Source organism: Notolepis coatsorum (genome assembly GCF_963971535.1).
Source record: "Notolepis coatsorum genome assembly, chromosome: 2".
Taxonomy (NCBI): domain Eukaryota; kingdom Metazoa; phylum Chordata; class Actinopteri; order Aulopiformes; family Paralepididae; genus Notolepis; species Notolepis coatsorum.
The window spans coordinates 70237338-70381516 of NC_140166.1; the positions used below are offsets into that span (position 1 = coordinate 70237338).

General features: G+C 45.1%; 2 protein-coding genes across 2 annotated transcripts; both read left to right on the plus strand.

Annotated features, from left to right (window-relative positions):
- Positions 1 to 279: 279 nt before the first annotated feature.
- LOC311246658 (myosin heavy chain, fast skeletal muscle-like) lies at positions 280 to 21465 on the plus strand (the record flags this gene model as incomplete). Its single annotated transcript, XM_084336826.1, has 40 exons — positions 280 to 325; positions 842 to 1060; positions 1150 to 1293; positions 1396 to 1552; positions 1641 to 1668; positions 1766 to 1874; positions 1978 to 2070; positions 2158 to 2221; positions 2302 to 2400; positions 2524 to 2627; positions 3157 to 3295; positions 6445 to 6563; positions 6764 to 6913; positions 7021 to 7191; positions 7286 to 7586; positions 7785 to 7855; positions 7950 to 8037; positions 8153 to 8270; positions 8350 to 8473; positions 13171 to 13307; positions 13401 to 13656; positions 13764 to 14006; positions 14095 to 14271; positions 15217 to 15362; positions 15476 to 15566; positions 16680 to 17069; positions 17156 to 17282; positions 17361 to 17479; positions 17575 to 17771; positions 17863 to 18046; positions 18138 to 18303; positions 18419 to 18543; positions 18687 to 18995; positions 19713 to 19916; positions 20022 to 20147; positions 20505 to 20675; positions 20785 to 20889; positions 21011 to 21106; positions 21207 to 21338; positions 21445 to 21465. The coding sequence occupies exons 2-40, from the start codon at positions 854 to 856 to the stop codon at positions 21463 to 21465; spliced, it is 5808 nt and encodes a 1935-aa protein (XP_084192952.1). The 5' UTR covers positions 280 to 325; positions 842 to 853.
- Positions 21466 to 73498: 52033 nt separating this feature from the next.
- Positions 73499 to 96867, plus strand: LOC311223424 (myosin heavy chain, fast skeletal muscle-like; the record flags this gene model as incomplete). Its single annotated transcript, XM_084308212.1, has 39 exons — positions 73499 to 73705; positions 73795 to 73923; positions 74024 to 74180; positions 74269 to 74296; positions 74394 to 74499; positions 74603 to 74695; positions 74783 to 74846; positions 74927 to 75025; positions 75149 to 75252; positions 75791 to 75929; positions 78896 to 79014; positions 79215 to 79364; positions 79471 to 79641; positions 79736 to 80036; positions 80260 to 80330; positions 80425 to 80512; positions 80628 to 80745; positions 80825 to 80948; positions 84898 to 85034; positions 85128 to 85383; positions 85491 to 85733; positions 85822 to 85998; positions 86920 to 87065; positions 87179 to 87269; positions 88375 to 88764; positions 88851 to 88977; positions 89056 to 89174; positions 89270 to 89466; positions 89559 to 89742; positions 89834 to 89999; positions 90103 to 90227; positions 90370 to 90678; positions 92834 to 93037; positions 95438 to 95563; positions 95909 to 96079; positions 96189 to 96293; positions 96415 to 96510; positions 96611 to 96742; positions 96847 to 96867. The coding sequence occupies 39 exons, from the start codon at positions 73499 to 73501 to the stop codon at positions 96865 to 96867; spliced, it is 5790 nt and encodes a 1929-aa protein (XP_084164338.1).
- Between the last annotated feature and the right edge of the window lie 47312 nt (positions 96868 to 144179).

Below are 144179 nucleotides of genomic sequence, written 5' to 3' on the forward strand. Positions count from 1 at the left end.
CATTGTACATATGTCTATACCGAACAACTGTGACCTCATTTTCTTCTTCTAAATTCATGCTATATTATGTTATTATGTTATTTGATACTATCTTGTCTAGCACAGTCTCTGGAGCGTAACAGTAAGAAGCATTTTGTATGAAAGTATTCTGTACTTCTGTATGACAACTATTAAAGAACTTGAAGAACTTGATCAAATTTTAATTAATATACTGGGGGAAAAAACATATAACTCAAGTAATAACGGAATAACATTAATACATGATTATTCTCTCAAGCAGGGTTCTACATTGTGAAAAGTTCTTCTGTGATCGGGTAGCAACAAGGTAAGAACAGAACATCCTACAACCTGCCATTATTTCTCCAATAGTCTTCTGCAATCTGTACCCCAGTGGTGGTTCAGAGTGAATTTAGTTTTGTTTCTACATCCATAAGTTGGTCCTAGTGTCAAAAATTGTCTTTCAGTAATATGCTACAATAGAAAACAAGACTAACATTTATTTTTGTTATATGGGAGATGTGGCTGATATACTAATACACTGCATGCAATATAGTTATCTCTTGTGCCAAAAAACTGGCGTCATGATAGACATCCAATGTACTGCAACCTTTTAGTCGGTTCAAACAAAAATGAACAAGGACACAAAATATCAAAGATGCAAAGAATGGTGACATTAATAGGTATACTTCAATGTATTCATGAATGAGTGGTCTATGAGGTCTAAATATATATACACATATTATAGGAGAAAACATGGTATCTTTTTGTCAGTCAAATATAAAAGCAGCATGTTTGTTAGTTTTAATCTTAATGTACTAATTATGTTTTTGTCTGTTGACAGGAAGCCGCCACCATGAGTACAGATGCGGAGATGGCCATTTATGGCAAGGCCGCCATTTATCTTCGTAAGCCAGAGGCAGAGAGGCTTGGTGCTCAGACCGCACCATTTGATGCTAAGGCCGCTGCTTACGTGGCTGATAAGGAGGAGCTGTACCTCAAATGTACCATCCTGAAGAAAGACGGTGCCAAAGTCACTGTCAAAGTGCATGACACTCAGGAGGTAAAGTAGGCTGTGTGTTTCATACAGAATTCAAAGCAATACAACTTGCAGATGAGTTGGTAAACTGACATTGTGTTTCTGTATTTCAGGAGAAAACCGTTAAGGAAGATGATGTTCACCCTATGAACCCTCCCAAGTATGACAAAATTGAGGACATGGCCATGATGACCCATCTCAATGAAGCCTCTGTGTTGTATAACCTCAAAGAGCGTTATGCCGCATGGATGATCTACGTAAGATATTCTCAAATATGAGTAAAAGGTGCAATATTAATGAATGACCCTTAAGATAACTTACGGTACTGTAAATGTTCCTGAATGTCTATTCCCCTTCAGACCTACTCTGGGCTGTTCTGTGCCACTGTGAACCCCTACAAGTGGCTCCCAGTGTACGATGCGGATGTTGTAAATGCCTACAGAGGCAAGAAGCGTATGGAGGCCCCACCCCACATCTTCTCTGTCTCTGACAACGCCTTTCAGTTCATGCTTACTGGTATGTCCTGGTCATGAAAATCCTATGAATTATTATTTTTGGTTTGGTTAAACAGATAATAAATATGTATTTTCTTTACCTTTCACAGATAGGGAGAACCAGTCTGTTCTTATCACGTAGGTTTCTCATCTATTGTTCATCAAAAATATCAATATAATCAAAATGATTGAAATTAGTTTGCGAGTTTCTCTTAATTCAATTATCTATACACAGTGGAGAATCTGGTGCCGGAAAGACTGTGAACACCAAGCGTGTCATCCAGTACTTTGCCACAATCGCAGTGGGTCCTGGTGGAGAGAAGAAGAAAGAATCAAAGATTCAGGTAAAATACTGAGAGAATATACTGAAAATGGAAACCACAGACATTTGAACAAAGAGTGGACATTTACTGATATGATTGTTAAAATGTGAAAATGTAATTATAGGGGTCACTGGAGGATCAGATCATTGCAGCCAATCCCTTGCTGGAGAGTTATGGTAACGCAAAGACCGTCAGGAATGACAACTCCTCTCGCTTTGTAAGTTGAATATTTTCTTTTCTATCAAATATCACTTGGGCATTACTTGGTTACACAATAATAACACTGTTGTGGTCTTCTGAAAAGGGTAAATTCATCAGAATCCACTTCCTCCCAACTGGCAAACTGTCCAGTGCTGATATTGAAACATGTAAGTATAACATTCACATACAAAATTAAACAAGTGACATTATTAGTAGGCTAGATATTTATTATGACCAAACCTCATAGATCTGCTGGAGAAGTCCAGAGTGAGCTTCCAGCTTCCAGATGAGAGAGGCTACCACATCTTCTACCAGATGATGACCAACCACAAGCCTGAGCTGATTGGTGAGCTGAATAACTGATTAACCGATAACTGATATAACTCATCTTAATTGTCAACAACAATGGTCCATAATCATTTGACGGAACCAGATCCAGTCTAACTTATTTGATGTGTTTCCACACCAGAAATGACTCTCATCACCAGCAACCCCTATGACTTCCCCATGTGCAGTCAGGGTCATATCACTGTGGCCAGCATTGATGACAAAGCGGAGTTGGATGCCACTGATGTGAGTGATGTGTAGTAATCTACCTACAGATGTTCCAACTTATTATATTATTTTGTATGTTTAAATGTTAATTTAAGAATAATTACATTAGGCTACATATGCACTTTCTCAAATTGCCATAAGATGGTAAATGACTTAGAATTAACCTGACCCGTCAGATGGTTTGTTACACAGAAGAACCATCTGGGAAGTATACAGTAGTTAGCATGAATTTTCAAGATGAAAAGCAAGTCAATACATTGCATTAAAGCAAAACAGCAATGATCGCTTATCCACTTATCCAAAACATTTTAATTAAAAAACCTAGTTGGCCTGAAGGAAGCACTATGGAGCTCAAATTTAGAAGGCCTTCAATTCAACACCAAAATTCTAATTACAGAGAAATGTAGCTGACATATCCAGCTTTCCTTGCTCTACAAGTGTGCCTTTAACCCACTAGTCCACAATAAAGCTCTTGGTCACTTGTCTGCATGTGGCTGACATTCTTATATATTCTTTCTTTTACTTATTTCAACTTCTTTTCATACAGGATGCTATTGACGTTCTGGGCTTCACTGGTGAAGAGAAGAATTATATCTGGAAGCTGACTGGTGCTGTGCTTCACCATGGCAACATGAAGTTCAAGCAGAAGCAGCGTGAGGAGCAGGCTGAGCCTGATGGCACAGAGGGTGAGTATTAAAACATAGGTTCACTATTTTTCAAACCAGCCCTTATGTTGCTTTCCATCATTTATAATCATGCATCGCAAAATCTCACTGATAGATTTAGTGTTGAGAAACATATCCCTCCACTGCAGCTTCTCTGTGGACTTAATTCAGTCTCAGTCTAATAGGGAGGTGTAGTGGTTACGTCATTTTCGTTTTTTCCTGTTAATGTATTTCCCCATTGCCCATTTCTAAAACGGTTCATTTAAAACAAATAAAGCATGGACATTGGCATGGTGTACCTTTCTGTGCGTATTCATCCACAATCTATAGCTCAACATGAACATATTCGCAAATTAATCGTAAAGGTAGCAAAATAACAACGTTTATGTTTTCGTTCGCTGGGAAACTACACTGCTATTTGGCGCTGCTGACTGACGTCACCACAGATAGACGCCTGGCTTTAGTCGCAGACCTAGGATCAGATTTCCCTTACATTCCATAAGCTTAACAATTCGTACAATGGGAAAATAACTGACCCTGAATCTGTGGCTAGTATCTCTCTGGTGATCATAACCATTTATCAGATGAAGCCAACCACCATTTCTAAAAGCAACAACCACGTTATCATTATTTGTATTCACTGCATATTAAATCACTGTAAATACTAATGTAAATCATTGTTTCGTTGTACATATTGTGTATAGTCTATAACGTTATTGTTTTTACGGCGGGCTCTACATGCCCCAATTTAAAATGGTTATCTCCTCTTTGTATACTTTTGTCCTCACAAACAAAGTATTCTGCCAGGGAACTTATAGACATGACAGTAGTAGGCCTAGTTATAAGGTTTTTGAGCTTGTAACGTTCACGCTAGTTAGCTATCGTGGTATCAGTAGGCCGTGACGTGTAGCTAGCTAGCTTGCTAGCCGGCATGATGTGTGCAGTCGGTGCACAGGTCTGAGAAGAGGACCTGCACATTTTACTTTGTCCCGAAATGCCTCTACATGCCCCGATTTTAAATGGTTAACGACAGTAGACATTGCTAACGTCTAGTACGTTTAGCGAGGTAACGTTAACGTTAGCTAGCTAGCTAGCTTGGTATCAGCTGGCCGTGACGTGGATTAGGCGACAGCACTGAACAGGCTGCCTAGTGAACAACAGGCTGCCTACTGGTAAATGTAGTTCTTTTTTTACGACAAATTAAAAACCTTATAACTACCTTTATTTCAACCAAAAATGCTTAAACAATAATGTTAGTGGTAGAAGGGAACTCATTTTGTGCAAAAATGGAAGCTTGTCAATTTCCATGCGGCACAATTGTTACAATAGCCGATAATCCATTTTCCCAATGAAAAATCCCTATACGGGTGGAACAACCAGTGACGTCAGACTACACCTCCCTATTGGGCTTTACTTTTATAGTTTAGACCTTCAAAAACCATGATAAATCTACTTTTTGAACTCACAGTATATGTTTACAGTAAACGTTTGACTGAAACACAAACCATGCTTTCTATCAGGTTATATTGACTTTATATTGTAAATATGTTCCCTTGGCTACATCCACGCAAGAAGCAAACATTGTGCTCCTACATTTTTCTCCCCCAAGAGGAAAAACTATAGTTTAATCAAAAGAAGGAAAAATCTACAAATGTTTTATAATTAGCCGTAACTCCAATGGAATACATACAATTACTACAAGACACAAGATACAAAATCACAGTCTGTTAAGTCGAGGGAAAGTGTTCAGCCTGGTCATGATGAATGGGTTGGGTTCAGATTGGGCAATTATTGGAGGATGCTTCTTACGCCTCAAAAATGTACATTCACAATCCATTGTGGTAATTCTTTTTTTTTATTCTAAAATAACATGATCGTTTGAGCAAGTATCATGCAGAATTTTTGCAAGAAAACATTTTCAGTGATACAATCCTGACTTTCACACAGGCACATTTGCCTTGGGCTCTGTTTTTGTTCAAGTATTATATTCCATCTTTGCTATGCTAGTGTGACTCTATGGCATCATGCTGTCTCTTTGCTATGCTGAACCCTAGGTATTATGCTATCCAGGCACGTGCACACATAGAGGCCAATGGGTGCTCGAGCACCTGCCCTTTTGAGCCTCATAAAAAAGTGCCCTTACATTTTTTATTTTTTATTTTTTCATTTCTTTTCACCGTTGCGCATATAGACTGCCCTTCCAACTGAAAAATGTCAGGATAGAATCAAAATATTAGGTAAAGAGAGAGAGATGCCCTGTATTCCATTGCAGTTTGCACGGCCTCCTCAGCGTGCCTCTCCGTGGACCTATATATTGTATGCATACTGTAGCGTGGGTGGTGATGATGATGATGATGATGATGATGATAGAAACCGCTGTGGCGCATACAGTTGAATGCTGGTATTATACTCACTGAGGGACACGAAGAAGTGAAGTCCGATGGGATTTGGGAATCTCAAATACAAATCGGGATTGGAATAAAAAATGCATTTATATTAAACAATAAAGAATATACAGCACTTCTTGGGGTTTGTAGGGTAAGCACTTATTCCCTCCCCCCTGAACATTTATGGAGATGTATGGGTCTTTTAAGTCAGTGATAAAGGTGTCTTTCAAGGATAAGTGAGCTCCTGCACTGATTATTATAGTTCAATATTCAATATTTGATCACCAAAACCCCCCAAAAAGCATAAAAAGGGGACCCCTGCCCAAAAAGGACACCCAAAAAATAGGCTTGGTCGCGCGCTTGGTTAGAACACACACAGGTATACTGCCTTTTTCAGCCGTTGAGCACCTGCCCCTCTAAAGTCCTGTGCACGTCCCTGATGCTATCTATTTGCTATATGCTAGTGTACCTCTATGGCAGTACACTGTCTCTTTACTATGCTAGTGAAACTCTATGGCATTATGCTGTCTCTTTGCTATGTTAGTGTAACTCTATGACATTATTTTGTCTCTTTGCTATGCTAGTGTGACTCTATGGCATTATGCTGTCTATTTGCTATGCTAGTGTGACTAGTCTATGGCATTATGCTGTCTCTTTGCTATGCTAGTGTAACTCTATGGCATTATGCTGTCTCTTTGCTATGCTAGTGTGACACTATGGCATGAATCATGAATCCAATATTCCTGGATATTTCTTCCGAATGCGTTTTATACACATTTTCAGAGGCTGACAAAATCGCCTACCTTTTGGGCCTGAACTCTGCTGACATGCTGAAGGGTCTGTGCTACCCCAAAGTGAAGGTCGGAAACGAGTATGTCACCAAGGGACAGACTGTGCCTCAGGTGAGCAAGATACATTACATCCTTCCCCTTCTATGTATTTCACACACAGGTCACAGCAATTATGTTGCTTCACATTTTCCTGTATACACTATTTCCAAAGTAACATTTTGGAGAGTGTGTGCAAGTGGCAGACTGACAGCATTGGAGTGCTAATGTATGTAGATACATGCATTTTAATTCAATCAAATAAAATTTTTCAGGTCTATAACTCTGTTATGGCCCTGGCCAAGTCCATCTATGAGAGGATGTTCTTGTGGATGGTCATCCGTATCAACCAGCAGCTGGACACCAAGATGCCAAGATCGTCTTACATTGGTGTGCTGGACATTGCTGGGTTTGAGATATTTGATGTAAGATATGCAATTATAGCAATCTATAGACTGCCTAATTTCATGGAACGACATTTCCTCAAGTAATGTAGGAGATTAGGCTAATATATATTTCCCCCAACTGACAGTACAACAGCATGGAGCAGCTTTGCATCAACTTCACCAATGAGAAACTGCAACAGTTCTTCAACCACACCATGTTTGTCCTGGAGCAAGAGGAGTACAAGAAGGAGGGTATTATCTGGGAGTTCATTGACTTCGGCATGGACTTGGCTGCCTGCATTGAGCTCATTGAGAAGGTACACCATAACGTTGTGACTTATTGAAATATTCCTTAGAATGCCACAAGGTGTGTCTAAATGATCTGTATATCTTTTTTCCACTTTTATAAAGCCCATGGGCATCTTCTCCATCCTTGAAGAGGAGTGCATGTTCCCCAAGGCTTCTGACTCTAGCTTCAAGAACAAGCTGTTTGACCAACATCTTGGCAAGAACATAGCATTTGAGAAACCAAAACCAAAAAAGGGAAAGCCTGAGGCCCACTTCTCCATGGTCCACTATGCTGGAACTGTGGATTACAACGTCACTGGATGGCTGGAAAAGAACAAGGATCCACTGAACGATTCGGTGATGCAGCTTTACCAGAAGTCTACCGTTAAACTGCTGCCTGTACTGTATCCTGCTGCAGTTGAAGGTACGTCATTATGAGAAATATACTTTTAAGTGTGATTAAGAGACAATTATCTCAACTTCTAAGTATCCTCTGTGTCATACTAATTGTATTTTCAATGCTATCAATTAAATTACATTGTCCAACAAAAATGTCCAGCATAATTCCATTTAGATAATAATGTTGAATCTATAAACTGATGATGTATTATCAAATTATTAGAGACTGGTGGTGCAAAGAAGGGAGGCAAGAAGAAGGGTGGCTCCATGCAGACCGTGTCCTCCCAGTTCAGGGTAAGATCTAACAACAACACTTGTTGACTTTTTGGAATTAAATACAAATAATTGCTTTTCATGAATAATATTTGGTTTTGATATGTATCTACAGGAGAACTTGGGCAAGCTGATGACCAACTTGAGGGCCACCCATCCTCACTTTGTGCGTTGCCTGATTCCCAATGAGTCAAAGACTCCAGGTACACTAACAGTTAACATGATGTCTTATTATGATGTGCTTTAGTGATTTAGTGTAGTGGAGTGGTAATGAGTCATTACATTGTCGTAATAATCGTGAAAAAATCTTCTCTGTAGGTCTGATGCAGAACTTCCTGGTTATCCACCAGCTGAGGTGTAATGGTGTACTGGAGGGTATCAGAATCTGCAGAAAGGGATTCCCTAGCAGAATTATCTATGCTGACTTCAAGCAGAGGTATCCATTAACTCTCAACACATTTTGAAACTTACAACTACCTAAGTGCTGAACATGACCATGAACTCTTTCACAAAAGGTACAAAATACTGAATGCCAGTGCCTGCCCTGAAGGTCAGTTCATGGACAACAAGAAGGCCTCTGAGAAGCTGCTTGGTTCAATTGATGTGGAACACGAAGATTACAAGTTTGGGCACACCAAGGTAAAGAAAATACTAAATGTTGATTGACTTAATTGAATATGATGGCCTGAGAGAAGTCTCAATACTGACTGTATGGAGGGTGTCCAGTATAACCTAATAACCAGATAATTACATATAATAAATTTTCTTAACATACCAAACAAGTCGTTGTATTTACCTGCTGAAACCATTTAGACTAAGACATTTCTGAGTCCGGTACTGCCCTAGTAAATGGACTGCAATTATACTGGAGAATTTACCCCCTTGATTCATTTGGGTTGGTGTGAACACTGGAATCGAACTTGGGTGCAAACAACCACATTCTGGTCCACCTGTTTGAGGTGGGTCTCAGTCTGCTTCCAAGGAAACCCTGGAGTGGTTTGTTTGATGCGTGAAAGCAATCTGAAACATATACCTGAAAACTGAACATTTAATAAGCTGATTGGACAGTTTTCCATTTATTTCCAAATATACTGTACACTCTTTCATCATCTAAAATCACAATGCTATTATTTCCACTGTGAGGTCAAAATAGCCACATAATGTTGTGATACTAAACAAACCGTGCATGCATCATTCATATCACAGTAGTGTGTGTATAAGTAATCACCAAAAAAATTGTCATAGGAAAGAAACAGTTGTGATTGACAAAATGGCAAAATGGCTGTATTTATATAGCGCTTTTATCAAAAGCACTTTACAATTTGTTCCTCACATTTTACCCATTCACTCACACATTCACACACTGATGGCGGAGGCAACCTGCTCATCGGGAGCAATTATAGGGTTAAGCGTCTATAGCTCAAGGACACTTCGACACCCTGGCCTGGGAGGAGTGGGAATTGAACCGGGAACCTCCAAAAGACTGCTCTACCTCCTGAACCCCACGACAATGTATGAGGTGCCGATTGGGAAACAAGTCTGTCGAATACAAGACACCACCTATCCAGTTATCCTGCGCGACCCAGTTGGTCCATGCGCGCCGCCTAGTTGGTGCGCCGATTGGGACAAAAGCCTGTCGAATACAAGACATCGCCTATCCAGTTGGACCGCGCGCGATACCCAGTTTTGGTCTGCCAGAGAGGACCAAATGGCCCGCGAGAGAGGCCCAGATGGGTCCGCGCAAGGCCAGATTAAGAATTCAGAGGCCTCTGGGCCAGACTCTTGTGGAGGCCCCCACACACACACACACACACGTGCACGCACGCACAGTGGCGTTTTTATAAAACATTGGTGGGGAGGGCGGCTACGTGGTGCAGTGGGCAAGGCACTCACCACGAATACTGGAGACGCTGGGTTCGCCTGTTCGGGCCCAGCGCTCCACATTGCTTTAAGTTTAGCTGGTCGTCCGTACTAATACACATTGGCAGTATTAGGGGGTGGGAAACTGATGGGTAGGGATCGGGCGTTGTGGACAGCGACTCCTACAGGTCGGTTGGTGCGCTTGCGCAGTAGAATCAGGAAGCGATGGGTGCGGCGCCCCTCCAAAGCGCAGACCCCTGACGCTGAAAGATCGTGCCGCGCAGGTGAAAAAGATGCGACTGCTGTTACCTCGAGTATCGGAGGGGACTCGTGCTATGTATGACTTAGTCCACATTGAAAATGGGAGAAAAAGTTGATCAAAAAAAATTAAAAAACATTGGTGGGGCAGCCACTAACCAAGGCTACATACCAGGCAAACTACAGTAATCAAAATGACAGTAATCGTTGTTCACAAATTTCTCACCACATATCAGGCATAGGCTACAGGTAAGCCTGCATTGTTAGTCGTGAAAGCAAATTAATCTGTCCACGCTGAATTAAACCCTCTATTTTCCTCAGACTTTCCTTTTTTTGGATTTATCCATGGTTAGCTTACTGGGGGGTCGGAAACTCAAGATTAGTCACTTGCAGACGGCAGGGAGAGGCACGGGGTGTGATGTACTGTATATTTTAGTTGATGAAATATTTTTGTTGACTAAATATTTTAGTTGATGAAATATTTTTTCATTTCAGTGTCACATCGATCTTCAAAATAATAATAATAATAAAAAAAAATGTAAAAACAAAAAACAAAAATGTGGAGGCCCCTCGTCACTAGAGGACCACGGGCCGCGGCCCAAACGGCCCGGTCGTTAATCCGGCCCTGGGTCCGCGGGCCACCCAGCGGACCAAAACTGGGCCAAAACGTATTTAAAAGAATAAAGTGGTGTACTCCTGAATTTCCCCAAGGGGGCCAATAAAGGAATATCTTATCTTATCTTATCCTTCACTTCCACAATCAGATCAGTCAGCATTTGCGCATGTTATATGATTCTGCAACTTCCCACACAGACAGAATGTCGGGAATGGCTAGAAGAATAGAAGTTGATAGAATTCTTAACAACGGACAAAAGGCACTAGAGAACACTTAAATTCACACCCTTTAATTAATGAAGCAAACTATAATAATTTATAATAATAATAATAATAATAATAATAATAATAATAATAATAATAATAATAATAATAATAATAATAATAATAATAATAATAATAATAATAATAATAATAATAATAATAATAATAATAATAATAATAATAATAATAATAATAATAATAATAATAATAATAATAATAATAATAATACACTGTGTTTGTATAGCACCTTTCATACAAGAATTGCAGCTCAAAGTGCTTCACAGCAGTACAAAAAGACAGGCATAAAATGAGCACAACATTGGCAGATCAAGAGCAATGCATAAAGTGCAGACATAAAGCATAAAATAGATAGCAGTAAAATAGACAAAGTCAAGGTAAGACATAGAACATTAAATCACATCGTTTTTCATATTAGGATCTAAGATCTAGGGTTAACTCGCCGAACGTTGAGCGCCAGGACCCCCGAAAAACAGAGTATAGTTGGGTTTTCATCGTTGTTTCTTTTATTCGATATGTCCATTCATAAAGACATGCCGGCAGCCTGTGTTATCACTGGGGATGGGTCTGGGATCTCGAAAGTCCAATACCGCCGCCTAACACCTTGCGGCCGCTATTGCACTCAATTTGAAACGATGTGGCTTGGTGTCTGTCATTTTGGAAATGACACCAGACCACCCTGAAACTACACTCATATTCACAACGGTATAAAACGGAAATGTATGGATGGAAAAATTATCTGTTTTTTGTATTTTGACCGGAAGAAACTCAATGACAATCGACTATATTATTAGATCCATAGCTATAATATATAATATAGCTTTAGGCCTGCAAACACAGCCACGTTATCCCCATGTTAAAATGCGCTGGCCTTTCAACAGTAACAGTAAACAGCGCCATCTGGCGCTGAAAGTGTTAATATGCGTCTTTGTTTACGGTTTGATTATCACTGATACAAATTAAAATAGTGCAGTGCAATAAAATAGTTAGTAAAATAGAATAAAATAATGCAATAGTGCATTGCAATAAAATAGTTATCATCGTATTTTTTCGGGAGGCCGGTAAGGAGTGCATTACAGTAGTCGAGTCGGCTTGAGATAAAGGCATGGATCTGGTTTTCAGCGTCCTTTTGATTTATAAATGGCCGTACTTTAGCTATGTTTCTAAGGTGGAAGAATTATGTTTTTGTCAACTTGTTGATTGTGATTTAAAGCTTAGGTCTGAGTCTACCATAACACCAAGACTTAACTCACTCAAATACAGTTAGCAGCTGGATAGACTACAGATGGAAATTAGCTTCTGCTAAATCTGGTGCAAACATATTTTCATGTAACAATGATTAATTGTCAAAAAAAAAATTAAAATATAATTTTTTTTTAATAGATTCGGGGCTTTTCAGAAAACATTCTGGGCTTGAGCCCAAGTAGCCACCCCCTAGCCCCGCCCTGAAGCGGCTGGGTGGCGTAGCGGAGATTGCGCTCGTCACCAATGCAAGAGACTCCGGTCTCGAATCCCGATGTCAGCATTGCCTGCGGCTTGGGCCAGTCGTCATACTATCTCAATTGACAGAGTTAGAGGGTGGAAGTCGATGGGTGGGGATTTGGACGTTGTGGACAGCGACTTCTACAGGTTGGTTGGGTGACGCCTGTACAGCAGAAACAGGAAGTAGCGGGGGCAGCGTGAGCCTCCCACGCGTTACTCCTCGCCACTGAGAGTCCGCGCTGTTCAGGTGAAAAGATGCAACAGCTGCCTCCTCGTGTACCGGAGGGGAGGGGAGGCATAGTCTAGCAACGTTCAAGACAGGGGAGGGGCGAATTGGTCATACGAAATTCGGATGGGAGAAAAATAGAAAAATAAGGAGAAAAAGTGGATAAAAAAAAAAGAAAAGAGGGTGAAGAAGGCTGGGAAAGATCAATTGGAAAACAAAGTAGCTCAGAACTGTGCGTGATCTGTGCAAACCAAATTCATTCATTAGCACTCAAAATTATGTCCAATGTTTGTTTTTTAATTGGCAATATGAATATGAAACAAAAGCAAAATAATACAAGCTGCCAAAAGAATAAAAATTTCACTTTTGATTCGGACAATTTCAAACAAACGTGTATGTGTGATTCAAAATGATTTTGACATTGTTGGAGATTAATATGAAGTGAATGGTATCTAGTAGGTAGGGAAATTAATCACATGATAACTGTTTCAGTGATAATGTCATCTATGATAAATCCATGCCTGAGTTTAAAAAAAAATAAGAAATGCTGGCATTATCCCATAAAATAAAAACCAACAAAGTCATATAAGAATATGTCATTCATCTTATTCAGGTGTTCTTCAAAGCTGGTCTGCTGGGTGTCCTTGAGGAGATGAGAGATGAGAAGCTGGCTAGTCTGGTCAAAATGACTCAGTCTCTTTGCCGTGGTTTCCTCATGAGGAGGGAGTTTGTGAAGATGATGGCGAGAAGGCATGTTGAAAACAGCCACATTCTAAATACATTGTTATGTTAAAAAACATGCTAAAATGAATTTTGAATTGAACAGCAACTCTTTTTTCACAGGGAAGCTATTTATTCCATCCAATACAACATCCGCTCATTCATGAATGTCAAAACCTGGCCATGGATGAAGGTTTACTACAAGATCAAGCCTCTTCTACAGACTGCTGAGACTGAGAAGGAGCTGGCTAACATGAAGGAGAACTATGAGAAGATGAAGACAGACCTGGCCACTGCTCTGGCTAAGAAGAAGGAGCTGGAGATGAAGATGGTGTCTCTTCTCCAAGAGAAGAGTGATCTGTCGCTGCTAGCGGCATCTGTAAGTAGACTTCATCTGTCTAGAAACTGTTGATATATGTAAATGATAAACTGTCTCTCTGTTTTTGTCATATAGAGAATAATATTATCATTATTATTGTTCCCTAGGAATCAGATAATCTGTCAGATGCTGAGGAGAGATGTGAGGGACTTATCAAGAGTAAAATCCAGCTTGAGGCCAAACTCAAAGAGACAACGGAGAGACTGGAAGATGAGGAGGAAATGAATGGTGAGCTGACTGCCAAGAAGAGGAAACTGGAGGATGAATGCTCTGAGCTCAAGAAGGACATTGATGACCTGGAGCTCACCTTGGCCAAAGTGGAGAAGGAGAAACATGCCACTGAGAACAAGGTTCATAAGTATTTTCTCTGGCTAAATTATCAAACGATAACAAGATGATCATTCATTTATGATAACATGATTTGTATTCCTTATTCAGGTGAAGAACCTGTCTGAGGAGATGGCCGCTCAGGATGAGAGCGTTGCTAAGCTGACAAAGGAGAAGAAAGCCCTCCAAGAGGCACATCAGCAGACTCTTGATGACCTGCAGGCAGAGGAAGACAAAGTCAACACTCTGACCAAGGCCAAGACCAAGCTTGAGCAGCAAGTGGATGATGTGAGTTATGAGTTCTATAAAAATGTTGAAGAAAACAAACAGGCAATTTTAGATGAGCTGTGACCAATTTGTCATCAGGAAATTTTACATTTACAGTGTATTGCTGCCTGGGAATGCTTTAACCTGAACACGAGATCCATTATCTTTATGCAATTATGTAATTGGCAGACCAGTGTTGTAGACTAATGATACATGTAGCTGGATATATGTACAAAGTCCCATGTCGAATGGACTCTGCAGTGTACAATTGATTGCTTTTCAACGTTGAACTTTATCGCCACCATCTGGGTTATTGGTGTGATATTTAGAGTGAGAAATTGCCACATCAAAATCTTTGTGGCAAATTTAATGTCTCTATTATATGATTTTTGTGAATATCACCATCATGTGACTGATTCACACAAACCTTTGGACATCTCTTTACTATCATGGAGCAAGCATGTGTGTCAAGTGTGGTGTCACTTCCTGTTTACAGTGCCTTTTTCCAAATTCGATTAGGAGTAGCCATCATACAGAAAGACCTAGAAACTTTCAGGAATACACATTTCAAGAAGCTGTGCTCTTGATGCCACACAGCAAGCGTTGTGAGAATCAGGTGAATAGTCAGGCTTGGAGGAGTGGTGGAAAGATTCTAAATGGCAGAAAATGCAATATGGCAGACATGGGTCATCCTACTGGTGAAGTTGTAGAAAAGGGATAGCTTGGATGAGCACAAAGTCTAGTGTCAATCAGATTTACGGTGTTTATCTTGTGTGTTTGGCAACGATCTGATCAACTGGCATGAAATGTGATGTGTTGTGTTGACACACCAATATCTATCATTATGTCTTGGCAAACTATTTATTAACATTGTGGGATGGTTCAACCGATAGACAAACGTATACTAGCTGCTTGGTTGCATCTAAAAATCCTATTGTTGACCAATTTCTAAACTTAAATTCACAGCTTGAAGGTTCTTTGGAGCAAGAGAAGAAGCTCCGCATGGACCTTGAGAGAACCAAGAGGAAGCTTGAAGGTGACCTGAAACTGGCTCAAGAATCCGTCATGGATCTGGAGAATGACAAGCAGCAGTCTGACGAGAAGATCAAGAAGTAATATAGATTGGGTTTCACTTATATACTGTACTGTATATTTTCTCATGCATGACATAATATACTGTGTGAAGATGAGGTAACTATACTGTTTTTTCTTATGAATCTTATAGGAAGGACTTTGAAACTTCCCAGCTGCTTAGCAAGATTGAGGATGAGCAGTCCCTGGGTGCTCAGCTTCAGAAGAAGATCAAGGAGCTGCAGGTTAGTACCATTATACTTTACCTCTTTCGTACAACATATTCGCCAAACATTCGCCAAACATTAGATTCTGATTGGCTGAGAGTATGGCATTTATTCATTGAATCCACCAAAGTAGTGCCATAGTTTCGGTCCTAAATCAATTCCGAAATTTACAACACAACTGATTACTATTGATTTTCAATTGTAATTTACTTTACCCTTGCAATGACACTCAGTAGCGAGAGAGAGCCACAATCTGAGGCTATAGCCAAGATACAAGATTTATTATTGCCAGTGTTGGTACTAATCATTTTGTTATGATGTGGCAGCTATGTCCCAGCCCAAAACCACCAAGGCAACATGTGTAGTTGTTTGCTGGAACATTAAGTAAGGGATAGAGGACATTGTCGCAAAATAATTGACCGACACAGAGTTTAAAATACCGAGCCGCCTCGAGTATAGCTATACATTATCCCGCTTATTACATGGCTAACTTACTAACAATAACCTAATTAATTTTACATCGACTCACAACACTGGTTCTGGCTCCGCTCATCGCTTCGCCCTGTCATCGCCGGTAGCCGGCAGTGTCTGATTGTACTGATGTCAGTGGGCTTGATTGCGAACAGCTGCGCACAGCAGTCATTATTGTTCCACAGAGGTCCGTTATCGGGTAATATCGGACCTCTGACGCGCGCTATTGACCAATCACAAGCAAGCATTTCGGCGAATGTGAAAACGCCATGTAATAACAGTAAATAATGATTCCATTGCATAGGAATCTAATGTTTGTGAATAATTGTGTTCCATGCATTAGTTAGATCTTCAGGTATTGCCAGGAAAACAGAGATATCACTAGCTAAATGATTTTATTTTCAAAAGTTAAAAAGTCCATATTTTCCACGTTTTTGTGGAAATTATATTATTTGATCGTAAGCGGTTGTATGAAAAATGTACTTGGGCCCAGGAGTTACAATTTAAATGCCCTTTTGTGCAGAGTGTAATGTGTGACACCTCTGTGTTGTGACATTAAAGAGTGCTACACCTGGCTGCTCCTTCATTTTCCTTCAATGAACCTATTGTCAAACTTATGAATTGCAATCACTCATCATATGAATTTTAAATCATTTAAAGGCCCGTATTGAAGAGCTGGAGGAGGAGATTGAGGCTGAACGTGCTGCTCGTGCCAAGGTTGAGAAGCAGAGAGCTGACCTCTCCAGGGAACTGGAGGAGATCAGTGAGAGGCTTGAGGAGGCTGGTGGAGCCACTGCTTCTCAGATTGAGATGAACAAGAAGCGCGAGGCTGAGTTCCAGAAGCTGCGTCGTGACCTTGAGGAGTCCACCCTGCAGCATGAAGCCACCGCATCTGCTCTCCGCAAGAAGCAGGCTGACAGTGTTGCAGAGCTGGGAGAGCAGATCGACAACCTCCAGCGTGTCAAGCAGAAGCTGGAGAAGGAGAAGAGTGAATACAAGATGGAGATCGATGACCTCTCCAGCAACATGGAAGCTGTTGCTAAGGCCAAGGTATACTAATCTACACAGTACATATACATTCATGTGTAGAACACATGTCTGAATAAATTACACAACCCATTCAATGTGATTAACAGGGAAATCTTGAGAAGATGAGTCGCACCCTTGAGGACCAACTTAGTGAACTGAAGGCCAAAAGCGACGAGAATGTGCGCCAGATAAATGATATCAGCGGTCAGAGAGCAAGACTTCTAACTGAGAATGGTGAGTTTTTTTTTTTTTACTCTAGCATTTTCTTTTTTTACTCTAACGTATCTAAAATAAATCAAATTTCAAAATCAGGTGAGTTTGGTCGTCAGCTTGAGGAGAAAGAAGCCCTTGTCTCCCAGCTGACCAGAGGCAAGCAGGCCTTCACTCAGCAGATTGATGAGCTGAAGAGGCAGGTTGAGGAGGAGGTTAAGGTGAGCAGAATCTTCTCAAAAAGGTATGACAGATCTTTTTCTTTGAATTATTATTGTCTCTAATTAAATTGTACTTATTTCAATAACCTTTTTAGGCTAAGAATGCCCTTGCCCATGGTGTTCAATCAGCCCGCCATGACTGTGACCTTCTGAGGGAGCAGTTTGAGGAGGAGCAGGAGGCCAAGGCTGAGCTGCAGCGTGGCATGTCCAAGGCCAACAGTGAGGTGGCCCAGTGGAGGGCCAAGTATGAAACTGATGCAGTCCAGCGCACAGAGGAGCTTGAGGACGCAAAGTAAGTCAATGTTGTTATTTTTACTGTACATCTCAACAAACATAGTTAATTACATTTCATAACATTGTTACATTTAATAATTGTTCGCCAGGAAAAAGCTGGCCCAGCGCCTTCAAGAGGCTGAGGAGCAGATTGAGGCTGTGAACTCCAAGTGTGCCTCTCTGGAGAAGACCAAACAGAGACTCCAGGGTGAGGTGGAGGACCTCATGATTGATGTGGAGAGGGCCAATGGTCTGGCGGCCAACCTTGACAAGAAGCAGAGGAACTTTGACAAGGTACATTGATATTCATGACTTTAACTAAGGACATGTATTGAGAATTTTTGCCTCCAAATACTAGGTTACATTTCTCTAAATTACTTTGCAGGTCCTGGCTGAGTGGAAGCAGAAGTTTGAGGAGGGCCAGGCAGAGCTGGAGGGAGCTCAGAAAGAGGCTCGTTCTCTCAGCACTGAGGTGTTCAAGATTAAGAACTCCTATGAGGAGGCCCTGGATCAGCTGGAGACACTGAAACGCGAGAACAAGAACCTGCAGCGTGAGTCCGTTAAGAAAAAGAACTGTTACTTAATACCATGATAGATGTAGATGAACACACTAGCTAGGAAAGCTGCAATGTAGTGTTTCTAATCCCTGTTTTGTGGTATCTACAGAGGAGATATCAGACCTGACTGAACAGATTGGTGAGACTGGAAAGAACATCCATGAGCTGGAGAAGGCCAAGAAGACAGTAGAAACTGAGAAGTCAGAGATGCAGACAGCCCTTGAGGAAGCTGAGGTACATATTATCTTAGCTATCTCTACATTATAATGTTATTTTGTTTGTAAATTTTGTTTTTACAGTTAATCAAATAATATATATATATATTTCCATTACATTCGAAAGTGAACCAGATCTATATATTGGATGTATATTTTTAGGGAACTCTGGAACATGAAGAGTCCAAGATTCTGCGTGTCCAGCTGGAGCTCAACCAGATTAAGGGTGAGGTTGACAGGAAGCTGGCAGAGAAGGATGAGGAGATGGAGCAGATCAAGAGGAACAGCCAGAGGGTGATTGACTCCATGCAGGGCACTCTGGACTCTGAGGTCAGGAGCAGGAATGATACCCTGAGAATCAAGAAGAAGATGGAGGGAGACCTGAATGAGATGGAGATCCAGCTGAGTCATGCCAACCGCCAGGCTGCTGAGGCCCAGAAGTCACTGAGGAATGTTCAGGGACAGCTCAAGGTACTGCATGAGGAACCTTTGTATTACGCTGTCACAGTATAGTCCTCTATATGCTAATTAATCAGTGATCCAAAATATGAAAGGTTTATATGTATGTCATATTCTTAACTCATTGACTGCCACACTGTTTTTCCATCTTTACTCCCTGGCGCTTTGTTATTGACCATTTTCACAATGTTTGCGGACCCATCGTATATTCTATATTATAGCTATGGAGACAATAGTATGGATCATTTGACAGACACTATTTATACTCCAACAGGGACAAAACTGTTTATTTCTACATACCTTCATTTGTGCGCAATACCACGCAAAAAATCACCCCGTTTCACAATAATCCAGGCTGGTTTTCTAGATTGTGAGATATAGTGTTTTGTGGGGCGTATGTGCAAATCTCGCGGCTGCTCGCCTGAAACCTATATTATTGCCACGTCAAAGGTAAACACGACCATGTTTCTTCACAAAGCCATCGGGGGTGGTGGGGCGGGGGCGGGGTTCCGACGCTGCTCGGGCCAGACTATACCACGGAGCCGAATAGGTTTCCTCTATAGTTTGACTATAGTATTTTTATGATTTACCAGAAGTGCTGAGTCCAACATAGTCTGGTGGAAATTCCACGGCTGCCTGAAGCTGAAAAGCATGTATGGCATACCCTTAATTGTAGCCACATTCTGACCTTTTGTGATAATTTCAGTCACCTATGTCTTTTAACATTAGGATGCCCAACTGCACCTTGATGATGCTCTCAGAGCACAGGAAGACCTGAAGGAGCAGGCTGCCATGGTTGACCGTAGAAATGGACTCATGGTGGCTGAGATCGAGGAGCTGAGAGCTGGTCTGGAGCAGACAGAAAGAGGCCGCAAAGTGGCTGAGCAGGAACTGGTGGACGCCAGTGAGCGTGTTGGACTGCTGCACTCTCAGGTAAACAAACAACATTATCTGATCATTTGTTTTTAGGCATGTGTTTCTTTGGGTTATGTGTGAGCCATCCTTGAAACTCTTATCTGTATAATGTTTTTCTTTTAGAACACCAGCCTTCTGAACACCAAGAAGAAGATTGAGACTGACCTGGTCCAAGTCCAGGGTGAAGTAGATGACAGTGTTCAGGAAGCCAGGAATGCAGAGGAGAAGGCCAAGAAGGCCATCACTGATGTGGGTTTACATTTCATGAGTTTCTTTATGGCCAAGAAGGCCATCACTGATTTGATTTGAAATCTTTATTTCGAACATCTAAATAAATACAAACAATATAAAATCAAAACAAATAATTTATCTCAAGTTTAAATTAAATAAAAAAATAAATAAAAAATAAACAAAAGCAAAACATAACTCAATTTACATGTTCGAAAACATGAAACATGAAACTGATGTGGGTTTACATTTCATATGATAGTTTCTTTATGGCCAAGAAGGTAATCACTGATGATTTGGTTTCTTCATGTAATTTCAGTCAACAATGTAACATTTTCTCATGACATTTCTAGTGAATACAAATTATTTATCTTATAGGCTGCCATGATGGCTGAGGAGCTGAAGAAGGAGCAGGACACCAGCTCTCACCTGGAGAGGATGAAGAAGAACCTGGAGGTCACAGTCAAGGACCTGCAGCACCGCCTGGATGAGGCTGAGAATCTGGCCATGAAGGGGGGCAAGAAGCAGCTCCAGAAACTGGAGTCCAGGGTAAGATAAAATAATAGCCACATGTCAAGATATATATTGTTGAACTAATGTAGTCATCTGTACAATTACAGAGAAACGTGGAATCTTAATATTTTATCCAATTCTGAAGGTGCGTGAGCTGGAAGGAGAGGTTGAGGCTGAGCAGAGACGTGGAGTAGATGCTGTTAAAGGTGTCCGCAAATACGAGAGGAGAGTGAAGGAACTCACCTACCAGGTATGTCATGTTCACATTCATGACAACTTGGTCATCATTCGTGTTTCTTTTGACTGAAGGAAAATATTGAACGATTGCTAACTCATTTAGCTGATTCATTTTAATTCCTTGCTTCCATTAGACTGAGGAGGACAAGAAGAATGTTGCCAGGCTGCAGGATCTGGTCGACAAGCTGCAGCTCAAGGTTAAGACCTACAAGAGGACGGCTGAGGAAGCGGTACGTTGTTTTAAGTCAAAATGCTCTACTTGTCTTTCTTCATGCTTTTCATTCTACTCTTAGTATTCCTAAGTAATACTGATCTATGAAACTTCCACAGGAGGAGCAGGCCAATGGTCACCTGTCCAAGTGCAGGAAGGTTCAGAATGAGCTGGAGGAGGCTGAGGAGCGTGCTGACATTGCTGAGTCCCAGGTCAACAAGCTGAGAGCTAAGACCCGTGACTCTGGCAAGGTAAATGTGAATATGTTATCTGTGAACATTCATACAGTGGATTTTAAGTATGATAAGACTCAAAACCTTCCATTGGATATTGTCTCAATATCTTTATCTTTTACAGGGAAAAGAAGCTGCTGAATAAGCCTCCAATCTGGACAATTGAAAACATGTTATATATTGTACAGCAATATGACAACATTATCTACTGTATTTCAATAAATGTTGCTTCAAAATCATTTTGTTTATCCTTTGTTTCATTACCATGTCCAACCAGTGTTAATTTCATCAGCTATTTAACATTTGTGTTTTAGTCTTAGTCATGTGTCAAATGCTATTTTTTTCGTTTTCATCATATTTAGTCACCTTCATTTATTTTTCGTTTAGTCAGTTTTAGTCTGAGCATTTTAGTCTTTGTTTAGTCTTGATTTGTCTTTTTTGTTTAGTCTCGCCACTTAGTTACAGCCTCATAAATTGGTGTGAGCAAAAAAAGCTAACGTTAGTACTAGCTGGTTAGACTTATGTAAGCTTTTTAATGTGTTATATTGTGGTGGATCAACATAATCTACAGTAGCGATCCGTCATGCAGTACTGTAGGGAAGAAAGAGGAGAGAACAGGATCGATACATATAACGTTAGGTGGCCCTCATCCGTTGTCTTCTTCTAGTCTGCTCGGGCCAGACTATACCACAGAGCCGAATAGGTTTTCTCTATAGTTTGACTATAGTATTTTTATGATTTACCAGAAGTGCTGAGTCCAACATAGTCTGGTGGAAACGCACCTTATCACCCATAATCATCATCCATATAATCCATTTTGTCTTCTTCATAATATCTAGCTAGTTCGATCTAGGCGATCACCATTGTCGAACGTTAGATTGCTGTAGTTTGCTCAGTGCTGCCATGCCACTGCTGGGAGTGCCCTAGTGATCCCTAGTGATTTGGTTGTGCTCAGCCCATGCAGTTCATAAGGTAGGCGATACGGCCACCTGTCTGGATTCAATCGTCATTGCAGGTCCCAGCCACACTCACAAAGGCCGATGCGAGTGTTTAGAATAAGAAAATAGAACAAAAGGAAAAAGGAACTAAAAACGAGATATCTCATTTTTGGCGCTCAACCGCTGGCTCTCAGAAACAAGATATCTCGTGATTGGCGCTCAATGAGTTAATTGCTGTTTACATTTATTTTTGTATTACTGTTGATGTCCCCCACTTGCATGAGATATTGTAAATTAAGCTCCAATTTCACGGATGTCTGAAGCTGAAAAGCATGTATGGCATACCCTTATTTGTAGCCACATTCTGACCTTTTGTGATAATTTCAGTCACCTATGTCTTTTAACTAGGGCTGTCAGTTTATCGCGTTAATTAGATTAATTAATTACACAGCAAATTATCGCGTTATGAAAATTAACTCAAAATTAATTACAATTTTTTTTTTTTTTTTTTTATAATATTTTTTTTGTATCTCATTCATTCCATAAGAATGTAGAATACACATTTACAGATGTTTTTTAATATGGTCCATTTGCATGTTCTTGGTATCTGATTCTAGGGACATCTATGAATCTCAGGGAATGTATTCCCAGTGTCAGAAATACTGTGGGCTAGATCCACAAAGAATGGATTGCACAGTGCAAGTTGCACCCTTACTTACAATTCATTATGAATTGAAAATGGGGGACCCTGATGTAAACAAGACGAAAGTCTTTCTCTGATCTGCATCCCCTTAACAATTGTGTGTATTGAGCCGTACTGTATTGTACCCATTCTGCAATCTGTTAATAACATTTTCATTCAATCACTCAATCTGCGCTGTGATTGATTGAATGAAAATTTTATTTTGAGTAAATTGTAATGAACCAAATGAGAATATCAATATTTTTTTGTTATCTTTGACTGTGAATAACACCATGCTCAAATTGACCAGACCTGAAAAATCTAAGCAAATTAATAGATGGAAGATGATCAAACAGAAGGTTTTGTAGATACAGTACTGAATTCTGCCATCCGGACACATGCAATTTGAAATATGATTATAGAATATAGAATATCACGCATAAAATGGTTATGCGATTAAAATGCGATTAATTAGATTAATTAATTACAAATCCTGTAATTAATTAGATTAATTTTTTTAATCGCCTGACAGCACTACTTTTAACATTAGGATGCCCAACTGCACCTAGATGTACATAAAATGGCTGTTCTGAAGGTCCAGATTAACACATAAAGTCCACGTTTATTATTTTGTATACCTTATATATTGTTTATGTATATAAGATATATATTTCACGTCGTCTATTTACCTAACAGTATTTTATCATTCGCCTCTTTGCATATGTTCCATTCCTAGCGCCATAGGCGTGCGCGCATGCACCTGTAGACAGCGTGAGCGCATGCGCGGGTTCAGGACATGCCCGGGCATAGTGTGTGGGAGCGTACTTTTGGCGCAGTTGTAAACAGACCACAGCGTATCTGACGAGAGAGCTGGTCGGCTAGTTAGATACAACAACAATATTGTCGAGCCACCATTGGAAGAGCAGAGTGACATGGTTTGAGAGAAGTGAAGTAAATAATAATTTCTATAGATTTGCAGACGGGCAAATAATAAAGGAACGTGGGGAGACTTTGGGCTGAACCCAGCTGCGTTCTGGATTCAACTAACTACTACTGACTACATGCGGGTTAGTCTTAGCATAAAAGGGCTAACTAGCTAGTGACCATGCCATCGGACTTTTGGAATATTAGCTATTAAACCTGCCATCAGGCGTTTGGAATACAGGAACCAGGTCCGTACAAGACCCCCTATCCAGCGACGACAGGATTATACCACGTTGGTCTGCAGCTCTCTGGAGTAGGAACTCCAGAGAATATCGTCTCCATCCTTCTCTTGCTCCCCCCGTGCTGTTCACTCCGTCTCCCTCCATTCAGAGCTCCAACGGTCTGGTACCAGTAGTTTAGGAACGATAATTACTTCGGACATTGTTGCATTGACATTATATTAGTATCAGGAGATCTGTGTTATATGATATGTATGTTTTTGCTTTAATATTAAAGTGATTATTTGAACTTGGTATCACTGTCCCCTCACAGTTAATAGAGTGTCCGCCATTTTGTGTACATTTAATATCTGGCTAATTAATATTTAGTAGTTGTCGAACATATCCTTTAAATACAGTCAGGGTCGTGTAGCCCCTTAGCTACAATTGGTCCTTCGAGCCGGAGGTATCAGTGATAATATGGCCAGCGGCGGACACTCCCCAACCAGATCTCCCCATTAGAGCGCCCTAGGCGCCAGCGTCAGCCCCCTCCCTACCTGGAGGGCTACGCTGTAGATTTACCTCATAGCTTATCCAAGAGGATGCTAAGCAGGGATAACATTGGTAGCTCAAGCATGCCCAACCTTACCGAGGAGTCAACCCTAGATGTAGAGACCCCAGCTAGTCTGAGTGAAACTAACTTAGCTTACCGGGGGGGACACACAAGGCATGACTTGACTAGACCCACAGAGTACCGCGCCCCCGAGATGGACCTCGGAGCGCGTGAGAAGACCAGGTCGCCGCCCAGTCCAGGCGCAACGAGAGAGTGAGCGTGAACATCTCAGAGTGGAAGAGAGGCGCCTCCAGGCTGAAGAAAACATGGAGCGCGAACGCGTCAATGCGCAGCGCGAGGCAGAACGAGACCGCGTCAATGCGCATCGCGAGGCAGAACGAGACCGCCTACAAGCACAAATTATGGCGCAAGCGCTCCAGAATGTAACTCCCCATTCTTCCACCCGGAGCTCCCGGAGATCATCACGCCAAGGGTCGAGGGCACCCTCCCAAACCCGACGAAGCTACATAGGACCCCGCCTCAGGGAAGAACCTGCTTACGTTGCAGAGCAGCTAGCCGAGCGACTACAGAGCCTGACCGAGGACGAGGGAGGTCAGAGGGCCCACCCGCACTACTCCATCTCAGACCAGGAGGCCGAGCGCAGCCCCGGTCTCAGTCACGACACTCTGCGTCGTGAACCCCCAACACGTCCCAGTGGGGAGTTAGAGCACCAGACGGCACTGAGGACCAGCGCCTGGCAACCCAGCCCCTGGTTCCCGCCCAGCATGAACCAACGCCCCAACGGACCGGGAGACTCGCCGAGAATGCCCCTCCCCCAACGTGTGTCAGTGCCACAGCCCTCTATGGCACCCTACATTGGGACACCCACATTCCCAGACTTCACAAGAGAAGACTGAGCGCAGTATACCGAGTTGCGTATGTGCCTAGAGACAATCATGTCAGGAGTACAGGACGAACCATACAAGTATGCCATCCTTCTTAAATATCTCAAGGTAACTAGAGCGCACAACATTGCGCTGGCATACTCCAATTCACACACTCCCTACTCTGACGCCCTGGCTGCCCTCGACGGATGTTACGGACGTACGTGGGATTATGTCATTCAGGAGATACGTGAGATCGAACGCCTCCCCCCGGCTAAAGACAACCGAGCACTGGATGACCTATCAGTCAAAGTACAGTCCCTAGTAGGGATGCTCGGGTCCCAACGGGAGAAGGGGATGTATGAGCTGTACGCCAACTCCAACGTGGAGCGCATATTAGAGAAGCTCCCCCCATTCCGCCAAGAAAGTTTTTGGCGGCTACGAAACTACCGTGACCCGAATGCCCCAGAGCAGTCACTGCTGGATCTTGCCGACTTCCTTGCCAGAGAGGTTAGTAGCCTAAGGATTGATACCTTCGTATGGGGTGGATCGAACCTTAAAGAGGGACAGAGGAGGGCTAAAGACCAAAGCAGGCCCATCACAGTGATGCACCAGGCCGAGTCGGTGTCACGGCAGAAGAGTCACACCCCCCCCTCCAAGGGGAAGTGGAAGATCGCATGTCAATACTGCGACAGCGAACACTGGCTGTCACAGTGCGACACATTCAAGAAACTGACCACCGCCGATGTAAGTCAGTGGATTAAGGCTAACCGCCGCTGCTTCCGCTGCGCGCACGGCCACATGGCAGCAGAATGCCGCCTTAAGAAGAAGTGTGGCAAGTGTGACGGCGCTCACCTCGAAGCACTGCACGAGAGCAACAAGCGGAAACCAGCTCCACCGATCAACTCGGGAGCAGACGTACTCTACATCGACCCCGCGAAGAGTGGGAGTTCCAGAGTGCTCCTCAAGGTAGTCCGAGTACTCCTTAGTCACAGGGACAAAGTACTCGACACCTACGCCGTCCTTGATGACGGGTCGGAGAAGACGCTCCTCCTCGCCTCCGCCGCGACCCAGTTGGACCTGCGGGTCCCGAGGAGACCATGACTCTCCGTACCATTCGTCGAGACTTGAAGACAATCAAACGTGAAAGTGTCTCGTTCACCATTGCAGCGATCGACCAGCCTGAGAAGCGGTACGCCATCGGCAAGGCATTCACGAGCTACGACATTGGCTTGTCACGCTACGATTACCCCATCCCACAGCTGAGGGAAAAGTACGACCACCTACGCCAACTGCCCATACCGCCTATCAGCGGCGCCACACCGACCCTACTCATTGGGTCCGACCACGCGGACCTCATTGTCCTTACTGACGCGGTCCACATCGGACCCAGAGGATGCCCAGCCGCAGTTAAGACCCGGCTGGGGTAGACACTCCAGGGCCCCCTCTCCGGGCCTTCCAGCCGACCAATGTCCACCCGCTGCCTTTACACCAAGGCGAGCGACACGGACCCCACGACGGTTATGCGCGGTTATGGACGCTAGATGCGCTGCCATTCAAGAACGAACGGAAGATGGTTCGGTCCAAGGAGGACAAGTTTGCCATTGCTCTACTAGAGCAGAAGACTACTAGGGTCGAGGTCAACGGAGTGCTAAGGTACGCGACCCCACTCTTGAGGCGGGAAGGGATGCCCACTCTGCACGTGCCTAAGGGAGCGACGCACCACTACCTACATAGCATTGAGCGGCGCCTCGCCAAGAACCCCCAACAAGCGGCAATCTATCGCGCCGAGATCGAGAAGCTGGTAGCGGCCGGCCACATAAAGAAAATCGATGACCGCAAGGCAGAAGGGACAACAGAGTCCTGGTACGTGCCCCACCACAAGGTCACACACAACGGAAAAAACCGCATTGTGTTCAATTGCAGTCATCAGATTGGACAGCAGAATAGCCTACTCCTGCCCGGTCCCACACTTGGACCCTCCCTCCTCGGCGTCCTGATACGTTTTCGTCAGGACAAAGTGGCCATCAGCGGTGACATCAAGGGGATGTTCTTACAAGTCCGGCTGATGGAGGAAGACAAGCCTTTACTGAGGTTTCTGTGGAGGGAGAGGCTCGACAACGAACAACCCTCGATATACCAATGGGAGGTACTCCCCTTCGGCACCATCTGCAGCCCGTGCTGCGCCACGTTCGCGTTACAGAAGCACGTGGCCGAAGACCCTGGAGCTGACGATGATGTCCGACACAGCGTTGAACGATGTTTCTACGTGGACAACTGTCTACAGAGCGTATCCACACCAGAAGAAGCAGAGAGCATCATGATGAAGCTACGGGCTTCGCTAGCCAAAGGTTGATTCGACCTCCGACAGTGGGCCAGTAGCGACCCTCAAGTCCTCCGGCACCTCCCTCAAGAGACAAAGGCCGCTAGCAGCGAGACCTGGATGGCGCACACCCCAGGCGAAGCGCAAGAGATGACTCTGGGTCTCGTCTGGCGCTTTAAAACGGACTCGCTTCACTACCGGCACACGCCTCTGAGGACGGACCAGGAGGCGTCCACGACTAGACTGACCACTCGGCGGAGTGTGTACCGAACACTCGCCAGCCAGTACGACCCTATGGGGTGCATTCTCCCCTACACCACCCGGGCGAAGATGCTGGTGAGAGAACTATGGGCAAAGGAGCTGGGATGACCCCATACCCGAGCACCTAGCCACCACATGGAGAGAGTGGGAGGATGAACTTGTCTTACTCCGCGAGGTTGCCATCCCGCGGAGCTACTTCCCTCCTACCGTGCGCTTGGAGACTTGTCAGATCGACCTGCACGTCTTCAGCGACGCCTCGGAAGTGGCGTACGGATCAGTGGCCTACCTGAGGGCTCGAGAAGAGGGAGGAGAAGTCCACGTAGCCTTTGTCCTGGCCCGCTCGAGGATTGCTCCCCGCAAGCAGCAGTTGATTCCGCGACTGGAGCTCTGCGCAGCCCTGGTAGGCGCACAACTTGCCAAAATGGTGCAAAATGAACTCACCATACCGGTGCGTGAGATCATCCTATGGTCAGACTCTATGACCGTGATCACCTGGATCCAGTCCGCCTCCTGCCGGTACAAAGTGTTCGTAGGAGTCCGAGTATCGGAAATCCAGGACCTGGTAGGAGCGGAATGTTGGAGATATGTTGACACCAAGCAGAACCCAGCGGATGTCATCACACGGGGGATGTCCCTAGCCGACCTCACCCGTCCCAACTCATACAGTGATGGCCCAGAGTTCCTCAGACTCCCGGAGGAGAAGTGGCCTATCTCAACACCGCAGGATGCGAACCCGGACGAGTCAGGAATAAAGAAGTCCATGTTCTGCGGGCTGAGTCAAGCCCTCGGCTACGTTTCAAGCGACGTAGCTGACGTCGACCCCATCACCCCAAACTACCTCTTGATGGGGCGGCGGGACCCTGCACTTCCTCAGACTGTGTACAGACAGGACGAGATGAGCGGAAGGAGAATGTGGAGACACAGCCAAGTGCTGGCCGACCAGTTTTGGGCCCGCTTCCTCCTACACTACTTACCCTCCCTTCAAGCCCGCCAGAAATTGGTGAAAGACAGGGACAACCTGACTGTGGGGACCGTCGTGATGATCATAGACCAGTCACTACCCCGAGCTACGTGGCCAGCCGGCCGTGTGAGCCGAGTAATCAAGGGCTTGGATGGGAAGGTCAGAGCTGCAGAGGTCATCGTCCAAGGGCGGACTTATACCAGACCAGTAGCTAAGTTGATAGAGCTTCCTGCGTTCCCTGACTCTCCTGACGATGACGATAACCCATCGACTTTATAGGTTACTTTATAGTCCCTTATGGAGAAATTTACTTGACCTTTGATATTAATCTGTGCCCTAAAATTTATTTGCTAATTAGGTTCCGACTAATTAGGGGGCGGCTGTTCTGAAGGTCCAGATTAACACATAAAGTCCACGTTTATTATTTTGTATACCTTATATATTGTTTATGTATATAAGATATATATTTCACGTCGTCTATTTACCTAACAGTATTTTATCATTTGCCTCTTTGCATATGTTCCATTCCTAGCGCCGTAGGCGCGCGCGCATGCACCTGTAGACAGCGTGAGCGCATGCGCGGGTTCAGGACATGCCCGGGCATAGTGTGTGGGAGCGTACTTTTGGCGCAGTTGTAAACAGACCACAACGTATCTGACGAGAGAGCTGGTCGGCTAGTTAGATACAACAACAATATTGTCGAGCCACCATTGGAAGAGCAGAGTGACATTTGAGAGAAGTGAAGTAAATAATAATTTCTATAGATTTGCAGACGGGCAAATAATAAAGGAACGTGGGGAGACTTTGGGCTGAACCCAGCTGCGTTCTGGATTCAACTAACTACTACTGACTACATGCGGGTTAGTCTTAGCATAAAAGGGCTAACTAGCTAGTGACCATGCCATCGGGCTTTTGGAATATTAGCTATTAAACCTGCCATCGGGCGTTTGGAATACAGGAACCAGGTCCGTACGAGACCCCCTATCCAGCGACGACAGGATTATACCACGTTGGTCTGCAGCTCTCTGGAGTAGGAACTCCAGAGAATATTGTTTCCATCCTTCTCTTGCTCCCCCCGTGCTGTTCACTCCGTCTCCCTCCATTCAGAGCTCCAACGGTCTGGTACCAGTAGTTTAGGAACGATAATTACTTCGGACATTGTTGCATTGACATTATATTAGTATCAGGAGATCTGTGTTATATGATATGTATGTTTTTGCTTTAATATTAAAGTGATTATTTGAACTTGGTATCACTGTCCCCTCACAGTTAATAGAGTGTCCGCCATTTTGTGTACATTTAATATCTGGCTAATTAATATTTAGTAGTTGTCGAACCTATACTTTAAATACAGTCAGGGTCGTGTAGCCCCTTAGCTACACTGGCTTTAAACCGCGCCATAGCACCGAAACAGCCCTCCTGAAAGTTCTTAATGATCTCATTTTAGCTGCCGATTCTGGAAATCCCGCCATTCTCGTGCTTTTAGACCTCACAGCCGCCTTAGACACTATAGACCACACTGACCTACTGCCGCGTCTGGAAAAATATGTTGGCATGACAGGCGTCGCCCTAAGCTGGTTCAAGTCCTACCTGACTGGCCGGAGCTTCTCAGTCCAGCTTGGAGAATTCTTCTCTTCAGCGGCCCCTCTTACCTGTGGTGCCCCAGGGGTCGATACTGGGCCCCATCCTTTTTTTTATTATATATGTTGCCCTTAGGCTGAATCATTGCGAAGCACAACATGTCCTTCCACTGCTTTGCCGACGATGTGCAGATCTATTTACCCCTACAAGCAGGGGTGTAGCTCCAGATTCAAGGCCCCATGAAAGAATGTATTTGTAGGCCCCCAGTGAATGCGAGCGCGAGCAGAATTTTTTTTGGCCATTTTTTTATTGATGAAAACGCATAATATGGTTTTTTTACCTATACATTCGGATCAGCGGATCAGCGGATCAGCACCTGCACTGTTGGTGGGTGAGCCTAGTAAAGGATGTCGCATTGTGTTCATCTTCAATGAATGGACCAATGCAATAGTCTACCAAAGCCCCCCATCTCTCTCTATATATCTCACACACACACACACACACACACACACACACACACACACACACACACACACACACACACACACACACACACACACACACACACACACACACACACACACACACACACACACACACACACACACACACACAGACTCCTGGCCAAGACCAAACCATACCTCTCTCAGAAGGATCTGGAGAGGGTGATCCATGCCTTTATTTCGACCCGGCTGGATTACTGCAATGCGTTGTATGTTGGCATTGACCAGTTGCTGCTCTGTCGCCTGCAACTGGTACAAAATGCGGCTGCCCATCTTCTTTCTGGTACCAGGAAACGTGACAACATCATCACCGGTTCTGGCTTCACTCCACTGGCTCCCGTTTCCGTATCGATTTAAAACTTTTACTATGACTGTTTTTAAAGCACTACATGGGCTGGCTCCACTGTACTTAGCTGAGCTCCTGCATCACCACACCCCATCCAGAGCCCTAAGGTCTGCTGACCAGCTACTGCTGGATGTGCCTAGGACCAGGCTCAAAACTAGGGGAGATCAAGCCTTCACTGCGCTGTGTTGCAACACGGCCAACCCGGGTTCGATTCCCGGACCCGGCTTTCTTTGCCGAATGTCTTCTCCTGCTCTGTCTCCTATTCCTCCTCTCTCTCTCTCTACCGGACTGTCCGGTAGTAAAAACCCAATAAAAAAAATCTACAAAAACATAACTTGTCCGAAAGGACAAGTAACATTTAAAACACACCTCTTTTCCCTGGCTTTTGACCAGAGTTAACCTGCCACTTATGATGTCCGCAGTTACTCTGGACATTTTATCCAATTTTCCTGTCTCTTTCTATATTGCACTTTGCCCTTGCTTTCTTAAATGTACTGTACTATACCTTTTTCTGTAATTTTTGTGTCTTTTTATTGCATTGTATGTGTTTTTATCATATGAAGCACTTTGGTTTGGCTTTTAGTCATTTGTAAATGTGCTATACAAATAAAACTGACTTGACTTGACTTGACTTGATGATGCTCAAATATAACCCCTGGCTTGAGTTACTTTAAGTTCCTTATATAGCCACTTTAACACTCATGCCGCACACACGCACACTTATGGCCAGAGGAAAGGCCACTTAAAGTAGTATAACATCAGGAACAGTGTATTGCACTACTAAAGCTACCTAGCATGTCCTATATGCTCTGTAAATACTAATGTACAGATACCGAGATGGCACACCATGTACCTGTTTATTGCACTGTTTTATTGGATTCTATTAATATGTTGTACCACTGTATTTTAGTGGATTCTATTATATGTTGTACCACTGTATTGCACATCGTCGCGGGCAAGACCAGCCGCATTTCATTGTATACCTGTATGCCGTGACAATTAAAACTCTTGACTTGATATAGTTACTAGGGGTGTAACGGTACACAAAAATCACGGTACGGTACATACCTCGGTTTTGAAGTCAAGGTTCGCTACGGTTTTCGGTACAGTGGGGGAAAGTTTGGCTTTCCATGTTCCACTCAGGAGTGATGTAGTGTGCAGTAACTAATTGTACGTGTAGGGCTGTCAACTAATATTCTATATTGAAATTAATAATCGACTTGTAAAAAAATAAAAGAAATAATAATAATTATATTAGATTGTGAAAAAAAAAACAGCCCCCGGTGGGCGGTCGTTAGTGGTTAACATACTGTTGTATTCGTTGGGTACACTACACAGCCATTCGGTACGGTACGGTACACACTGAAACTTTTTTGGTTCGGTACGGATACATGTACCTTTACACCTCTAATAGTTACTTGTGCTTTCTCATTAAATGGCTGTAATCTTAACCATTAACTAAAAATCCTATCTCCTATTATCAAAAGCCGTTTAACTGTTAACTGACGTGCTATCAATGTATTCTCTTTTTTTTGTATTAATATTTTTGCACAAATCGTACACATCTTCATGGAAGAACTTTCATCGTCATAACATGCAAAGTCGAAGATTTGTCTTTTTCTTTTTTTGTAGACATACAAAACTTACATAGGACTTATACAGACATACCAAAAACAGACATGGAAATTAAAAAAGTACTTAAAAAAAAAAAACATATATATATTGTGCATATATAACCAAGATGCATATACGTTACATGTAGTCCGATTCTACCTGCGATGCAAGTATGTGCTGCATCTCTATCGGGATGCCATCTTTCTCCATAGTGCATGTGAGAGGATGCGTCTCAGATATATGTGTGTGTGAGAATGTGTATGAATGTGTGTCTCAGATATGTGTATGTGGGTACGTGTCTCACATATATATGTGTGTATGTCTCATATGTGTGTAGCATCCTGAATATTCTGCTATTTATTCAGAAGTGCTGACTTAACCTGTTAATTCCCCTGTGTGCACAAAGACGTGATAAACAGTGTTCCTCTTTGATATCTCGCCCGGACTAATGATGCAAGGTGCTCTTCTTCCTCCGGCTTCGATATGGACCATTAACGTGACATTGAATCATCTTTCTTCCTGCCTTGAGTGTCCCATAGTGGGACCAGTTTGCGGTCGCCAGCAGGGGGCGGTGGTGGCAGGCGGAGCGAAGGAGAAAGGAGCAGCGAGTGAGAAGCTAGTTATCTGGAGGGCGGAACAGGAGGAAGTCCTCTTCGACAGTGAACTCGAACGTGAGCGGACGTGTGCTCTCGAAGAGCCCTGTTAAAGAGCAACGGGAGATAACAAGTACTTTGCTATAACACAGGTTATCCTAGAAGTACAAGCGATAGAGAAGTGTGTGAATAAGTGAAACAGGTTATCCTAGAAGTACAAGCGATAGAGAAGTGTGTGAATAAACGAAACGGAAAGAAGAACCAACTTCAGTAAATAACGTGTTATCCTAGAAGTTGAAGCGATATATTAGCTTGCTGCTAACGGCTATAGTGACTCTGAGTACACCACAAGGCGAGCGTCGCTGAAGACAGGTGGTGCCTATAGCACGTTGCGTTAGCTGTATAGGCGACAGCAGGAGGGTCCACCAAGACCCACAGTTTAGCTGTGTTTAAGGTAGCAAACAGTTTAGAGCGTGCCAGCTCAGTCAGCAGCCCCGCAGTGGACGTCTCGTCAACGCAGCCGAGGACACCTCTTCTTCCAGCAGAGGTCGCCACAACACAGCACGCTCCTCCAGTTCAGCCACTGCCCCTGCTGCCTACCCCCGCCCGCTGGCTGTTCTCGCGGGATCGCCCGACGGCCATCTTGTCACCCGGACGAGGGGTGGTGAGAGTGGACCCGCCATCTCGGTTAAGTACAGCGGTACTTCGTGTGCCAAAACAATATTCATTTGAAGCGAACGCTAGCAACCAGCGTCTACGGGTACCCCAACCATTATAAGCCGGCTTTAGCTTAGGTCTTTTATTTGGTAACGTGGGCCCACATGTGATTTATTTTTGTATGGTAATAATATTGTGATGTTCTTGAATTCCCATTGAACTCCTTAATATGTGCCTGGGTCTTCCCCTACTCAAAGCGGGGCTCTTGAATTAATGTACTGAGCACTAGGTGCCTATTTTGGCAATAGCGTCCCCTGTATTGTGAGTGAGAGCACCCGGTGCCTACTGTGATTATACTGCATATGAACCACATGAAGTTATAATCTGTAATTGCTACTTGACCCGGCCTTATATAAAGGAGACGTAGATGGGAGCACGGTGTGTGTGTCTATTACTGAGCCTTGTTCTAACCTTTGTTGACCGGGTAAATATATGACTATCAGCATTACTATTTAACCCTTCCCACCCTATTCGTATCACATGGTTAAAGGTCTCTACAGGTTGTCAAGGAAGGGTACTGCTTTGGGGGAGCGCTATATCTTTAGTCAACTAACAGTCACCAGGTGTGGGAGGGCTAACGGAGGTACTGGGGGAAGTGAGAGTGTGTGGGGAGCTACTGCTGATCGCCCTGGAAGGCGAGGAGGACCAGAGTACCACCCCCCAGGTTAGTAAATCCTGGGCCCCATCCGCTCCTGCTGCCCGCCCTCCAGTTCGACGTTCCGGGCCCAAAGACGGGGGTTCAGATAGATTAGAATCTACTGCCTCCCGCTACCAGGTGGCCGTGTACAACCACTCCCATAAAGCAGGGATAATCCACCCTGCTACATGTGTATGTGTGTGTATTTCTCAGATACGTGACTGTGACCCTACATTTTGTGTGTGTCTCGTACCCAAGTATGTCTCTGCCATGTGTGTGAGTGTGTATCTCAGATGTGTATATGTATGTGTGTCTCAGCTATGTATGTGTGTGTGTCCCATATGTATGTGTATATCCCCTATATGTAAGTGAGTGAGAGCGTATGCTTCAGATATGTGTATAAGTATGTGTGTGTATGCCTGCTTCCTATATGTGAGTATATGCGTGTATGTGTGCCTCAGATATGTATATCTCAGCCATGTGCATGTGAGTTTGCGTAGCTCAGTTATGTACACATAAGAGTGTGTGTGTCCTAGACATGCGTATGCGGCTAGATATGCGTATGTGAGAGTGTGATAGAGCAAGTGGCTATGCCATAGATACACCATTCGGACATACAATATATGTATATACATTGTTAAAGTTAGAGGTTCTATGTAGGATTGCAAGTAACTGTCTAACTGTATTTACCTGTTTCCACTGACTGTACATAACTGTTTCCACTAGAGGGCGCTATGTGCGGAGCCACTAATGCTACCACCAGGTAGAGAGTATTTAAGGAGATGTCTCCTCCCTCTCTACCTCTTTCCCACATGCCTCTCACGGAGAGGAGAACTCATGTACTGCTGCCTTACCATGCAAATAATAAACCACGCTGATTAATGGCTGAAGGTAGAAACCATGCCTCTTGACCACATTATTGTCACCCCATAGCCAGACTCTGTCAACAGGTTATGGGCCCAGATCACGCAGGGGAGAAATAATAAGGGTAGCAAGTTTAGCTGAAGTATAGGCTAGGTTAGCACCGGGAGCACCGCGTGGCTAGACGCTAGGCCAACAAGAGCAAAAGCTACACCCACCATCAAAGAGCAACATGGAATCCAACACGACGATCCTGCGCGTCAAAAGGAAGCGGGGCACCGACCCCACCGACGCGCTGCTGCTGGAGCGCAAGCGGACCCGCCCGGAGAGCAGCGCACAGAGCCCCGGGGAGGCGGCACCGGGGGAGAGGGGAGACGGAGCCTGCTGAGCCCAACGGAGGCGAGGGGGAGAACCTCGTCTTAAAACTCGTGGCGACCAAGGGAAGGAGCAAATGGCCCTAATTTAATGGAAAGGCAGAGGACTATGAGCTCTGGGAAGAGCGCATGTTATGCTGCATGCACAGTGTGGGACTGAAGACGACGATCTTGACAGCCCCCACGGGAGACCAGACGGCGGAAGCACAAGCCCTGGACGACAAGCGTAATGCAGATGCATACTGTGAGTTAGCACCACTGCTCAACGACACAAGCTTGGGGCTGATATTCCGCGACACAAAAGACAAAGGCCGAGAAAGCCTGGGAGTGTTGAGAGAGCATTATATCGGGCAAGGGAGACCCCGAGTCGTGGCCCTCTACATAGCACTAACAGCACTGAAGAAGGGGCACACCGAGACTGTGACCGAATACGTCATCAGAGCTGAGCAGATCATGACGGCATTGAAGAGTGCAGGAGAAGCACCAAGCGATGGGCTAATGATGGCAATGGTGATGAGGGGACTACCGGAGCTGTACAAACCGTTCAACACACGGTTCAGCGGACATGACGCTGGGAAAGTTCAAGGCCAAGTTACGAAACTTCGAGGCCTCAGAAGATACCCACCCAGCCGCCGCAGAGGCGGGAGAGAGGGTGCTGAAGGCCCGAGCGACGCCAAGGGAGAAGACCAGGCCCACGACGGAGCTGGCGTGTTGGCGATGCGGAGAGAAAGGCCATCGGAGAGGTAACTGCACAAGGACTGTCTGGTGTGGCTTCTGCAAATCCACGAGGCACATGAAGAAACGCGGCCAGAGCGTGCGATACGCGCATGGACAAGATGGCGGCCATGGACAAGATGGCGGCGACGGTCGACGTGAGATGAATCGAGGCGACGCCCGGAGAGTAGCGGCACAAGAGGGCTTCATCCCCAGGGCGCAGACAGCGTACGTCACCAGGCCAACGCAGCTGCAGCAGGCCCAAAGGAAGGGACTGATCGTGGACACAGGTGCGTCGTCCCACGTCATCAACGACAGGAGTCGGTTCAAGAACTTTGACAACACTTTCCACTCGGAGAGACACAGCATGGGGCTGGCAGACGGGAAGCGCACCTACGGGTTGGCGCAAGAGAGAGGAGACGCACAGGTATGCCTCACAGACAGTGAGGGGCGCCGGCGTACAGTGACGTTATAGAACGCTCTCTACGTACCATCGTTCCCACAAGGACTATTCTCTGTAATAGCTGCTACTGCGAACGGTAAAAATATTCTTGTAGAGCCCAACGGTACGCGATTTAACATAGAGGTGTACCAGAGATTGTATTATCTGCAAACAGAGTGTAATGACAACGACAAGTGTAATGATGATAATGATATGTGTAACGTGACTGTCAGTCACGATATTCAGACATGGCATGAGATTATGGGTCATTGTAATTATGAGGATTTACTGAAACTGCAAGCAGTGACAGAAGGCATGCACATTGAAGGTGAAAAGCGTAGACCTGACAAAGAATGTGTAGTGTGCATAAAGGGGAAGTTTACTCAATCGAGAAACAGAAATCACACAGAAAAAGTAAAGGTACCACTTGCGCTAGTTAACACAGATCTAGCCGGTCCAGTAAGAAACAAGTCCATAGGAGGCTTTAGATATGTACAGTCTTTTACAGATGTGTGCACAGGGGCAGTGTTTGTTTACTTTCTCAAAGCAAAGAGTGACACACTCCAGGCCACGGAGAAATTCCTGGCAGACATAGCCCCTTATGGTAACATAAGATGCTTGAGGTCCGACAACGGAACCGAGTTCACAAACAGAGAGTTCCAATCACTGTTGAGAAGGAACAAGATAAGACACGAGACGTCATGTCCATATTGATAATACTGAAACCCCGCCTCAATCATTCGTCCCCAGACCGTTCAGTTAGGTGTCGAAAATTATCCCATATCTCAGCAAAGATATCCTCTCTCCCTGCGACTCTATATGTTACCCTTTCATATGATGCTGTCCGGAACATTAGTTCCATCCATTCTTTAAAAGTAATATCAATGGGTGATTTCCAATGTTAGCTTGCTGAGGCTCCAGCACATCGACAAGCTGCTGGAGCCAGCTAACGTTAGCTTGCCGAGGCTCCAGCACATCGACAAGCTGCTGGAGCCAGCTAACGTTAGCTTGCTGAGGCTATTAGCACATCGACAAGCTGCTGGAGCTCCCGACGCTGGTTGAAGTAGAGCTCCAGCAGCTTGTCGATGTGCTGGAGCCAGCTACCGTTAGCTTGCCGAGGCTATTAGCACATCGACAAGCTGCTGGAGCTCCCGACGCTCAGCTGGTTGAAGTGGAGCTAGGTAGCCAGCAGGCTAAATGGTCCCGACGCTCGGCTGGTTGAAGTGGAGCTAGGTAGCCAGCAGGGTAAATGGTCCCGACGCTCGGCTGGTTGAAGTGGAGCTAGGTAGCCAGCAGTCTAAATGCTCCCGACGCTCGGCTGGTTGAAGTGGAGCTAGGTAGCCAGCAGGCTAAATGGTCCCGACACTCGGCTGGTTGAAGTGGAGCTAGGTAGCCAGCAGGCTAAATGGTCCCGACGCTCGGCTGGTTGAAGTGGAGCTAGGTAGCCAGCAGTCTAAATGCTCCCGACGCTCAGCTGGTTGAAGTGGAGCTAGGTAGCCAGCAGGCTAAATGCTCCCGACGCTCGGCTGGTTGAAGTGGAGCTAGGTAGCCAGCAGGGTAAATGGTCCCGACGCTCGGCTGGTTGAAGTGGAGCTAGGTAGCCAGCAGTCTAAATGCTCCCGACGCTCGGCTGGTTGAAGTGGAGCTAGGTAGCCAGCAGGCTAAATGGTCCCGATGCTCGGCTGGTTGAAGTGGAGCTAGGTAGCCAGCAGGCTAAATGGTCCCGACGCTCGGCTGGTTGAAGTGGAGCTAGGTAGCCAGCAGTCTAAATGCTCCCGACGCTCGGCTGGTTGAAGTGGAGCTAGGTAGCCAGCAGGCTAAATGGTCCCGACGCTCGGCTGGTTGAAGTGGAGCTAGGTAGCCAGCAGGCTAAATGGTCCCGACGCTCGGCTGGTTGAAGTGGAGCTAGGTAGCCAGCAGGCTAAATGCTCCGCGACGCTGAACTGCCTGCGCCGGTCTGTCTGTCGAAGACCGAGGGAACCGCATCAGGCTTCAGCTGATTAGTGGTCTTCTGGACAAATCTCCCGCCCCCAACAACATAATCCGAGGCAATGAAGTGTTCGCTGGAGATCTTCATTCCCTGTCCAACAGGCTGATCGCGCCGCCTGAGTGCAGCCAGCCTGAGCCAACGTGCCAACAACACTGTTTTTTTCACTGGTAGTTTGTGGAAATTAACCAACTTTCCTCTCTCTTTCACACGGTAAAATGAGTTTGAACAGCCAGGAGCAATACAAAAAGAACCACCGCGGCGGTCCCGTTGTTTTGTAGGCAACATTTTATTTACTGACTGACCCGACAATCCATGTTCACTATAGGCAGCTAACCAGCAGTGTATACACCAAACCAACACCGTGACGTCAGCAACAAAATGGCGCCGCCCATGGCGAAAACAGGGAAATTATATTTGATTTTTCAGACAAATAAGCAGGATTTCACATTTTATTATAGGACCCTGTCTTACACAAGGTACACAACAAACAAACTAGGATCACATTGTTCAATGCGTCATCTCCCCTTTAAAAGGTGAGGTTAGCTTTCAAAAATATAATTTATTCAAATAGAATTTCCAAAATGATAAATAATAATAATTGTAGCACCCTGAAAAAATCAGAAGTGCTGACTTGCCTTTTTATCTCCCCTGATGCACCAAGACCTACTAATTAGTCTCAATTAATATTCCCTCGAACAATGACGCAGGCTCCTCCTTGTTCTACCGGCTGGAATATGGATTATGAACAATAACCCTGGATCATATTCTCCACTCAGTGTTTCCCTGTGGGGCTAGTAGGCGGTACCAGCAGGGGGCGCCGGTGGCAGGCAGAGAGCGTACGAGAGAGACGGAGAAGGAAGCAAGCCAACTGAGACGGAAGTGCGAGGAACCAGCCTCTTCGACATTGGAATTGGATCGGTTCGGTCGTGTCTGGATAGAGCCCCGTAGTGGACCACGGGTGAACGGATTGAACTTGAGTATATTACGGGTTATCCTATCAAAGTAAACGTAGTAGCGTGTTGCACGTTTCCCTACTGAATACCCTAGCGATACAACGAGTTATCCTAGAAGAAAGCCGAGTGTGGCTTAAGTTAAAGATATTCCCTCTAGTGAGGTGCCCCGCCAGCGTGGCGTGAAGAGGACCGGTGTTTAGAGACACCCTGCGTTATTATATATCACGGCTAGCAGGAGTGCTGTTTGGGACCCAGAGTGTAGCTTCAGTGTCAGTGAGGGCAAGTTTATGGATGCGCGTCGGCTCTGCACCGGCTGTCTTCAGTCAACACGGGAGTTCGTCCCGACCAGCAGAGGTCGCCAGAGGTGGCTGTACAATATAGGTGGTTATAAGGTGTTGAGTTACAGTCGGAGTAATAGTAGGGATTTATTCTAATTGACTATCCTGACTAAATCGTTGTACCTGCACCGTATTAATTAATATAAAACATTGAATGGGGTTCTGTGTGCGTGTCTCTTCTTGTGCCCAGTCTTAACCATTTTGGTGTGGGTAACGTTACTACAATTAACCCCTTCCGATTCAACCTTCCCTTTCCTACTGTAAGGTTTCTAGTGTCAACGAGGGAGGGTACTGCTTGCGGGGGGAACCAAGTTATTTATTTACAATTCAGTCACTAGGTGTGGGAGGGTTAGAGGAGTAATTGGGGAAAGTGAGAGCGTGTTGGGGAGTACTGCTGACCGCCCTGGAAAAGAGAGAAAGACCAGAGTACCGGACCAGGTTGGTAAATCCCGGGCCCCATCCACTCCCACTGCCAGCCTCCAGTTGACGCTCCAGACCCAAAGAAGGAGGTGCAGCTAGCCAGAGATCTACTGTGTCTCGCTACCCAGTGACTGTGCACACCCGTTCCCACGAAGCAGGGATAATCCACCCTGCTACATAATGATAAACAAAATGTGAAACATTTAACTCATTTTAAGTCACATTAATAACAATGGGCATTTTGAGTTTCATATACTATTGAAACAAGGATTTTCTTAGATTTCTAAAGACATCACATCATCTTTGTAGCTAAAATAAACAAGACATGTCACTGAACTGTGTAACTGTGTAAAGAAAAGTGTCCCAGTTTTGTAGCCTTTTTGACTTTACATTTAATGTTTTCAGAACTGTGCAAAAAAAAAGATCATGTGTCCCATTTCACTTGTTATATTCCCACATTTTAGTGTTCTTCAGTTCTTTTTTTTCATTCAGTGTGAGAAATCCAGTCTCTTTTGAGCTTTAACAAGTCCATCAAAGTCAGGTTGAATGTCTGAGGTGGAGATGCGAAGCACAGCTGACATGTTCATCAGTGAGAGAGGATCTGTACCTGGATTTGGTAAACGTCATGACTGAGAATGTCTGTTCACAGTGACCGAGTCCAGCGATTGTGCCAACATGTCTGCATTTTCATTTTCCAGATTTTTCCAGATTGTGAAAGTACAGAATGTAAGCTTTCAAATGATGTGTCATACTTTGAAATCTGAGAATGTTATTATTGTGATGTGCTAATTTTAAATCTTGTAGCAGTCTTTTTTTTCCCAGAGACTGAAGCAGAGAAAACAGCTCTCAAAGTTTAGCCACATTTTGACACCTACACCACAGGTTTCTGCTGGGCGTAAACAATACCTCCCAGCCACACCTCTCCCCTGAATAGTATTAACATAATTAAGTGCTGTGACAGCCATGCTGTCATGACAGATCAGATACAAAATCAAACACTTTGTATTGTAGTAGACTACTAGTCTAAACTCATAGTAGTTTAGAACTAATAGGAGGAGGACTAACCCAAGGAGGACAATAACACTACCTGTGAATAATGTATATTTCAGTTATTGAATTGAATTGAAAACCTTTATTTATTAAATTAAATTAAATTATATTTACCTATGTTTACACTGCTTGTGTTGTTTTTACTACCTGTACCCCCCCCCCCCTTGCAGTATGATAATAGTATGTAATAGCAGTAGTATGATAATAGTATGTAATAGAAATATTATCATTGCATGACAAATCAGCAGACAATATCAAATCAATTCAAGAGGTTTATTCGTCACATACATACCAGGGCATACAGTGAAATGCGGGTGGTCATGCCCGCATCGATTGTGCAATAATACTAATAATAAAATACATAAAAAACAGGTAATAAGAAGGCATAAGATGTGCATGATAAAAATAGACATGCTAATACAATATACAGTTTCAACTCTGTCATTATGCTATACTACTATAATCTAAACTATACAAGAACCACATCGGTTCTTTCCTTTAAAGTGACCTTTCCATTTAGTTTAAAGTAACATTTTGTTTATTCATCGCATACATACCAGGGCATACAGTTAAATGCGGTGAAGTCCGGGTGGGGGCAGCACTGGAAAACCAGAAATGGTTGGGTAGCGTTTTGGGTCTTTCAGCAGCTGAAACTTGAATGGCTCAGCATCGTCACGGTGTAATTTCGCCGTCACCATGCCAGGACTGTTGGCATCGAAGCTGTAATAGAATAAACAACACATTTAAAATATGTGTGAGAGAGAGAGACACACACAGACAGACAGACAGACAGACAGACAGACAGACAGACAGACAGACAGACAGACAGACAGACAGACAGACAGACAGACAGACAGACAGACAGACAGACAGACAGACAGACAGACAGACAGACAGACAGACAGACAGACAGACAGACAGACAGACAGACAGACAGACAGACAGACAGACAGACAGACAGAGGAGCAAGTGTAGTAATGTGAGAGAGAGAGAGAGAGGGAGAGAGAGAGAGAGAGAGAGAGAGAGAGAGAGAGAGAGAGAGAGAGATTTTTTTTTGAATTTTAACAACACTTTATTTATAAATCATTCCAGCATTACAACAAAAAGTATTACACAGTCAACTGTATAACACTTGTCTTTCTTTCAATAACACCTACAAACAATTTGACAATACATTTTTAAAAGCACAACAACAACAACAAAACAACAAAAGAAAACACCACCAACAACAAAAAAATCAACCACAACAAAGAAAAAACTCAAATCAGCTCAATTGCCAACACCAACTCATCTATTACAGAGCACAACACTCCTTTATGTGCCCATATATCAGTGAACTGATCTAGGTTGTTCAATGCTCTATAATAATTAAAATATATGCTCAGTCTGGCTTTGATCATTTTTCTGAACAGACATACAGCATCATGATCCAAGATCTGTCCTATCTTGACTACTGAGATACACAGCCATCTTTGCTCTCCCTAAAATGAAATTAAAAAGATGACACTTGCTTTTTTCCCGTCTACAGTATTTAAAACCTAAAATGTACCTCTCTTTCGAGAACACCTCTTCACCGGACTGGAAAAGTCTCTCTAGTAACCCTAGCAGAGGCAGCAGCCTGGAACAGTCCAGAAAACAGTGGAAAACTGTTTCCCTTTGCGCACAAAAAGGACAGTCATGTGAGAAGTTAGGGTTCAATATGGAAATAAAAGAATTGACAGCCACTATGCCATGTAAAACCCTCCACTGCAGATCGCCAATTCTTTTGAATAACGGTGGTTTGTACAGTGCTCGCCACTCTGGTTTCACCTCATCACTGAGACCAAGGTGCGTTCTCCAGGGAGTGTCACCTCTCCCGTTGAGCTTCTCCTTATTGAGAACCTTGACTAACAGTCTGTACAAACATTTTCCATCAACCTCATCAAAAAACACACCAGAAACATCTCCCATTGCTAAAAGAGGCCCTGTGCAATTTTTTAAATCAGGCTGCAGCTTAAACGTAGGAAACATATCCTCATCACTAGGACGAAGAGACCCGTTTTTAAACTCTGTCAACATGCAACGTTCTATCTCACTGAGCCCCTGCTTCCATTTTCCCAGCATCATGCTGACCGTCCTGATGGATTTCACTCCCAAGCGTGAAGCAAGAGCAGCAGCATTGTCCATGTTCGCTCCTGTCAATTCCACAACATGGCCCAGTGTGGTGATCTTTGACCTGCAGAGCTGCCCGGAAAGTGTCAGACCTGGCCCACCAGCTACGTCCAAACGTGCTCCCAGCACAACTGGCTCCTTCAAAAGCCAGAACAGTGATTTTGAGTAATCCAGCGGTCCTTTATCGAACAAACTCCATGTTTTAAAAAGTACACAGTAAAAAACAGGCAGAACATTTAACCGAGCACCGCTAAAATCCATCAAAAACAGAGAATTCGACAGTCCCAGTCCTCCAAGCTGTTGCAGTATGGCACACGCCACCGGCCTCCACACCAAGTCTTTTGGTCCATAAAAAAGTCTCTGAATGAACTGGAGTCGAAAAGTTGCACCCCTACTGCACAGATGCACAAGACCCTGCCCACCCTCCTCCTTGGGCAGGTACAAAACACTCTGGGGCACCCAGTGCAGCTTGTCCCAGAAAAAAATCTAAAAAACAAGCTTGAAGTTTAGGGAGAAGGTCTATTGGGGAATCAACACACATCAGACGATGCCACAGTTTAGAAGACACTAGGTTATTGATTACCAGAACACGGCCCCTATACGACATGTTTGGCACAATCCACTTCCATTTCTTTAACGGCCTTGAGCTATTTCCAGTATGTTTTCCCAGTTTTTCCTTTTAAAAGTCTCATCCCCTAAAAACACTCCCAGATATTTGAAACCTCCCTTTTTCCAATGCAGGCCCCCTGGTAAAGTGAGTCTGCTGCACAACGTACCCACCATGAGTGCTTCGCTCTTCCCCCAATTGACCTTAGCCGAGGAAATCAAAGCAAAACGTCCCACATTTTCAACTAACACATTGATGTCCTCTTGTTTATTTATAAAAATAACCAAGTCATCTGCATATGCTGAAAGCTTAAAAGGTGCAATGCAACCAGGGACACTTACCCCCGAGATGCCTGCCCTGAGCCTGTGTAGCAGGGGTTCAAATGCCAGGGAATACAGCATTCCCGACAAAGAACACCCCTGCCTAATACCCCTCTGGATTTTAAAAGGAGCACTCAAACCACCATTAATCTTAAGCACACTCTCAATGTTACTGTACAAGGCCTTGATCTTGGCTATGAGACCTGGGCTGAAACCAAAGGCCTCTAGAGTTTTCCACAAGTACTAGTGTTCAACCCTGTCAAAAGCCTTTTCCTGATCTATGGAAATAAGACCAGTTTCCAAACCCAATGCACTAGAGATGTCCAAAAAATCCAGAATCAGAAACACATTGTCACTGACCAACCTGTCAGGCACACAATAGGTCTGGTCACGATGGATCACCTGCCCCATTACCTCTCTCAGCCTGGTAGCTAGCACCTTGGAGAGGAGCTTGTATTCTGTACACAAAAGTGAGACAGGTCTCCAGTTCCTGATCTCCATTAAGTCTCCCTTCTTTGGCAACAGTGTGAGTACTGCCCTCCTGCAGCTCAGCGGCAGCTGCCCTCCAATAAGACTGTCTCCGAGCACCATCAGGAGATCTTCCCCCAACACTGCCCACATGGTCTTATAGAACTCAACAGGAAATCCGTCTATACCCGGAGCTTTCCCATTTTCCATGCTCTGCAGGGCAGTATGGAGCTCATCAAGAGACACATCCGCCTCCAACTCTGCACTGGACTCTTTCTCTACCTTTGGTAGGCCTTCATAGAAACCATGAGATTCCTCCTGCTCCTCTCCAAGTTCAGACTGGAAAAGGCTACTATAAAAACCCACAGCATGCCTCCTGATGTCAGTGGACTCAGACAGTATCTGACCTGTGTCTGAGCGCATGCTGTGGATGAGCCTCTTCTGCCCATTCTTGCGCTCCAGACCGAAAAAAAAACGGGAAGATGCATCCATGAGATGTTTCTGAAACGTGACCTCACCAGAGCACCCTGTGCTGGAATACCTAACAGGTCAGCCAGAGCAGACTTTTTAACTTTGAGAGCTCCAATATGGCCTCGATCTCCTGTGGATTCTGCTAGCTCTTGAAGCTCCTCCACATCAATCTCCAGAGCCTTCATAGACCTGGTGATATCCCTAGTAACATTTAGAGTGTACTGTTGGCAGAACTGCTTAATTTTGCACTTCCCCACATCCCACCACTGCTGTAGTGAGATAAAACTGGCCTTTGTCTGCTTATGAACCTTCCATAAGAAAGTAAAAGCATCCACAAAACTTTGATCAGTTAAAAGAGACGTATTCAAATGCCAGTAAGCACTTTGTGGCTTTACACACTTGATAAAAACAGAACAGTACACAAGAGAATGGTCAGTAAAACCAACAGGGGTTATATAACAATTGTTAAAAACACTAAAATTGTGTTTAAAACAATAAAACCAATCAAGTCTGGCCAATGATAATAAATTATCTCTAGTGTGAACCCATGTGTATTGCCTCTGCTTTTGATGCATTCGTCTCCACACATCACTCAGCTCATACGTCTCAATCACCCTAGAGAGACGACTACGAGATGCAGAGTGAGGCTCTTGATGGTTCCTATCTAAAACGGGGTTAACAGTACAGTTAAAATCCCCTCCCAGAAATAAAAACTCTTCATTATCACAACCCTTAATAACATCAGCCAAAGAATCTAAAAAACACATTCTTTCCAAACCAATATTTGGGGCATAAACAACAATAAATACCATTTTCACCTTCTCATATAACACTCTTACTTTTAAAAGACGTCCCTTTACAACCTCCTCAATCTCACATGACTGTGGCAAACATTTTCTGGAAAATAAAATCCCCACTCCACCACTAGTACTGGTGTTATGGCTTAAAACTATTTCTCCATTCCATTCTCTTTTCCAAGCCACTGTATTATCCTCAGTACTGTGTGTCTCTTGGACAAGCATCACATCAATATTTTTTAAATCCATTAGTTGATAAAGAGATGCCCTCTTTGCATCATCTCTTGCACCATTTAAATTTAGGGTACCTACTTTAAATTCTGCCATGATAAAATATCCAAATTGCAGGACATAAAATAATAAAAGGAGACCAGATAACTTAACCATCATTGGAGATTTTTGATCTTGACCTTTGAACATGTTTCCTTAAACGATAAATCTCCTGATCAGAGAAACCTTCGTCAATCTTGTCATTGCGTTTCATTAGCCACTTAGCGGACTCAACAAATAGCTTTACGTCAGGAAAAAAACTTTCCACCTTAACTGCCCTTGAGCCTTTAGTATCCTGTAGAAAACTTTTTTTTTGATCCACTTTTTCTCCCATTTTTCTATATTTTCTCCCATCCCAATTTCGTATCATCCAATTCAACCCTCCCCTGTCACGAACGCTGTTTCTTGCCTCCCACAAGCCGGCTGCAATGTGGACTAAGTCATACATAGCACAAGTCCCCTCCGGTACTTGAGGTAACAGCAGTCGCATCTTTTCACCTGCGCAGCTCGATCTCTCAGTGTCGAGGAGTAACGCGTGGGAGGCTCACGCTGCCCCCGACACTACCTGATTCTACTGCGCAGGCGCACCAACCGACTTGTAGGAGTCGCTTGTTCACAACGCCCGATCCCCACCCTTCAGTTTCCCTCCCCGTAATACGGCCAATGTGTATTACTGCGGACGACCAGCTAAACTGAAAACAATGTGGAGAGCTGGATTCGAACACGCGAATCCTAGCGTCTCCACACTGGTGGCGAGTGCCTTGCCCACTACACCACCTAGCCGCCTGTAGAAAACTTTTTATTCTAGTTAAAGAATACCATCCCTCCTGTCAGCCTGAGACTGAGTGGGAGGCAGAGACTCCGCCTCATCACTGAAGTCAGAGTCTCCACTGTCACTGTCTACCTGCTGCTCAGGTTGACACTCTTTTTTTGCTTTAGAGTCAGATTGACTGACCTCAGTTTTCCTTTTTTGGGAAATTTTTGTAATATCAGCATCAAGTTCCATTTCCTCCTCATTTATGCTACACTCTAGTTCTCCAGCAGCTGATCCAGTGCATTTGCCCAATCTGATTCTTTCTTCACCTCCGACCCCTGTCTTCTGACCTCCCACTTCTTCACCCTCCTCGACCACAGTGATCTCCTCAACAGCCTTCGCTCTTCCCTTTTTCTCCACTTTTTTCCAATTAGAATTCACATTTAATCCTGCCTCCGCTACCAAACCTCTTTCTTCCTGCACCTGCTCACCCTGTTCTGCCCCCTCTACCAGGTCTACCCCCTCCTCCTGCTCACCCTGTTCTGCCCCCTCTACCAGGTCCACCCCCCCCTGCACCTTCTCACCTTGTCCTGTCTTCTCCACCAGGCCTCTCCTCTCCTCCTGCACCTGCTCACCCTGTCCTGTCTTCTCCACCAGCCCCCCCCCCTCCCCCTGCACCTTCTCACCTTGTCCTGTCTTCTCCACCAGGCCTCTCCTCTCCTCCTGCACCTGCTTACCCTGTTCTACTCCCTCCACCAGGCCTCTCCCCCACCCTGCACCTTCTCACCTTGTCCTGTCTTCTCCACCAGACCTTCTCCTGTTCCTTTCCTCCCAGAGGTTCTCTCTCGACCCTTGTTGGTGCTCGAGCCACTTGGACCTGCCCTGGGTGATGGCGGTGTTTGATCAGACGACCCAGGCCTCTTATTAGGATATGACCTTCCATCCCACATCCAAAGCATTTCATCGTGTCTGAAGTTATATAAATAGTATAATCAAAGTCATCCACTCTAAAATTCATGGATAAATTCAGATAACTTTTTTCATTTTTCAAAATCATGAAAACCTGTCTTCTGAAAGATAACACATGCTTTAACAGAGGGGATCTACAACCCAGAGAAATCATTTTCACTGGGGAAACTATCTGTCCGTGTCTAGCCAGTTCCCTTTCCAGGACCTCATTTCTGATGAAAGGAGGAACATTGGAAATTATTATTCTTTGTGCAGGACTTACTAGTGGAAACACGGGGGTAAAAGTGTCTTGTATTACCACTCCCTGCTCCACCACCAAATTCACTTTATCTACACAATCCAAAAAAATTACAACTGCATTATTCATCCGTGATGCAGATTTCACGCTATCATGACCCACAATATCCCCGACCGCTAGCCCGCACTCTTCTACCGTGCAATTCAGTCCCGGGGAGAGCTTTATAGCGTGTCTGCGCGTCAGACGCTCCAAACTCATAGCTGCGGGCGGCATGCCTACCAGCAGAACTGGTGGCTGCTACTCGCTCCAAAACACACCAAACACTAAACGAACAACACCGACAAAAGACAAACAAAACGTACATATATAATAGACACACAGATAGAAGATGGAAATAACTTTCAGAAAGTTTTAACTCACACGAACCGCTCACTCAAACCTGCCCGCTCCAACACACTCGCTCCGAAACACACGCATGCGCAGAGAGAGAGAGAGAGAGAGAGAGAGAGAGAGAGAGAGAGAGAGAGAGAGAGAGAGAGAGAGAGAGAGAGAGAGAGAGAGAGAGAGACAGATGGTAGTGGAGCAGGTGTAGTAAAGCAACACTATCTAATAAACACTAATACAATAGAATATAGATATAATTACCTGAAGTGCTGGTATTTCTTTATTTGTGGGAATCTTTTGAAGAAGCCACCCAGATGCTGTTGCCAGTCGTAGCTGAGAGAGAGAGAGACACAGACAGACAGACAGACAGACAGACAGACAGACAGACAGACAGACAGACAGACAGACAGACAGACAGACAGACAGACAGACAGACAGACAGACATACAGACAGACAGACAGACAGACAGACAGACAGACAGACAGACAGACAGACAGACAGACAGACAGACAGACAGACAGACAGACAGACAGACAGACAGACAGACAGAAAGACAGACAGACAGACAGACAGACAGAGGAGCAAGTGTAGTAATGAGAGAGAGAGAGAGAGAGAGAGATAGAGAGAGAGAGAGAGAGAGAGAGAGAGAGAGAGAGAGAGAGAGAGAGAGAGAGAGAGAGAGAGAGAGAGAGAGAGAGAGAGAGAGAGAGAGAGAGACAGAGACAGAGACAGACAGAGAGAGAGAGAGAGAGAGAGAGAGAGAGAGACAGAGAGACAGTTGGCAGTGGAGCAGGTTTTAACTGCACCTGGATGAATGCATGAATGAATGAAAACGTTATTTAACAGATTGCAGAATGGTTACAACACAGTACGGCTCAATACACACAATTGTTAAGGGGATGCAGACCAGAGAAAGACGTTTGTCTTGTTTACATCAGGGTCCCCCATTTTCAATTCATAGTGACATGACATTCATGACATACAGGTATAGTACTGTATCATTTGTTTGTTAACCTTCTGTAGTGTGGTAGTGGAAGGTTAACTGTCTGTAGTGTGGTAGTGAAAGGGTTAACCCTTTCTCGTGTGGCGGTGAAAGGGTTAACCGTCTGTAGTGTAGTAGTGAAGGGTTAACCTTCTGTAGTGTGGTAGTGGAAGGTTAACGTAAGGTTATGTATATAACCAATTTCTAGTCTGCACTGACTTCACTTCGTGCACGTGCACTGAATAAAAAATTCCACAATGTACCTTTACATACCAACATTCGTCTGGCCACACCCCTATCCGCTTACCTTCATAAGCAGGTGTGTGGTCACCTACTCGCCTCCTTCCCAAACTTTCACCACAAGGCGAGATCAAGGGCCGCAGCGGCGTCCTGACGCTGAGCGTCACCAGAATTCATAGAACTTGGTTATATACATAACCTTACATTCTATTTCATTCTGACTACGCACACGCACAACCCGCATTCCACCAGGGAACGAACGGAAGGAACAACCCTCGTTACTGCCCCCAAAATCACGGGGTCAAGAGCAAACTCAACCCCGTGGCAAGGCCGTAGCAGCGGAGCGCGAAGGAAAACCCAGACCCACTGAAGGGACTGGATCCCCTGGAAAAAGGGGGCCCGGAGAGGTCAATGACGCCAGGCATCAAGACCCCACCAGGCGGTCACTTAGTGACACCGCCCCCCACATCGCCAGCGTATTTGGACAGGGCCCCTCCAAGAGCGGGCCCTTTCCCCCCATTAATACACCGCCTGGCACACTGACCCTGCAACACAGGCAGTCAGCATGGCCGTATAAGCATTCAAAAGGTTAACCAACGGAAGCAGGCAGCGCACCGGGGAAACCAGGCAGCAGGCTGTAAACCCCGAGCCTGGAGCACTGCGGACCAGACAGGCGCCAAAGGGGTCAACTGAAAACAGCCCCCCGGCGGAAGGGGCGTATGCTGGCAATGTTGCGCACCATGACAAAGCCTCCATCAAAAAAAAACCACCCAGAGGGGTCGAGGCAGAGAAGGCTGACACGATTGGCAGACGTCATGAACGTGCAGGGGCACACTCAACCGGGTAAACCGGGAGTTGACTCTGCTCCAACACACCAGGGAATCAACCACCCTCTTGGTACCACATACGGTGGTTGTTCCTATAACCCCTCAAGAAAAAAGGGTTATCCCAGGCCTACGGTTTCTACGAAACATTACTTCGAACCGGGCCCAGCGGCTCTGGAAGCACACAGGGTTACCAGAGGAGGTCCAGAAGACCACCCCAACAGCCCCCTCTTCGCCATGCGTGAGAGAGGAGCGAAAGAAAGGAGAACCAGCCCCTTATAATAGTGCCAGGTACAACGTGTACCCAACAAAGGGTCTCCATAACGCCTAACCCTGTGACACCCGGGCCGACCCGGCATTTTTCCCCCCGAAAAAAGCACAAGTCCCTCAGGGTACCAGAACAGCAGATCTGCATCCCCGGCGGACAACGGATTAACTGACCTGGACCAGCGCAACCAGAACCAGTCCCGTGCCCTAACCACGCCGACATGCCCTCTCCAGGAGAGGGGGTAGGTATGCGTGTTGATCTAAAACATGAAAAGAGGGCGCCACCCAGACGGTCCTATTTATACCGCGCTCAGTGGCCCACCCCAAGGGCGTGAGACCCCTCTACCTATGTTCTGATCTATTCCGTTAACATCCCCCAGATATGAACGAGAATCCATCGAGACCCAGTAACAGGCTCTCGGAAAAGGAAAAAATCCCCCATCCCAGTTGCCCTATAAAAATGCTGTTTTAATAACGAGCAACCAAGGCGTACTAGCCTCCCGCATGATCCTTAACAGAAACACCCTGAGCCAGCACTATGTATGCGTCGGGACCCAAACATATCAATGGATAGTCTAACCAGACCCCACATTGTTCCTTCAAGTCGCCTGGGAGAATAACAAGAAGTTTGTCGTGCTTCATATTCTCCACTATTTTTTATTAAAAAAGAAAGAAACACAGACTGACATGAATCCCACGTGACGCAGCCGAGGGTAATTTTTTTTTTACATTTTTACATCCCGCCACCCTCACCACAGAGGAGAGACGGGACTCCTCAGAGAGACTTCCCACGTGAGCCATAGATTGAAAAGTCACGGTAACATTGAGTCACATGACCAACAGACTCAAGTTACACGTATATCGAGCGTAGTAGAACAGTAAGTTCTTACGCTCTACCCCGACAACTTGACAACAACAGACCCTACATACGGGTCTAAACTCACGGAAGCTGTCGTCCAATAGAAACGTGCCTAGTGACGTTTGCTATGACGGGGGGAAACCCAAGACTCAACCGCCTGTGAAAGGTGCAGAGTCTGGGAAACCCTTCCCCCCCCGTGCCAAGCTGCCTAATAGCTTGGCCCTGACCGAATGAAAAGAAAGTCCAAAAACCTCCTGACCAATCAGAAGAGGGAAGGAGGGGTTTATCCGGTACCCCCTCGCAAGCCCAACCCTTGCATATGACAACAACAACAACAGCCATATGATACCTTCAGTAGCAATGTCAATGAACAGCGCAAGCTACTTCAATGCACGCTAGCCACAGACACATCTGTGAACAGGGTTTATAGCAAGGCCAAGTTGTGTATGTGTGAACCCGACACCCGTATCTATGTTGCAAGACACAGAAAATCTGATAGAGAGAGAAGCGGCTGAGCCGCGGTACATTTTCATACGAGCATTACTGCAACCAACACAATAGTGTTGCAGCTCAATATCACTGTGTAAGCAACAGAGCACACAACTAACCTCTACCTTTATGTGAAGATTCAGGTCGAGGCAGAAAAAACCTTTTTATTTTTTTTAAAGCAAAAGTTTTTATTGGTGAAGCAAGTTTGTACAATTACAAAGTCAGAATTATTCATTCACCCTTTTTTCCCTTTTTTTTGTATAATCTACCCCACCCATCCCACCCCCAAACCCACCCCCCAACCCACCCCACGGATCAACAGGTAGGGTTACATACATAACATGCAACCAGAGAAAAGGTTAAATTACAGACAGTAATAACAATTGCTACTTACAATGATACAATTAAATTAAATTAAATAATACAAAATACAAAAATAACAAAGACAAATTAACACTATGATCGCCGGGGACGAGTTAAGACGTCATTCCTAGCCATGCTCATTCTGCCAAAGACGCCGTAACTCGTCTTTGATGTCAATATTTCAAAAATCTGTCATCGAAATCATATTTCCTTTCCGGAGCCCTGAGATGTACTGGTGAGCTCCACTCAACTGTCTAACGGTTCGAGCGCGCCATCTGGTGGCCGATCGGCAGACAGATCGGCAGACATTGTGGTATCTAGTACTATCGAGAGCACATTGAATATCGAGGACCATAATGGTCTAAGCCCCGGGCAGGACCAAAACATGTGAGAGAGATCAGCTTGTGGGCTATTACAGCGGTCACAATTGGGATTGGAGTCTGGGTAGATTTCAGCTAGTCTTGCTTTGCTGTAGTGTACTCTGTGTACCACTTTTAGTTGTATTAGGCTGAGTCTGGCACAAGTGGAGGAGGAATTCACCCTATCCAGTGCTCCCCCCACCACCCCTCTGTCAGTTCCACCCCCAGCTCCTCCTCCCACCTGGATCTCGTCTTAGTGCTTTTGTCTTTGGTCAAGCACATAGTATTTTGATAAATTTCAGATATAAGCCCTTTTTGGTTTGGTGATAGACCCAAGAGTCTCTCCCAATTTGATCGTTGAGGGGGGCTAGGAAATGATTCAAATTGTGAACGTACAAAATGACGTATCTGAAGATAACGAAATAAATCGGAGCGTGGAAGACCAAATTGGAGACACAAGGAGCTAAAACTGGAGAAAGTGTCACGTCATATAGATCCTTGAAACTATTTATTCCGAGTCTGTTCCAGCGTGTAAAAGACGAGTCCAGAGTGGAGGGAACAAACAGATGGTTATTACTAATAGGCCCCAAGACTGATGCTGCACAGAGTTTAAAGTGGCGACGAAACTGTATCCAAATCTTTAGAGTGGACAGAACAACAGGGTTTGAGGAGTGCTGGGAAGGAGAGAGAGGGAAAGAAGAGTAGACCAGAGCTGCCAGGGAGGATGAATGGCACGATTGCGCTTCTAAGCTACACCAGTCAGTTTCTGGGGTTTTCAACCAAAGAATAATTGTATGGATGTTGACAGACCAGTAATAGTGCATGAAATTAGGGAGCGCAAGTCCACCTGACCCCCTAGGTCCTTGTAGGATGGCTTTGCCTATTCTAGGGATCTTTCCCCCCCAGATAAAGGCAGATATTGCTTGGTCTCAGACCCGGCGCCATGGGCGGGCATTGGGGGGCCTGGCCCGCCCACTGAGTCAGCTGTGCCCACCCTACATTTTTTTTTTTTTTTTTTTTTGGTCAATCAAAGTCGACTATCCAAATGCTTAGTCGGGGACAGCCCTAGTGGGCACTGATGTCAACAACAACACTACTGAAGCTAGCACGGCACTCTGTGAGAATTCGTTTTCTACCCTCAAGAACATCTTTACAGAACATCGCCTTAGTATGCTTCATCGATGCAAGGCCAATTTAATTCAGTTGGCATTTGAGAAGGACTTAACAAAAAAGTTCAGGAATGAGTGGAGGGGCAGTGTTTTAAGAAGATTTCACTCTGTCCCCAAACACCGCTTGCCGCTCTACTAATGATGGTGAGTAGCCTGTGGAGGAATTTTGTTTGCTTTTTTATGCACCTTATTTTTGTCAGTTCAGTTCAGTTTGTCAGTGAATTCAGAAGTGTTGAATAAATGGAGACTTTTCAAAGATATAGAATAGAATAGAATAGAAATGTATTATCCTGAGGGAAATTTGACACTGCAAATCACTCAACATTAAACATTTAGACAGAACAAGTCACGAATAAGAATAACAAAACAAATGGCCTAAGAATAGAATAAAATGAAATAGAATAAAAATAGAATAAAAGATACAGTAAATAAATACAGTAAAAATATACTGAAGTCTACAGTAGGTGTAATATTGCACAGTGCTGTTTAAAAAGTAAGAGTCCAGGAAGATGGTAACTGTCACTCTGTGCTCAGTGATGCAGTAAGGCACAGTGATGCATTGTATAGTCTGATGGCTGTCGGAATGAAGGACTTCCTGTGCCGTTCAGTGCTGCATTTAGGTAGTGTGAGCCTATAACAATACATGCTCCTCCTGTCAGCCAAGTCTGTGTATAGTGGGTGGGAGGGGTTTTCCCTGATGGCCTGGAGCTTAGCAAGGTTCCTCCTCTCCGCCACCCTCGCTAGGGCGTCCAGCTACACCCTAACCACGCTACTGGCCTTCCTGACCATCTTATCCAGCCTGTCTGTGTCCCCTGCTCTCAGTCCGCTGCCCCAGCAGGTCTGTTATATATATCCGTTCAGTCTGTTTTTGTATAAGTGAATGTTCTTAAGATAGAGAAATTAGATTTTTCAATTGCCTCTCTGCTGTTTAGTTCAGCACCATGGGCAGCGCCAAGCAAGCCACAGCGCCGTTGTCCCAGCTGAAACGTATAAAAGGGAACCTGTGTTGAAAAACCATTGTGCCCCCCGAGAACATTTTATGCCCCCCCACTAATTTGTTTCTGCAGCCTGGTCTGCTGTGAGAAAAAAGGATTTGGGTAGAAATAGAGGGAGACATTAAAAGACATACAGGAATTTGGGCAGGATATTCATTTTAACACATTGTACTTTACCGGAGAGTGAGAGGGGCAGGCTGCTCCAACGTTGAAAGTCAGCTTTCATGTTAGTGATTAATGGGGGGAAGTTAGCTTCAAAAATAGAGTTTAAGGTGTGGGTGATCTTTAAGCCCAGATATTTAAAGCCTGTTTGTGACAGACGAAAGGGAATTGAAGATTGTGTAATTTGTAAGGCTGAGTTGTTAATGGGGAAACATTCACTTTTATGAAAATTTTGCTTATAGCCTGAGAAAGAGCCAAACTGTCTTAACATAGATTTTATGTGAGGGATGGAGGTAATAGGATGCGTCAAATAGAGCAGAAGGTCGTCAGCGTAAAGGGAGACCCTGTGTTTGACTCCGTGACGGGTGATACCACGGAAGTGGGGCGAGGACTTGAGTGCAATGGATAGAGGTTCAGCGGCGACGGCAAACAATAACAGAGACAAAGGACAACCCTGGCGTGTCCCTCTGGAAAGTGGGAAATAAGGGGAGTTTATAGAGTTGGTAGTGACACAGGCCAAGGGGGCGGAGTAGAGTAGCCGGACCCATGAAATAAATGTGTCCCCGAACCCAAATTTCTGCAGAGTCGTGAACAAGTATTCCCACTCCACGCGGTCAAAGGCCTTCTCCGCATCCAGAGATATAATTACCTCAGGAGGGAGAGAAGGACCTGAAGTGTGTATAATATTCAAGAGTCTGTGAATGTTAGAAAAGGAGTGGCGACCCTTAATGAAGCCAGTCTGGTCCTCAGAAATAATCAGAGGTAAGATGTTCTCCAGACGCCTAGCCATCACCTTGGCAATGACCTTTCCATCGTTGTTAATCAGCAAAATTGGGCGATACGATCCACAATCTGTGGGGTCTTTGTCCTTTTTAAGTAGGAGGGAAATGGTTGCTTGGGTGAGTGTATGTGGCAGTGTCCCATTTTTCAGGGACTCGTTAAACATTTCCATCAGAAGCGGGCGAGTTTGTCACAAAACTTTTTATAAAAACCTGCCTCATAGCCATCTGGACCCGGTGCCTTGCCACTCTGAATAGCATTGATAGCCTCCTTGATCTCCTCAATGTTCAATGGTCTGTCTAAATCCTTAGCCAGCTCCGGGTCTATAGACGGGAATTCTAGGTCATTTAAAAAAGTATCCATAGATATTCTGTCGGGAGGGGGTTCGGATGTGTAGAGAGTGGAGTAAAACACTTCAAAGGCCTTGTTAATGTCTTGGGGTTTCGAGACCATGTTATTAGAGTGATCCCTTATTTGTGAGATCAGCCTGGAGGCTACTCTGCGCTTGAGCTGATGTGCAAGCAGCCGACTGTTCTTGTCTCCATATTCATACGACAGGCCGCGGGAGTGGAGCAGCAGACCTTCAGCTTTCTTTGTGGATAATAGATCGAATTCAGACTGCAAATCCAGCTTCTTTTTATACAATTCAGGTGAAGGGTCTGCGGCGTACTCACCATCAAGCTGGAGAATAGAATCTGTAAGGTCCTGCAGCCGCTTTCTCTGGGTTTTGTTCGCATGGGCTACATGGGAAATAATTTCACCACGCAGAACCACTTTTAAAGTCTCCCACAACAGTGAGTGAGATATTGAATCCGATCTATTGATGAGTAAGAAGTCATCAATTGACTTTGAAATTTTGTCGCAAAACCCCTTGTCGGAAAGTAGCAAGGTATCGAATCTCCAGGGAGGGCGATCTTTTCTATTCAGAGTAAGGGAGATGTCCATTTGTATAGGCACATGGTCTGAAATTACAATGGCTAAATAGTCAACTGAGCGGACAGAGTCTAACAGGGTTTTATCAATAAAAAAATTATCTATCCTGGTTTATACAACGGCATGCAAATTTCTCTATTCTGATTGGCTGAAACAGTCCATTTACACGTATGTATCCTTCATAATCCACGCTCCTGGTCCCAGGACCCGCCCACCACCGAATCACATCACTCCGCCGGATCACTCCGTCGGAAAAAACAAGATGGCGGACAATAATCTTTAACAAATGGATATGTTGATAGCGTCATAACGACTAAATATAAAGCGATTCTGTCAAGGGGAACGTGTTAGTATTTTAAACAATGTTGGATGATGTAATTGATGGGTCTTGACTCAATCTAGAACAAAAGAAAAATCGCGGATTGATTGATAGATTAATTGATTGATTTAAATTTCTTCCTTCCTACTTTCTTGCAGCGTTCTCTCTCACACTGTCCGACGCTGGCGTACCCACAAACACACACACACACATACACACACACACACACACACACACACACACACACACACACACACACACACATACACACACGCACACACACACTGTGACACACACACACACACACACACACACACGCACACACACACACACACACTCCTGTCTGCAACAGCAGGGGAGTCAGACTGAGAGAGAAGCAGCGCTGTTTTAAGTGAGCATGGTCTATTGAATTGATTGATTGGTTGATTGCTAATTTTATTACTGTACCCCTGGTTTCCAACTGGTTAAGTTTAGGCTAAAAGAAATAAATAAAAAAATAGGGCGAAGAAAACGTTTTTTTCCTATAGGGCAAAGAAAACGTTTTAATACATTTTCAATCAATCATTCCAATAATACACAGTTGGATGTGTTAGTTGGTTGGATGCACTTCAAGCTGCTTCCACATGAGGCAACTTCTCTCAATCATTCCAATAATACACAGTTGGATGTGTTAGTTTGGTTGGATGCACTTCAAGCTGCTTCCACATGGAGTTGTGGGAACTACTTTTTCTGGCGGATGGTTTTTTCAATAAATCTTCGATTAATGTGTGTTTATTGTATAGAAATAAGGTTGGATGAATCTGGCAGTTGTATAAAAGCTTTACACCACGTGCAGTCGTGATTTGTGACCAATAAACCATGCCTAGGGGGGTCTAACGACCCTCGGCTGCGCCTCGGGCCTAACAACCACCCCTAGGCATGGTTTATTGGTCACAAACCACTCCTGCGTGTGATGTAATGCTTAAATAAGAGTGGTGTACATGTGAAAAAAAAGAGAATGCCTTTAATAGTGGGTTAGCAGATCTCCATGGGTCCACACATCCATTTTCCCTCATAAAGGCTGATAAGGACCTGGACATTTTAGAGAGTGTTGAGGGTCTTAGAGAAGAGCGATCCAAAACCGGGTCCACAACACAGTTCAAATCGCCCCCCAAAATAAGTTGGTGTGTGTTTAAGTTTGGGAGGGAGGAGAGGATCTTGTTCATAAAACCAACATCATCCCAGTTGGGAGCAACTGGGGTTTGGAATAGAGTGCCCGTTACTATTATATATCTGCCATCCGGGTCAGAGATAACGTTAGAGGATGTGAATTGAACTTTTTTGTTTACCAGTATCGCAACACCTCTTGCCTGAATATTAAAATTGGAGTGAAATACCTGGCTGATCCAAGGCTTGTGTAGTCTAATTTGATCTGTTTTCAATAAGTGAGTTTCTTGCAAAAACATGATATCTGCCTTCAAGTTTCTTAGGTGAGCAAAAACCCTTGAACGTTTGACTGGCCCGTTCATAGATTTGACATTCCACGTGATCAGTCTAACAGAGTTGTCCCTCCTATTATTAGATGAAGTCATGATTCAGTTCAAGATTTGAGTGGTCTGATTGTCCCATATACAGGCCCCCTGTACAGGGGTATTGTAGACTCCACAAAGTGATAAAGTGATAAAGAAAAAAACAAATAACAAATAAGTAACTATAAACATATGTATGTGTAACCACAACATCTGCAAATACAACAATAACAACAGAAAATACAGACCTTTCCCGGACCGCATCCGGTGTAAGTAACCCCCAAAATACTCCCCTCCCCATTCCCATCCTAGGTTCCCTTCTCTTCTTCCCACATCTAGAGAACCGCAGGTAATCGCTACTAAACTTCTGGTGCATCTACAGACCTTAACCTAACCTAGAACCTAACCTAGAACCTAACCTAGAAGCTAAAACCTAACCTAACCTAGAAGCTAAAACCTAACCTAGAAGCTAACCTAACCTAGAAGCTAGAACCTAGCCTAACCTAGAACCTAACCTAGAACCTAGCTTAGAAGCTAGAACCTAACCTAACCTAGAACGTGAGCGTGAGCTCCCAATTTAAGAGTGTAGAGAGAAAAAAAAAATATATCAAAGAGCATTTCGCTGTGACAAGCGACACATTATAGAAATAGAAATAACTGAAAGATACTGAACTTGAATAACAACTCGAGATTTGTCGAGCAAAGAAAATAGTAGGGGGAGCACCAACCAGTAGGCTGGTGTGTTAACGTCATTCAGTCCAAGCCAGCTGTTGTACAATTACATTATAGAAATAGAAATAACTGAAAGATACTGAACTTGAATAACAACTCGAGATTTGTCGAGCAAAGTAAAGAGTAGGGGGAGCACCAACCAGTAGGCTGGTGTGTTAACGTCATTCAGTCCAAGCCAGCTGTTGTAGAATTACATTATAGAAATAGAAATAACTGAAAGATACTGAACTTGAATAACAACTCGAGATTTGTCGAGCAAAGAAAAGAGTAGGGGGAGCACCAACCAGTAGGCTGGTGTGTTAACGTCATTCAGTCCAAGCCAGCTGTTGTAGAATTACATTATAGAAATAGAAATAACTGAAAGATACTGAACTTGAATAACAACTCGAGATTTGTCGAGCAAAGAAAAGAGTAGGGGGAGCACCAACCAGTAGGCTGGTGTGTTAACGTCATTCAGTCCAAGCCAGCTGTTGTAGAATTACATTATAGAAATAGAAATAACTGAAAGATACTGAACTTGAATAACAACTCGAGATTTGTCGAGCAAAGAAAAGAGTAGGGGGAGCACCAACCAGTAGGCTGGTGTGTTAACGTCATTCAGTCCAAGCCAGCTGTTAGCCAGCCTACGTTAAAGCTGGTGTGTAAACAAACCCCGACCGTTGTGTAATTACTTCCGTCATGCCAATGAGCGTTGTAGAATTACATTATAGAAATAGAAATAACTGAAAGATACTGAACTTGAATAACAACTCGAGATTTGTCGAGCAAAGAAAAGAAAAGAGTAGGGGAAGCACCAACCAGTAGGCTGGTGTGTTAACGTCATTCAGTCCAAGCCAGCTGTTAGCCAGCCTACGTTAAATCTGGTGTGTAAACAAACCCAGACTGTTGTGTAATTACCTCAGTCATGCCAATGAGCGTTGTAGAATGTCTGAGCAGCTGCGGGAGAGTCAAAGTACAACGTTTGGTCTTCGAAGTCCACGCGGAGGCGAGCTGGGTACAGCATTCCAAAACGAATGTCTTTCTTGTACAGTCGGGCTTTCACGTCGTTGTAAGCCGTGCGCTTTCGGGACAGTTCGACGCTGAAGTCAGGGTAGAGTGAGATCTTGTGGCCATGGTACCGCAGATCCTCCCTTCTCTTCCCAAAAACACGCTCCTTGTCCTGGTAGTTGTGGAAAAGTACGATGAACGCTCTGGGTCTGGGGTTGTTTCCTCCGGCTTTATTTTCTTTCCCCAGCCTGTGGGCGCGAGACAGTATGAGCGGCGTGGGGAAAAAATTAGCCCCACAAATCTCTGAGAACAATTCGGTCATGAATTGGATTGGATTCGAGCCTTCAATTTTTTCAGGGATGCCGATCACTCTCAAGTTGGCTCTGTGCGAGTGGTTTTCAAGATCATCCAACTTGTCGGCCAGCCGAGCGTTCTCCGTTTTGAGTTGAGCATATGCGCCTTCCATCTCGACGACTCTGTTGCTGTAGTCAGACAAGCCCGATTCGACGGAGGTGATCCGTGTATATCCAGCGTGGATTTTATTGCCTCCAGGGTCCTATTCACCGGTGTGAGAGCTGAGTTTAGCAGCGAGGTGACCACTGCCGTCGTTTCGGTGAGTATGGCAGTACGGAGGTTCTCCAAGTCGTTGGGCAAGGCTGGCGTCGCTTTGGCTGGGGAAACAGGCATGTTTTTAGCCCCACTAGCAAGTTCAATAGCCCCACTAGCAAGTTCAATAGCTTCGAGGCTAGCAGCAGTTGCCTTCGACATTTCTCTTTTATAAATTCTCTTTGCTCTTCCCGTCATGTTGTGAAACGTAGTGCAGTATTCGTCTTTTAGTCTTAAAGTTTAGATGGTGCATTGTAGCATGTCGCTTGTCAAATAAATAGATAGTTTGCAAGTTGTGCGGGAGCCACTCTAAACACATCTATCCCGTCGCCATGCTAAACCGGAAGTTCCCGTATTATTAATTTGATTCGAAAAAACCTTTTTCAACCGAGTGTAGGCCGCAGGCCTTGCTTAAGCTCTAACATGAATGTAATGTCTAGCCCTCCTATCAAACCCATACTAGCGAAAGATTCACACATCGCATCCCCATCATATGTTTGGTGAATAAACACACAGTTTGTAACAAAAAATACAGTCCCTCCTTAGGAGGGACTCTTTATTTTTCAACAAAAATCATATTCGGGCCGAGAAGGGAACAGGGGGGGACCACAGAGGGAAAAAGTCATTATTTTTAGCGACACCTGCCACGAGCCGCTCGGGATTTTCCACCCTGTGAAGCTCCGGAGGGACGGTAAACGATCTGCGGCTGGTCACGACGATCCCTACCGTCACCTCCGGGCGTAGATGGGCCGGCTTCAGTGGCGGACGCGCCCTCTCTCCTCCTGGCCTTCTTCGCCGAAGGTCCAGCAGTGGCGGTGGTAGCAGCGGCGGCCACATCGGAGGAACCTCAACGACGCGGCGGCCGTCTGACTCCACCGGCTATATCGGGCGGGGGGAAATGAGGCTGGAGCACGGAGCGCTCCTCCTGCATCTCCCTGCAGGTTGAGGTCATCAGCTGCAGTGTCTACCCGAATAGTCCAGCATCGGAGAGGGGTGCCGTCAGAAGTGGAGTCCTCTTCTTCTCCGGCACACGCGCCTGCTCCAGCCAAAGGTGGCGCTGGATTAGAGTGGCCAGGGCACGCACTTTCCCAGCGGCTATAGCCTGCGGCTGAATCAGATGCAGGATGGCTCCTGCCGCCTGGGTGAGCTGATCATGTTGTAAATCGTTGCGTCCCGGAGATAAATGACTGGTCACTCCAAAACGCCAACCGCCTCGCCGATTTCCCTTGGGGAACCAGCTTCCGTAACGGCTCCCACACCACCTCAGGACAAAGGAGCACCGCCATCGGCCTATCAAGCCGTGGCACGCCCTCCTTCATGCCTTCTACCAAACCCACCACCCGCGTGACTTGCACGTAGGCGGGAGTAAGGCCCATGATGTGGGAGACCACCTGTCCCTGACGGACGTAGGCCTCCACTGAGGGGAAAAATGGGCAGACAACGTCCACCCCTCTCACCGGGCGACGTTGCCATAGATGACCTATGAGATCGTCAGGGACAGGAACAGGCCGTGGCTGCGGCAGCGGCACGCCGTTTGCGACTGCCGCCGCCGCCATGAGCTCGGGGAACAAAGCACGCAGTTCCCCCTGCATACTTTCCCCCACCGAGCCCGCGTCCCTCACATGCAGCAGACTACTGGTTAAGGAGCCACATTCTGATGTGGCTGATAGCAGGGCATCCCGCCGCCGAGTCGGAGGTTCTAACCCAACATCTGCGGACGAGGAACCCCAAGGAGACATCTCACCCCCCTCCAGTGTTACCTGGACGGGCGGGAGACATGTCTCCACCGGGCCTTCGAACAAGAACCCGTCCGCTTCTATCATGTAGTCCTCTGTTTCCATCGGCCATGTAGAATCAGACGCATCCTCATCTGGCTCCAGCAACTCACCAAAGCCAGGTCGTTCGCGTCTACAAGCTACCATCTTGCGACGGGAGCGAGCTGACGCAAAATGTTTGCGTCTCAAATCCCCCGCAACCAAAGGCGCCGGCCGCCCAACAGCGGACGACTCCCCGGAAGCGGAGGAACCAGAGCCGGAACCAGGCCATCGCACAGGAGACGGCACTGGTGCACCAGCTCCTTGGAGAGGCAAACTATCCATCGGACGCCTACCGGGCGTGGCTGCCGACCACGAGAGAGGCCTCAACCCCGCTCCAAGACGTACGACAGAGGCGGCAATGGAGAACCGCTGGTGAAGGGTGACGTTGCGAGCGCGACCCTCCGAGGTAAACATTATGACATAGCTTTTTTCTTTTTAAATATATGAGATAAGAAAAAAGCAAGAAAAAATGTAAACACGTATCAACTTTCTTCAACTAAACAACCTCGTCAAGTGTGGGTATCTACCGAAGGCACTTCCTTGTGGTGAAAGTGAAGAAGGAGGCGAGTAGGTGACCACACACCTGCTTATGAAGGTAAGCGGATAGGGGTGTGGCCAGACGAATGTTGGTATGTAAAGGTACATTGTGGAATTATTCAGTGCACGTGCACGAAGTGAAGTCAGTGCAGACTGACGCTGAGCGGAGGCCAGAATGAAATAGAACTGTCTGTAGTGTGGTAGTGAAAGGGTTAACCCTTTCTCGTGTGGCGGTGAAAGGGTTAACCGTCTATAGTGTAGTAGTGAAAGGTTAACCTTCTGTAGTGTGGTCGTGAACGGGTCAATACACAGTTGGTAGTGGAGCAGGTTTTAACTGCACCTGGATGAATGCATGAATGAATGAAAACGTTATTTAACAGATTGCAGAATGGTTACAACACAGTACGGCTCAATACACACAATTGTTTTCAATTCATACATAATGGGGAGGAGACTGTACATTAGTAGACTGTACACACCTGGAGTTTCTCCACCTGCAGCTTATCCCCGCGGCTTGACTTAATTGGTGATTGTTGGTGTAGCATTGAGAACACAGATCTGTCCTGGGTTTTGAGCTCATTATCTGCAGAAGAAGTGCTTTCCACAACCGAACGAAGGATCTCTGACCAACAACCGATATCCTGAAAAGACAAGTGTTTTTGTTAGATTGGTAGAATAGAATAGAATCTTTATTGGCATTGTTGGTACAACGAAATTTAGTTTGGAGCATCACCACTGGCATACAAGCATACTGAATATAACATGTACTTTTTTATTTTCACCACATGTGCAATCGTTTTGAAACTAATTTCAGATCTAATTGTTCCTACATGTTAAAAATAGGGAAGAGAAACTTGAAAGCCTTTCAATATTTGTCAAAAACTTTACCTTTTGTGTTATATTATCCCGAATAATAAGCGTTAAGAAATGCATACAGAACTATGAACCTTGAACCCCAGATCCCTTCAGGAAGTGTAGTTTTCCAAGAATTCCAACACTAGCGATGTGCATTACCAAATGGCCACAAAAAAACTACAATTCCCAAAATATCCAAAATGCAAAAATGACCTTGCCCTGCAGTTGTGTGCTCAGTAGGGATGAGTACCGTTCACATTTGAACCGATACGGTACCGGTACCTGTGAATCAATACCGGTACCCAACGGTACCTTTTTTCAGTACTTTAGTCTCTAAAAATTTAATCTACCTACCTCAGTTGTGAAAAGAAAAAAATCCAAACTTCAAATAACCACACTTTGACCATTTTTGGCTTGCCATTGCCCCGACTGCTTTGTTGTTGAATCAAGTAAAATCCTAGGTAAGCGTATATTGTGTGTGTGAACGTTGAAAGTTAAAAGTAAAAAAATTAATTAAAAAAAATTAAAATTATGATGTAATCTTTTGCGGGCCGGTCTGTCTAGATACACACTCGAGTGCATAGGATCGCTTTCGAAATGCAATAATCAATATGATTTCAGCGTTTATTGCGTCATACAAACGGGAAATGGATCTAGCAGATCGACGTCAAATAATTGGAGTATTTTTCCTCCAGTCTCATCGGCGAACGCTAAGAGGAATATAACGTTATTTTCAGCCCGATTGTTTATTCATTTCATGGCAATCCATCTGATCAACATATCAACCCATACTAAATAAAGCCGTTACTGACGATCAATGAATTATAAAAGACCCCCCCCCCCCTTTCCTTCACGCATGATGAAGTATAATCTATACCAATCATATACATTTGAATTTTTTAATATAGCGTGTATAGGAAAGAAACGCCAATCGAAAATCTCTCATAATCTCTCAGGGCCTATAACTCGCGTTTTAGGAATTACTGCAGAAAACCTTAAAAACACTTATATTCTTGACGGTATTAACACAACAATGTATGAATGAAAAAATATAACGTTCCCACATCCGGAAGATAGATACCCGGCTTTGTTTACCTAGGAGTATTTGTGACACCCACCTATGATACATTGTTTAAGGCCAACTTTCCCCCCCTTTTAGACACTAAGGGCAGACTTAGTTAGATGGGCCCCTTTACCGATCTCCTGGCTGGGTAGGATAGCCCTCGTCAAAATGAACGTATACTCCCCAGACTATTGTACCCTCTCCAAATGATCCCAGTGCTGCTGACAAACAAGGTTATCAAGGTGCTGGAAGCTCATTCATTTGGAATGGGAAGAAACCGCGTCTGAAAATGGCCAAATTACAGATGGATAGTGAGGATGGGGGTCTAGACCTACCTTATATCAGACATTACCAACTAGCAGCACACCTTAGGGTACTGGTCGGCTGGTTCAGATCAGACCCACTGTCAATCTGGCTGGACATTAAATCCTCGCAATCTAAGTCCCCCCTATGGAACCTACTATTTATCAAAGACTTTAAGTCTGTTAGGAAAATGTGCTCCAACCCCATCACACTATGTTCCGTCAAGGCCTGGAAGACTGTCCATAAGGTGGAGGGCCGAGCCAAGCTGACCTCTCCTCTTACCCCGATCGTAGGCAATCCTGACTTTAAGCCAGACCAAATTGGCGGCGGCTTCAAGACCTGGCATAAGCAGGGCATAACTGATCTTGGCCACCTGTTTGATGGCCAGACCCTAATGTCCTTTATACAGCTGCAGCAGCGGTATGGTCTATTGAAGGCGGAGTTTTTTAGATACCTACAAATTAGGCAGTTTATCACCAAGGACACCTCACTTTTAACTAACAGCTCCACCTCGCAGGTGGAGAAAGCCCTCTCCTTGCAGATCCCTAAAAAACAAATATCTATCTTCTATAGTACTCTGAACCTTAATTCATCTTTATCTTCCTTTGTTACTAAACAGTCCTGGGAAAAAGACCTGGACATAGAAATCACAGATGCAGACTGGCAGGATGCATGGACCTACACAAAAAAAAATCTCTGTTTGCAACCGCACCAAGGCTATTCAAGTTAGAATTTTGCACCGCATTCATATTACCCCCGCCCTTAAGAGTAAAATGGATCCCAATACGTCCCCACTTTGCTTTAAATGTAAGATAGAGATTGGAAACCACGTCCACTGCTTTTGGACCTGTGTAAAGCTTCAGAGCTATTGGTTCGACATCGTAGAGGAACTATCTGACATATTTCACACCCCCATCCAGCTGGATCCCCTCTACCTTTTACGGGGCCTCCCAGATATTCATATTGCCAATTTCAAACATAAGAGACTGTTCAATTTGTTGACATTTGCTGCTAGGAAGAACATCCTATTGTTTTGGATCAAGGATGAGGTCCCATCAAAGAGGTCATGGCACAATATCATAATGGAATGCATTCCCTGTGAGTATATTACGTGCATGCTGCATTCCAAGTTGGACACTTTTTATGAAATCTGGGACCCTTATCTGTCACATATTGGACCTGCGCTGTCCACCACTGTACTCGCCGGATTTACCCATTACCAGTAACCTCCCAATGGACCACTGCTGCCTTGTTTTGTCTGATTGTACTGGCATTGTTGCCGAGGGAATACACGGTCACATGCACACGTTCACACCACACATATACATTCACACATAAAACATATACATAGGTAAGGCACACGCACATATGGGTAGGTAGAACACACATATATATAGCACACAAGATAATGCACACACATGAGAGCCACACTTATTTTTTTTTATTTTTTTTTATTTACATTTTTTATTTAATGTTTATTGTTTTACTTTCTTGTTTGCCTGTCTTGTGCTGTTATTACTGTAGTTAGTGTCACTATTATTATTATTATTATTATTATTATTATTATTATTATTATTATTATTATTATTATTATTATTATTATTATTATTATTATTATTATTATTATTATTATTATTATTATTATTATTATTATTATTATTATTATTATTATTATTATTATTATTATTATTATTATTATTATTATTATTATTATTATTATTATTATTATTATTATTATTATTATTATTATTGTTAATGGTATTGTATTGTGGTGTCTTGTTCTATGTTGAAAATTGAAAATAAAAACATTTATAAAAAAAAAAAATGTAAACAATACAGAGTAGAAATGTTTTGTAACCGAGTTACAATACAATATACAGTACAATGCAGAAATGGGATGAGGTACAACTTAGGGTAAGGTGCAATGAGGTATGAGTTGTAGTGCAAATCTCTTTACCAATAAATATAAAGTGTGTTAAAGTGGGTAAAGTGGGTGCTACGGTGAGTTGTTTATTTAAAGTGAGTGTGTACGTGTGGATGTGTGTGCTGTGTGTGTATTTGATGGTTTGTTATATAGTGTTATTGTCATTGAGCATCCTGATGGCCTGGGGATAGAAGCTCCTTCTGAGTCTCTCTGTACTGGCGATGAGACTCTGTTATCGCTTGCCTAAGGGTTATGTGCAGGTGTTCAAGCAAATATATATAGGGTTGTATGTAACTATATCTAATTACAATCGAATTACAATCCTGGGTGTGTGTCTATCAGGGTAAATGGCTGGGCTAGTGTAATGGTCTGGTAGCACTTCATGCCTACCAGGGGCGGGCCAGTGGCAAATATGTGTCACAGCCTTTTTTGTGCTCACATGACCTTCTCTACAATTACAGTGAAAAGCTTGGTTCTGTATGAGCCCCCTGAGAATGTGCTTCATACAGTAAAAAAAGTAAAAAAAAAAAAAAAAAAAGTACACACACTATACAAAACACTATAACACTAATACTACCCATGAGGTCCTGGGTTCAATTCAAACCTGGTGCCACTTACAGTAAGTGGCTTATTGTATGTAATTATCTAGCTGGTTTATAATATAAATGTTGTATAGCAGTCCCAAGATAATTGTAAATGGTTTTCATATCTAGAAGTGTACTGCTTTTAATTCTACACCCAGACTCCCCTTAAAAGGCAAGTCTTCATGATTGGCTTGGCTGAGAGTAGTCTGTGAATAGGAAAAGTAAAACTAAATCAAGTACACACATTCCTCACTTGATTAAAAACAAGCTGTAAACACTAGTTCTCTGAGTCCTCCATATAGAATTCTACAAAAATGATTTACTACTAAAGTATCAAATGAAAAGTAAAAGCACATGTTCACTTTGTCTCCAGGAATGTTTGCTATTCTTGATTTGAAGTTAATCATTTTAATTAATGACCCAACCCTGTGTTTATTATGAAAACTTCTTATTTAAAATTGAATCAATGCAGGTGTTTGATAAATATAGTGGAGAGAGAACTGTGTTCTTTTCTTTGAAATATAGCAGAATAATATTTTCCCTAATGTGTAATTACTCTGGTAAAGTACCGAAATAATCTACAGAAGTATAAAGATTACATACCGTATCACTTTTCAAGGATAAATCTACCGAATTAAGTCAGCCATTTAAACACGGAAGGTCGGACAAAGACGGTTGTAATAATATTGTAAATCATCCAAAAGCAGTAGGGCTTCATGCACTAATCGTGGTTATGCAAACAGACATATTCTGTTTACTCTATTTTAACTCAATACATAACTAAACAAGCTTGGGTTTTACTATTTTGAAATACTAACCTCATGAATGAATATGACATGAAACTAATCACAAAATAAAACAAGCATATAAACAACAAATAAAGTAGTAATGGAAATCTTCCCAGATTATAAATACATGCAACATTACACCCACTGGGAAGAAGTTAGACACCCGCAGTAATATAATTTAATGATCATTGCCAAGAAGTGCACTCCTGTTATGGTTGCAATGTTGTGAGCACCCTGGGTTTATTAATAGAGTTGTCAGTGGCGTCCTTGGCAAGGTATGGCGAGGAGGGGACGGGGGGACGGGGGGGGGGGGATTTTTTTTGTCAAATCAGTTGTGCAATAGTCACTTTTGGTGAGTTGTTTCTATACAATTCAGTTATATGACATTTAGGTATGACACAGGACTACACAAGCATTTTTAGTATAGAAATGTGTCAACAGACTAAAGCAGGGAACCACAATATTTTGCATACAAATTATGCAGAATGTAATATCATAACTGTCTATTACTTTTCTTGCAATTGAGACAATTTTCCTTAGGTACGGTTTTGAGGTGTGTGTTCAACAGAATGTAGTATCAAAAACACATTCACAAAAAGTATGGGTTACTGAATGCTGAACTGCACTATTATAATCACTAAGCCAGACCTTACCTGTGTCCCTGTATCACTTGTCTCTGCTGCACTTTGATAAAAAAAACTTCCCTATGTCAATTTTCCTTTTTTTTGGGGCATATTTCAGTTAGTCACAGCAAAGGTCACCTATAGTAAAAGTGAGATAATTGACAATATCAAAACATGCTAGGGCTGTACCGAATAGTTCGAAGCTTCGTTCATAATGTTGACATTCGAATTCTAAATCAACATAAAAAATTGTAAAAAAAAAAAAAAAAATTACATTTTTATTTGCCAAGGTATGGCGAGTGCCATACCTTGCCATACCAAATGGACGCCCCTGAGAGTTGTATATATCAATGTGATTAAGATGCTATATTATATGTTATTATATATTAGGATATATTATATCTTAATATGTGAAACAATTATTGAACCTTTATTATGAAAACACACGTGTTATCTTGTTGATTGTAATATTTTGTAATTGTATTAACTATTAATGCAGCATTAAATCCACTGAATGCAAAAATTAAACATGTTGTATATGAATAAATGAAAATGAAATACACAAAAAAGAATCAATATGGTATAAAGGCACATGATCTAGCACCACAGTAGTGGGTGGTGATAAAAAAAAGCAAATATAAATCAAAAACCATTTGACCTTTTTGAGGAGATGCCCACATTTAGTTTTTGCTTGGCTTGCAGAGTCAGCTCTATATAAGACAGTTGAGGGAGAGATGGAGGTAGTGGAGTGGAGGAGTTCTGTTCCAGCTGGGGGTAAGTGACAAATGCTTCAGCTGCCATTCACAGTGAAGGAATTGCATGGGAGATGTTTCAGTGCTATTCATTTCATCACAATATTTGTCTTCGTTTTAAATGTATAAGGGCATTTTCCAGTATAATGTTTTCCAGTACAAATTACTATGTGACATAACATATTTGTATGTCTTTAACTTTTAATAAAATTGTCATGGTTTTAACTAAAACTAAACTAAACATAATTAACTAAAACATGCAGTATTTTGTATGTATGTACACAGTAAATATATTATGTAGGGGAGAACGGGGGACGTTGTCACACTTTTTACTCTAGTGTGAATTGCTCATAATCAAAACATCTTTCAATAGTTATTCCTACATTAAATTGAAGCTTAAGATGTTGGCTTGAAATGTGTATCCCTCTCATTTTCCAACGTATTGTAACAAAGAGTTAATCATCACCTATCAAAGACACTCTGACACATTGTGACAACTAACCCCATCATGGGGATGGTTGTCACACACTATGGGGTTGGTTGTCACCATGTGTTTTAAAACTTTTAATGGGGAAATCTTAAAAAGAAGACAAGATTTAGATTTCAGATAATGATTGAAGAAGTGCGTCTTTAGTCGACGGCGAAAGATTGGACGGGTTTCGGCTGTCCTAACTGGGGTGGGTAGTTCATTCCACCATTGTGGGGCAAGGACTGAGAATAGACAAGAAGGCAGAACTACATTTTAAAGTTTAATTGCATTGACAAGTTGACAAATACATAACTTAATGCATTTTATTGAACATAAACAGGAAACACATCGTTAGGCCATCCTATATAACAAAATAAGAACACAATAAATCGGCCTAACAATAATAGCCTACACAACATGTGACAACCAACCCCAAATAAAATGTGACGACCAACCCCAACTGGAATGTCTTGATAGCATCAAGGCTAACAGCCATCTAACAACTAGTTAGCTAGCTAACAACAATCTAAACTATAGCTATCCCATCACACCTTTTAAGGGTAATAATTGTTTCATTATAAACCAATTGTGTAAAAGCCTATAGAAGAAAAATACTGAGGAGTGGAATATTTACAAATGGACATGAAAAACACAAAAAGTCCTCTCACCTCAAATTCAGCTGTTTCACTCCAAATATGACAATGTAGGTGAACTCTGACCCCAATTCTGGACATTTAAATACCAAAGTATGGGAGACAGGATCCTCTGGTGGTGAAATATAATGAATGTGACAACCTACCCGTGTGACAACGTCCCCCGTTCTCCCCTATGTATCATGAATGACGGTATTGTAAAAATCCATACCTTTGATGGTATACCTTCATATTTGGTATACCTCCCATCCTTCAAATAATTGTTCTTTGGGGAAATAATATTGGGGATGTGTCCATAATTCAGTGTGATCAAATTTAAATTAATATACTGGGGGGAAAAACATATAACTCAAGTAATAACGGAATAACATTAATACATGATTATTCTCTCAAGCAGGGTTCTACATTGTGAAAAGTTCTTCTGTGATCGGGTAGCAACAAGGTAAGAACAGAACATCCTACAACCTGCCATTATTTCTCCAATAGTCTTCTGCAATCTTTACCCCAGTGGTGGTTCAGAGTGAATTTAGTTTTGTTTCCACATCCAAGTTGGTCCTAGTGTAGGTTGTGAACTTAAAAATTGTTATGGGAGATGTGGCTGATATACCAATACACTGCATGCAATATAGTTATCTCTTGTGCCAAAAAACTGGCGTCATGATAGACATCCAATGTACTGCAACCTTTTAGTCGGTTCAAACTAAAATGAACAAGGACACAAAGTATTAAAGATGCAAAGAATGGTGACATTAATAGGTATACTTCAATGTATTCATGAATGAGTGGTCTATGAGGTCTAAATATATATACACATAAGATAGGAGAAAACATGGTATCTTTTTGTCAGTCAAATATAAAAGCAGCATGTTTGTTAGTTTTAATCTTAATGTACTAATTATGTTTTTGTCTGTTGACAGGAAGCCGCCACCATGAGTACAGACGCGGAGATGGCCATTTATGGCAAGGCCGCCATTTATCTTCGTAAGCCAGAGGCAGAGAGGCTTGGTGCTCAGACCGCACCATTTGATGCTAAGGCAGCTGCTTACGTGGCTGATAAGGAGGAGCTGTACCTCAAATGTACCATCCTGAAGAGAGACGGTGCCAAAGTCACTGTCAAAGTGCATGACACTGAGGAGGTAAAGTAGGCTGTGTGTTTCATACAGAATTCAAAGCAATACAACTTGCAGATGACGCGGTAAACTGAAATTGTGTTTCTGTATTTCAGGAGAAAACCGTTAAGGAAGATGATGTTCACCCTATGAACCCTCCCAAGTATGACAAAATTGAGGACATGGCCATGATGACCCATCTCAATGAAGCCTCTGTGTTGTATAACCTCAAAGAGCGTTATGCCGCATGAAGATATTCTCAAATATGAGTAAAAGGTGCAATATTAATTAATGACCCTTAAGATAACTTACTGTAAATGTTCCTGAATGTCTATTCCCCTTCAGACCTACTCTGGGCTGTTCTGTGCCACTGTGAACCCCTACAAGTGGCTCCCAGTGTACGATTCGGATGTTGTAAATGCCTACAGAGGCAAGAAGCGTATGGAGGCCCCACCCCACATCTTCTCTGTCTCTGACAACGCCTTTCAGTTCATGCTTACTGGTATGTCCTGGTCATGAAAATCCTATGAATTATTATTTTTGGTTTGGTTAAACAGATAATAAATATGTATTTTCTTTACCTTTCACAGATAGGGAGAACCAGTCTGTTCTTATCACGTAGGTTTCTCATCTATTGTTCATCAAAAATATCAATATAATCAAAATGATTAAAATTAGTTTGTGAGTTTCTCTTAATTCAATTATCTATACACAGTGGAGAATCTGGTGCCGGAAAGACTGTGAACACCAAGCGTGTCATCCAGTACTTTGCCACAATTGCAGTGGGAGGTGGAGAGAAGAAGAAAGAATCAAAGATCGAGGTAAAATACTGAGAGAATATACTGAAAATGGAAACCACAGACATTTGAACAAAGAGTGGACATTTACTGATATGATTGTTAAAATGTGAAAATGTAATTATAGGGGTCACTGGAGGATCAGATCATTGCAGCCAATCCCTTGCTGGAGAGTTATGGTAACGCAAAGACCGTGAGGAATGACAACTCCTCTCGCTTTGTAAGTTGAATATTTTCTTTTCTATCAAATATCACTTGGGCATTACTTGGTTACACAATAATAACACTGTTGTGGTCTTCTGAAAAGGGTAAATTCATCAGAATCCACTTCCTCCCAACTGGCAAACTGTCCAGTGCTGATATTGAAACATGTAAGTATAACATTCACATACAAAATTAAACAAGTGACATTATTAGTAGGCTAGATATTTATTATGACCAAACCTCATAGATCTGCTGGAGAAGTCCAGAGTGAGCTTCCAGCTTCCAGATGAGAGAGGCTACCACATCTTCTACCAGATGATGACCAACCACAAGCCTGAGCTGATTGGTGAGCTGAATAACTGATTAACCGATAACTGATATAACTCATCTTAATTGTCAACAACAATGGTCCATAATCATTTGACGGAAGCAGATCCAGTCTAACTTATTTGATGTGTTTCCACACCAGAAATGACTCTCATCACCAGCAACCCCTATGACTTCCCCATGTGCAGTCAGGGTCATATCACTGTGGCCAGCATTGATGACAAAGCGGAGTTGGATGCCACTGATGTGAGTGATGTGTAGTAATCTACCTACAGATGTTCCAACTTATTATATTATTTTGTATGTTTAAATGTTAATTTAAGAATAATTACATTAGGCTACATTATGCACTTTCTCAAATTGCCATAAGATGGTAAATGACTTAGAATTAACCTGACCCGTCAGATGGTTTGTTACACAGAAGAACCATCTGGGAAGTATAGTTAGCATGCATTTTCAAGATGAAAAGCAAGTCAAAAAAGCAAGTCAATACATTGCATTAAAGCAAAACAGCAATGATCGCTTATCCACTTATCCAAAACATTTTAATTTAAAAACCTAGTTGGCCTGAAGGAAGCACTATGGAGCTCAAATTTAGAAGGCCTTCAATTCAACACCAAAATTCGAATTACAGAGAAACGTAGCTGACATATCCAGCTTTCCTTGCTCTACAAGTGTGCCTTTAACCCACTAGTCCACAATAAAGCTCTTGGTCACTTGTCTGCATGTGGCTGACATTCTTATATATTTTTTCTTTTACTTATTTCAACTTATTTTCATACAGGATGCTATTAATGTTCTGGGCTTCACTGGTGAAGAGAAGAATTATATCTGGAAGCTGACTGGTGCTGTGCTTCACCATGGCAACTTGAAGTTCAAGCAGAAGCAGCGTGAGGAGCAGGCTGAGCCTGATGGCACAGAGGGTGAGTATTAAAACATATAGGTTCACTATTTTTCAAACCAGCCCTAATGTTGCTTCCCATCATTTATAATCATGCATCGCAAAATCTCACTGATAGATTTAGAGTTGAGAAACATATCCCTCCACTGCAGCTTCTCTGTGGACTTAATTCAGTCTCAGTCTAATAGGGAGGTGTAGTGGTTACGTCATTTTCGTTTTTTCCTGTTAATGTATTTCCCCATTGCCCATTTCTAAAACGGTTCGTTTAAAACAAATAAAGCATGGACATTGGCACGGTGTACCTTTCTGTGCGTATTCATCCACAATCTATAGCTCAACATGAAAATATTCGCAATTAATCGTAAAGGTAGCAAAATAACAACGTTTATGTTTTCGTTCGCTGGGAAACTACACTGCTATTTGGCGCTGCTGACTGACGTCACCACAGCGTAGACGCCTGGCTTTAGTTGCAGACCTAGGATCAGATTTCCCTTACATCCATAAGCTTAACAATTCGTACAATGGGAAAATAACTGACCCTGAATCTGTGGCTAGTATCTCTCTGGTGATCATAACCATTTATCAGATGAAGCCAACCACCATTTCTAAAAGCAACAACCACGTTATCATTATTTGTATTCACTGCATATTAAATCACTGTAAATACTAATGTAAATCATTGTTTCGTTGTACATATTGTGTATAGTCTATAACGTTATTGTTTTTACGGCGGGCTCTACATGCCCCAATTTAAAATGGTTATCTCCTCTTTGTATACTTTTGTCCTCACAAACAAAGTTATCTGCCAGGGAACTTATAGAAACGACAGTAGTAGGCCTAGTTATAAGGTTTTTGAGCTTGTAACGTTCACGCTAGTTAGCTATCGTGGTATCAGACGGCCGTGACGTGTAGCTAGCTAGCTTGCTAGCCGGCATGATGTGTGCAGTCAGTGCACAGGTCTGAGAAGAGGACCTGCACATTTTACTCTGTCCCGAAATGCCTCTACATGCCCCGATTTAAAATGGTTAACGACAGTAGACATTGCTAACGTCTAGTACGTTTAGCGAGGTAACATTAACGTTAACTAGCTAGCTAGCTTGGTATCAGCTGGCCGTGACGTGGATTAGGCGACAGCACTGAACAGGCTGCCTAGTGAACAACAGGCTGCCTACTGGTAAATGTAGTTCTTTTTTTACGACAAATTAAAAACCTTATAACTACCTTTATTTCAACCAAAAATGCTTAAACAATAATGTTAGTGGTAGAAGGGAACTCATTTTGTGCAAAAATGGAAGCTTGTCAATTTCCATGCGGCAGAATTGTTACAATAGCCGATAATCCATTTTCCCAATGATAAATCCCTATACGGGTGGAACAACCAGTGACGTCAGACTACACCTCCCTATTGGGCTTTACTTTTATAGTTTAGACCTTCAAAAACCATGATAAATCTACTTTTTGAACTCACAGTATATGTTTACAGTAAACGTTTGACTGAAACACAAACCATGCTTTCTATCAGGTTATATTGACTTAATATTGTAAATATGTTCCCTTGGCTACATCCACGCAAGAAGCAAACATTGTGCTCCTACATTTTTCTCCCCCAAGAGGAAAAACTATAGTTTAATCAAAAGAAGGAAAAATCTACAAATGTTTTATAATTAGCCGTAACTCCAATGGAATACATACATACTACAAGAGACAAGATACAAAATCACAGTCTGTTAAGTCGAGGGAAAGTGTTCAGCCTGGTCATGATGAATGGTTTGGGTTCAGATTGGGCAATTATTGGAGGATGCTGCTTACGCCTCAAAAATGTACATTCACAATCCATTGTGGTAATTAAAAAAAAAATCTAAAATAACATGATCGTTTGAGCAAGTATCATGCAGAATTTTTGCAAGAAAACATTTTCAGTGATACAATCCTGACTTTCACACAGGCACATTTGCCTTGGGCTCTGTTTTTGTTCAAGTATTATATTCCATCTTTGCTATGCTAGTGTGACTCTATGGCATCATGCTGTCTCTTTGCTATGCTGAACCCTAGGTATTATGCTATCCAGGCACGTGCACACATAGAGCCCAATGGGTGCTCGAGCACCTGCCCTTTTGAGCCTCTTAAAAAAGTGCTCTTACATTTTTTTGAAATATTTTCTTTTAATTTTTTTTTCACCGTTGCACATATAGACTGCCCTTCCAACTGAAAAATGTCAGGATAGAATCAAAATATTAGGTAAAGAGAGAGAGATGCCCCGTATTCTGCCTCTCTGTGGACCTATATATTGTATGCATACTGTAGCGTGGGTGGTGATGATGCTGATGATGATGATGATAGAAACCACTGTGGCGCATACAGTTGAATGCTGGTATTACACTCACTGAGGGACACGAAGAAGTGAAGTCCGATGGGATTTGGGAATCTCAAATACAAATCGGGATTGGAATAAAAAACGCATTTATATTAAACAATAAAGAATATACAGCACTTCTTGGGTTCTGTAGGGTAAGCACTTATTCCCTCCCCCCTGAACATTTATGGAGATGTATGGGTCTTTTAAGTCAGTGATAAAGGTGTCTTTCAAGGATAAGTGAGCTCAAGGGGGCCCCTGCCCAAAAAGGACACCCAAAAAATAAGCTTGGTCGCGCGCTTGGTTAGAACACACACAGGTATACTGCCCTTTTCAGCCGTTGAGCACCTGCCCCTCTAAAGTCCTGTGCACGTCCCTGATGCTATCTATTTGCTATGCTAGTGTACCTCTATGGCACGCTGTCTCTTTACTATGCTAGTGAAACTCTATGGCATTATGCTGTCTCTTTGCTATGTTAGTGTAACTCTATGACATTATTTTGTCTCTTTGCTATGCTAGTGTGACTCAATGGCATTATGCTGTCTCTTTGCTGTGCTAGTGTGACACTATGGCATGAATCGTGAATCCAATATTCCTGGATATTTCTCCTGAATGCGTTTTATACACATTTTCAGAGGCTGACAAAATCGCCTACCTTTTGGGCCTGAACTCTGCTGACATGCTGAAGGGTCTGTGCTACCCCAAAGTGAAGGTCGGAAACGAGTATGTCACCAAGGGACAGACTGTGCCTCAGGTGAGCAAGATACATTACATCCTTCCCCTTCTATGTATTTCACACACAGGTCACAGCAATTATGTTGCTTCACATTTTCCTGTATACACTATTTCCAAAGTAACATTTTGGAGAGTGTGTGCAAGTGGCAGACTGACAGCATTGGAGTGCTAATGTATGTAGATACATGCATTTTAATTCAATCAAATAATTTTTTTCAGGTCTATAACTCTGTTATGGCCCTGGCCAAGTCCATCTATGAGAGGATGTTCTTGTGGATGGTCATCCGTATCAACCAGCAGCTGGACACCAAGATGCCAAGATCGTCTTACATTGGTGTGCTGGACATTGCTGGGTTTGAGATCTTTGATGTAAGTATGCAATTATGGCAATCTATAGACTGCCTAATTTCATGGAACGACATTTCCTCAAGTAATGTAGGAGATTAGGCTAATATATATTTCCCCCAACTGACAGTACAACAGCATGGAGCAGCTTTGCATCAACTTCACCAATGAGAAACTGCAACAGTTCTTCAACCACACCATGTTTGTCCTGGAGCAAGAGGAGTACAAGAAGGAGGGTATTATTTGGGAGTTCATTGACTTCGGCATGGACTTGGCTGCCTGCATTGAGCTCATTGAGAAGGTACACCATAACGTTGTGACTTATTGAAATATTCCTTAGAATTCCACAAGGTGTGTCTAAATGATCTGTATATCTCTTTTCCACTTTTATAAAGCCCATGGGCATCTTCTCCATCCTTGAAGAGGAGTGCATGTTCCCCAAGGCTTCTGACTCTAGCTTCAAGAACAAGCTGTTTGACCAACATCTTGGCAAGAACATAGCATTTGAGAAACCAAAACCAAAAAAGGGAAAGGCTGAGGCCCACTTCTCCATGGTCCACTATGCTGGAACTGTGGATTACAACGTCACTGGATGGCTGGAAAAGAACAAGGATCCACTGAACGATTCGGTGATGCAGCTTTACCAGAAGTCTTCCGTTAAACTGCTGCCTGTACTGTATCCTGCTGTAGTTGAAGGTACGTCATTATGAGAAATATACTTTTAAGTGTGATTATTAAGATTTGTACTTTGGTCTAAGAGACAATTATCTCAACTTCTAACTATCCTCTGTGATGTCATACTAATTGTATTTTCAATGCTATCAATTAAATTACATTGTCCAACAAAAATGTCCAGCATAATTCCATTTAGATAATAATGTTGAATCTATAAACTGATGATGTATTATCAAATTATTAGAGACTGGTGGTGCAAAGAAGGGAGGCAAGAAGAAGGGTGGCTCCATGCAGACCGTGTCCTCCCAGTTCAGGGTAAGATCTAACAACAAAACTTGTTGACTTTTTGGAATTAAATACAAATAATTGCTTTTCATGAATAATATTTGGTTTTGATATGCATCTACAGGAGAACTTGGGCAAGCTGATGACCAACTTGAGGGCCACCCATCCTCACTTTGTGCGTTGCCTGATTCCCAATGAGTCAAAGACTCCAGGTACACTAACAGTTAACATGATGTCTTATTATGATGTGCTTTAGTGATTTAGTGTAGTGGAGTGGTAATGAGTCATTACATTGTCGTAATAATCGTGAAAAAATCTTCTCTGTAGGTCTGATGCAGAACTTCCTGGTTATCCACCAGCTGAGGTGTAATGGTGTACTGGAGGGTATCAGAATCTGCAGAAAGGGATTCCCTAGCAGAATTATCTATGCTGACTTCAAGCAGAGGTATCCATTAACTCTCAACACATTTTGAAACTTACAACTACCTAAGTGCTGAACATGACCATGAACTCTTTCACAAAAGGTACAAAATACTGAATGCCAGTGCCTGCCCTGAAGGTCAGTTCATGGACAACAAGAAGGCCTCTGAGAAGCTGCTTGGTTCAATTGATGTGGAACATGAAGATTACAAGTTTGGGCACACCAAGGTAAAGAAAATACTAAATGTTGATTGACTTAATTGAATATGATGGTCTGAGAGAAGTCTCAATACTGACTGTATGGAGGGTGTCCAGTATAACTTAATAACCAGATAATTACATATAATTTATTTTCTTAACATACCAAACAAGTCGTTGTATTTACCTGCTGAATCCATTTAGACTAAGATATTTCTGAGTCGGGTACTGCCCTAGTAAATGGACTGCAATTATACTGGAGAATTTACCCCCTTGATTCATTTGGGTTGGTGTGAACACTGGAATCGAACTTGGGTGCAAACAACCACATCCTGGTCCACCTGTTTGAGGTGGTCTCAGTCTGCTTCCAAGGAAACCCTGGAGTGGTTTGTTTGATGTGTAAAAGCAATCTGAAAAATATACCTGAAAACTGAACATTTAATAAGCTGATTGGACAGTTTTCCATTTATTTCCAAATATACTGTACACTTTTTCATCATCTAATCACAATGCTATTATTTCCACTGTGAGGTCAAAATAGCCACATAATGTTGTGATACTAAACAAACTTTGCATGCATCATTCATATCACAGTAGTGTGTGTATAAGTAATCACCAAAACATTTTTGTCATAGGAAAGAAACAGTTGTGATTGACAAAATGGCAAAATGGCTGTATTTATATAGCGCTTTTATCAAAAGCGCTTTACAATTTGTTCCTCACATTTTACCCATTCACTCACACATTCACACACTGATGGCGGAGGCAACCATGCACGGTGCCAACCTGCTCATCGGGAGCAATTATAGGGTTAAGCGTCTATAGCTCAAGGACACTTCGACACCCTGGCCTGGGAGGAGTGGGAATTGAACCGGGAACCTCCAAAGGACTGCCCCCACGACAATGTATGAGGTGCCGATTGGGAAACAAGTCTGTCGAATACAAGACACCACCTATCCAGTTATCCTGCGCGACCCAGTTGGTCCATGCGCGCCGCCTAGTTGGTGCGCCGATTGGGACAAAAGCCTGTTGAATACAAGACACTGCCTATCCAGTTCGACCACGCGCGATACCCAGTTTTGGTCTGCCAGAGAGGACCAAATGGCCCGCGAGAGAGGCCCAGATGGGTCCGCGCAAGGCCAGATTAAGAATTCAGAGGCCTCTGGGCCAGACTCTTGTGGAGGCCCCCACACACACACACACGTGCACGCAGTGGCGTTTTTATAAAACATTGGTGGGGAGGGCGGCTACGTGGTGCAGTGGGCAAGGCGCTCACCACGAATACTGGAGACGCTGGGTTCGCCTGTTCGAGCCCAGCGCTCCACATTGCTTTCAGTTTAGCTGGTCGTCCGTACTAATACACATTGGCAGTATTAGGGGGTGGGAAACTGATGGGTAGGGATCGGGCGTTGTGGACAGCGACTCCTACAGGTCGGTTGGTGCGCCTGCGCAGTAGGATCAGGAAGCGATGGGGCCGGCGCCCCTCCAAAGCGCAGACCCCTGACGCTGAAAGATCGCGCCGCGCAGGTGAAAAAGATGCGACTGCTGTTACCTCGAGTATCGGAGGGGACTCGTGCTATGTATGACTTAGTCCACATTGCAGCCGGCTTGTGAGAGGCAAGAAACAGCGTTCGAGTGCCACCTTCCACTCCCAATGTTAACGTTAATATCGCCTAATCTATGTTTTAAATTATGGCTATGTGTCTAATCTGCCCGTCACTTATCAAAGAATCATTTTCCAGTCAGTGTTGTCAAGGCAGATTGGTTTTTTATCGCTTCATTTCCGTTTGAGAGCATTTTGAAAAGCACCCGTTTTCGGGTGAAAAACAGCCCATTCTGTGATAATCGCCTTTTACTGGAATATTCCAGAACGTTGATATTTGTCGGCCTATTTATGAATCGTTTTCAAATAAATGCTAGATGATCAATAGTATACGTGCACGCACGCACGTTCGAGCCGCGCGCTGATAATAGCTGATTTCATTTCCTCATGGATTTTACAGTGAAACAGATAGAGCACATATCACAAAAAAGCTTATATCTCCTCGAAAACGAGTCTGATTATCCTAACACTGATAACATAGATTCCTTACCTGACATCAGATGGTATCCAAATGGTATATTCCAATTCCTGATCACCATTCGAAAAAATCGATAAGTGTATAGATCTAACGTGTATACAGTAGAACTCATGATCCGCGGGGCTCAGAGGATCCAGAATGAACTCTGGTAACCCTGGCTGCATCAGTGGACTGGAAAATGTGGACTGGAATTTTTTTTTTTTTCCATCCATTTTCATTGAGTCCATTCCAAAAGGGTGATTTACCATCTGGGAGACGATAGGGGGCGCTTTTTTCACATCTGATCGCCGGCGGCCCTTGGGTAGGCTAGGGTAGGCTTGCGTGATGCAATATGATTTCAGATCGCAAAAAAAAAAGAAAAAAAATAATCTCGTGAGTGGCTTTAAACGTAACTATCGCAAACACGAGATTGGCCGTGAGTGGCTCTCATAGTGTTAAAAAGTGCTGGCCTTTCAACAGTAACAGTAAACAGCGCCATCTGGCGCTGAAAGTGTTAATATGCGTCTTTGTTTACGGTTTGATTATCACTGATACAAAGTAAAATAGTGCAGTGCAATAAAATAGTTAGTAAAATAGAATAAAATAATGCAATAGTGCATTGCAATAAAATAGTTATCATCGTATTTTTTCGGGAGGCCGGTAAGGAGTGCATTACAGTAGTCGAGTCGGTTTGAGATAAAGGCATGGATCTGGTTTTCAGCGTCCTTTTGATTTATAAATGGCCGTACTTTAGCTATGTTTCTAAGGTGGAAGAATTATGTTTTTGTCAACTGATTGTGATTTAAAGCTTAGGTCTGAGTCTACCATAACACCAAGACTTAACTCACTCAAATACAGTTAGCAGCTGGATAGACTACAGATGGAAATTAGCTTCTGCTAAATCTGGTGCAAACATATTTTCATGTAACAATGATTAATTGTCAAAATAGATTCGGGGCTTTTCAGAAAACATTCGGGGCTTGAGCCCAAGTAGCCACCCCCTAGCCCCGCCCTGAAGTGGCTGGGTGGCGTGGCGGAGATTGCGCTCGTCACCAATGCAAGAGACTCCGGTCTCGAATCCCGATGTCAGCATTGCCTGCGGCTTGGGCCAGTCGTCATCCTATCTCAATTGACAGAGTTAGAGGGTGGAAGTCGATGGGTGGGGACTTGGACGTTGTGGACAGCGACTCCTACAGGTCGGTTGGGTGACGCCTGTACAGCAGAGACAGGAAGTAGCGGGGGCAGCGTGAGCCTCCCACGCGTTACTCCTCGCCACTGAGAGTCCGCGCTGTTCAGGTGAAAAGATGCAACAGCTGCCTCCTCGTGTACCGGAGGGGACACGTGATGCAAGGCTTCTATCCTCACTACAGCCGACCAGTGGGAGGCATAGTCTAGCAACGTTCAAGACAGGGGAGGGGAGAATTGGTCATACGAAATTCGGATGGGAGAAAAATTGAAAAATAAGGAGAAAAAGTGGATAAAAAAAAGAAAAGAGGGTGAAGAAGGCTGGGAAAGATCAATTGGAAAACAAAGTAGCTCAGAACTGTGCATGATCTGTGCAAACCAAATTCAGTCATTAGCACTCAAAATTATGTCCAATGTTTGTTTTTTAATTGGCAATATGAATATGAAACAAAAGCAAAATAATACAAGCTGCCAAAAGAATAAAAATTTCACCTTTGATTCGGACAATTTCAAACAAACGTATGTGTGATTCAAAATGATTTTGACATTGTTGGAGATTAATATGAAGTGAATGGTATCTAGTAGGTAGGGAAATTAATCATGATAACTGTTTCAGTGATAATGTCATCTATGATAAATCCATGCCTGAGTTTTATTTAAAAAAAATGCTGGCATTATCCCATCAAATAAAAACCAACAAAGTCATATAAGAATATGTCATTCATCTTATTCAGGTGTTCTTCAAAGCTGGTCTGCTGGGTGTCCTTGAGGAGATGAGAGATGAGAAGCTGGCTAGTCTGGTCAAAATGACTCAGTCTCTTTGCCGTGGTTTCCTCATGAGGAGGGAGTTTGTGAAGATGATGGCGAGAAGGCATGTTGAAAACAGCCACATTCTAAATACATTGTTATGTTAAAAAACATGCTAAAATGAATTTTGAATTGAACAGCAACTCTTTTTTCACAGGGAAGCTATTTATTCCATCCAATACAACATCCGCTCATTCATGAATGTCAAAACCTGGCCATGGATGAAGGTTTACTACAAGATCAAGCCTCTTCTACAGACTGCTGAGACTGAGAAGGAGCTGGCTAACATGAAGGAGAACTATGAGAAGATGACGACAGACCTGGCCGCTGCTCTGGCTAAGAAGAAGGAGCTGGAGGTGAAGATGGTGTCTCTTCTCCAAGAGAAGAGTGATCTGTCGCTGCTAGCGGCATCTGTAAGTAGACTTCATCTGTCTAGAAACTGTTGATATATGTAAATTATAAACTGTCTCCCTGTTTATGTCATATAGAGAATAATATTATCATTATTATTGTGCCCTAGGAATCAGATAATCTGTCAGATGCTGAGGAGAGATGTGAGGGACTTATCAAGAGTAAGATCCAGCTTGAGGCCAAACTCAAAGAGACAACTGAGAGACTGGAAGATGAGGAGGAAATGAATGGTGAGCTGACTGCCAAGAAGAGGAAACTGGAGGATGAATGCTCTGAGCTCAAGAAGGACATTGATGACCTGGAGCTCACCTTGGCCAAAGTGGAGAAGGAGAAACATGCCACTGAGAACAAGGTTCATAAGTATTTTCTCTGGCTAAATTATCAAACGATAAAAAGATGATCATTCATTTATGATAACATGATTTGTATTCCTTATTCAGGTGAAGAACCTGTCTGAGGAGATGGCCGCTCAGGATGAGAGCGTTGCTAAGCTGACAAAGGAGAAGAAAGCCCTCCAAGAGGCACATCAGCAGACTCTTGATGACCTGCAGGCAGAGGAAGACAAAGTCAACACTCTGACCAAGGCCAAGACCAAGCTTGAGCAGCAAGTGGATGATGTGAGTTATGAGTTCTATAAAAATGTTGAAGAAAACAAACAGGCAATTTTAGATGAGCTGTGACCAATTTGTCATCAGGAAATTTTACATTTACAGTTTATTGCTGCCTGGAATGCTTTAACCTGAACACGAGATCCATTATCTTTATGCAATTATGTAATTGGCGGAACAGTGTTGTAGCTGGATATATGTACAAAGTCCCATGTCGAATGGACTCTGCAGTGTACAATTTATTGCGTTTCAACATTGAACATTAGCGCCACCATCTTGGTTGTTGGTGTGATATTTAGAGTGAGAAATTGCCACATCAAAATCTTTGTGGCAAATTGAATGTCTCTATTATATGATTTTTGTGAATATCACCATCATGTGACTGATTCACACAAACCTTTGGACATCTCTTTACTATCATGGAGCAAGCATGTGTGTTAAGTGTGGTGTCACTTCCTGTTTACAGTGTCTTTTTCCAAATTCGATTAGGAGTAGCCATCATACAGAAAGACCTAGAAACTTTCAGGAATACACATTTCAAGAAGCTGTGCTCTTGATGCCACACAGCAAGCGTTGTGAGAATCAGGTGAATAGTCAGGCTTGGAGGAGTGGTGGAAAGATTCTAAATGGCAGAAAATGCAATATGGCAGACATGGGTCATCCTACTGGTGAAGTTGTAGAAAAGGGATAGCTTGGATGAGCACAAAGTCTAGTGTCAATCAGATTTACGGTGTTTATCTTTGAATGTTTGGCAACGATCTGATCAACTGGCATGAAATGTGATGTGTTGTGTTGACACACCAATATCTATCATTATGTCTTGGCAAATTATTTATTAACATTTTGGGATGGTTCAACCGTTCAACGTATAGCTGCTTGGTTGCATCTAAAAATCCTATTGTTGACCAATTTCTAAACTTAAATTCACAGCTTGAAGGTTCTTTGGAGCAAGAGAAGAAGCTCCGCATGGACCTTGAGAGAACCAAGAGGAAGCTTGAAGGTGACCTGAAACTGGCTCAAGAATCCATCATGGATCTGGAGAATGACAAGCAGCAGTCTGACGAGAAGATCAAGAAGTAATATAGATTGGGTTTCACTTATATACTGTACTGTATATTTTCTCATGCATGACATAATATACTGTGTGAAGATGAGGTAACTATACTGTTTTTTCTTATGAATCTTATAGGAAGGACTTTGAAACTTCCCAGCTGCTTAGCAAGATTGAGGATGAGCAGTCCCTGGGTGCTCAGCTTCAGAAGAAGATCAAGGAGCTGCAGGTGAGTACCATTATACTTTACCTCTTTCGTACAACATATTCGCCAAACATTAGATTCTGATTGGCTGAGAGTATGGCATTTATTCATTGAATCCACCAAAGTAGTGCCAATAAGTAGTTTCGGTTCTAAATCAATTCCGAAAAATTTACAACACAACTGATTACTATTGATTTTCAATTGTAATTTACTTTACCCTTGCAATGACACTCAGTAGCGAGAGAGAGCCACAATCTGAGGCTATAGCCAAGATACAAGATTTATTATTGCCAGTGTTGGTACTAATCATTTTGTTATGATGTGGCAGCTATGTCCCAGCCCAAAACCACCAAGGCAAAATGTGTAGTTGTTTGCTGGAACATTAAGTAAGGGATAATGTATAGACGAGGACATTGTCGCAAAATAATTGACCGACACGGAGTTTAAAATACAGAGCCGCCTCGAGTATAGCTATACATTATCCCGCTTATTACATGGCTAACTTACTAACAATATACCTAATTAATTTTACATTGACTCGCAACACTGGTTCTGGCTCCACTCATCGCTTCGCCCTGTCATCGCCGGTAGCCGGCAGTGTCTGATTGCACTGATGTCAGTGGGCTTGATTGCGAACAGCTGTGCACAGCGGTCATTATTGTTCCACAGAGGTCCGTTATCGGGTAATATCGGACCTCTGACGCGCTCTATTGACCAATCACAAGCAAGCATTTCGGCGAATGTGAAAACGCCATGTAATAACAGTAAATAATGATTCCATTGCATAGGAATCTAATGTTTGTGAATAATTGTGTTCCATGCATTAGTTAGATCTTCAGGTATTGCCAGGAAAACAGAGATATCACTAGCTAAATGATTTTATTTTCAAACGTTTAAAAGTCCATATTTTCCACGTTTTTGTGGAAATTATATTATTTGATCGTAAGCGGTTGTATGAAAAATGTACTTGGGCCCAGGAGTTACAATTTAAGTGTGTAATGTGTGACACCTCTGTGTTGTGACATTAAAGAGTGCTACACCTGGCTGCTCCTTCATTTTCCTTCAATGAACCTATTGTTAAACTTATGAATTGCAATCACTCATCATATGAATTTTAAATCATTTAAAGGCCCGTATTGAAGAGCTGGAGGAGGAGATTGAGGCTGAACGTGCTGCTCGTGCCAAGGTTGAGAAGCAGAGAGCTGACCTCTCCAGGGAACTGGAGGAGATCAGTGAGAGGCTTGAGGAGGCTGGTGGAGCCACTGCTTCTCAGATTGAGATGAACAAGAAGCGCGAGGCTGAGTTCCAGAAGCTGCGTCGTGACCTTGAGGAGTCCACCCTGCAGCATGAAGCCACCGCATCTGCTCTCCGCAAGAAGCAGGCTGACAGTGTTGCAGAGCTGGGAGAGCAGATCGACAACCTCCAGCGTGTCAAGCAGAAGCTGGAGAAGGAGAAGAGTGAATACAAGATGGAGATTGATGACCTCTCCAGCAACATGGAAGCTGTTGCTAAGGCCAAGGTATACTAATCTACACAGTACATATACATTCATGTGTAGAACACATGTCTGAAAAAATTACACAACCCATTCAATGTGATTAACAGGGAAATCTTGAGAAGGTGAGTCGCACCCTTGAGGACCAACTTAGTGAACTGAAGGCCAAAAGCGACGAGAATGTGCGCCAGATAAATGATATCGGCGGTCAGAGAGCAAGACTTCTAACTGAGAATGGTGAGTTTTTTTTTTTTTACTCTAGCATTTTCTTTTTTTACTCTAACGTATCTAAAATAAATCAAATTTCGAAATCAGGTGAGTTTGGTCGTCAGCTTGAGGAGAAAGAAGCCCTTGTCTCCCAGCTGACCAGAGGCAAGCAGGCCTTCACTCAGCAGATTGATGAGCTGAAGAGGCAGGTTGAGGAGGAGGTTAAGGTGAGCAGAATCTTCTCAAAAAGGTATGACAGATCTTTTTCTTTGAATTATTATTGTCTCTAATTAAATTGTACTTATTTCAATAACCTTTTTAGGCTAAGAATGCCCTTGCCCATGGTGTTCAATCAGCCCGCCATGACTGTGACCTTCTGAGGGAGCAGTTTGAGGAGGAGCAGGAGGCCAAGGCTGAGCTGCAGCGTGGCATGTCCAAGGCCAACAGTGAGGTGGCCCAGTGGAGGGCCAAGTATGAAACTGATGCTGTCCAGCGCACAGAGGAGCTTGAGGAGGCAAAGTAAGTCAATGTTGTTATTTTTTACTGTACATCTCAACAAACATAGTTAATTACATTTCATAACATTGTTACATTTAATAATTGTTCACCAGGAAAAAGCTGGCCCAGCGCCTTCAAGAGGCTGAGGAGCAGATTGAGGCTGTGAACTCCAAGTGTGCCTCTCTGGAGAAGACCAAACAGAGACTCCAGGGTGAGGTGGAGGACCTCATGATTGATGTGGAGAGGGCCAATGGTCTGGCTGCCAACCTTGACAAGAAGCAGAGGAACTTTGACAAGGTACATTGATATTCATGACTTTAACTAAGGACATGTAGTGAGAATTTGTGCCTCCAAATACTAGGTTACATTTCTCTAAATGACTTTGCAGGTCCTGGCTGAGTGGAAGCAGAAGTTCGAGGAGGGCCAGGCAGAGCTGGAGGGAGCTCAGAAAGAGGCTCGTTCTCTCAGCACTGAGGTGTTCAAGATCAAGAACTCCTATGAGGAGGCCCTGGACCAGCTGGAGACCCTGAAGCGCGAGAACAAGAACCTGCAGCGTGAGTCCGTTAAGAAAAAGATACCATGATAGATGTAGATGAACACACTAGCTAGGAAAGCTGCAATGTAGTGTTTCTAATCCCTGTTTTGTGGTATCTACAGAGGAGATATCAGACCTGACTGAACAGATTGGTGAGACTGGAAAGAACATCCATGAGCTGGAGAAGGCCAAGAAGACAGTGGAAACTGAGAAGTCAGAGATGCAGACAGCCCTTGAGGAAGCTGAGGTAAATATTATCTTAGCTATCTCTACATTATAATGTTATTTTGTTTGTAAATTTTGTTTTTACAGTTAATCAAATAATGTATATATATATTTCCATTACATTCGAAAGTGAACCAGGACTATTATTGGATGTATATTTTTAGGGAACTCTGGAACATGAAGAATCCAAGATTCTGCGTGTCCAGCTGGAGCTCAACCAGATTAAGGGTGAGGTTGACAGGAAGCTGGCAGAGAAGGATGAGGAGATGGAGCAGATCAAGAGGAACAGCCAGAGGGTGATTGACTCCATGCAGGGCACTCTGGACTCTGAGGTCAGGAGCAGGAATGATGCCCTGAGAATCAAGAAGAAGATGGAGGGAGACCTGAATGAGATGGAGATCCAGCTGAGTCATGCCAACCGCCAGGCTGCTGAGGCCCAGAAGTCACTGAGGAATGTTCAGGGACAGCTCAAGGTACTGGATGAGGAACCTTTGTATTACGCTGTCACAGTATAGTCCTCTATATGCTAATTAATCAGTGATCCAAAATATGAAAGGTTTATATGTATGTCATTATATTCTTAACTCATTGACTGCCACACTGTTTTTGCATCTTTACTCCCTGGCGCTTTGTTATTGACCATTTTCACAATGTTTGCGGACCCATCGTATATTCTATATTATAGCTATGGAGACAATAGTATGGATCATTTGACAGACACTATTTATACTCCAACAGGGACAAAACTGTTTATTTCTACATACCTTCGTTTGTGCGCTATACCACGCAAAAAATCACCCCGTTTCACAATAATCCAGGCTGTTTTTCTAGATTGTGAGATATAGTGTTTTGTGCAGCGTATGTGCAAATTTCGCGGCTGCTCGCCTGAAACCTATATTATTGCCACGTCAAAGGTAAACACTACCATGTTTCTTCACAAAGCCATCAGGGTTGGGGGGGGGGGGGGGGGGGGGTTCCGACGCTGCGATCATTACAAAAGCATGTTTTATGATGGGTTCGGTAAAATAGACGTTACCTTTGTCAGTCTCCACTCTTACTCCAAGTGTCTTGAATCACAACAGGATCGATACATATAACGTTAGGTGGTCCTCATCCGTTGTCTTCTTCTAGTCTGCTCGGGCCAGACTATACCACAGAGCCGAATAGGTTTCCTTTTTTTTTTGTATTTTCTTTTTTTTATTATTTTTTAAACAAACATATAAACAAACATGACAACACACGATAAGATATACAAGCATTAATTAACAGTACATATCCAATGAAATTACCATTTAGTAAAATGTCTTATACAGGATATACCCCTAATACCAGCTATCTAATACCCTACACACATATGCTCTAGCTCGTACCCCCCCCTCCCGGACCCCCCATTGGATAATCCATCCATTATCATTCGCTCCTAACCAGACACTACCATTATATGCTAGCTTTTATTCTCTCCACCACTTCTAACCACATTGTCATTTTGGATTCATTGAGACCCAAAATTCTTGCTGTGGATATTTCTTGATAAATCACATCGAGATATGTAAGAATCCAGACCTTCCGGCACATTTTCTCCGGTTGAAACCATCGTGATGCTATCAGCTTTTTAGCCACTGTGATACCAGATAAAACCAATCTCTTTAGCTGTGGATGTACTGCATATTAAAAAACATCATTCAGCAGTAATACAGAGGGGTGTACAGGTATATTCAGAGTTAAGAGATTTGATAATTGCTGGGTCACTTCTTTCCAGAATATCTTAACTGGTGGGCAGTCCCAGTACATGTGCATAAATGTCCCCTCGTCCCCATTTGTACATAAGGAGCATTTGGAGTCTTATTTAAGACCCATTCTGTTCAGTCTTATAGGAGTCAAGTATGTCCTGTGAATATAGTTAAGATTGATTTGTTGATGGTCTGGGTTCCTTGATGTAAGTCGAACATTTGCCCAGGCTTCTTGCCAATCAAAATCTATTTCCAGGTCTGGTATATCCCTCCTCCAGACTGAGTCTAGGTGGAGGGTTTCATACGAGGACGTTAGTAATTGATGATAAAAATCTGAAACAAAACCTCCCGATGTCTCTCTTTCATAGAAAAATGTGTGGTATCTGTGGTGTACAATTGGTATCTTTAATGGAACACCGTGAGCCTTCAAACATAACAATAACTGTGCGTAAAAATAATATGTGGAATCGGTGAGATTAAATTGTTTTCAAATAGGTTTCGTCTATAGTTTGACTATAGTATTTTTATGATTTACCAGAAGTGCTGAGTCCAACATAGTCTGGTGGAAATGCACCTTATCACCCATAATCATCATCCATATAATCTGTTTTGTTTTAGAAAAAAAAGAAAAGGAACAAAAAACGAGATATCTCATTTTTGGCGCTCAACCGCTGGCTCTCAGAAACAAGATATCTCGTGATTGGCGCTCAATGAGTTAATTGCTGTTTACATTTATTTTTGTATTACTGTTGATGTCCCCCACTTGCATGAGCTATTGTAAATTAAGCTCCAATTCCATGGCTGCCTGAAGCTGAAAAGCATGTATGGCATACCCTTAATTGTAGCCACATTCGGACCTTTTGTGATAATTTCAGTCACCTATGTCTTTTAACATTAGGATGCCCAACTGCACCTTGATGATGCGCTCAGAGCACAGGAAGACCTGAAGGAGCAGGCTGCCATGGTTGACCGTAGAAATGGACTCATGGTGGCTGAGATCGAGGAGCTGAGAGCTGGTCTGGAGCAGACAGAGAGAGGCCGCAAAGTGGCTGAGCAGGAACTGGTGGACGCCAGTGAGCGTGTTGGACTGCTGCACTCTCAGGTAAACAAACAACATTATCTGATCATTTGTTTTTAGGCATGTGTTTCTTTGGGTTATGTGTGAGCCATCCTTGAAACCAGTGGAGGCTGCTGACCAAATTTTTAGGTGAAGCACAAATTATTATATTATATTATATATTAAATAATATTTTTAAAACATCCCCCACTGTGTGTCAGTAGTCAGTGGACACTGATGAAAACATATTAACATTAGGTGACAGCGGACCTGACCAGATGAAAACATATTAGGTGACAGCGCACCTGACCAGATGAAATCATATTAGGTGACAGCGCACCTGACCAGATCAAAACATATTAGGTGACAGCGCACCTGATCAGATCAAAACATTTTAGGTGACAGCGCACCTGACCAGATCAAAACATAATTAGGTGAAGGTGACAAGGAAGCCACATACTCATACCCCCCCGACACTCAACTAACCGCCTCGGACAGTCCTTCATACCAGTGGCCATCAGGCTCCACAACAGTGGGCAGCGACTGCTGCCAGACATCGACCTAGAACTAATAGGAACCCAAGTAGGACAATAACACTACCTTATGCATACTGCACCTTATGTGGATACTGTGAATAATGAATAATGTATATTTCAGTTAGTTAGATAGTAAATTATATTGACCTATTTGTTTACACTGCTTGTGTTGTTTTCACTACCTGTACCCCCCCCCCCTTCCCCCATGCTGCTATGATGCCTGAATTTCCCCAAGGGGATCAATAAAGGAATATCTTATCTTAAAAGGAAAGATGAAATTACCTACCTGGGTTCCATCCTATAGAGGCAAATCTTTCCTGTGACAAAATGGGATCCAATGTAATAAAACTAAGTCAACCAACGAACTAGATTCCTGTACCGGATCTCCTCTCTGGTAAACAAGAATACCTTGAAGACTCTAACAGGAGCACTCATTCAAGGGTACTACGACTATGCTTGCACCTCATGGTACCAAAGCACCTCAAAGGCACTAAAAACAAGATTACAAACATCACAAAACAAACTGGTCAGACTACTGCTTGACCTTACTCCTAAAACCCACCTCACCCCTGTCCACTTTGATAACCTAGGATGGCTTAGAGTAGACGACAGAGTACAGCAACTTGCAATGGGCCTGGTCTACAAGATACACTACACCACTAAGATACCCATGTGCATGTCGAAATACTTCCCAAAGGTCAGTGAATACCACGACCACAACACCAGAGGGAGTTCCACAAATCATGTTCAACCCAGATAAAATAATAAAAAAAAAAAAAAAAACGTTTTTTTTAATAAAAGAAAATAGTCATAACTTAGAAATTAGATTGCATAGGTCTATGAATCGATATCGCGATTCTGTTTCGATTAATTGCCCAGCCCTACAGTGTGTACAGTAAGTTAGCTTGGTGATTATCATTGTGATGTAGGCTAAGCTGCCTAGCTACTGTTAGCATACAAGCACTGTAGCCTACTTACGTTTTTTCTGATCCAGATGCATAAATCCACTTCTTCATGTTGCTCAGTTGCTGGTTTATACTTCGGTCCTAATGTTGGTGCAAAGTTTAATTTAGCCTGACTTGTTATAGCTGTACAGCTTACTAACTACTAAACAACTTTCTCATAGTCTCAACTTTCACATAGTCAAAATGGGTCCAGCTGCATGTGAGGAGGATAGGTTTAGCTCGGGCCAATCTCAAGTTTCTCAAGTTTCTTTATTATTTGTCATACAGAAGTACAGAATACTTTTATACAAAATGCTTCTTTATGTTACATTTTGTATAAAAGTATTCTGTACTTCTGTATGACAACTAATAAAGAAACTTGAGAAACTTGAGATTGGCCCGAGCTAAACCTATCCTCCTCACATGCAGCTGGACCCATTTTGACTTTGCAATGCAGAAATCTCTGATTGGATTTGCAAGGCTGCCAATCATATTCAACCTCCGTGTATTGGATGTCAAGGGCTGTCAATCAATCAATCCTCCATTCAATGGCAAGAGTTTAACTGCACAGACCGTGCTTAGATGAAGTTAATAGCCTATTTTGATTCGCTGTTATTTATTATTTATTTAACAATGGGTCACACCTGTGAAGTTTTCTTCACGAATAATTACTGCAGGCAATACTGCAGTGCAGGCCTGCTCAGAGCTGTACATTTTGGCCATTTTTGAAGAAGAAAAAAAATCACTGGCATTTTTTTTACAGAGGAAAACATTTATAATAAAAAAATAATAATAATAATAATTTTAAAAAAAAATATATATATATATAGTTTTTTTTTTTTTTATATATAGGTATATGTAAATTAATAATAATTATGAATTATGAGTGAATTTGTGTTTCACGTGTTGTCATAGAGAAACCTCCACTGCTTGAAACTCTTATCTGTATAATGTTTTTCTTTTAGAACACCAGCCTTCTGAACACCAAGAAGAAGATTGAGACTGACCTGGTCCAAGTCCAGGGTGAAGTAGATGACAGTGTTCAGGAAGCCAGGAATGCAGAGGAGAAGGCCAAGAAGGCCATCACTGATGTGGGTTTACATTTCATATGAGTTTCTTTATGGCCAAGAAGGCCATCACTGATTTGATTTGAAATCTTTATTTCGAACATCTAAATAAATACAAACAATATAAAATCAAAACAAATAATTGATCTCAAGAAATTAAATAAAAAAATAAACAAAAGCAAAACATAACTCAATTTACATGTTCGAAAACATGAAACATGAAACTGATGTGGGTTTACATTTCATATGATCGTTTCTTTATGGCCAAGAAGGTAATCACCGATGATTTAATTTCTTCATGTAATTTCAGTCAACAATGTAACATTTTCTCATGACATTTCTAGTGAATACAAATTATTTATCTTATAGGCTGCCATGATGGCTGAGGAGCTGAAGAAGGAGCAGGACACCAGCTCTCACCTGGAGAGGATGAAGAAGAACCTGGAAGTCACAGTCAAGGACCTGCAGCACCGCCTGGATGAGGCTGAGAATCTGGCCATGAAGGGGGGCAAGAAGCAGCTCCAGAAACTGGAGTCCAGAGTAAGATCAAATAATAGCCACATGTCAAGATATATATTGTTGAACTAATGTAGTCATCTGTACAATTACAGAGAAACGTGGATTCTTAATATTTTATCCAATTCTGAAGGTGCGTGAGCTGGAAGGAGAGGTTGAGGCTGAGCAGAGACGTGGAGTAGATGCTGTTAAAGGTGTCCGCAAATACGAGAGGAGAGTGAAGGAACTCACCTACCAGGTATGTCATGTTCACATTCATGACAACTTGATCATCATTAGTGTTTCTTTTGACTGAAGGAAAATATTGAACGATTTCTAACTCATTTAGCTGATTCATTTTAATTCCTTGCTTCCATTAGACTGAGGAGGACAAGAAGAATGTTGCCAGGCTGCAGGATCTGGTCGACAAGCTGCAGCTCAAGGTTAAGACCTACAAGAGGACGGCTGAGGAAGCGGTACGTTGTTTTAAGTCAAAATGCTCTACTTGTCTTTCTTCATGCTTTTCATTCTACTCTTAGTATTCCTAAGTAATACTGATCTATGAAACTTCCACAGGAGGAGCAGGCCAATGGTCACCTGTCCAAGTGCAGGAAGGTTCAGAATGAGCTGGAGGAGGCTGAGGAGCGTGCTGACATTGCTGAGACCCAGGTCAACAAGCTGAGAGCTAAGACCCGTGACTCTGGCAAGGTACATGTGAATATGTTATCTGTTGATTGATACAGTGGATTTTAAGTATGATAAGACTCAAAACCTTCCATTGGATATTGTCTCAATATCTTTATCTTTTACAGGGAAAAGAAGCTGCTGAATAAGCCTCCAATCTGGACAATTGAAAACATGTTATATATTGTACAGTAATATGACAACATTATCTACTGTATTTCAATAAATGTTGCTTCAAAATAATTTTGTTTATCCTTTGTTTCATTACCATGTCCAACCAGTGTTAATTTCGTCAGCTATTTAACATTTTTGTTTTAGTCTTAGTCATGTGTCAAATGCTCTTTTTCGTTTTTTTTTTTTGATCAAATTTTTTTTATTGACATTCTCACGAAACAAGACAACACATTAACCACAATCACAATACATAGAACTTCACAAGAAAATAACAAAAACAATAACAATAATAATAATGACTAACAATTATACAGACAAGAGAAAAGAAACCAGAGTTCAACCTACTAAATTAATTCCAAGGGGTACTATCTAATAAATGGTCTTTCCCAGTGTTCAGTCCCGATTCCCGGCCGTGTGACCCCATATTAATAAAACGTACATCTCCAACCCACCACAAGGTCCATTTTTTGGGGGAACACGACCTGAAAACAGAGCAATGAACCTTCATGAAAAAACAAAAACCTGTAGGTGTTCCATAGACTCACAGAGACCGTGTAAAAGTGGCCAAACAGTGAAGAACTAGTTAAATAGCTGCCCCCCCATAATATCCCCAGCTAAACTCAAGATGACAAGACAAGGGACAAGACAGACAAAAACATTTCCTCCTCCCCCTCCCAAGAGACCGCCGGACTCACCCGAACACGCACCCCAACCCCGCTCAGCCGCACACTGCGGTCTTTACCTTCTCAGCTGCTGCGAACCACAGGTCAATTCCAGCCTGCCCCACCCCAATCACCCGGGCTGTGGATATCTCAAGATAAATCACATCCAATAGAGTTAGGGACCAGTTAATCATTGTAAGCTTCTCAGGCTCCTTCCATCTCATTGCTATTAGCTTCTTCGCTGCTGTGACGCCCGCTAGGACAACCCTTTTCAGTTGTACGGACGCGGGTAGTGTCGTTATATCGTTCAGGAGTAGCGTAACAGCTGTGAATGGGATAGTTAAGCCACACAGATCTGAAAGTTTGTCCGTTATTGACCTCCAGAAGCGGGCCACTGGTGGGCAATCCCAATACATATGCATATAAGTGCCAGTGGCCTTTTGAGAGCACAAAGTGCACCGAGAGTCGGTTATCAGTCCCATAGCAAATAGCTTCCTAGGTGTAAGATAGGTCCTATGAATATAATTAAAATTAATTTGCTGGTGATTGGGGTTGCGGGAAGATAATGCCACATTTGCCCAAACATCATCCCAGTCAAACTCGGGGTCCAACTCCGGGATATCCACACGCCAGATTGTATCCAATGATAAATTTTTATACGTGGATTGAATTAAGAGCGTATAAAAGTCGGAGACAAACCCTCTGGATGTCGTCCTGTCCACTATGAGCCTGAGGAAGGGGTGTGGGTGCAAGGCTTGAGCCCACGGTACGCCATGCGCCCTCAGTGCTGACCTTAGTTGAAGGTAAAGAAAGAAGGACTCGCCGGGAAGATCATAAAATTCTCTTAAGTCCTGAAACGCACGGAGGCCGTTCTTATCATAAATATCCTCCAGAGTATGCACTCCCCTCCTTTGCCATTGAGGAATATTAACCGGCTTGTGTCCAACAAGTAATTGCTGGTTATTAAAAATTGGAGAGTCCAGGTGCCAAGGGCATTTAACCCCACACGACCTCTGTACATTACGCCACGTCTGGATCACGTGAGTTATGATCGGTCCATACCTCAGCCGGCATTTCGCAATAGAGACAGTGGAGTACACTACATCCTGCAATCTTAGCGGAGACACCGCCGCCGCTTCTAAGGAGCGCCACGATACAGCCTCTACAGGGTCTAGCCAGCACATCAGAGGTCTCAGTGAAAAGGACCAGAAATAAAGTTTAAAATCAGGGATTGCGAGGCCCCCATCTTGTTTCCTACGTTGAGTAGTAGCCCTTTTGATTCTCGGGCGTTTGTTATTCCAGACAAACTTAGATACCATCGATTGTACCTTGCGCCAGTGGTCTATTGGAGGGGGCAGGGGGAGCATTGAGCTAATAAAATTTATCCTAGGCAGGATGTTCATTTTGATTATGGAAGCCCGGGCTTGTAAGGAGTTAGGAAGGGACGACCACCTGTCTAGATCCTGGCGTATTTTATCATAAGTACCCGTGAAGTTGTACTTAGTAGTTTGGTTCAGCGTGGGGAATATCTCTATGCCCAGGTATTTAAAATGTTCTACTATGGGGATATCAGCTGGTAGTCGTACCGCCTTGGTCAGTTCATTAAGAGGTAGGCAGGCTGATTTGTTCCAGTTAATCTTAAAACCTGACAATTTACCAAAGTCGTCGATTATCCTCAATAATTTTGTGGCCGACCGGGAGGGGTCGTCCATGAAAATCAGCAGGTCATCCGCATAGAGAGCAATTTTGTGTGGAGTATTGTTGACCATTATGGGGACGATGTCCTCCGATTGCCTAATAAATTGGGCCAAAGGTTCGAGGGAAAGCGCGAACAGTCCCGGGCTCAGAGGGCAACCCTGTCTAGAAGATCTGGAGACTGGAAAGAGTGTGGAACAGTTTTTGCCTGTCAGTATCATCGCAGACGGCGAGGCATACAGGACTTTAATCATATGAATAAAACTCTTTCCAAGACCCATGACCTCAAGTACCTTCCACAGGTATGACCACTCAAGTCTGTCAAACGCCTTCATGGCATCCAAAGACAGAACTGTGGATGGAGTTGTATTGTCTTTACTGTTATCGATTACATGCAACAGCCTCCTAAGATTATCTGCAGCCAGACGCCCCGGGATAAAACCAGTTTGATCGCAGTGTACCAATACAGACATAAATCTCTGCAGGCGACGGGCCAGCACCTTGGCAAACACCTTTAAATCGGCCCCGAGAAGACTCAAGGGTCTATAGCTACCACAATCATTGGGATCTTTGTCCTTTTTGAGAAGTAAAGAAATCAACGCCATATTGACATCTCTTGAGAACTCCCCTTGTTCGATAGCGTAATTGATCATATCGAGCATCAGTGGACCCAGTTGGTCCCAGAAAGCTAAATACACTTCGGGTGGAATACCATCCCAGCCTGGCGCCTTACCCCTCTGCATTTCAACAATAGTCTCCCTCAATTCTACGAGAGTAATCGGTCTCCCCAGTTCCTTGGCCTCTTCCTCAGAAATGTGGGGTATCTCAAGCCCGCCAATGAACGATTCAAATCTAGAGTCATCCAGATTACCCTCTGAGCTATATAACTGTGAGTAAAACTCTTTAAAAGTGTCATTGATCTTTTTCGAATCAGTAGTGACTGCACCCTGGCTCGTCCTAATCGAGGGGATATCTGAGAAATGATCATTTGAGCGTATTTTCATTGCCAATAGATGGCTAGGTCTGGAGCCGTGAAAATAGTAATTTTGTCTTGTCCTATGTATCAGGAACTCAGACTGTTGTTTAAGTATGGAGTTTATTTCTTTTTTGACTATCTTACGTTGTGTGTTCAGTCGTTCATTATAGTCAGTTTGCAAGGATGCGTATAGGTCCGCATATAATGATTCCAGTCCTTCTAGCTTTTTTGACCGGGATTTTCGCAAATTGGAGGCAAATAGTGTGACATGACCCCTGATGAATCCTTTCAATGCGTTCCACAGGACCCTAGGGTCTTCTACTGTGCCAACGTTGATCTGCAAAAATTCAGCTAGTTTACTCCTGAACTCAGAACAGAAGTCATCGTTCTTTAGCAAGGTCGAATTAAAACGCCATCTGGGAGCTCTTGCGGAGAGCCTGCCAAAGGTTGCCGTAAGGAAAATCCCCTTGTGGTCTGAGAGAGCCAAGGGAACCAATGAGACGTCGAAACTATCAAACATATTAGGGGACGCGAATGCATAGTCAATTCGAGAGAAGCTTTTGTGTCTGGCTGACAGGTGAGAGTAATCTCTGAGGGTGGGGTTGCATAAGCGCCAGAGGTCTGTGAGCCCCGTGTCTTTGGCCCACATCCTGAGGGCCTTAGAGGCCCGTTTCTGGTCGCTCGTTTCAGAGGGCCCGGACCTATCCATCTCCGCATCCCAGCACGCATTAAAATCGCCACCCACAATGAGAGCGTATCCATTAAGTTCCAACATATTCTTCGTGATTGTATTATAGAACGCTGAATCAAATGTGTTAGGAGCATACAATGCTATTATAGCCATCTTCCTATGCAAGAATTCAACTTTTGCTATAGTAATCCTTCCCTCCGTGTCCGACCATACATCCAAGATTTTGATATCAAGGTTACGTCTTGTAACTATGACTACTCCTTTCGTCTTATCATCGGCTGAGGATGAGGAGATAACGTGATATTGCCGATTTGCCAGTCTTGACACGTCACCTACCATTAAATGCGTCTCACTAAGGAGAGCAAGGTCAATATTTCTCCTCTTCAATAGCCAAAGGACACTGGCACGCTTGTGTGGGGCGTTAAGCCCTCCTGCGTTCCAAATTAAAATATTCAATTTAGCCATGGTCGAGCTTGTATAAGTGCGTAGAGAACATACCCGTGCAGCCAGGCTGAGTACAGAGGTGCCGATCCCGGCGGGCCCGGACGGTCAATCCCAGGAGTTCAGAGGAGGAACACTTACACATATATAAGACAACAGTACATAGAACACATAAAAATACCACCCCAGCTACAGCCCCCCCTCCTTCTACTCTAAACCCTAACCCACCCGTCCTACTATAAGTTCCTCTATACCCACTCTCCAATCCCCACCCTATGCCCCATCCACTGAGGATGGTCATCTTCCTATCACTTCCCACTAGAGACATGGATCAATAAGACGCTTCCCACTCCCACCCCCCTCTAGATAAACCCCTGAGTAAACCCCCATTAGTCCAATAAACACAAATAATAATAAAATAAAATTCAATAAAGATATCGGTCGAAACCCACCTGAGCCCTGGCCCCAACATGAGACAACCATAATGGTAAAAATAGCCATTATTAAATAATAACTCCGCATCAACCTGCAGCCCTCTATTTCCGAATCTGCGCTTCAACATCACATTGTTATAGCCCAAAAAGGTATAGGAAAATTCAAAACAAAATTAAATTAAAGCATCCCAGCCGATAGTCTAAGGCAGGTTCGGGTCACAGGTTAATTGTGCAAAATTGTGTGAACAGTGTCAATTAAACAATGACAAAAAAAGGAGGAAGGGAAAAAAAAGGGGGGTTATGGTCAAAGTGCACCCCTTTAGCCGTCCCTCTGATCAGGCACAACGGCTGAAATGACCTAACCTATGTAAGAATAGAATTAAACACAATCATTCATTAATCAATCCGGGGATGGTAATAGGCAACACCTGACACCACCTGTCATCATACATTGTTTCAATAAAGATATCGGTCGGAGCAGTTAGTCCAAGGTAGGATCGAATCACAGTTAAATTGCTCATTCAAATGCCATTAAAACAGCGACAATAATTATTATATAATTACTCAGCATCAACCTGTAACCATCTACCTTGGAGTCTGCATATTAATGTATCAACGTTATAGCATAAGTGCCTCACGGAAAATTCAAAACAAAATTAAGGCGAGTCAGCAGTTAGTCCAAGGTAGAACCGGATCACATTTAAATCGCGCATATAGATGACATAAAAACAGCGACAATAGGAAAGAAAAAAGAAAGGAAAAGAGGGTAATGGCTAGAGTGCAAGCCATATAACCATATAGCCATGAAGTGCAAGCCATACCCGACCCAACCTGTTATCAAATATTGTATATGCATATTCAACCGACCTTGGCATCTACTTTGGATCACCAAAGTTCAAAACAACCTGGATATAAAAATAAAAAGCATACCAGAAGTTAGTTAGGGACTCGGTCACTCTTGAACTGTGCAAACCAATGTCCCTTTGAACAGCAACAGCAACCAAAATACGTAACCATTAATGGGTCTCGAATGTCTCAACGCAGACCATAGTCGAAGCCCGCTGGCTAGCCCGAGGCTAGCGCGTAAGCTAGTGACGAATCCGGATAGCACGTTAGCCTACTATGTACATTGTTCAGCTAGCTCGTTAGCTTCCAAAGAGGCGATACACAAGTACGACCATGAGGTCAGCTTTAGCAAGTAACAGAAGTCATTGGGAAGCCCCGCTAGTTGGATGGGCAGAGGACAGTTAGCATGTCTGGGCATGACAGCAAGTGCTTGTGAATAGTCGACCTAATCAATGTATATAGGCCCAAACCGCCAAGTCACTCACCCTCCATAGATATCAAGCAACAGACTCGGGTGTCTCCGTGAGATATTCCTTCGCTTTAGCCAACGACCAAAACAAACGCTGACCACCGACCTTCTCCAACACAGATAGTTTCGCGGGAGCGAATAACGTGGGCCTCAGGCCTAGTTTCCATAGCTTAGTCAGGACCACCTTGTACTCGGCTCTCTGAGCTTGAACCTCCGGTGTAAAGTCCTCGAAAATGGCCACTTTGTGATCGCCAAGCCTCAGAGTACCCCTTCTGGTACGAGCCGACCGCATGATGATTTCTCTCTGTTGGAGTCTGTTCAGCTTGACTATGATGGGCCTCGGTTCTTTGTTCACGCCGGGAGAAAACCTGCCCGCTCTGTAGGCCGACTCACAGATAGGAGGCGAGGGGAGGACGTCCGTCCCTAGTATCTTCTGCAGCAGTTCGGGCATGGTCTCAGAGAGACGGCCTTCACCGCTGGTCTCCGGTACTCCAACAATCCTGACGTTGTGGCGTCTATCCCGGGACTGCATCTCCTCCATCGCCGACTGTAGTTTGTTGACTTCAGCCTGCCTAGCCAGCAGGGCGGATTCAAGACCCGCCATCTTCTCACACTGTGATGATACCTCCGTCGTTAGCATGGCTAGTTCGTTAGCATTAGCCGATGAGGCAGCGTGAATCGTCTCCATCTTGTCTGTCAGCGGGACTACCGCCAGCCGTATTTCCTCTGATATCTCACGACGGAGGCTGATACAGAAATCCGCCAACACTTTCTTCTGTGCTTCAGCGATGCGTGCCTCAGAGTCTGCGTGTACTTTCTTCTGTGCTTCAGCGATGCGTGTCTCAGAGTCTGCGTGTAGCTTGGTCATGACCAAGAGCACAGCTTCGCTTAACTCCCCGACAGCGGGAGACGGTGCGGCCATGCTCGGCGGTGCCGGTGTCGTGCCTAATTCTTTCATGGCTCTGGTTTCCACCCCCGCCATCGTAGAAAGTCGAAAAAAAGTTGATGAATGTATACTAAACACGACGACCTAGCAAACAGATAAAAAACAAATAAAAATAAAATAAAGACTAATGGGGAGAAACGTATATTCAGCACGGTAGAAGGGAGCTCATGTGAAACACGTCTACTCCATGATCGCTCCTGCTCTTTTTCGTTTTTATCATATTTAGTCACCTTCATTTATTTTTCCTTTAGTCAGTTTTAGTCTGAGCATTTTAGTCTTTGTTTAGTCTTGATTTGTCTTTTTTGTTTAGTCTCGCCACTCAGTTACAGCCTCATAAATTGGTGTGAGCAAAAAAAGCTAACGATAGTACTAGCTGGTTAGACTTATGTAAGCTTTTTAATGTGTTATATTGTGGTGGATCAACATAATCTACAGTAGCGATCCATCATGCAGTACTGTAGGGAAGAAAGAGGAGAGAACAGGATCGATACATAGAACGTTAGGTGGCCCTCATCCGTTGTCTTCTTCTTCTAGTCTGCTCGGGCCAGACTATACCACAGAGCCGAATAGGTTTCCTCTATAGTTTGACTATAGTATTTTTATGATTTACCAGAAGTGCTGAGTCCAACATAGTCTGGTGGAAACCCATAATCATCATCCATATAATCCATTTAGTCTTCTTCATAATATCTAGCTAGTTCGATCTAGGCGATCGCCATTGTCGAACGTTAGATTGCTGTAGTTTGCTCAGTGCTGCCATGCCACTGCTGGGAGTGCCCTAGTGATCCCTAGTGATTTGGTTGTGCTCAGCCCATGCAGTTCATAAGGTAGGCGATACGGCCACCTGTCTGGATTCAATCGTCATTGCAGGTCCCAGCCACACTCACAAAGGCCGATGCGAGTGTTTAGAATAAGAAAATAGAACAAAAGGAAAAAGGAACTAAAAACGAGATATCTCATTTTTGGCGCTCAACCGCTGGCTCTCAGAAACAAGATATCTCGTGATTGGCGCTCAATGAGTTAATTGCTGTTTACATTTATTTTTGTATTACTGTTGATGTCCCCCACTTGCATGAGATATTGTAAATTAAGCTCCAATTCCACGGATGCCTGAAGCTGAATGGCATACCCTTATTTGTAGCCACATTCTGACCTTTTGTGATAATTTCAGTCACCTATGTCTTTTAACATTAGGATGCCCAACTGCACCTAGATGTACATAAAATCCATGAAAAATTTCAGTCTGGCTGTTCTGAAGGTCCAGATTAGCACATAAAGTCCATGTTTATTATTTTGTATACTTTATATATTGTTTATGTATATAAGATATATATTTCACGTCGTCTATTTACCTAACAGTATTTTATCATTCGCCTCTTTGCATATGTTCCATTCCTAGCGCCGTAGGCGTGCGCGCATGCACCTGTAGACAGCTTGAGCGCATAGTGTGTGGGAGCATACTTTTGGCGCAGTTGTAAACAGACCACAACGTATCTGACGAGAGAGCTGGTCGGCTAGTTAGATACAACAACAATATTGTCGAGCCACCATTGGAAGAGCAGAGTGACATGGTTTGAGAGAAGTGAAGTAAATAATAATTTCTATAGATTTGCAGACGGGCAAATAATAAAGGAACGTGGAGAGACTTTGGGCTGAACCCAGCTGCGTTCTGGATTCAACTAACTACTACTGACTACATGCGGGTTAACCTTAGCATAAAAGGGCTAACTAGCTAGTGACCATGCCATCGGGCTTTTGGAATATTAGCTATTAAACCTGCCATCGGGCGTTTGGAATACAGGAATCAGGTCCGTACGAGACCCCCTATCCAGCGACGACAGGATTATACCACGTTGGTCTGCAGCAGCTCTCTGGAGTAGGAACTCCAGAGAATATTGTCTCCATCCTTCTCTTGCTCCCCCCGTGCTGTTCACTCCGTCTCCCTCCATTCAGAGCTCCAACGGTCTGGTACCAGTAGTTTAGGAACGATAATTACTTCGGACATTGTTGCATTGACATTATATTAGTATCAGGAGATCTGTGTTATATGATATGTATGTTTTTGCTTTAATATTAAAGTGATTATTTGAACTTGGTATCACTGTCCCCTCACAGTTAATAGAGTGTCCGCCATTTTGTGTACATTTAATATCTGGCTAATTAATATTTAGTAGTTGTCGAACCTATCCTTTAAATACAGTCAGGGTCGTGTAGCCCCTTAGCTACACTGGCTTTAAACCGCGCCATAGCACCGAAACAGCCCTCCTGAGAGTTCTTAATGATCTCATTTTAGCTGCCGATTCTGGAAATCCCGCCATTCTCGTGCTTTTAGACCTCACAGCCGCCTTAGACACTATAGACCACACTGACCTACTGCCGCGTCTGGAAAAATATGTTGGCATCACAGGCGTCGCCCTAAGCTGGTTCAAGTCCTACCTGACTGGCCGGAGCTTCTCAGTCCAGCTTGGAGGATTCTTCTCTTCAGCGGCCCCTCTTACCTGTGGTGCCCCAGGGGTCGATACTGGGCCCCATCCTTTTTTTATTATATATGTTGCCCTTAGGCTCAATCATTGCGAAGCACAACATGTCCTTCCACTGCTTTGCCGACGATGTGCAGATCTATTTACCCCTACAAGCAAAAGGCACGGTTACATTACAGCCACTGTTAGATTGCCTGGCTGACATAAAAATATGGATGAGTGCACATTTTCTCAACTTAAATGAGCGCAAAACAGATAATTTTATTTAGTAATGATTCGGTTGACCCTACTGCCAATGCCCTAGGCCCTATGGGCTCAAATATCCGCTCCTCTGTCAGAAACCTTGGAGTAATCTCAGACATTTAGGTTAGCTCTGTGGTTAAAACCAGCTTTTTCCACCTCAGACTCCTGGCCAAGACCAAACCATACCTCTCTCAGAAGGATCTGGAGAGGGTGATCCATGCCTTTATTTCGACCCGGCTGGATTACTGCAATGCGTTGTATGTTGGCATTGACCAGTTGCTGCTCTGTCGCCTGCAACTGGTACAAAATGCGGCTGCCTATCTTCTTTCTGGTACCAGGAAACGTGACAACATCATCACCGGTTCTGGCTTCACTCCACTGGCTCCCGTTTCCGTATCGATTTAAAACTATTACTATGACTGTTTTTAAAGCACTACATGGGCTGGCTCCACTGTACTTAGCTGAGCTCCTGCATCACCACACCCCATCCAGAGCCCTAAGGTCTTCTGACCAGCTACTGCTGGATGTGCCTAGGACCAGGCTCAAAACTAGGGGAGATCGAGCCTTCACTGCGCTGCGTTGCAACAAGGCCAACCCGGGTTCGATTCCCGGACCCGGCTTTCTTTGCCGAATGTCTTCTCCTGCTCTGTCTCCCATTCCTCCTCTCTCTCTCTCTACCGGACTGTCCGGTAGTAAAAACCCAATAAAAGAAAATCTACAAAAACATAACTTGTCCGAAAGGACAAGTAACATTTAAAACACACCTCTTTTCCCTGGCTTTTGACCAGAGTTAACCTGCCACTTATGACGTCCGCGGTTACTCTGGACATTTTATCCAATTTTTCTCTTCCTATATTGCACTTTGCCCTTGCTTTCTTAAATGTACTGTACTATACCTTTTTCTGTAATTTTAGTGTCTTTTTTATTGCATTGTATGTGTTTTTATCATATGAAGCACTTTGGTTTGGCTTTTAGTCATTTGTAAATGTGCTATACAAATAAAACTGACTTGACTTGACTTGACTTGATGATGCTCAAATATAACCCCTGGCTTGAGTTACTTTAAGTTCCTTATATATATAGTTACTAGGGGTGTAACGGTACACAAAAATCACGGTACGGTACATACCTCGGTTTTGAAGTCAAGGTTCGCTACGGTTTTCGGTACAGTGGGGGAAAGTTTGGCTTTCCATGTTCCACTCAGGAGTGATGTAGTGTGCAGTAACTAATTGTACGTGTAGGGCTGTCAACTAATATTCTATATTGAAATTAATAATCGACTTAATAAAAGTAAAAGAAATAATAATAATTATATTAGATTGTGGGCGGTCGTTAGTGGTTAACATACTGTTGTATTCGTTGGAGGTTTCTCTATGACAACACGTGAAACACAAATTCACTCATAATTCATAATTATTATTCATTTACATATATATATACATTTATTTTATTTATATATATAAAAAATTTATTTTTTTAATTATTATTATTTTATATTTTTTTATTAGAAAAGTTTTCCTCTGTAAAAAAAATGCCAGTGAATTTTTTCTTTTAAAAAAATTGCCAAAATTGCCAGCTCTGAGCAGGCCTGCACTGCAGTAATGACTGCAGTAATTATTCGTGAAGAAAACTTCACAGGTGTGACCCAATGTTATATAAATAATAAATAACAGCCAATCGAAATAGGCTATTAACTTCGTCTAAGCACGGTCTGTGCAGTTAAACTCTTGCCATTGAATGGAGGATTGAATGATTGACAGCCCTTGCCATCCAATACATGGAGGTTGAATATGATTGGCAGCCTTGCAAATCCAATCAGAGATTGCTGCATTGCAAAGTCAAAACGGGTCCATCTGCAGGTTAGGTTTAGCTCTGGCCAATCTCAAGTTTCTCAAGTTTCTTTATTAGTTGTCATACAGAAGTACAGAATACTTTTATACAAAATGTAACAGAAATAAGCATTTTGTATAAAAGTATTCTGTACTTCTGTATGACAACTAATAAAGAAACTTGAGAAACTTGAGATTGGCCAGAGCTAAACCTAACCTCCGACCCTGCAGATGGACCCATTTTGACTGTTTGAAAGAGCAAGGAAGTAGTTTAGTTGTTGTTTAGTAGAAGTAAGCTGTACAGCTATAACAAGTAAAGTCAGGCTAAATTAAACATTAGGACCAAAGTATAAACCAGCAACTGAGCAACATGAAGAAGTGGACTTATGCATCTGGATCAGAAAAAACGTTGGGGATGAAAAAGTAAGTAGGCTAGTGTTTGTAAAAGCTTGTATGCTAACAGTAGCTAGCCAGCTTAGCCTACATCACAATGATAATCACCAAGCTAACTTACTGTACACACTGTAGGGCTGGGCAATTAATCAAAACAGAATCGCGATATCGATTCATAGACCTATGCAATCTCATTTCTAAGTTATGACTATTTTTTTTTTATTAATTTTTTTTTTTTTTTTTTTTTTTTTTACTTTTTAAATTATTTTATCTGGGTTGAACATGATTTGTGGAACTCCCTCTGGTGTTGTGGTCGTGGTATTCACTGACCTTTGGGAAGTATTTCGACATGCACATGGGTATCTTAGTGGTGTAGTGTATCTTGTAGACCAGGCCCATTGCAAGTTGCTGTACTCTGTCGTCTACTCTAAGCCATCCTAGGTTGTCAAAGTGGGCAGGGGTGAGGTGGGTTTTAGGAGTAAGGTCAAGCAGTAGTCTGACCAGTTTGTTTTGTGATGTTTGTAATCTTGTTTTTAGTGCCTTTGAGGTGCTTTGGTACCATGAGGTGCAAGCATAGTCGTAGTACCCTTGAATGAGTGCTCCTGTTAGAGTCTTCAAGGTATTCTTGTTTACCAGAGAGGAGATCCGGTACAGGAATCTAGTTCGTTGGTTGACTTAGTTTTATTACATTGGATCCCATTTTGTCACAGGAATGATTTGCCTCTATAGGATGGAACCCAGGTAGGGAATTTCATCTTTCCTTTTAAGATAAGATATTCCTTTATTGATCCCCTTGGGGAAATTCAGGCATCATAGCAGCATGGGGGAAGGGGGGGGGGGGGGGTACAGGTAGTGAAAACAACACAAGCAGTGTAAACAAATAGGTCAATATAATTTTACTAACTGAAATATATTTTCACAGTGTCACATAAGGTGCAGTATGCATAAGGTAGTGTTATAATTTACTATCTAACTAACTGAAATATACATTATTCATTATTCACAGTATCACAGTATCCACATAAGGTGCAGTATGCCTAAGGTAGTGTAAGTTGTCCTCCTTGGGTTCCTATAAGTCCCAGGTCGATGTCTGGCAGCAGTTGCTGCCCACTGTTGTGGAGCCTGATGGCCACTGGTATGAAGGACTGTCCGAGGCGGTTAGTTGAGTGTCGGGGGGTATGAGTCTGTGGCTTCCTTGTCACCTTCACCTAATATGTTTTGATCTGGTCAGGTGCGCTGTCACCTAAAATGTTTTGATCTGGTCAGGTGCGCTGTCACCTAAAATGTTTTGATCTGATCAGGTGCGCTGTCACCTAATATGTTTTGATCTGGTCAGGTGGGCTGTCACCTAATATGTTTTGATCTGGTCAGGTGGGCTGTCACCTAATATGATTTCATCTGGTCAGGTGCGCTGTCACCTAATGTTAATATGTTTTCATTAGTGCTGTCAGGCGATTAAAAAAATTAATCTAATTAATTACAGGATTTGTAATTAATTAATCTAATTAATCGCATTTTAATCGCATAACCATTTTATGCCTGATATTCTATATTCTATAATCATATTTCAAATTGCATGTGTCCGGATGGCAGAATTCAGTACTGTATCTACAAAACCTTCTGTTTGATCATCTTCCATCTATTAATTTGCTTAGATTTTTCAGGTCTGGTCAATTTGAGCATGGTGTTATTCACAGTCAAAGATAACAAAAAAATATTGATATTCTCATTTGGTTCATTACAATTTACTCAAAATAAAATTTTCATTCAATCAATCACAGCGCAGATTGAGTGATTGAATGAAAATGTTATTAACAGATTGCAGAATGGGTACAATACAGTATGGCTCAATACACACAATTGTTAAGGGGATGCAGATCAGAGAAAGACTTTCGTCTTGTTTACATCAGGGTCCCCCATTTTCAATTCATAATGAATTGTAAGTAAGGGTGCAACTTGCACTGTGCAATCCATTCTTTGTGGATCTAGCCCACAGTATTTCTGACACTGGGAATACATTCCCTGAGATTCATAGATGTCCCTAGAATCAGATACCAAGAACATGCAAATGGACCATATTAAAAAACATCTGTAAATGTGTATACTACATTCTTATGGAATGAATGAGATACAAAAAAAATATTATAAAAAAAAAAAAAAAAAATGTAATTAATTTTGAGTTAATTTTCATAACGCGATCATTTGCTGTGTAATTAATTAATTTAATTAACGCGATAAACTGACAGCCCTAGTTTTCATCTGTGTCCACTGACCACTGACACACAGTGGGGGATGTTTTAAAAATATAATTTAATATATAATATAATATAATAATTTGTGCTTCACCTAAAAATTTGGTCAGCAGCGTTCGGTACGGTACGGTACACACTGAAAATTGTTCGGTTCGGTACGGATACATGTACCTTTACACCCCTAATAGTTACTTGTGCTTTCTCATTAAATGGCTGACTGTAATCTTAACCATTAACTAAAAATCCTATCTCCTATTATCAAAAGCCGTTTAACTGTTAACTGACGTGCTATCAATGTATTCTCTTTTTTTTTGTATTAATACTTTTGCACAAATCTTACACATCTTCATGGAAGAACTTTCATCGCCATAACATGCAAAGTCGAAGATTTGTCTTTTTCTTTTTTTGTAGACATACAAAACTTACATAGGACTTATACAGACATACCAAAAACAGACATGGAAATTAAAAAAGTACTTAAAAAAAATTAAACATATATATTGTGCATATATAACTGTAACTGAGGGGTACAATTCCCTGACTGTATTGATAAGTATGGTATCATTAAACCACTACCGCTTTATGTACTTTAATTACTGGCCATACAGTACATGATATATAAATATGATGAACACTTCCCACAATGAATCGGTTCCACACAAAGTGGTAATTAAGTATTTATTGCAGCAAAAGGTACATAATATACTTCTCTATTATACTTTGGATGCTCTTGTAAGGCAAAGGAATGTGCGTAGGCAAATCAATAATGAATGTCCATTCTCTGGTTACGCAGGAGGTAATTATACAACCTGAATCTTAGGGAATTATATCTATGGTACACTAGTAATATATAGCGGGAGATACTGGAAGGGTCCCCCCGGTTGTAAGCCAGCAGGGGTAGAGGATCTGTCGGTAGTAGAGAGTCTGGTCAACGATGACTAAGGAGACTCCAAGTACAGGAGACGGTGCAATAGTCTCTTGATCCACAGACGAATACAGCTGTTCTCCGTAGACTGTAGCTCCACAGTGAAGAAAGCTAGCCGGCCTCAGGCTCTCTGAGGCGCAGACTCGACGTGGCTCCTCACAGGGTAAATCCCACACGTGTAGGCGTCGGCGATTCTCCGCTCCATAAATCACAGGACCAAAACAAATATAATCCAGCCGCAAAGGGCTATGTAGTCGTCGGGTAGATTAATCCAGTGTACATGTCCACACGGTTCTCGCCTAGGTCTCCTCGGGTGAAAGCGCCATGAAAGCAGCCCAGCCTGGATAAGCACTCTAGCTGGTACGAGGAAGCGTTGGTGATGCTGGTCACTGTAGAACTTTAGCCGCACGATACACTATACACAAATAGACTATTACTGACTTAATAGAAATATGTCGCACTCGACGGTATAGCGCCAAACTCTGACAATTCAGTTATTAATTCGCACGCGGTCTCAATGCTCTTATTTGGGGCCAAACAGGCCATACTTCACCGCACGGAGTATCGTGGGTGAGGCTTCAACTTATTGGGTAACTCTACTTCTGTATTCACCTGCGCCATATTTATATGCACGCAAACAATCTAGTGCCAACCTCATTTCTGTCTCGTATTCCTGGGCAAGGCCGGGCATGTACAGACATGTCTTGACGGTGGCTTTGAACCTGACTCTGGAGGCATGGCCCTGGCGCCTGTGGACCGCTGTCCAATAGGAGAATGAAATATTATGGTCTGTACTAGGCTAAAGGGATATTCCGTGTATATGTACAAGGAATATACAAGGGATATCAAACGATATACAAATACTATGCAATATATATCAATCAATAAATATATATATTCGGTTTAATCTGATCCTTTGTAACAGCCGCCTCCTAATTAGTCCCACCTAATTAGCTAAGCAGAGACAGATTAACCGCACTGTCCACTACTCAATGTCTGTTGTGAGTAGGGCTGGGCGATATGGCCTAAATATGATATCACGATATTTTCTGACCTTTCGGCGATACACGATACGCATCACGATGTTTTTCTTTTTTTCCCCAAACAATTCATTATGAGGCTTACCAAGACAGTATTTGAGTTTGCAAGCTAACATTAAAGACAAAATAAAATACCCATGCATTTAGCATTTTTATATTATATATTAGATTTAGATTATTGGATTATTAGATTATATATTGCATATATTTAGCAATGAGATATTATATAATTTAGATATGAAATATGATGAATCTAAAATGGGGGACCCTGATGTAAACAAGACGAAAGTCTTTCGCTGGTCTGCATCCCCTTAACAATTGTATGTATTGAGCTGTACTGTACCCATTCTGCAATATGTTAATAAAGTTTTAAATCAATCAATCAATCAATCAATCAATAGGATTTTAGCATTTTTATGAAACTACTGTATATTTGTATGTCTCTAAATGTTTTGATGAATTGAAAATGGAGGACCCTTATGTAAAAAAGCCGAAAGTCTTTTTCTGGTCTTCATCCTCCAGTCAGTCCACTGTTGTTGTATTGAGCTGTACTGTATTGTACCCATTCTGCAATCGTTAATAACGTTCATTCGTTAAATCATTCAGCCGGCAACATAATAATTTTGATTGACAGTCGAGTCTGCCAATTACGTCACACCGCTTGTACCCGCCCTGCTGTTCTTAGCACCAATCGGCAAGCAGCGCTATTCTTTTTTTACTTCCTGAATGCCCTCCTTGATTTTAACGAGAGCTCAGCTCAACGACAACAACAACAGCTCACCGCAGCCGACGAGTGATTACTAGCGCACCGCAGCATGACAACGAGGCATAATGATTTTACTGCAACAAATGTTATAATAAAAGCCTTTCCATACATCTGTCTGATTGAAAACTTTATTAACAGACCGCAGAATGGGCACGCACAACTCGGCACGGACTGAGATATGAACAGTAACGCTTGCTATCTATGTCGTCATTGGACGTTGCTATGTTTGGGTAAATACGCTGATGTGTAACTATATAACGTGTAACTATATAATGTTGATGCCACAAAACGAATGCCTTTGTTAATCATACGTACTAACTTTGATGCAGTAGTGTGTGTGTGGGAGCGGCGTTGTTCAAAAGTTTGAACGGGGTGGACCAGATTGACGCGACACAATCCTCTTGGGCAAAACATCACGATATCCACGATACGTTAAAAAAGTGTATCGTTAATGAACTGTACCCGATATTTATATAATATCGTCATATCGCCCAGCCCTAGTTGTGAGGGGTCGGGCAGTTCACAAAGTCATGGGGTCATGGTCGTCATCGATAGTATCGGGGAGCCTTGGCAGTTCTATTAGCCTCGCCACGGGTCGGGTGTAGATCCGTCCTTGGACGAGCACTTCGGCTGCTCGGACCTTTCCGTCGGCACCGGTGATCACTTTGCCAGCCGGCCACATAGCTCGGGGTAGTGACTGGTCGATAATCATGACGACTGTTCCTTCTGTCAAATTGTCTCTCTCTTTCACCCATTTCTGGCGGGTCTGTAGAGACGGTAGATAGTGGAGTAGGAAGCTGTTCCAAAACTTGTCAGCCAATACTTGACTGTACCTCCACATTCTTTGGCCGTTCGCTTCTTCAGGCCTGTACATTGTCTGTGGTAGCGCGGGGTCCAGCCGCCCCATCAAGAGTGTGTTGGGGGTGACTGGGTCGACATCTGCTACATCACTTGAGACGTAACCGAGGGGCTTTGAGTTCAATACTCCCTCGATCTCCGTGAGGACTGTCATTAGGACTTCTTCCGCCACGGTCTGGGCCCCAAGCACGGCGTACAGGGCTGTCTTTATTGAACGTACTTCTCGTTCCCAAGTTCCACCGAAGTGAGGTGCGTTCGGGGGATTAAACTGCAAGTCAATCTGGGATGGAGCAAGGTGGGTCTTAAGTTCTGGGCCCATAGCTTGGAAGCTCTCTCTCAGCTCTCTTTCTCCGCCTTTGAAGTTTGTCCCGTGATCAGACAATAATATAGACGGTTTGCCTTTCCGCGATGTGAATCTTCGGAAGGCCATAAGGAATGAGTCTGTGCTCATGGTTGGAAGGAGTTCTATATGCATCGCTCGGGTGGTCATGCATTTGAATACAATACCCCACCGTTTCTCGGTTCCTCTTCCTTTCTTTATATACAGCGGGCCGAAACAGTCCATACCGGTGGAGTGAAAAGGATTGTCGCCGAGTCGGAGGCGACAGGGAGGTAGGTCAGCCATCCGGGGTATACTGGGCTGCGCTCGCCACTTACGACAGTCTAGACAGGTTCGCTGGAAGCGCCGCACTGCTTCTCTCCCTTGCAGTATCCAATAACGACGTCTGATCTCCGCGAAGACTCTCTCTGCCCCGGCGTGATGCACATCCTCGTCGTATTTCTTTATGATCAGCTCTGTGACCTTGTGTCGGCTGTTTAAGACTATCGGGTACTTGACGTCATCCGGTAAGTCTGGAGCTCTCCGCAGACGACCACCCACTCTGATGAGACCATGGGCGTCGCTCTCGGGGGCTAGGTGGAGCAGTCTGCTGTCTGATGGGACGGGCTTTGCTCCCTGTAGACAGTCTAGCTCATCGGGGAACGAGTCTCTCTGGGCTCGTTGTAGTAGAAGAAGTTCTGCTTCTTCGTAGTCAGCTGCTGTAATGTCAGTAGTGAGCTGAACCTCTGGGTGGTGCCACAGGAATGTCTTTAGCTGCGCACTCTCTAGGGTGAGGCAATCGTCTATGTCGGGGTCTGTGGAGACGAGTGTGTTCAATCCACAGAACATAGATTTCTTGTTTTCGGCCTCCTCTTTACTCGCTTCCCGTGGGGTGGGTGTAGGCCACTCTTCTTCCGGGAGCTTGAGGAACTCTGGCCCGTCACTGTATAGGTTGTGACGGGTGAGGTCATCCAGGGACATTCCCCGGGTGATGACGTCAGCTGGGTTGTGTTTTGTGTCCACATACCTCCAGCTTGCTACTTCTGTTAAATCTTGAATCTCTGTGACTCTGACTCCCACGAAGACCTTGTATCTGCACGAATCAGACCGGATCCATGTGAGTACTGTCGTGGAGTCTGACCACAAGATTGTTCTTTGCACCGGAATGGTGAGTTCACGTTGGATTAACGTGGCGAGTTGCGCTCCTGCTAGGGCTGCGCAGAGCTCTAGACGCGGGATAGATTGTTGCTTTCGTGGGGCTATTCTTGAGCGAGCCAGGATGAAAGCAGTATGTATTTCTCCTCCCTCCTCTCGGGCACGCAAGTAGGCCACCGAACCGTAGGCTACTTCGGAGGCGTCGCTGAAGACGTGCAGGTCCATCTGGCACGTCTCCGGCCTCACTGTGGGTGGGAAGTAGCTGCGGCGTATGTTGACACCTGGGAGTGAGCTGAGTTCCGTCTCCCACTCTCTCCATGTGGATGCAAGGTGTTCGGGTATGGGGTCGTCCCAGCCCTGGTCCTTGTCCCATAACGCTCTTACAATCATCTTTGCCCTGGTGGTGTAAGGTAGAATACATCCCAACGGGTCATATTGTCTGGCGAGTGTTCTGTATACACTCCGTCTGGTGGTCGGTAGTGCAGTCGACCTTCCCTGCTCCTTGGTCAGGGGTGTGTGTTTATAATGGAGCGAGTCTGTTTTGAAGCGCCAGACTAGTCCTAATGTCATTTCTTGGGCTTCTCCTGGGATGGTCGCCATCCAGGTCTCGCTGCTTGCTGCCTTGTCCTCGGGGGAGAGGCTGCGCAATACTTGCGGGTAGCTGCTGGCCCACTGCCTGAGATCAAAGCCGCCTTTGATCAGGGAGGCGCGGAGCTTGAGTAGAAGGGCCTCGGCTTCTTCTGGCGTCGAGACGCTTTGCAGACAGTTGTCCACGTAGAAACTATTTCCTACACTTTGTCGGACCTCTTCATCAGCTGCTGGGTCCTCTGCAACGTGTTTTTGCAGTGCAAACGTAGCACAGCATGGGCTGCATGTGGTTCCGAAAGGGAGGACTTCCCATTGATAGATGGCTGGTCGCTCATCCCATATCCTCTCTCTCCATAGGAACCGCAGCAGGGGCTTGTCCTCCTCCACTAGTCTCACCTGCAGGAACATCCCTTTGATGTCGCCGCTGATGGCCACCTTGTCTTGGCGGAAACGTAGTAACACGCCTAGTAGAGAGGGGCCGAGTGTTGGGCCGGGCAAGAGCTCTTTATTCAGATTTTGTGATCCGATCTGGTAGCTGCAGTTGAACACAATACGATCCTTGCCGTTGTGGTGGACTTTGTGGTGCGGCACGTACCATGATTCGGTCGTCTGATCGGCCTCTTTAATGTCAATTTTCTTTATGTGTCCCGCTGTGATTAGCTTGTTAATCTCAGCGCGGTACACCGTCTCTTGAGCGGGGTCTCTGGCTAGGCGCCGCTCTGTGTTCAATAGATACCGCTCCGTCGCTTCTTTTGGGGCGTGGAAGGTAGGCATACCCTCTCGCCTCAGGAGTGGAGTTGCGTATCTCATCACTCCGTTGACTTTGACTCTCTTTGTCCCCTGCTCGAGGAGGGCTATAGCGTAAATGTCTTCCTTGGAACGAATGTCTTTCTTTTCGTTCTTAAAGGGCATTGTCTCTAGTGTCCATAGCCTCTCGACATGCTGTAGGAGGGTGGTGTCTTCTTCTGTCACTCTGGAGTGGAGGCAGTTAGTGGCTGCTGTTCGGTTAAGAGACTTAGCGAGGGGGCCTTGTAGTGTCCATCCTAGGCGGGTCTCGACTGCTGCAGGACAGCCTCTGGGCCCTGTGTGGACCCGGTCTATCGGGACGATGAGGTCTGCATGGTCGGAGCCTATCAGCAGGGTCGGGGTGGCACCGTCTATGAGCGGTATAGGTAGTTGACGCAGGTGCACATATTTATCCATCAGCTTGGCGATGGGGTAGGTGTACTGCGACAGGCCTATTTCTTGGCTGGTGAAAGCGTTAGTAATCCTATACCGTCTCTCTGCTGACTGCCCGCTTGCTGCGATAGTGAAGGAGACATTCTCGCCCTTTATCGTCTTTAGATCTCTTCTTATTGTCCGAATCGTCATCTGGTTTTCGCTCCCCCGCAGCCCCAGCTGGGCCGCAGCGGACGCGAGGAGAAGGGTCTTCTCTGACCCGTCGTCAAGGACGGCGTAAGTGTCCATGACCTTATCTTGGTAACTCAGTGTTACGCGGACCACCTTTAAGAGCACCCGGGCGCCCCCGCTGCTGGCGGGGTCAATGTACATAACACTTGCCTTTGTGCTGCTTGAGGGTGCAGGCTTTCTTCTGTTACTGTCGTGTAGGACATCTAGGTGGGCTCCGTCACACCGACTACACCTCTTCTTTAAGCGGCAATCGGCTGCCATGTGACTGCGCGCACATCGGTAACAGCGTCGGTTGGACTTTATCCATTGACTCACCTCGTCGGCGGTCATCTTCTTGAACGTGTCACATTGTGACAACCAGTGTTCCTTTTCGCAGTACGGGCACACCATCTTCCACTTCTCTTTCATCGAGGGGGTACTGTGGTTCTTGCTGCTCGGTACTGATTCTGATTGGTGCATGACGGTCACCAATCTTCGGCCATCGTTTGCTCTCCTAGGTCCCTCTCTGGAGCTTGGGGTGCTCCGCATGAACGTATCCAACCGTAGGCTGTTGACTTCTCTCGCCAGGAAGTCGGCTAGGTCTAGGAGGGATGGCTCGGGACCGTTAGGATCACGGTGGTCTCTTTGCCGCCTGAAGCGCTCTTGTCGGGCGGGCGGAAGCTTCTCTAAAATCCTCTCGACATTAGAGTTTGCGTACAGTTCGTGCATACCCTTTTCTCTTTGCGCCCCCAGCATCCCTACCAGGGATTGTACCTTGATAGACAGGTCATCTAGTGAGCGATTGTCTGTGGCTGGGGGTAGGCGGTCAATATGCCTTATCTCTCGTATTACGTAGTCCCATATGCGTCCATATCTTTGGTCGAGTGCTGCTAGAGCCGCTGTGTATGGGGTAGTAGAGGTGGCATAGGCCAGCGCTATATTGTGCGCTCGGGGCACCTTGAGGTGCTTCAGTAGGATAGCATACTTGTACGGTTCATCAGCTACATCGGACATCATTGTCTCTAAGCACATTCGTAGCTCCGTGTACTGTGCTCTGTTCTCGTGGGTGAAGTCCGGAAACGTCGGTGTGCCAATGTATGATGCCATGGATGGCTGGCACATCGGTGAGCGTTGGAAGAGAGGCCTCCTAGGCGAGTCTCCTCTTACGCCTCTTGGTGGGCTGGTACCTGCTGGGTACCATGGCCCGCGTATCCAGGTGCTGTTCCTCGGGGCTGGTCGTGCGTCAAGCTCACCCGTGAATTGAGTCGGGGGTCTGTAGCGCAGAGCCGCGGGGGTAGAGCCTGGGCTGTACTGGACCTCCTGGTCCTGTGGAGTACTGTGCTGCTGTCGGGCTTGACTCTCCTCCTCTCCCTCTTCTTCTTCCTCTGGCAGGTCCTCTAGATCCTGTAGTCGTCTATTTAGCCTCTCCGCGGTGTAGACCGTTTCTTCCTTGTAGCTGGGTCTCACTTGGACCGGTCGGGGAAGGGGTTCGGAGGGGGGTATAGGCTCTCTCTGGTGGTCGGGCTCAGGGTCGCTTGATCGGGTAGGGGAGGGTGCCCTTGACCCTTGTCGTGACGAGGCCCTGGAACCCCGTGCGGAGGGAGGGGGTGTTGCCCTGGTGATCAGCTGCTCCATTATCTGCGCTTGTAATCGGTCGCGCTCGGCTTCGCGCTTGGTGAGAGCGAGGTCGCGCTCTGCTTCTCTTTGGGCACCGGCAGCGGCGCGCTGGGCTTCGGCCCGGTCCCTTACCATATTCTCTTCCATCTGAAGGCGTCTAATCTCTAGACGTATACGATCTTCGTCGCTCCGTTGCTGCGCCTGAAGGCGTTCTCTTTCCATGGAAGAATGTTCGCGCTCACTAAGCGTCTGTGCTTGGAGTCGATCGCGCTCTGTTGAGGCTGCTAGGCTGGCGAGGAATGCCTGTGCCAGCATCTTGTCCGCCTCGCTGGGGGAAGACGCTGGTTGAGGTGATCCGCTCCTGGCAGTACTCGTTGGAGATCTGTTCTCCTGTGGCGAGTCCTGGAGATCCATCTCCGGGGTGCTCTCCTCTTCTTGTAGCGGGTAGAGTTCCATCCCTGGAGAGCTGTCTTTATCCTGGAGCTCTCCGGGGACTACTTCTTCGGTCTTGGCGGGGGGTAAAGTCATGTCGGGTCCCTCCTGGTCCCTACCGTGAGCTTGGTCAGTTACGTTAGAACCCACTAGGGCCTCTATTGGCGGGGTAGCCTGGTCGATAGGGTCGGACATAATTTTACTATTTACTTTTTCCGCGTTTACCGTCTGTAGAAAGCTAGGTAGTATATTGGCAACGTAATCCTCTAAGTACTGAGGTGTCTGCCGTCTACGCTGCGGGCGATCTACTTTAGGAGAACCGTTTTGTGGAGTGTTCATCATAGGCCATGTCAATATTAATACCACTATATTAATATTACACTATTTACCCTCCGGCTCGAAGGACCAATTGTAACTGAGGGGTACAATTCCCTGACTGTATTGATAAGTATGGTATCATTAATATGATAGAGAAGATAGAGAAGTGTGTGATATATAAATATGATGAACACTTCCCACAATGAATCGGTTCCATACAAAGTGGTAATTAAGTATTTATTGCAGCAAAAGGTACATAATATACTTCTCTATTATACTTTGGATGCTCTTGTAAGGCAAAGGAATGTGCGTAGGCAAATCAATAATGAATGTCCATTCTCTGGTTACGCAGGAGGTAATTATACAACCTGAATCTTAGGGAATTATATCTATGGTACACTAGTAATATATAGCGGGAGATACTGGAAGGGTCCCCCCGGTTGTAAGCCAGCAGGGGTAGAGGATCTGTCGGTAGTAGAGAGTCTGGTCAACGATGACTAAGGAGACTCCAAGTACAGGAGACGGTGCAATAGTCTCTTGATCCACAGACGAATACAGCTGTTCTCCGTAGACTGTAGCTCCACAGTGAAGAAAGCTAGCCGGCCTCAGGCTCTCTGAGGCGCAGACTTGACGTGGCTCCTCACAGGGTAAATCCCACACGTGTAGGCGTCGGCGATTCTCCGCTCCATAAATCACAGGACCAAAACAAATATAATCCAGCCGCAAAGGGCTATGTAGTCGTCGGGTAGATTAATCCAGTGTACATGTCCACACGGTTCTCGTCTAGGTCTCCTCGGGTAAAAGCGCCATGAAAGCAGCCCAGCCTGGATAAGCACTCTAGCTGGTACGAGGAAGCGTTGGTGATGCTGGTCACTGTAGAACTTTAGCCGCACGATACACTATACACAAATAGACTATTACTGACTTAATAGAAATATGTCGCACTCGACGGTATAGCGCCAAACTCTGACAATTCAGTTATTAATTCGCACGCGGTCTCAATGCTCTTATTTGGGGCCAAACAGGCCATACTTCACCGCACGGAGTATCGTGGGTGAGGCTTCAACTTATTGGGTAACTCTACTTCTGTATTCACCTGCGCCATATTTATATGCACGGCGAACAATCTAGTGCCAACCTCATTTCTGTCTCGTATTCCTGGGCAAGGCCGGGCATGTACAGACATGTCTTGACGGTGGCTTTGAACCTGACTCTGGAGGCATGGCCCTGGCGCCTGTGGACCGCTGTCCAATAGGAGAATGAAATATTATGGTCTGTACTAGGCTAAAGGGATATTCCGTGTATATGTACAAGGAATATACAAGGGATATCAAACGATATACAAATACTATGCAATATATATCAATCAATAAATATATATATTCGGTTTAATCTGATCCTTTGTAACTATAACCAAGATGCATATACGTTACATGTAGTCCGATTCTACCTGCGATGCAAGTATGTGCTGCATCTCTATCGGGATGCCATCTTTCTCCATAGTGCATGTGAGAGGATGCGTCTCAGATATATGTGTGTGTGAGAATGTATATGAATGTGTGTCTCAGATATGTGTATGTGGGTACGTGTCTCACGTATGTATGTGTGTATGCAGGGCCGCCTCAGGGGGCGAAATTTTTTTTTTTTTTTTGCGAGGCCCCCCTTCCCGCGAGGCCCTTTTTCATCACAGACCTAAAATCTAGTTTTGCTTATATGCTTATATATTTCACATTAGACACGTTTGTAGAATGTGTCTGACTTGTTCCTGCCTCTGCGGCTCTGCAGACTGCAGTTTTCCGGTTTCTGCGGCTTTGCTGCTCTACAGATTTTAGGATAGTGTTTCCGGTCTCTTCTCCCGTCCCCCGTAATAGAAGAAGAAGAAGAAGAAGAAGAAGAAGACACACGACACGAGGTAGAATCTAATTCAGCGCTATTCAGAGGAGCCAGTGGAATGTCTTTTCAAAAGCAGCATGTGTAGCAGAGTGAAGTTGTTATGCTAGAATCATGGACAGAAACTGTTATCTTTCATTTTAAATATGTAGGTCAAGACGGAAACACTTTTACTTTGAAGGAACAAAGTGGACCGAGCTCACTCTAGTGTTTTGGAGGGGTGCCTTGGTTATTAGTTTATATTAATTTCCTCATATTGAGTTACTGATTCTCTAAACGAAATCCCTTTTGGTCTTTTATAATGGGTTTAGAGAGGATAGGTCATCTTTTCAGTTGAGTATTTGTTGTATTGTAAATACTTTCAACCAATGTACATAATGGTTTAGCCGGTTTGTCGGCAAGGGACACGCCGGCGGAAGTGGGCGTTCTCTTTGAGTTCTAACGTGAAAGAGAAAGAGGTACGCACTTTAGGTTACCTAATATCTGGTTTAATTGCTATGTATAACTTGTAAAATTGATTTATGTTTTGGTTTTGGTACTGAAATTGTCCGGTGTGTGATGACATTAATTTGCCCTGTGTAAAACAGCCATAGTACCGTTGTGGGCTAACTCGTATTCTGTTTGGCAATCACAGGTGGACTACACGGTGATGATGGTAGCTCACGCCATGTGTTGTATGTGCTGTTTTGGTTTGATAACAGGTATGAACCGTTGTTTTTGTATTTCGGGTTAATTAATGCTTACACACTGTCTTTCATTTCATATTATTTCATATGTTTTTGCTGAAGTTGACTTGTACTGAGTTACATGTATTTGATAGTAGCTAACAATTGCTGTAACTATGGATGGCGCACTGTTTTGAGTGTGCGCGCTCTCTTTGAGTTCTAACGTGAAAGAGAAAGAGGTGGACTACACGGTGATGATGGTAGCTCACGCCATGTGTTGTATGTGCTGTTTTGGTTTGATAACAGGAGATCACCAATAAAACAACCATCAATTGAGTACCGTTGTCGGAGTCTACTTCCACCTCACACCAGACACAACGCAGATTGGATCACGCTACACATGGATCAGAAGAAATTACACCGTGGGCCAAGAAAGTCTCCTTCCAACTTTACCATTGGCGCCGCATTGATACTGCGTTATGGTGAGTCAACCTATCATTATATTCCCGCCGTGGACCTGTCTCTCTTTCTCTCTCTCTGGAGCCAAACTGGTCGACTAGCTAATAGACTAGTAGCTAACGGTGTGTGCCTGGTGTCAGCACCTGGCTGTGTGTAGCCGCATAGCTTGGTTCTGCGTTAGCTAATGGTTAGCACAAGCATCAAACGAACGTTCCCAGCTGAAGCTAAACAGCTAACTGGCTAACAGTTAGCTCAATCAGCTGTTAGCTAATTAGCTGTTAGCTTGTGCTAACCATTAGCTAACGCAGAAGCAAGCTATGCGGCTACATACAGCCAGGTGCCTGATTGAGCTAACTGTTAGCCAGTTAGCTGTTTAGCTTCAGCTGGGAACGTTCGTTTGATGCTATCAGTTAGCCTTGAGAATAGCAGGGGGTTCTGGCACTCTGACTACGACATCATCTTTGACAGAAGATGTAGTCGGGCCTGCACCATGACAAGGCTCTGGCCATAGCTTATTTGTCCCGACAGCGAGAGGCCTTTCGTCAACGTGGAGACCTGTGTTGCGGCCTTTCGCCCTGCGTTCCTTTTGTGCAGGTAAGATTAATGAAAATGTCATGACATTACCCCACTCTTCCTTCCTTCCCCTCCTGAATGTTTTGTTAATAACGATGTTTTTTTCCAGGCAAAACATATGCTACTTCACAACATTTGGAGATACGACATGTGCTGTGTGTGAATGTCTTGGTCGTTTGTGTAGCTTGGGTAGCGTTGGGCCGTTGGCCAAAGCTGTGTGTGGCCTGGTGTCACAGTACCTGGCTAGCCTATTTAGCTGATGTCGGCCATTGGCTCCTTGCTGCTTTGGTTTCTCTGGTATAGACCCTCTTCTTGTTGGATTTAAGTGTTGATCTTTGTCCTTTTGGATCTCTCATACATGCTCTAGTCTCTCTCTAACACACACACACATGACAAACACACATGTTCTCTCTCTCTCTCTCTCTCTTTCTAACACACACAGTCTGCCTATGGCGGCCTTTCTCGATGGCTAGGCTGTGCTCAAGGATCTTCAGTCACAGTGCTCAGGTATTCTGCCACTGTGTACTCTCTGTTTAGGGCCAAATAGCATTTCAATTTCTTTCCAATGTGTCTCTCTCTCTCTCTCTCTGTACACTGTATATTGACTGTAGAACGGGAGCTCTCTCTCGCTCTCTCTTTTGCTATATGTTGACTGTATCATGCCCCGCCTCGGGCAGCGCTATTATTTAAGAATATGTTGACTGTATTAAAAAAAAAAGTACAAGCGATAGAGAAGTGTGTGAATAAGTGAAACGGGTTATCCTAGAAGTACAAGCGATAGAGAAGTGTGTGAATAAGCGAAACGGAAAGAAGAACCAACTTCAGTAAATAACGTGTTATCCTAGAAGTTGAAGCGGTATATTAGCTTGCTGCTAACGGCTATAGTGACTCTGAGTACACCACAAGGCGAGCGTCGCTGAAGACAGGTGGTGCCTATAGCACGTTGCGTTAGCTGTATAGGCGACCAAGACCCACAGTTTAGCTGTGTTTAAGGTAGCAAACAGTTTAGAGCGCGCCAGCTCAGTCAGCAGCCCCGCAGTGGACGTCTCGTCGCTGCAGCCGAGGACACCTCTTCTTCCAGCAGAGGTCGCCACAACACAGCACGCTCCTCCAGTTCAGCCACTGCCCCTGCTGCCTACCCCCGCCCGCTGGCTGTTCTCGCGGGATCGCCCGACGGCCATCTTGTCACCCGGACGAGGGGTGGTGAGAGTGGACCCGCCATCTCGGTTAAGTACAGCGGTACTTTGTGTGCCAAAACAATATTAATTTGAAGCGAACGCTAGCAACCAGCGTCTAGGGGTACCCCAACCATTATAAGCCGGCTTTAGCTTAGGTCTTTTATTTGGTAACGTGGGCCCACATGTGATTTATTTTTGTATGGTAATAATATTGTGATGTTCTTGAATTCCCATTGAACTCCTTAATATGTGCCTGGGTCTTCCCCTACTCAAAGCGGGGCTCTTGAATTAATGTACTGAGCACTAGGTGCCTATTTTGGGAATAGCATCCCCTGTATTGTGAGTGAGAGCACCCGGTGCCTACTGTGATTATACTGCATATGAACCACATGAAGTTATAATCTGTAATTGCTACTTGACCCGGCCTTATATAAAGGAGACGTAGATGGGAGCACAGTGTGTGTGTCTATTACTGAGCCTTGTTCTAACCTTTGTTGACCGGGTAAATATATGACTATCAGCATTACTATTTAACCCTTCCCACCCTATTCGTATCACATGGTTAAAGGTCTCTACAGGTTCTCAAGGAAGGGTGCTGCTTTGGGGGAGCGCAATATCTTTAGTCAACTAACAGTCACCAGGTGTGGGAGGGCTAACGGAGGTACTGGGGGAAGTGAGAGTGTGTGGGGAGCTACTGCTGACCGCCCTGGAAGGCGAGGAGGACCAGAGTACCCCACCCCAGGTTAGTAAATCCTGGGCCCCATCCGCTCCTGCTGCCCGCCCTCCAGTTTGAAGTTCCGGGCCCAAAGACGGGGGTTCAGATAGATTAGAATCTACTGCATCCCGCTACCAGGTAGCCGTGTACAACCACTCCCATAAAGCAGGGATAATACACCCTGTTACATGTGTATGTGTGTGTATTTCTCAGATACGTGACTGTGACCCTACATCTTGTGTGTGTCTCGTACCCATGTATGTCTCTGCCATGTGTGTGAGTGTGTATCTCAGATGTGTATATGTATGTGTGTCTCAGCTATGTATGTGTGTGTGTCCCATATGTATGTGTATATCCCCTATATGTAAGTGAGTGAGAGCGTATGCTTCAGATATGTGTATAAGTATGTGTGTGTATGCCTGCTTCCTATATGTGAGTATATGCGTGTATGTGTGCCTCAGATATGTATATCTCAGCCATGTGCATGTGAGTGTGCGTAGCTCAGTTATGTACACATAAGAGTGTGTGTGTCCTAGACATGCGTATGCGGCTAGATATGCGTATGTGAGAGTGTGATAGAGCAAGTGGCTATGCCATAGATACACCATTCGGACATACAATATATGTATATACATTGTTAAAGTTAGAGGTTCTATGTAGGATTGCAAGTAACTGTCTAACTGTACATAACTGTTTCCACTAGAGGGCGCTATGTGCGGAGCCACTAATGCTACCACCAGGTGGAGAGTATTTAAAGAGATGTCTCCTCCCTCTCTACCTCTTTCCCACATGCCTCTCACGGAGAGGAGAACTCATGTACTGCTGCCTTACCATGCAAATAATAAACCACGCTGATTAATGGCTGAAGGTAGAAACCATGCCTCTTGATCACATTATTGTCGCCCCATAGCCAGACTCTGTCAACAGATCACGCAGAGGCGAAATAATAAGGGTAGCAAGTTTAGCTGAAGTATAGGCTAGGTTAGCACCGGGAGCACCGCGTGGCTAGACGCTAGGCCAACAAGAGCAAAAGCTACGCCCACCATCAAAGAGCAACATGGAATCCAACACGATGATCCTGCGTGTAGCAGGGTGGATTATCCCTGCTTCGTGGGAACTGTGGTGCACGGTCACTAGGTAGCGAGACACAGTAGAACTCTGGCTAGCTGCACCTCCGTCTTTGGGGTCAGGAGCGTCAACTGGAGGCTGGCAGTGGGAGTGTATGAGGCCCAGGATTTACAAACCTGGTCCGGTACTCTGGTCTTCCTCCCTCTCTCTTGGGCAGTCAGCAGTACTCCCCAACACACCCTCACTCTCCCCAACTGTCTCCTTAGAACCCCCCCACACCTAATGACTGAATGGTAAATAAATAACTTGATTCCCCCCGCAAGCAGTACCCTCCCTCAATGACCCCAGAAACCTTACAATGAAGAGGGAAAGGTGGAATAGGAAAGGGTTAATTATATTAATGTTACCACACCAAAAGAGTTAAGATTGGGCTCAATAAAAGACACACACACCGTGCTCCCGTTCAGTGTGGTTGTTATTGCACCATTGTTCTCCTTACAACATAGGTACGGTCTGGTGATTATTGCACCATGGGTATCATCATACAATAATTACAGCCTGGTAATTATGTAATCACGCCTAGGCACCAAGTGCTGTCGATATACCCAGACTAAATGCTGCCCACGTCTGGGCTAGTCACAGTATCACTACCTTCCCTAAGGGTTTACATATACTGCTCTAGTACTCCGTACTATGGGGAAAGAAGGGGGAACATAGAGGAGGAAATAGAAGGGTTCACTGGATGGGAAATATTATTACATCACACATGTTATCACGCTCAAAGGAAATGAAAATAAAACAAAATGTGAGCCCACAATTACCAAAACAAAAGCCCTATGCTAATGCCGGCATATAATGTTTGGGGTCTGTAATTAGCAACGTTAACTTCGCCCGCAGGCTGCACCACACTGTGTATGGTGTAAGGCTCCGGAGCATAGCGTTTATACTCATCAAAAATGGCCGCCTCGCCGCGCCACTGTTGTCCGTGAGGCAAGATGGCGTCGAACACTCTCGGCGAGGACACCAGCAGGCGGAGCTGTAGCAGAGAGGCAGTGCTGGCTGAGCTTGTGCTCGGCGATGACAACCTCTGCTGGTGGGAAAGAACTCCCGTGTCCTGCAGGCAGCCAGGAGCAGGTCTGCTGTAGAACGCCGGTGCAGACAGCTGTTGACGCCCGGGGCAGACTGCTTGTGGGTCCCGCACGTATCTGGGTTCGCACTCTATACCGGCACAGTAACTGCTATAACCCGACTACTGTGAACTCAGATATATTATTAGCCGCACGCTACCTATACCGCTCACTGTAACTGCTATAACCCGATAATGTTAGTCCTGTGTTCTGTACCGTTTGCTCTTACACTATCACTGGTACTTATAGGGTATCACATCCACTAGCAAGTACTTCCTATCACCTGTCACTATTCCACGGGGCTCTCCTCGATAACTTCTGCAACAGGGCTCTCCTGAGCCCCCCGTCTGTTGCGACTGTTCGTATTTCAAGTTCAACGCCGAAGAGGATCTCTTTCCGTCTCGCAGTTCCATATATCACGTTCCATCTCTCTCCAACACTCTCTGTCAGACACCGCCCCCTGCTGGTCCCGCCTACTAGTCACACAGGGAAGGATGTTGATTATGGTCCAGCGATACTGTGTGTAACTGAGGGGTACAATTCCCTGACTGTATTAATTTAGTATGGTATCATTAAACCACTACTGTCTTATGTACATTACTACTGGCCATACAGTACACAGGTATATGATATGAACACCTCCACAATGACACGGTTCCACAACAAATCTTGGTTATAATAATATTTATTAGCAGCAATGATAGTATATTACAATACTTTACGTAGAGTCGCGCTTATAAGGCGAAGAATGTGCGTGAGTAAATCCATTAGAATAGTACGCAGGAGATAATAAATACCACCTGTATCTTAGGAATTATATCTATGGTACCTATGTACTAGGTAAAAGGGATATTCCGTGTATATGTACAAAGAATACACAAGGGATATCAGACGATATTCAAATGCTATACAATATATATCAAGTAATAAATATATATATTCGGTTTAATCTGATCCTTCGTAACAGCCGCCTCCTAATTAGTCCCACCTAATTAGATAAGCAGAGACAGATTAACCGCACTGTCCACTACTCAATGTCCGTTGTGAGGGTAGGGCAGTTCACAAAGTCAGGGGTCATGGTCGTCATTAAGCGAGTCGGGGAGCCTTGGCAACTCTATCAGCCTCGCCACGGGTCGGGTGTATGTCCGCCTCTGGCCGAGCACTTCTGCCGCTCTGACCTTTCCGTCGGCACCAGTGATCACTTTGCTTACGCGGCCGGCCGGCCACGCAGCTCGGGGTAGTGACTGGTCTATGATCATGACGACTGGACGGGATGAAGGGGGGCTTAGGAGGAAGCGGGCCTGAGGCTGCTTTGATCTGTGCTTGGCTGTGCCTCCTCCTCCTCCACCTGTTTCTCTTGTTTGCTCTGTACCCCGTCTGAGGAGGGGCCGGTTCCGGCCGCCCCGTCAAGGAGTCGCTTGGGGTGCTAGGTTCGAGGTCAGCTACGTCTGAAGCGCAGCTGAGGGGGGTGGAGTTCCGAACTCCCTCTTGTGCCCACGGTTCTCTCACAGGCCTCTCGCTTAATGTCAATAGCCTCTCAACGGGCTGTACGAGGGAGTGGCCGGTGTCGCTCACCTTTGTGTGTAGGCAGCGTGTAGACGTGGGTTGACTGTCAAGTCCGTAGAGGGGGCCCTGGAGCGTCCACCCCAGTCGGGTCTGAACCGCGACTGGGCATCCTTTGGGTCCGATGTGGGCCGCCTCAATTGGGAGAATGAGGTCCGCGTGGTCGGAGCCGATGAGCAGGGTCGGTGTGGCGCCGTCGATAAGCGGTATAGGTAGTTGACGTAGGTGCACATACTTTGCCATCAGCTGTGGGATGGGGTAGGTGTACTGTGATAGGCCTATGTCGTGGCTGGTGAAGACGTTGGTTATACTATACTGCTTCTCGGGCTGGTCCACCGCTGCTATCTTGAAGGAGACCTTCTCACCTTTTATGGTCTTCTGGTCCCTTCTGATGGTGCGTATTGTCATGGTACATTTGGCACCCCGCAGGCCCAACTGGGCTGCGGCGGAAGCGAGGAGGAGAGTCTTTTCAGACCCATCGTCCAGGACGGCGTAAGTGTCCAGGACCTTGTCCTCGTAGCTCAGGAGCACTCTGACCACTTTGATGAGCACTCGGGGGGTCCCGCTATGCTGGTCAATGTGGAGCACTCCTGTTGGTCGGTTGCTTTGGGTCTTCTGGAGGGCCCCGCACCGTGCTGCGCGGTAAGCGGCGCCCGCCTGGGCCGCCTCACGCCACTGTTCAACTTGGGCGGGGTTCAGTGTCTTATATTCGGCGCACTGTGCCATCCAGTGTCCGCCGTCGCAGTAGGTACAGTAGGGGGCGGTCTGGTGGCTCTTCAGTACTGGTGCCACCGCCTCGGCATGGTACATTACCGCGACGGGCCCACTCTGTTGTCCTGGCTGACGCTTGTTGATGTCATGCAGGACCTCCAAGTGGGTGCCGCCGCACCTGCCGCACTTCTTCTTCAAACGGCACTCAGCTGCCATATGGCTGCGCGCGCAGCGGAAGCAGCGGCGGTGGTCCTTGATCCACTGACTCACCTCGTCCGTGGTCAGTTTCCCGAAAGTGTCGCATTGATACAGCCGATGTTCCCCTTCACAGTATTGGCATTCAATCTTCCACTCCTCTTTCGTCGAGGGGGTGTTGTGGTTCTTGTGCTGCGGTACTGATTCGGCTTGGTGCATAACGGTCACCGACCGGCGGTTATCATTTAATCCCCGAGGTCCTGATCTTGGGCTTGGTCCACTCCATACGAACGTGTCCAGTCGTAAGCTGCTGACCTCCCTGGCGAGGAACTCAGACAGGTCTAGGAGGGATGCCTCTGGGCCGTTGGGGTCACGGTGGTCTCTCTGCCGCCGAAAACGCTCTTGTCGGGCGGGAGGGAGCTTCTCTAATATTCTCTCTACATTAGAGTTAGCGTACAGTTCGTATATCCCTTTTTCCTTTTGGGACCCCAGCATCCCTACCAGGGACTGTACCTTGATAGAGAGGTCATCTAGTGCTCTGTTGTCTCTGGCTGGGGGGAGACGGTCAATGTCTCTTATCTCCTGTATCACGTAGTCCCATATGCGTCCATAACGTTGGTCGAGGGCTACTAGAGCCACGGTGTATGGGGTAGTAGAGTTGGAATATGCCAGCGCTATATTGTGCGCTCTGGGCACCTTCAGGTGCTTGAGTAGGATAGCATACTTGTACGTTTCGTCTGGTACATCGGACATCATTGTCTCTAAGCACATTCGTAGCTCTGTGTACTGTGCTCTGTTCTCGTGTGTGAAGTCCGGGAACGTCGGTGTGCCAAGGTACGATGCCATGGATGGCTGGCACATCGGTGAGCGTTGGGGGAGAGGCCTCCTGGGCGAGTCTCCCCGTACGTGTCATCGTGGGCTGGTACTTGGTGGGTACCGAAGGTCGGGTACCCAGGTGCTGTTCCTCGGGGCTGGCGGTGCGTCAAACTCACCCGTGAGTTGAGTCGGGGGTTTGTAGCGCAGTGCCTCTGGGCTGACGTCTGGGCTGTACTGGACCTCCTAGTCCAGAGTACGTTGCTGCTGGTCGGGGCTGTACTGGGCCTCCTGGTCCAGAGTACGTTGCTGCTGGTCGGGGCTGTACTGGGCCTCCTGGTCCAGAGTACGTTGCTGCTGGTCGGCTTGACATTCCTCCTCTTCCTCCTCCTCTTCCTCTGCTAGGTCCTGGAGTCTTCTGTTCAGTCTCTCGGCGTGGTCCGGTTCTTCCCGGTTGCTGGGTCTCGTATGGACCGGCCGGGGAGGGGGTTCGGAGACGTGGACAGGATCCTCCTGTTGGCGGGGTCCCGGGTCGCTTGGTCGGGTAGGGGAATGTGCCCTAGACCCTTGTCGTGATGATCTCCGGGAGCTCCGTGCGGAGTGAGGGGGTGTCGCCATGGCAATCAATCTGTCCATCAGCTGCGCCTGCAGCCGGTCGCGCCCTGCCTCGCGCTGGGCATGGGCGGCGTCGCGCACTGCTTCGCGGCGGCTTCTTTCAATGTTCTCTTCTGTCTGAAGGCGTCTGGTCTCCAGTCTTATGCGGTCGTCTTCACTCCTTTGTTGCGCCTGGAAGCGCTCTCGCTCGGTTGCAGAATGTTCGCATTCACTGAGGGCTTGCGCTTGGAGTTGCGCGTGAAGGCGCTCTTGTTTGTCTGCAGCTTGTTCGCGCTCGCTCGTCTGTTGCGCTTGAAGTCGATCGCGTTCGGTGGAGGCTGCCAGGGTGGCGATGAGTGCCTGCGCCAGCATCTTGTCCGCTTCGCTGGGGGAAGACACCGGCGGAGGTGATCGGCTTCTGGCAGTGCTCGTTGGAGATCTGCTCTCTGGGCGCGCCTCGAGGTCCGTCTCCTGGGCGCGCTTCTCTTCTGGTAGTGGGTCGGGTTCCGTCCCTGGAGGGCTTTCTTTATCCTGGAGCTCTCCGGGGACTACCTCGTTGGCGTCGGCGGGGGGTAAAGTCATGTCAGGTCCCTCCTGGTCCCCCCCGTGAGCTTGGTCAGTTACGTTAGAACCCACTAGGGTCTCTACTGGCGGGGTCGCCTGGTCGGTAGGGTTTGACATACTTTTACTATCCGCTTTATTTATTTTATCCGTACTTAACTTCTTTATAAAGCTAGGTAGTAGACTGTCAGCGTAGTCCTCTAGGGAAAGAGGTGGCTGCTGTCTGCGCTGCGGGCGATCTAGTTTAGGAGAACCGTTTGTGGAGTGTTCATCATCGGCCATGTTAATATTAATATTATATTAATATTACGCTAATTACCATCCGGCTCGAAGGACCAATTGTAACTGAGGGGTACAATTCCCTGACTGTATTAATAAGTATGGTATCATTAAACCACTACTGTCTTATGTACATTACTACTGGCCATACAGTACACAGGTATATGATATGAACACCTCCACAATGACACGGTTCCACAACAAATCTTGGTTATAATAATATTTATTAGCAGCAATGATAGTATATTACAATACTTTACGTAGAGTCGCGCTTATAAGGCGAAGAATGTGCGTGAGTAAATCAAGAGCGTAAGTCCATTAGAATAGTACGCAGGAGATAATAAATACCACCTGTATCTTAGGAATTATATCTATGGTACACTAGTAGGGCAGCGGGAGATACTAGTAGGGTCCCTCCGGTTGTAGGCCAGCAGGGGGAGGAAATGTTCGAATGCAAACTCTGGATCAACGGGGAATCAATAAGCTCCAGCTACGGGAGTCGGTACATTACTCCCTTGATCGGCAGACGAAAGCAGCAGCTGTAATCCAAGTATGCGTGCAGCATAGGTGAAAGCCGGCCAGCCTCTCCTAGAGACGGGCTCGAGTGATGTTCCTCACGGGTAAATCCCACACAGTAGTGGGTGTAGATGATTCTCCTCCGCTCCAACAGCCACAGGACCAAAGCAATAATCCAGTCGGAAAGGGCTCTGCATTCACCGGTGTAGATTCTCCGGTGCGCGGTACTTCACATTAACTAGGTCGAACTTGACGTTATTCCACTAAGCTCTGACACTTTTACTGTCCTATTCGCACGCGGTTATAAGTGCTCTATTGAGATGCACGGTTGCTCACTTCACTTGGTCGTTGACTCGTGATGAAGGCTTTAACGTTTGAGGGTAACACGTTTCTAGACCTTGGGGGTATGGCAGTGGCACCTAGTGGATCGCTATCCAATAGGAGAACGAAATATTATGGTCTGTACGAGGTAAAAGGGATATTCCGTGTATATGTACAAAGAATACACAAGGGATATCAGACGATATTCAAATGCTATACAATATATATCATGTAATAAATATATATATTCGGTTTAATCTGATCCTTCGTAACACTGTGTATAGTCCATACTTCAGTCGATAGAAGGAAGAGAAACTCATATCATTGCTCGTGGGAATATCAATGATGTCTTTGTGTACAAAGGGAATATAAAACACCTGTCAGCAGTTCTGAATAATATACAATATTTTCCAGGCTGCTACATTTCCCCCCACTTTGAACTTGCTAAGTCCTCTGCAAGTTAACAACAACAACAACCAACGCATGCATGAAAACGGTCCTGAGACCAACAGTTTCACACATAGATCGACAAGCACACACTATGCTAACAGTTTCACACACTCCTTCATGAGTTGGACACACTGTTCAACAAACACACTCTTGAGCACGTAGTCCTGGCGATACCGAACGGGTAGCCGACCTCTGGTGCTCCTCTGGGGCCGGGCTGGTTCCACTCTGGGGGGTTCCACCTCTCCCACCTCCGACTCGGCGCTCGCGGCCTCCTCAGGGGCGTCTCGCAGGGACCCGGGGTGGTTACACGCCCTAGGATGCGGTTCCCACCGGTGCCCGAAAGTACCTCCGATGTCTGATTCGGACGAGCTCCGCGGTGCCACCGGGATCTGTCGAGGGGCCCTCCCCCGCACTTCCGGATCAGAAGCCGGGAAGGGACAGGTCTTGAGCTGGTCTCGATGCACGGTCCTTTCTGGACCCCCTGCTTCGGGCCTGACCGTGAACACGGGCGTCCCTTCGTGGCTCTGCTTAACCACCACATACGACGTAGGCTCCCACTTGTCCTGTATCTTATTACGGCCCCGGATTCGGTGGTCGCGTATCAGGACCCGGTCTCCGGCCCGCAGGAGTGCACCTCTGCTCTTCCTGTCGTAAATTCTCTTGCGTCGATGGGACGCCTGCTTTGCCGTGGCCTCAGCGGCCTCCGCGGCGGCCTTTAGTCGCTCGTAGTGACTCTGCACCCACTCGTCTAGGTCCGCCGCCCCCTCCTCAATGACGTCTCTGCCCCCCAGGACATCCCGGGGCATCCTAGCGTCCCTCCCGAAGAGCAGGTAGAAGGGAGAGTATCCCGTAGAGGAGTGCACGTGGCAGTTGTACGTAAGTACCAACTCGGGTAGGTGCTCCTTCCAGTCCCGCTTCTTCTCTGCGGGCAGACTACGCAGCATGTCATGCATTGTCCGATTGAACCTCTCGCATTGCCCATTCCCCTGGGGATGGTAAGGCGTGGTGCGGCTCTTTGAAATTCCGTACAGTCGGCAGAGCTCCTTGATGACGCTCGACTCGAAATTCCGCCCTTGATCGGCATGGAGTCGGGCAGGGCAACCGTAGTACACGAACCAGTACTTGATGATGGCAGCGGCGGTGGTCTTTGCAGTCTGGTCTTTGGTCGGTACGGCAATAGTGAATCTGGTGAACATATCGGTCAGCACCAGTACGTTCTCGTAGCCACCCGCCGACCTCTCCAACACGGTGAAGTCCATGGCCAGGACCTCCATGGGTGCCGTCACGTTAGTGCAGGTCATCTGGGCCTGGGCTTTAGGGAACACATCGCGGGCTAATGCACATCGCTTGCATTGCTGCACCCAGTTCTTCACCTCTTCTGCCATTCCGATCCAGTAATAACCTCGCCTCATCAGGTCCGCCGTCCCCCGTCCCCCGTAGTGTCCCGCATCTTCGTGCTGGGTCTCATAGATCCGCTGTCGCAGGGCGGTGGGCACCACCAGCTGGAAAACCTCCTCCCCGTCGCGGGGATCGCTGACGCGCCGAAACAGTACTTGTTGGTGCAGACGGAACCGCTCCCACTGCCCGTATAACTTGCGGAGTTTCGGGTTTCCTTCCTTCAGCTGTACTTTAGTGGGGGGGACCCCCTGTGTCACCGCCCACCACACCGGACCCAACTCGGGGTCGTCTGCCTGGAGCTGCCGCATTTCCGCCCAGTCATATCCGCTGTTCCCCTTCTGTGCCGCTATCCGTCGTGCGCTGACACTCGAGACCTCCCGCGTCTCTGTCGGTCTCCCAGTGCACAGCTGGGCCCGTACTTCCTCCGCTGGGACCATGACGTAGCCCTTGCGGGCGACTGGGGCGGGGACGGACAATGGAGCGGCCCGTTCCTGGAGACCCTGACGGGTGTGGGTGCCGGCCGCGGCTATCATTAGGAGGTCTTTCTCAGTGTCTTCCACTTCAGGTTCTGATCGCATCGGCATGCGAGACAGAGCGTCTGCGTTCTGGTTGAGTCGACCAGGTTTGTAGTGCACCACGAAGTCGTACTCCGCAAGCTGAGCGTTCCACCGCTGCTCCACTGCTCCCAGGTTGGCCGTGCCGAGGTGTCTCAGCGGGTTGTGGTTGGTGATCACGGTGAACTGGGCGTACATCAAGAGGTCTCTGAACTTCTCAGTGACCGCCCACTTCAGGGCGAGGAGTTCCAGCTTGAACGCACTATAATTTTGGTCCTTTCGGACCCACGCAGGCCTCGGCTCGCAAAGGCGATGACTCGCTCCACGCCCTCCTGTTCCTGACTTAGTACCGCTCCCAGTCCCAAGTAACTCCCGTCGGTGGTCACTATGAAGGGGAGCTGGAGGTCGGGGTAGGCCAGCACCGGGGGTGTCAAGAGGCACTGCCGCAGATGATCGAAGGCCGTCTGACACTGCGGAGTCCACTTGAAGGCCTCGGGCCGGCCTTTGGCGAACCCCTTTTTTTCTTTCCCCATCAGGGCGTGCAGTGGCTGGGCCACCTGGGCGAAGCGGGGCACGAACCGCCGATAATAGGACAGGAATCCGATCACCTGCCTCACTTCCTTCGCTGAGCATGGCGCCGGCCAGTCCTCCAACACCTTCACTTTGTCGGTGTCGACCTGTATGCCGGCCGCAGAGACGACGTGTCCCAGGAACTTGACTTCGGTCTTCAGAAGGAAGCACTTCCGGGGCTTGAGTTTGAGCCCATGCTCCCAAAGTCGTCCAAACACCAGGTCCAACTTCTGGCAGTGGCTCTCAAAGTCACTGGCGAACACCAAGACGTCATCTAGGTAGACGAGTAGGACATCGAAGGCCAGGTCTCCCAGCACTGCGGTCATCAACCGCTGGAATGTCGCTGGTGCGTTACACAACCCAAAGGGCATACGGGTCCACTGGTAGAGGCCGAAGGGCGTCGTGACTGCCGTCTTCTCTTGGTCTTCTTCTTTCACCGCCACCTGGAAATAGCCGGCGGTGAGATCGAGCGAGGAGAAGATCTTGGCCTGCCCCAAGGCGTCTAGGGACTCCTCGATGCGAGGTAGGGGGTACGCATCCCGGTGTGTCACGTTATTTAGGCGGCGGTAGTCGCAGCAGAACCGCATGGAGCCGTCTTTCTTTATGACGATCATGGCTGGTGACGCCCACGGACTGCAGCTCTCTACCAGGACACCCAGGTCCACCAGGTCTTGCACGTGTCTCTTTACTTCTTGGAACACGTGGGGCGGTATTCGGCGGTGCCGTTGCTTGACCGGGTGTGCGTCACCAGTGGGAACGTAGTGTGTGACCGTGGTTGTGTAACCATAGTCCCCGTCGTCAACGGAGAACACCGCCTTGTGTTTCTCCAACACTTGATTCAGCCGGCTCACTTGGGCCGGTGTGAGATCCTGCAGGTTCGCCTGTAAGGCCACGGCGAGCCCGCGGGTCTTCCCGTCCGGCTCCGCCTCTGACGGTCACTCTCTCCTTAGGCCGTACCTGACGGGGGCAGTGGATCTCCGCCAACCTGGCCCGGGGTCGGAGCACCATCTCGACGTTGGTCGGGTTCAACACCCGCACAGGCACTCTCCCCTGTCGGACGTATGCCACCACGTTCGCCACCAATAGTCCGGGAGGCAGGTTGGCACTCGGCGTGTGCTCTATCATCACGGGACGCCGCATCCCCGCTGTCGTCTCACAATGGCCTGAGACGACCACTTCGCTGTGCGGGGGAATGACCACTGGCTCCCTGCCGGCCACTTTGACGTACCCCATCCTTCCCGGGGCGATACACTCTCGGGCTTCCTGGGCCATGGCGGCGACCACACGGCGGATGGCGACGCTCCCAGCGTCGACACGTCTTCGGCTCGCCGGCCGCATCCCCTTGATCCCCTTGAACAGGCCATCTACCCCGCCGAGCACGTTCATGCCCAGAAGTCCCGGGATGGCGTCGCCTGTGGCCACTCGGCCTGAATCGTCTTTTAGTATGAATATGCATTTCCCCGGAAATGTCATATCTAGGCACTTCACTTCGGCGTAGAGACACCCCACCACTGGGATCTCCAACCCGTTGGCGGCGAAGAAAGTGATCCAGTTGGAGGGGGTCAACCTCGACCGCGGGAAGTGTCTGCGGAAGTGGCTTTCGGTCATGGTGGTGACTTCGGCGCCGGTGTTGAAGAGGCAGCGGGTCTCGACCCCGTCGATCTGGACGTCTAAGGTGAGACATTCCCCTTGCATGTCTTGCGTCTCAGTGCCCCCTGCGGCCGAGTCGGCGACTCCGGTTACGACGCCGTTGACTGCCCTTCGGGGTCCGGGTCGGTACCCTGACGAGCCCGGAACTTCGGGGGTGGGAGCAGGGGCTGGGTGGGGCTCGCTGGCGTGGCGGGGGCAATCCCTGCTGATGTGGCCCGGCTGATTGCAGGCATAGCAAATCAACCTGCCCTCTTCGTCCCGGCGGGGCGGTTCCCGCGTAGCGGCGGGCACGTCGCCTCTGCGTCGCCGTCCGGGGCCGCCTCTCTGGGTCGCGTCCCGCGTCTGTTGGACGGCCTGGAAGAGTTGTTCCTGACATGCGCCCAGCCGCTCTTGCCCTGCGAAGAGCTGCTTAAAAGCTTCCGGTATTGCGTCTCCGCTCATCGGGGCCTCTCGTCCTTCTGCGGCTGCGGCGTGGACCAGGGCCTGGGCGCCACCCCTAGTGGGGGGCAGGACCATCTCCTCTTCAGACCAGTCTATCGCCGCCATCATCAATTCGAGAAACGTCCGCTCCCCGTTCTCTTTTATGGACTTCCTCATCTCCCGTCGCAGCATCCCATCCTTCAGGCCTACCACGAACTGCTCCTGCAGCCGGGCGGCAGGATCCGCGACTCGTTGGGGTTCTCGGCCCTGTATGCGACGCATCTGCTCTTGTAGATCGTAAGCAAACTCCCTCACGGTCTCGCCATCTCTTTGTCGGCGGTCGAGGAACTCTCTCAGGCGGGCACTGACCGAGGTCTTGTCTCCGTATGTCTCCTGCAGCACCCGGAACACGGCGTCCGGCTCCGGGGCGGTCCCTTCTAGCACGAAGCGCACTGTCCGTTTAGCCTCGCCTTTTAGATGCTGTTGTACGAACTCCACCTGTTCGTCACCGGGCACTCTGCTGCTCTGAAAATGCACTTTCATGTCTCGGATCCAGTCTTCCACCAGCGGCTCTCCTCTCTCTTTTCCCCCTCCGAACTCGCTGCACTTTCGGTCCCGTTGGACGTACACGGTGGAGGGGCCGGTGCGGGGTTCGTGGCCGTCCCGGTCGAGAGCGGCTTGGGTCTTTTCCAGGACCAGCGCCTGTCGGTCCAGGAGGCCGGCGTGTGTGTGGGTTCTGTTCGTCAGGGCCTTCACCTGCGCGGTCAATTCCTCCATGGTTTCGGCCTCCTCCTCCTTTACCTCGGTGACGGCGTCCTGGCCGTCTCGTTGCTCTTTTAGGGCCGCCTGGGTGTAACGCTTTTCTTGAAGGGCCAGTTCGGTCATCTCCTTCATCGCTTCGGCTTGCTGCGCCAGTAGTGTCGTCTTCGCCCGACACTCCTCCTGCAGTTCCTCTAACTCCGCCGCCCTTTCCTGCGCGGCGTGAGTCTCCCCTTTCTGTATCTCGGTGGCGGCGTCCCGGCCCTCTCGTAGCTCCTGTAGGGCCGCCTGAGTGTGGAGGGCTTGGTCAGTCAACTCTTTCATCGCTGGGGCTTGCTGCTGTAGCAGTGCCGCCTGGGTCTGGCACTGCTTCTGCAGCGTCTCCAACACCGCCGCCATCTCCTCAGACATCGTGGGTCTCTTGGTCGTCACTTACGAGGGAGTGGAGTAGGATGTAGATCCTGTTCGTGACGCCAAATGTAGCAGGGTGGATTATCCCTGCTTCGTGGGAACTGTGGTGCACGGTCACTAGGTAGCGAGACACAGTAGAACTCTGGCTAGCTGCACCTCCGTCTTTGGGGTCAGGAGCGTCAACTGGAGGCTGGCAGTGGGAGTGTATGAGGCCCAGGATTTACAAACCTGGTCCGGTACTCTGGTCTTCCTCCCTCTCTCTTGGGCAGTCAGCAGTACTCCCCAACACACCCTCACTCTCCCCAACTGTCTCCTTAGCACCCCCCCCCACACCTAATGACTGAATGGTAAATAAATAACTTGATTCCCCCCGCAAGCAGTACCCTCCCTCAATGACCCCAGAAACCTTACTGTAACTGAGGGGTACAATTCCCTGACTGTATTGATAAGTATGGTATCATTAAACCACTACCGTCTTATGCACTTTAATTACTGGCCATACAGTACATGATATATATAATGATGAACACTTCCCACAATGAAATCGGTTCCACACAAAGTTGTAATTAAGTATTTATTGCAGCAAAAGGTACATAATATACTTCTCTATTTCACTTTGGATGCGCTTATAAGGCAAAGGAATGTGCGTAGGCAAATCAATAACGAATGTCCATTATCTGGTTACGCAGGAGGTCATTATACAACCTGAATCTTAGGGAATTATATCCATGGTACACTAGTAATATAGCGGGAGATACTGGAAGGGTCCCCCCGGTTGTAAGCCAGCAAGGGTAGAGGATCTGTCGGTAATAGAGTCTGGGTCAACGATGATAAGGAGACTCCGAGTACGGGAGACGGTGCAATAAGATCTTGATCCACAGACGAATACAGCTGTTCTCCGTAGCCTGTAGCTCCACAGGGAAGAAAGCTAGCCTGCCTCAGGCTTCTGAGGGGCAGACTCGACGTGGCTCCTCACAGGGTAAATCCCACACACGTGTGGGCGTCGGCGATTCTCCGCTCCATTAATCACAGGACCAAAAGCAAATATAATCCAGCCGTAAAGGGCTATGCAGTCGTCGGGTAGATAATCCAGTGTACATGTCCACACGGTCCTCGTCTAGGGCTCCTCGGGTGAAAGCGCCATGAAAGCAGCCCAGCCTGGATAAGCACTCTAGCTGATACGAGGAAAACGTTGGTGATGCTGGTCACTGTAGAACTTTAGCCTCACGATACACTATACACAATTAGACTATTACTGACTTAATAGAATATGTCGCACTCGACGGTATAGCGCCAAACTCTGACACTTCAGTTATTAATTCGCACGTGGTCTCAATGCTCTATTTGGGGCCAAACAGGCCATACTTCACCGCACGTAGTATCGTGGGTGAGGCTTCAACTTATTGGGTAACATACTTCTGTATTCACCTGCGCCGTATTTATACGCTTAGATGAATAAACTAGTACCAGCTTTATTCCTGTCTCATATCCTTGCGCAATACCATTCATGTCCAGGCATGTCCCCGGCGGTGACTTTGAACCTGACTTTGGAGGCATGGCCTTGGCGCCTGTGGACCGCTGTCCAATAGGAGAATGAAATATTATGGTCTGTACTAGGCTAAAGGGATATTCCGTGTATATGTACAAGGAATATACAAGGGATATCAAACGATATACAAATATTATGCAATATATATCAATCAATAAATATATATATTCGGTTTAATCTGATCCTTTGTAACAGCCGCCTCCTAATTAGTCCCACCTAATTAGCTAAGCAGAGACAGATTAACCGCACTGTCCACTACTCAATGTCTGTTGTGAGGGGTAGGGCAGTTCACAAAGTCATGGGGTCATGGTCGTCATCAATAGTCTCGGGAAGCCTTGGCAACTCTATTAGCCTCGCCACGGGTCGGGTGTAGATCCGCCCTTGGACGAGCACTTCGGCTGCTCGGACCTTTCCGTCGGCACCGGTGATCACTTTGCTTACGCGGCCAGCCGGCCACATAGCTCGGAGTAGTGACTGGTCGATAATCATGACGACTGTTCCTTCTGTCAAATTGTCTCTCTCTTTCACCCATTTCTGGCGGGTCTGTAGAGACGGTAGATAGTGGAGTAGGAAGCTGTTCCAAAACTTGTCAGCCAATACTTGACTGTACCTCCACATTCTTCGGCCGTTCGCTTCTTCAGGCCTGTACATTGTCTGTGGTAGCGCGGGGTCCAGCCGCCCCATCAAGAGTGTGTTGGGGGTGACTGGGTCGACATCTGCTACATCACTTGAGACGTAACCGAGGGGCTTTGAGTTCAATACTCCCTCGATCTCCGTGAGGACTGTCATTAGGACTTCTTCCGCCACGGTCTGGGCCCCAAGCACGGCGTACAGGGCTGTCTTTATTGAACGTACTTCTCGTTCCCAAGTTCCACTGAAGTGAGGTGCATTCGGGAGATTAAACTGGAAGTCAATCTGGGATGGAGCGAGGTGGGTCTTAAGTTCTGGGCCCATAGCTTGGAAGCTCTCTCTCAGCTCTCTTTCTCCGCCTTTGAAGTTTGTCCCGTGATCAGACAATAATATAGACGGTTTGCCTTTCCGCGATGTGAATCTTCGGAAGGCCATAAGGAATGAGTCTGTGCTCATGGTTGGAAGGAGTTCTATATGCATCGCTCGGGTGGTCATGCATTTGAATACAATACCCCACCGCTTCTCGGTTCCTCTTCCTTTCTTTACATACAGCGGTATAGATTGTTGCTTGCGTGGGGCTATTCTTGAGTGAGCCAGGATGAAGGCAGTATGTATTTCTCCTCCCTCCTCTCGGGCACGCAAGTAGGCCACCGAACCGTAGGCTACTTCGGAGGCGTCGCTGAAGACGTGCAGGTCCATCTGGCACGTCTCCGGCCTCACTGTGGGTGGGAAGTAGCTGCGGCGTATGTTGACACCTGGGAGTGAGCTGAGTTCTGTCTCCCACTCTCTCCATGTGGATGCAAGGTGTTCGGGTATGGGGTCGTCCCAGCCCTGGTCCTTGTCCCATAACGCTCTTACAATCATCTTTGCCCTGGTGGTGTAAGGTAGAATACATCCCAACGGGTCATATTGTCTGGCGAGTGTTCTGTATACACTCCGTCTGGTGGTCGGTAGTGCAGTCGACCTTCCCTGCTCCTTGGTCAGGGGTGTGTGTTTATAATGGAGCGAGTCTGTTTTGAAGCGCCAGACTAGTCCTAATGTCATTTCTTGGGCTTCTCCTGGGATGGTCGCCATCCAGGTCTCGCTGCTTGCTGCCTTGTCCTCGGGGGAGAGGCTGCGCAATACTTGCGGGTCGCTGCTGGCCCACTGCCTGAGATCAAAGCCGCCTTTGATCAGGGAGGCGCAGAGCTTGAGTAGAAGGGCCTCGGCTTCTTCTGGCGTCGAGACGCTTTGCAGACAGTTGTCCACGTAGAAACTATTTCCTACACTTTGTCGGACCTCTTCATCAGCTGCTGGGTCCTCTGCGACGTGTTTTTGCAGTGCAAACGTAGCACAGCATGGGCTGCATGTGGTTCCGAAAGGGAGGACTTCCCATTGATAGATGGCTGGTTGCTCGTCCCCGATCCTCTCTCTCCATAGGAACCGCAGCAGGGGCTTGTCCTCCTCCACTAGTCTCACCTGCAGGAACATCCCTTTGATGTCGCCGCTGATGGCCACCTTGTCTTGGCGGAAACGTAGTAACACGCCTAGTAGAGAGGGGCCTAGTGTTGGGCCGGGCAAGAGCTCTTTATTCAGATTTTGTGATCCGATCTGGTAGCTGCAGTTGAACACAATACGATCCTTGCCGTTGTGGTGGACTTTGTGGTGCGGCACGTACCATGATTCGGTCGTCTGATCGGCCTCTTTAATGTCAATTTTCTTTATGTGTCCCGCTGTGATTAGCTTGTTAATCTCAGCGCGGTACACAGTCTCTTGAGCGGGGTCTCTGGCTAGGCACCGCTCTGTGTTCAATAGATACCGCTCCGTCGCTTCTTTTGGGGCGTGGAAGGTAGGCATACCCTCTCGCCTCAGGAGTGGAGTTGCGTATCTCATCACTCCGTTGACTTTGACTCTCTTTGTCCCCT